Raw genomic sequence first — 139,766 nt, 5'->3', positions numbered from 1 at the left:
TGGATTTCATCCCAAATTCAGGGTAAGGTCTTTTAAAAAAAATTGGTTTAGTAGCAGTTGTAGGAAATGTAATAGATGTAAAAATAATGATATTTTGTTCTGAGATATATGGTTTTCAGGGTATTGAGTGGAGAACCCTGCGGGTGTAGGACCCTTCATAGTAGGGAGATTTTAGTAAAAATCAGGTAAGGGAAATATGCTATGCTAGGCACTTTTAGAATGATTTTCAGTATAAAATATATATTTTATCAGATTATTATTCACAGCAGAAATTTATACAGTTTATCAATTATGTATAATATGTTTTAAATTATTGTGTGGCTTGAGAATATAAATATAGTACTGAGACATGCTTCATAGTATTTTTCAGAGCTATGTTTTACAGATTATATAGATAGTGAATATATTTTATAGTAATTACAGAATACCATGATTATACAGTTGATACAGATACAGTTTACAGAGTACCATGACATATAGTTTTATAGTTCATTTCAGAAATACAGTTTATACAAATACAGTTTATCATAGCGTCATGGTTAATACAATTATTACAGAATCATGGTAAAACAAATAGTTATATAAGAAAATGTATTATATAATATCAGACCCTGTTGGACCATTATAGTTTACAGAGCACGGTACCATAGCTATATACAAGTATAGAGTGCAACCACCTATTCAGATAATACATTATATAAAGGTCGATCGTATAGAGCCCACGAGTGGAAAGGCTTCCCATCGGATATGGGTTGAGGAGGGCCGATTAGACCGATGGAGTATAGTGGTTTATCCTAGTCCGCCAGTTAGGATAAATCCCGCCTACAAGTCGCACAACCCTATCATGACGGGTTAAATCATGACACACAGTTATTCACAGGGAAGTTTTCAGTTATTATTATATATATACAGATTTTATAGAGACAGAGAATATACTTATGTACATTAGAAGTATTTTGAATAGAAACCTAAAGTACAGATATGTTAACCAACATGGAAAAGATGGTGGTTTATATTACTTGTATTGTATTTATAGATTCAGTTATACATGATTATATAGTAACAGATTTTCATAGTTTTGTAACTTATTTGCCACACACTAGCAATAGCATATTTCGTCTTACTGAGCGTTGGCTCATCTCATTACTTTAACATTTTTCAGGTGATCCAGGTAGGCTCGCAGATCAGGCTCGCAGATAAATGGGACTCAGTATTGCCCTGACAGTAGAGTTAGTATTTTTAGGAGTATTTTCGTATAGCCCTAGCCAGTTGAGGGTATTTTAGGAAACAGTCATATATGTATATTTTGGGAAACATTTTAGTACTCTGGTATTGTATATAATTATATATGGTTATGTTTATTTGAATTTCGCTTCTTACTGCTTAGGTTGATGGTTGAGTTTAATCCAATTTGGTATTAGAGCATTATAAATGTTATAGTATATAAATTGCATAGTGTAAAAAAAAAATCAGAACTGGAAAATAAATAGTAGGTCGTTACACACTTCTCAGTAAGATAGATCATATTACATCAGTGTGTGACAACATGAGTTTATTTCAATATAAGCAATTAAATATTTAAAACATTCTTAATCCTGTAATATAGGATATATATAATTCATGCAATAGATAATTCAACATCATTACAAGCAAGAGTGCCCGAGGTTAGGGTAGGGTACATGCCCATGCATCGTAACATCCCTTTACTCGGTACTCAACCCTGTGACTTTGCCCATTTTAGTTTTTAAATCATGTATATGTATATAGAACTCATCCCAGTTTTGAAACATCATAACTAAGCCATCTACTGCCCCCATGGCAAGGGTTGTGTGATAATAAAGCTCTAATCTAGCCCTGTTCGTGCAGACATTATCAGGCATCATGTTCTCTCCAATCTGATTTGGCCATCACCACCCTGGCCCTTAAGTCGACCTATGGCCCTTCGTACCTGTAGACACCCTATTTTTGCCTTAACCAAATAGAACAAGGGGTCCTTTCTCATTGTATTATTATTATTATTATTATTATTATTATTATTATTATTATTATTATTATTATTATTATTATTATTATTATTTCCTTATTTTTATTATTATTATTTTATTATCACTATTATTTCATTATTATTATTATTATTATTATTATTATTATTATTATTATTATTATTATTATTATTTTTATTGTTGTTATTTATATTATTATTATTATTATTATTTTCACTATTATTATCATTATTAATTATTTTCCTATTTTGATATAAGTAATTTATTATTATTACTATTATTTTATTATTATTATTATTATTATTATTATTTATTTTCCTATATTGTTACAAGTAATTTATTATTATCACTATTATTTATTTATTATTTTTTTTATTTTTATTTTTTTTTTTATTTGTTATTTTTACCAGTATATTTTTACCACTATTATTATTATTATTATTATTTGGCTATTATTATTATTATTAATTTTTATTACTCTTGTTATTATTATCATTTACTATTATCATTATTTCTATATTCATCATTATTAATATTACTTTTTTATTATTATTATTATTACCATATTAGTATTATGCTTATATATATTATTACCATAAAGGTATAAAAGAAAAAAATATATAATAAAAAATAAAAAACCAAAAAAGGAAAAGGAGAGGAGCTAGGTTTCTAAAATTTTTATGTAAGGGCCTTACGCACACACCCAAGGAGAGACACCCGCCGGGGGGGGGGGGGGGGGGGAGGCGCGCACATCACAGAGCCAAAGCAGAAAGAAAAAAAAAACTGCTTCTCCTTCTTCTTCTCCTTCTTCTTCTTCTTCCTGTTCCAGCCACGGCAAGACCTCCCTGCTCTCCTTGGCTCTCTCAGCCATCCTCCACGCTACGGCTAGAACCATCCCAGCAGCAGAATCCAGCCACGTCCTCTCCGGCAAGTCTCCAGCGACAGCTCTGGCCACCCTCTTCCTAGCCACTCCTCTAACCTCTCAGCCACCCACTGCCAGAGTTCTTTGCTGCCAGCTTCTCCAGAACGCCCGAGGAAGCCCAGCTGCAATTCCAGCTCCGCCCCACACAGTCCAGCCACCACCCGGCTGTGCGTGAGCCAGTCACGCCCAGCAAACCAGCAGCCCCGGACCCTCTCTGCTGTACAACTCCAGCGACTCGCCTCTGCCCAGAACGTACACGGCAGCAAGATCTCCGAACGCCCCCTTGCAACAAATCGCTGCTGTCACCATACATCTCTCCGGCCAGTCCCAAGACTTCCGGCGGTCCTCCAGGTTTCTCCAGCCAGCTAGGTATATATATATATGTTATTGTCAGTGCTAATTTTTTTTATTATATATATTGATCATATAAATATTATTATTCCCTGTATATTATTATTAGTAATATTATGGTATTGTTTGTGTTTTATTATCAACAGTAATGTTATGATATTATTATTAACAATATTATTATTAGTAATATTATTATTATATTAGTATTAATAACATATTGTTTGTGTAGCACTATTAGTAATACTGTTATTATTGGCATGTTATTATTGGTTTGTATACTATTATGAGTTATATCATTGTTAATTTATTAGTATTACTATTAGATGAATTGTGTTAGTATAAATATTATATTATTTGTACATTATTGGTAGTATTAAGTACATTGTTTATGTATAAATACAAGCATATTGTTTATTATTGTTGAAATATTATTGTTATTATCATCGTTATTATAATTAGCATGTTATTAATGTTTTTAGGGTTTAATTGCCTCTATATAGATTGTTTATTAATTTTAGGATTATGAGTGTTTCCATATTGTTATCACATTTCAACTTTAGGGTTTGATATGTTTCCAAATTATTAGTACATATTTTATTTTTAGGATTTTTGATTATTTCCATATTATTGCACGTTGATTTTTTTTTTTAGGGTTTGATTTATTGTCATGTTCTTAAATGTTCCCTTTATTGTCAATATTAATAGGGTTTTATTAGTGTTATGTTAAAGTTTTTGATTATTTATAGTTAGGGTTTTTGCATGTATTTGTTAAGATATATCATATTGTATAGTTATTAAAATTATGATATATATATGTATTATTAGTCTAGTAGTATTATTATGGTATAATATTAATATTTACATGTTATGATATATATAAATATTAAAGTGGTATTGTAATATTGTATTGGTATTTATGTGTTATTAATATTGTGAGATATATATGTGTTATTATTATAGTAGTATTATTATTATAGGTAATGTATTATCATTATAATATATTAGGGCTATTATTATCACATATTTCTAGAATTTTCAACTATATCTTATGTTTATATTTCGTATTGCTGTATCCTAATATTCTAGTTTATTACTATTTTTAATTTTATTATTATGTTTAAATTATTACATCTATTATCCAAAACCTCCCAAACTAATATTTTCACACTTAGGAAAACTCATAAAATTTCTAAAATTTGGGAGTGTATTTGATAAAATATTTTTGATTTTTAATCCCTATGATTTTAATGCGGGGATATGAGCCTTCGGGCTTCACGTACCTTAAGCTCTGAGGGAATATATATGTATATATTATATTTATTTATTTATTTATTTATTTATTTATTTTTCATGTGTATTTATAAATTCATAAAAAAGAGTAATTTAAAGACTTATTAGATTAACTTAGGGATAATTTCAAATTAATTAGGTACCGCTCGTAAGAACGGGCACGTAGGGGTGCTTGTACCTTCCCCTCGCGTAACCGAACTTCCGAGCCTAACTCTGGTAACATAGACCCATTCTACCCCTAATGGGGTAGTAATCATATGTTCTAATCACACTAAAAGGTTAGTGGCGACTCCGACATTCCATGATTTTTCCTGAAAAAAATTTAAAATTGATTTTTATTTCGCCGCTCGAGGCACATGCACGTCGGGACATCGCGACAGTACCAATAGACTATCTCAATAACCACACCAAAGAAACTATCGTGTGGTTGCACTGTACCTCATATTCTAGCAACGGAACCGCGCTTATTGATAATAACGAGCTTTTTAAGGCTCTCTGATAATAAGCTTATCTAAAACTTTATTAGTAATAAGATTTCGAAGGTGGTTCTAACATCATATATATAATTTATAATAAAAGCATATTAACCTGTTTCATTCCATAAATCATCTAAGTGATTCCAGTATTTTTCACAAACTCATTCATACATTCTTTCATACATCATTCTGTGGTATAAATCGGCACACGCACTCTCAGTTTAACCCTTGCATATAGAACGCTTGGTATCTAACGGACATCTTTTTTTTGTATTTCCTGATAATCATTTGGAACTCCAGTTCCTATATTCCATAAACATGCTTTTCATTTCAATATATTCATATTTCATATCATATGCCACACTCATTTGGTTAAGTATACAATACATAGTAAAATGGTTCGTAAAATATCATTTAAATTGAAAACAAGGGTTTTAAGCATCTCCTACTTTAATTTTAATGCAAATAAAGGAGTTTTGAGAAGTTTGGAGATCATACGCCAAAACCCTAGTTTTTATCAAAACCGTAAAATCGTAAAAACAACCATTTTACCTGGTAAAATTTTCTAAATGAACAGTCATAACGTACATATAAACATAAGCTACAGTTTTACCGGTTTAGTTTTCTAAAATAACTGATGTAAACAAATCCCCTTGCCTATTTCCTGAAAAACAACCCGAGAGGCTCGAAAACCAAACCCTAGCTTTTTTTTCCGAGTTCGAGAATCCGCTCCGCTAGACTTGTAAATATTCACTCCTTGATCCTTGTGGTAACTTTTGATCATTGAACCGAACAACGATCGGCCAAAGATCGAAGAGAGAGAGAGAGAGAGAGAGAGAGAGAGAGAGAGAGGGAGAGGGAGAGAGTTATATATATAAAAATACATAACATAACTCTTAAGTAACTAAAATATCTCCTCCAAAATATTTATATATAAATATCTAAAAAAAATCTAAAAATATCTCCTCCGCTATATTTATTATATAAATATCTAAAAATATCTACAAATATCTCCTCCAAAATATTTATGATTTTATTTATTTATTATTTTATTTTATTTTTCGGGTTCGAGTTCCCACAATCCCCCCTCTTTATAAGAATTTCGTCCTCAAAATTTGCTAACCATTTCCTAACCCATCATCTTATCTGATGCTATTCCGACCCTAAGAAGAGTCGGCAGCTACCCACATAGCAGTCTCATCCCAAATTTATTACCTGCCTCACTTATGACGGAGGAGTACCGTGGTTACATACTATGTCTCAGGAGATTATAATATTCGTACAAAACTCTCTCGGAGACCATACATACTCTAAACATGAACAAAACATACATACATAAAACCACTTACCTACTGCTCTACTTATCTGACTAGCTCTGAGCGTCTCTGAAAAGATGAGGATATTTTTTACATATCTCTGACTTTAACTCCCATGAGGCCTCTTCTAATGTGTGATTACGCCACATAACTTTTACTAGAGGAATATTCTTCCTACATAACTTTTGCTCTCTATGATGTAGGATCTGAACTAGTATCTCCTCATATACTAACGTGACCCCGAGTTCCAACAACTTGTAATTGATCATATGCGAAGGATCTGGTATATACCTCCTAAGCATGGACACGTGGAACACGTTGTGAATCCTAGACAATGCGGGAGGTAATGCTATCTTGTACGCCATCGAACTGACTCTTTCCAGAATCTCGAATGGCCCAACGTACCTAGGGCTCAACTTGCCCTTCCTACCAAACCTCCTCACTCCTTTCATCGAAGCAATCCTCAAGAATATAGCATCACTTACCTCGAACACTAGCTCCCGTCAACGTGTATCTGCATAGCTCTTCTACTGACTCTGAGTTGCTCTAATCCTCTCCCTGATAAGCTTGACCTTTGCAGAGGTCTGCTTAATCAGTTCTGGTCTCAAAATCTGTCGCTCACCCACCTCATCCCAATACAACGGAGACCAACACCGGCAATCATACAAAGCCTCATATGGTGCCATCTCTATACTAGCCTGATAACTATTGTTGTAGGCGAACTCAACCAATGACAGATATCTGATCCAACTGCTACTGAAATCCAGTATGCATGCCCATAAGATATATTATAATATATGGATGGTCCTCTCTGATTGACCATCTGTCTACGGGTGGAATGCAGTACTAAATGTGAGTTGCGATCCCAAAGCATCATGGCAAACTCTTCTAGAAACGAGAGGTAAATCATGGGTCTTGATATGAAACGATAGAAAATGGGATGCCGTGGAGTCGTACAATCTCCTGTACATATAGCTCTGCCAACCTATTCGTGGAATAACTAACTTTCACTCTGATGAAATGGGATGTCTTCATCAATCTGTCAACTACAACCCAAATTGCATTTGGTCTGTGGAGTGCTGTTGGCAACCCTATGACAAAATCCATGGAGATGTGCTCCCACTGGCCTTTGGTGTTCTTCCTTAACCTACTGACATGTCAGACACTTGTCTACGAAACGTGCGATCTCTCTTTTCATGTTAGACCACCAGAAAGATTCTCAGAGATCTATGTACATCTTCGTACTCCCTCGATGTACTGTGTAGAGCAAATGATGTGTCTCCTCTAGAATGACCCTCTTAATCTCGGCGTCATTCGGTACGCAAATCCTGGTATGAAATCTCAATACCTCATTATCTGAAATATTGAAATCCAGTTTTAAACCATCCTGAACCCCTTCCATAACCTCTACTAGTTCTGCGTCCTCCTTCTGAGCAACTTTGATTCTCTCCTACAAAGTTAGCTAAACAACTAAGCTGGTAATGAATGCTTGTGGATCCTTGTCCACGAACTCCACTCCCCGCCTCTCTAGATCCATCATGATATGATGCTATACCACAACTACTGAAACCGACATACTCACTGACTTTTGACTCAATGCATCAGTTACCACATTAGCTTTTCCTGGGTGGTAACTAATGGTGCAATCATAGTCTTTAATCAACTCAAGCCATCTACGTTGCCTCATATTCAACTCCTTTTGGGAGAATAAGTTTTTGAGGCTCTTATGATCCGTAAAGATCTCGCACCTTTCATTATATAGGTAGTGCCGCCAAATCTTTTGTGCAAAAACAACATATGCTAGCTCCAAATCATGCGTAGGATAATTCTTCTCATACTCCTTGAGTTGACGAGAGCATAAGCTATTATATTTCCCCCTTACATCAAAACACAACCAAGTACCTTCCGGGATGCGTCACTGTAAATCACATAATCATCCACCCCTGACGGAATGGTTAATACTGGAGCTGTGACTAAACATTGTTTCAACTCTTGAAAACATTGTTCACACTCCCCAGTTCACTTAAATCTGTGGAGCTGTGACTAAACATTATTTCAACTCTTGAAAACTTTGTTCACACTCCCCAGTTCACTCAAATCTGTTGTTCTTCATAAGTTGCGTCAGAGGACCTGACAGTTTGGAGAAGCCCTCAACGAACCAATAATAATACTCAGCCAGACCTAAGAAACTCTGAACCTCCTACACATTCATCAGTCTTGCCCAATCAACTACCGTCTCTATCTTGCTAGGGTCCACTGATATTCTTTCCTTGGACACTATATGCCCTAGAAATGCAGTTTGTTCTAACTAAAACTTACATTTCTTCAATTTAGCATATAACATTTTCTCACTGAGTACTTGTAGTACCAGCCTTAAATGAATTTCATGCTCTACAGGATTCCTAGAATACACTAGGATGTCGTTTATGAATACTACGACGAACTGGTCTAAATATTCTTGAAACACCCTGTTCATCAAATCCATAAATGCTGCAGGTGCATTTGTCAAACTGAATGGCATAACTAAGAATTCATAATGGACATACCGGTTTGGAAATTTGTATTTGGTATGTCCTCCGATTTCACCTTCAGCTAGTGATACTTAGATCGTAAATCAATCTTAGAGAAGATCTGTGTGCCCTGTAGCTGGTCAAACAAATCATCAATTCTAGGTAACAGGTATTTATTCTTTATCGTCACCTTGTTAATCTCTATGTAGTCGATGTACATCCTCATCGACCCATCCTTCTTCTTTACAAATAGTACTGGTGCTCCCCAGGGTGAAACACTCGGTCGGATACATCCCTTATCTAGTAGCTCCTGTAGCTGCTCATTTAATTCTCTCAATTCTACTAGAGCCATACGATATGAAGCTTTCTATATTGGTGCCATACCTGGAATCAACTCTATAGCAAACTCCAACTTGTAATTTGGAGGTAATCCCGGCAAGTCCTATGGAAACACATCAGGAAACTCGCTCACTATAGGAGTCTCTTCCAGCTTAAGTTCTGCTTTCGGCATTTCTTTCACACACGCCAAGTACCCCTGGCATCCCTCCTAGAGTAATCTATTAGTCTGGATAACAGAGAGGATCCATGGCGCAGAACGCACACACGACCCTACGAACTTGAATTCCTGCTTCCTTGGGCGGCCTAAATACTACCTCTCTCCTGTGGTAATCGATACTGGCTGATAGCCAATCTATACCTAGAATGATATTGAAGTCATGCATATCAAACATAATAAGGGTGACTAGTAAAACTCTCCCTTAAATCTCAACTGGGAAATCTCGAGTCACCTTATTACAGATGACTACTGACCCTGAATAAAATTGTTTAGCATCTTAGTACCGTACATATCTGCTACAACTATAATACTATAAGACACATTTCATGAATTAGCATTCCTAATAATGACATACTCTACTAACTTGACACTCTCATTCTAACACAAGTTCTATCTCTCCACTTGGAAACAAAATGTTTTTTTGAACCGTCGACTAATCCATAAAAACACAAAAAGTCTGTCAATGGATTTCTGTCCCTAGGCCTACAAAGAAAAACTTGAAGATCTTATTCTCATCCTATACTCTGGTAAAGTCTAGTCTACAGAATCTAGCAACCTAAGTTCTGAGCATTTCCATAACCAGGCAGTGTGAATCTTATCACACTTCCGACTGGCTACGGCATGGATACCAACTGTAATGCCTCGGCCCTCCAAGTGGGCCCGGAGTTCTACTATACATACATAATATACATATCTCTGATACCATACATATACAACCCGCCCAATTAAGGGAGAATCGGGTGTTCCATACTGATCTGCATAATCATACATAGCAGAAAAACATAAACATCTATTACAAACTTACCAGAGTTTCTAATTGTTTCCCCTATACATTCATACATACTAAAAACATAATCTGTTATTACAATCCCCGAAAAGGTAACTTGACCAAAGCCCAGTACATATACAGGAACTTACATGAACTATAAAAACACTATACCCCAGAATCCCTCTAGCAGTCTAGGACCAGTTTCCTGTAGGACCTAAAACAATATTTGTATATTGGGGTGAGACACTTCTCAGTAAGGTAGATCATATTACATCAGTGTGTGACAACATAAGTTTATTTCAGTAGAAGCAATTAAACATTTAAAACATTCTTAATCATGTAATATAGGAGATATATATAGAAAATTCCTGCAATAGATAATTCAGCATCATTACAAGCGAGAGTTCCCGAGGTTAGGGTAGGGTACAGGCCCATACATTGTAACATCCCTCCGTTCGGTACTCAACCCTGTGACTTTGCCCATTTTAGTTTTTAAATCATGTATATGTATATAGAACTCATCCTAATTTTGAAACATCATAACTAATCCATTTACTGCCCCCATGGCAAGGGTTGTACGATAATAAAGCTCTGATCTAGCCTTGTTCATGCAGGCATTGTCAGGCATCATGTTCTCTCCAATCCGATTTGGCCATCACCACCCTGGCACTTAAATCAACTAGTGGCCCTTTGTACCAATCGACTATCTCGATACCCACACCAAAGAAACTATCAGGTGGTTGCATTGTACCTCATATTCTAGCAACGATACCGCGCTTACTGATAATAACGAGCTTTTTAAGGCTCTCTAATAATAAGCTTACCTAAAGCTTTATTAGTAACAAGCTTTATAAGGCGGTTCCAACATCATATATTAACCTGTTTCATTCCATAAATCATCTAAGCAATTCCAATTTTTTTCACAAACTCATTCATACATTCTTTCATACATCATTCTGTGGTATAAATTGGCACACGCACTCTCGGTTTAACCCTTGCATATAGAGCACTCGATATCTAACCGACATCTCTTTTCTGTATTTCCTGATAATCATGTGGAACTCCAATTCCTATATTTCATAAACATGCTTTTCATTTCAATACATTCATATTTCATATCAAATGTCACACTCATTTGGTTAAGTATACAATACATAGTAAAATGGTTCGTAAAATATCATTTAAACTGCAAACAAGGGTTTCAAGCATCTCTTACTTTAAGTTTAATGCAAATGAAGGAGTTTTGAGAAGTTTAGAGATCATACGTCAAAACTCTAGTTTTTACCAAAACTATAAAATCGTAAAAACAACCATTTTACCTGGTAGAATTTTCCAAATGAACAATCATAACGTACAATTCTACCTCCCCTCTTTATTGCGATAATAGGAGTGTCATTCAAATTGCTCACAATGATGTTTTTTATGAGCAAACTAAGCATATTAAGATTAATTGTCATTTGTTCGTCAACATCTTGTTCACGGTCTGTTGAAGGTTATCTATGTTCATTCTATTAATCAAACAGTTGACATTTTTACTAAGTCCGACCTTCCTAAACATTTTCATGACCTGCTGCTATCCAAACTCACGTTGGTTTTCTCATCACCATCTTGAGTTTGAGGGGGATGTTAGCCTTAATTATAGAAATAATTATAGAAGTGATTGTGGAGATTTGATTAGATTATACAATGATTCTTTCTTTCATCCTTACGTATAAATACCCCTTTTCTCCGGTGATAATAGATCATCAAATCTTGATCTAACAGTCCGGCTTCTCCAAGACTGCGATCTCAAGTTTTGGCTGCTGCACCGTCAAGATTGAAGCAATCAAGTAAGTAATGCAGTTAATAATATTATTATTCAGCGGAGCAATTCTAGTTTCTCCCAATCATTGTTCACTCTTCCTGTCTTCTCCTTCCCTGATCTCTTCATCGTCGTCACCGCCTTCTCCTTCCTTCCTAATTCTTTTCAATTTTCTACGAACTTGATCGGGCGGGGGCGGTAGAAGCGGAAGTCTAGGTTTGAGGGAAATTGGTTTCAGTGAGATTGCTGCACTCTGCTCCCAGTGCGAATTTTAACTGTAATTTCTGGTCATAGGTGTGGGGTAGTTAAATTTAAAAGTGGCATGGAACTACCTACAAATTGCAGTGAGGCTGTATTGGGCTCTGTTATGAAGTTAAAGTTAGGGATGAGTCCATGTGCTTTGGTTCAAAATGAATTTAAAAAATTAGAATCATACCCTGTTTATCAATTATGGTATGACGATGATTTATGAATAAAAATACATAGATAATTAGCATGAACTTGGAGTCATTACTATTAGCAAACATACTATAAAACTATTGGCAGTGCCCTTAATTGATTATTCTTCTTCTCAAGACTTAGCTGCAAGTGGCATAATGATCAAGTACAGTACATATTTATTAACATGGACACAGGAAAAGAATGAGTTAAAAAAAGGAAATCTTGACACACATGTGACATAAATACTGTAACATGGTGCACTTGAACTCAATTTTTTTATGCATTATAGATTGGTCACTATATTTTTATTTATTTTTTATGACGTGGGAACTTCAGCCACCGACGAGTCCTTTCGACCCTCCCCTGGTGCGGCACCAAATCTACGGGGGTATAAATATTACCGTCCACCTCTTGACGCACCCTTGATAATTTACCATGCAAATCACAAGTGGGGAATCGAATCTGTGACCTTAAAGTTACCAAAGTCACAAATCCGCCCTTACCACTTGAGCAAGCCCAACTAGACGATTGGTCACTATATTTTGACTCCACTTGATTGATTTGTGTTTACTATTACATTCGAAGGAAAATATTTTTCTTTTTATTTTTTTCATTTTCGATCTCACGCAACCTAACTTCTAAACTATGTGTATAGCATCACTGAGGAAGATGTAGGTAGAAGGTAGCAGTTTCAAAGTTTTGAGATGGGATGGATAGAAATCTAAGGAAGGATATGATCGAGTCATGTAATTCAGGCCCAACAAGTTTTAAGAATACATTTATGAATGGGAAAAAATATTGGATCATTTTGATACAATAAAAAAACAACAACAACAAATCAAGCCTTAAGTCCCACTAGGTGGGGTTGGTTACCTATATCATTTTCACCAATTTACACTATTGTTGGTAATTTTTTCCGACAACTTAAGAGCTACTAGATCCTTACTATCTCTTCTAAGTTATTTTAGGCCTACTCCTTCCCCTTCCACTGCTACTAACAATAACTAGTTCATTCCTCCTCATGACTACACTATTTTGCCTATGTTGCACATGCCCAAAACCTCTAAGTCGCCCTTCCTTTGTCATATCTTCTATTGGTGCTATGTCTAACCTACCATGAAGATGTTCAAACCTTAATTTATATTTTAATGTTATATCACTTATCCACCTTAACATTATCATTTTAGCAACTTTTACTTTTTGTATATGCTGTTTCCTAATTGCTCAACATTCTAATTCATATAGCATAGTTGGTCTTATAGTCATCTTAAAAACTTTCCTTTATTTTAAGGGTATTATATGATCACACAACACACCCAAAGTACTAATCCATTTTAATTACCCGCTTTTACTCCATATATAACATCTTCTTCAATTTCTCTTCATCTTGCATAATAGATCCAAAGATACAAAAAGTGCTATTAATTTCTTAACCATCAAATTTAATACTTTCTCCTATATTCCTTCTACGACTAAAATTACATTTCATATATTTTTACTTGTTTCTACTTATCTTAAAACCTGATGGGGATCTGCATGCCTTGTCAATATCTTTTGCCGATAGACACATGGACGACCTCCCTATGTCCACTCCTTTGTCGATATGGTGACATGTGGACGATGAAACGCCCCGACCCCCTAGGAGGGCCCGGAGTGCTACTCATAGGCCCGGAATGCTACTAAACATACATAACATACATTTTTCTGATACCATACATATACAACCTGCCCAAACAAGGGGAACGGGCGTTCCATACTGATCTAATAAACATACACAACGGACAAACATACATCCTCTAAAAAGTTACCAGAGTTTCTAACTGTATCCCAACATACAGACATACATATTGCCTTTGTTTTTTTTTACAAAAGTACTAATAATTTTCCTCCATTCTTCTTGCATTTTCTTGGTTTTTATAATAGTGTTGAATAGATTTGTTAACCAAATAATTCCTTTATCCCCTGAACATTTCCAAACTTCAATTGGCAATTTCTTAGTTTTTTTATTTGCAATGGATCTATATTTTTTTTATTTGGGATGCAATTGATCTATAATTGTAATGCATTTCTTATTGTGATTTGTGTATTTTTAATGTTTTTTTATATTCGATTTGTAATTGATATTTTGTTTCTATTTTATTTATTTATTTATTTTTGCTGTTGATATTTTTTTTCTTTTAATTTTGATTTTTTTGGTTTGCAATTGATCTCTATTTCTAAAATTTGGGATGCAATTGATCTGTAATTGCAATGCATTTCCTCTTGTGATTTGTACATTTTTAATGTTTTTTTAGTTAATACAAATATAGTTAATATGTAATTGGTGTATTTAATTTTGATAATTTTTAATTAGATATTGTATTTTAGTTTTTATGTATTTTCAGTCCTTAAATAAATTGCAGTATTATGGATTCTTGGGGAGAAGAAATGGAGAGGGATTGAGAAGGTTTTAGATTTGTGAGGAAATTGAAACCTTTGAAGGAGAAATTAAAATTTAGGAATAAGGTGGTGTTTGGTGATGGATAGGAAGGAAGAGGAGATTAATCTCTCGAAAAATGAACAAGAAGAGCTTCCATTAAGAATGAGTTGGAAGAGGTAATCTCCGCAAGAAATGAGGAGTTGAGGCAAAACACCAAATTCAAATAGGTTAAGATGGTGATTGTAACTTTTCTTTCTTTCACAGGCTAGCTAATGGAAAAAATCATACAAACTTGATTTGGGTCTTGGATATAACGGGTGGGAGTCATTATTGACCACTGTCATATCGCATCTGTTATTACAAATTTCTTTCATAATTTGTATTCAAAGAAGGACCATTGCATACCTATTGTGACGACTGGATTTTTTTTGCCCTTTTTTTTTCTTTAATTGTAAAACTTCTACTGCTCTAATATCTTTTAATATAAAACAAACCAACATTACGGACCTGATAGAACCTGTGGAAATTGAGATGCAATAAACCACCTAAACAGTGAGAAGCCGAATACATACAACCATGCCAATATATACAATATTAGAGTGTCAAAAATATTTTCCAAAATATACATACACAACAATACTCAAAATACCCTCATCTGGACCTAGGGACTACTAAAGATAACTACCCAAAAATACTCATCCTACAGTCAAGAAAGTATTGTAGTCCCCTCTATCTTCGAGTCTGATCTGCTCACCTAACTGGATTATTGAAAAAATATTAAATCACTGGGATGAGACAACACTCAGTAAGACGAAATATGTTATTACTAGTATGTGGCAGGTGAGTTTTCATATTATAAAACTAATTTGAAAATACCATAAATAATTGAGTCTGTGAAACACATAAAGACATTTCAATATAGCTCATACCTATGCTACGTAACATAAACTATTATTTGAATTTTCTAAACATAATACTTCTAATATTCATAGGTATATCTATGGTTTCTGTAAACTTGAATATACATACATATATATATATATATATATATATATATATATAATAACTGAGAAAATTTCCCTAGATGGATAACTAAAAGTCATGATTTAACCCCTCATGATAGGGTTGTGCGGCCCGTAGGCGGGACCTATCTTGGTTGGCCGATCAGGATAAGTCAACTGAACTCCGATAGTCATATCAGCCCCCTCAACCTTTATCTGAAGGGGAACCTATCCACAACGTAGGTACGATCGACTTCTGAGTACCACATACTATCTGAGTAATGTGGTTGCACTCTGAATTGAATATAGTTACGGTACAGTGCTCCACTGATTGAATCTAGTCCATCAGGGTCTGATACTATATATGTAACTGATATTTTTATATTACTGGTTTACTATGATTTTGAAATAACCATAACATTACAAAACTGATTTGAAAATATGAGTAACTGATAGAAGATTTAATGTTTGTATATCTATGTATCTGATAATCTGGGTGTTATGGTTCTGAAATCATAATGTTCTGAAATTGCTGAAAATATATGTTTCTGTACATATACTGTAAATCATGTTTCTAAATATACATTATAATTTCTATCTGTATATGCACTGAAAATTCATCATCTTATAATATATATATATATATCCTATGATATTTTCTGCTAATATACAATAAACTTGAAGAAAACTTTCCCAGGAGTGTCGTGGTGGCCTCGGATCGTCGAACCGGCAAAAATTCGGCCTGAAATCTTAGAGAGAAGGGGAAAGGGACGAACTGAAGAGAGAGAGGGAGTGACTTTGGTTGAAAATTCTGCGTTGAATCCGAGTCTAGGGCTATTTATACACTTGCCTTCGTCAACGAGGCCACGAAGGAAGTTCGTTGACGAATGCTCATTCCTCATCGACAAAATTCAAGACTGAAATTAGCCTCTCAGTATTTTATCATCGACGAGATGCGCCCTCGTCGACAACCCCAATAAGCCACTTCGTCGACGAACGTGACCCCCTTTTAATTTTCCCTCTTTTATCCCTCGTTTATTATTTAAATACCATAATTCTTTGGGTCACTACTCCTATAATCAATGATAAGATGCATTGGTTAGAGAGACCTTTTGATGAGGAGGAAGTGAGAAGGGGTGGTTTAATTTTGAGATGGAAAGGGATAAGGCAACATGCTCAGATGATTATAATATGGCTTTCCTCCAAGATTGTTTGGAGATTATTAAGGGTGTTTTTCTAAAAGTCTTCACTGATTTTCATGGGAACGGGATTATGAGCAAAAGCATTAATTACGCATTTATAGCCTTAGTGCCTAAGAAATCCAGATCTATCAAAGTATAGGATTTTAGACCAATTATCTTGTCTCCAGTTACTAAAGTTTAGCTAACAGGTTAAATGTAGCTTTCAATGAGAATATCTTTACTACTCAAAGTGTGTTTTTTTGGGGGAAACAAATAGTGTATAATATTCTAGTGGCTAACAAGGTGGTGGAGGATATTCATAGGAATAAGAATAGGGAGTTCATTTTCAAAGTAGATTTCGAGAAAGCTTATGATAAAGTGAGCTTAAGCTTCTTGGGTTAAGTTTTTTGGAGAAATTGTTTATTTGGCGAGCATTGGCACCAATAAATTAAGAGTTGTTTGTCTAATGTGCAATTATCTTGAGGCATTAGACAAGGAAACCCTTTATCCTCTTCTAGTTTGCCCTTGCAGTCGATATATTGAGTAGAATGGTGGAGATGGTGGTGGAGAGGGGGTTGGTGAAAGGGTTAGAAACGGGGAGAGAAGGATGGTGGTTTTTCATCTTCAATTTGCTGATGATACCATTTTCCTCCTAGATGATCATAGCCCTTCTTTAGGATAATCTTGGGTATTCTCCAAATCTTTGGGAGGGTGTTTGGGCTTAAAATTAACATGGGGATGAGCGGTTTAGCAGCTTTGAATGTGTCCTTTGAGTGAGCTACTAAATGGGCTACTAATGTTGGGTGTGGTTTATTAGATTGGTCTTCGACTTACTGGTTCCTCTAGGAGGGAATCCCAGAGCTACGAATCTTTGGAATTTGGTGGTGGAAAGGATGATGGAGAGATTAGATGGTTGGAAGGGGTTTCTTTTCTCTCATGGGGTTAAAATAACTCTTACTTAGGCTTGTCTTTCGAGCATTTCATTGTATTTCTTGTCTATGTTTATGACTCCAGTGAGCATTGCCAACAAGCTTGAGAGAGTCATGAGAGATTTCTTGTGGTTTTGTGTGGGAAGTCATAGGTGTTAAAGCTTGATATACATTGTTAGCCCACAACCTAATAGCTTAAACTTTTAGGTAAAGTGGTAATCTAACATGATATTAGAACTGGTTACTAAGATTCTAGTCTTGTTCCCCGTATTTATTGTGTGGTATTTAAAAAAATTGTTGTGTTCCTTATCATGGTTGCAATTTATTGTGTGTTTAATTATCTCTCCACATGCTGCCAGGCTACATGTGTGGGGGATTGTTAAAACTTGATATACATTGTTGGCCCACAACCTAACAGCTTAAGCTTTTAGGTAAAATGACAATCTAACAATAGAGACCATTTAGTGAGTTGAGAAGAGGTTTTTAGGTCTAAAAAGGAAGGGGGGTAAAAGAAGGGGAGGCACTAGATCTTGTAAGTTGGTGTCTAAAAACACCATCCTTTTATCTAAATAGTTGTGGTGTTTCCCATTAGAAAATTCTTCCCTTTGGCATAGAGTAATGAGAAGTAAGTTTAGGTTGGATGAGAATGGTTAGGGATACAAATGCTAGTTTAAGATGTTCTTTAGGGAGCTTGTGGAGGTCTATTTCTCATATTTATCCTTTATTCACTTTTCACTCTAAATTTGAGGTGGAGAGGGGTTCTTGGATTCGTTTTTGGAAAGCCCCATGTCTTGGGAATGCTTCTTTGTCCACATCTTTTCCTTGTCCTTTTATATTTGAGTTCTAAGTAGAACAAAATCATGTCTTTCTTTGTTGATAATTTCAGTAGTCCTTTGGTTCCTTGGAATCTCCACTCCAGGAGACCTCTTAATGATGGGGAGATAGTGGAGTTGTCATCCTTATTATCCATATTGAATAAAAGTAACCTTTCATCAAGGAGGGATGTTCATCATAGTGATTAGGTCAAGTGGGGATGTATTCTTGCAAATCATTCTTTGAATTTTTTACCCATACCAACTCTTCCTTTCCTCTCTATCTTATTATTTGGAAGGCTGAAGATTTCCCAAAAAATTAGGCTTTACTTGGTTGTGCTTAGTAAAATTAATAGTAATAACTTGCTACAGATTGGAGGACCTTTGAAAGCTCTCCCTCTCTCACACTCTCTCTCTCCAAATGTTTGTGTACTATGTTATAGGAACTCCGAGATAGGATCTCATCTTCTTTTTCATTGCATATTTGCTTGGGGGATTTTGGAACAAGCTATTAATTGGTGTCATGGATGGGAGTTGGGTTTGTCCTTTTTTAGTGGAAGATTTGTTAGCCTCCTTTTTAATTTGTAAGCTTTTGGAAGAAGGAAGGATAGGGTTGCTTTGTGGAAGTGTGGCATAATTGTAGTCTTATAGAGTTTACGGTTGGAGAATAATGCACACGTCTTTTCCGAGAAAAATTAAATTGGGTGTTGGTGTGGAAAAAGATTTTGTATATATATGGCCTCTTTGTGGTATGTTGGGTTTAAATTTTTCAGGGGTGCTAGTTTTCTAGATTTACAAAGATTGGAGGAACTCGTTAGCTTGATGATTTTTTCTGTGTTGTTCTTAGTTCTTTATTTCTAGTTTGCCCCAATTTTTTTGAAGAAATGTCTTACTCACCCTCCTATAAATTATTTCCCTATTTTGAAACTTGATATACATTGTTGGCCTATAGCCAAACAATTTAAGCTTTTAGATAACATGATAATATAACATGAGATCAAAGTTGGTTTCTACGAGATACCTGGGTTCTAGTCTCAATACCTATGTTCATTTGTGTTGTTTAAAAAATTATTGTAATCCCTGTTATAGCTGCACATGCGGGGGCTATTAAAACTTGATATACATTATTGACTCGTAATCTAACAGCTAAAACTTTTAAGTAAAATGATAATCTAACACCCCTATTAATGAAAGTTTCTGCTTAAAAAATAAAATAGAATAAAAATACTCCACACAGATGTTCACTAAACAGCTTAAATTTTTAAGTGTGTAGTTGTTCAATCAAACTCTGAAAGTTCATTTATTTTGCTTCAGATCTCATAGCTTAATGCATAATTTTATCAAACACCACCTAAGCTGCTACCGAATAGTGTGGATGAAAGCTACTTGGGGCTGATTTGTAACGACCTGCTATATATTTTCCAGTTTTGATTTATATATATATTATAACATTTATAATGCTCTGATACCAAACTGGATTAAACCCAACCATCAACCTAAACAGCGAGAAGCGGAATTCAAATAAACATAACCACATATAATTATATATAATAACAGAGTGTTAATATGTTTCCCAAAATATACATATATGACTGTTTCCCAAATACCCTCAATTGGCTAGGGCTATACAAAAATACTCCCAAAATACTCACTCTACTGTCAAGGAAATACTGAGACGCCTCTATCTGCGAGCATGGTCTGCTTGCCTACCTGGATCACCTGAAAAATGTTAAAGTAATGGGATGAGCCAACGCTCAGTAAGACAAAATATGATATTACTAGTGTGTGACAAATGAGTTACAATACTATGAAAATCTATTACTATATAATCATGTATCACTGAATCTGTAAATACAATACCAGTAATACAAACCATCACATTTTCCTTGTTGCTTAACATATCTGTACTTTAGGTTTCTACTCAAAATACTTCTAATATATATAAGTATATTTTCTATCTCTGTAAATTTGTATATACATAAAAATAATTGAAAACTTCTCTGTGAATAACTGTGTGTCATGATTTAACCCCTCATGACAGGGTTGTGCGGCAAGATCTATCCTGGCTGGGCGACTAGGATAAACCACTATACTCCATCGGTCTGATCAACCCTTCTCAACCCATATCCAACCCATATCTGATGGGGAGCCTGTCCACTTGTGGGCTCTATACAATCGACCTTTATACCACGTATTATCTGAATAGGTGGTTGCACTCTATACTGTATATAGCTATGGTACCGTGCTCTATAAACTATATGGTATAACAGGGTCTGATACTATATAATACATCTTTATAAACAACTATCTGTTTTACTATGATTCTCTAATAACTATATCAACCATGATGTTGTAGAAAATTGTATTTATATCAACTGTATTTCTGTAATTAACTGTAAATTTGTATGTCATGGTACTATAAAACTGTATAATCATGGTATTTCTGTAATTGCGGTAAACTATATTCACTATCTGTATATTCTGAAAAACATAACACTGAAAAATACTGTAGAATATGTTTTCGTATTATATCTATATTCTCAAGTTACACGGTAATTTTAAAACATATTAAACATACTTAATAAACTGTTTAAATTTCTGTTGTGAATAATAATGTGGTAGTAACGTATAATTCATACTGAAAACATACTAGGATTGCCTAACATATCATATTTCCCTTACCTGACTATTAAAAAGCCCTTATCGTATATCGGTCCTACCCCCGTGGGGTTTCCTACTCGACACCTTGAAAACAACATTTTTCAGAACATAATATCAATATTTCTTTGCCTACATCATTTCTTACAACTGCCAGAATACCAAAAATTGACTAAAAGGTCTTACCCTGATTCTTGGGAGAAATTCAACTCGATCTCATCGACGATCCGCCCCAGTAGACTTGAAAAGAACTCCGCTAGGAGCTTCGTGGTGGCCTCAGATCGTTGATCCGGCGACTAAGGGAGCCGAAATCAAAGAAAGAAGAGGGAAGGACCATAGAGGAGAGAGAAGAGAGGTTTCGGTGAATTTCCTGAGCAAAAAATTGAGTTTGGCACTATTTATACTGCGGCTTTCGTCGACAAGCCACATCACCTCGTTGACGAGTCCTATAGAAAGTTCGTCGACAAACCTGCACCATCATCGATGAATTTCAGACTTCCAAAAATCCACTCTCGATATCTTCTCGTCGATGAAACTTGTCTTCATTGACGAAACGCTAAGTTATCCTCGTCGACAAATGCTCTGTGTTCGTCGATGAGGCCGTCAAAAAATTCCTGAATTATTATACCCCTAAGTGCAACGTTGTCGACGAATACAAAGCGTTCGTCGATAAAATCGGCTTCTTCCTTTTGTTATTATTTTCATTTCTCTCTCTCTTTATTATTTAAATATCAATATTTTTCCGATCACTACATGATTGGTGGATGTTGCAATGTGCAGGACAATGTTGCGATCCTCGTCTGCCCGATTTAGTATATCCTCCTTGTCGACCTTTTGCAGCTATCGTAGGAGGAATTCAATGGCCTTCTGCTTGTGAAATTTCACAGCATTGTGAATTCAAAGGAATTCAATAGGCCCCAAATCTGACGCGACGACCCAACGACGACGACGACGACCCAAAGACGACGGCGACGACCCAACGACGACGACCACGACCCAACGACGATGATGACGACCCCAACGACGGCGACTCAATGAATCCCACAGAAGTCCGAGGGTTTAACCTGCTCTGATTCCATGTTAGAACAGGAGGATAAGTTAAGAAGGCCTACAAGAGTTTTAAAAAAAAGGGAAAAGACTATTCTGCCCTAATATGATGTAAATAATTATTGTCAGTAACAGGCTTCAGCCGCATGACCTCCAAAGCAAAATGGGTGTGCCCAGCAGCAGCAGCCGCGTGCAGCGGAGTATCTGCAAACGGTAATTCATCGATCTGCTCAAGAAGATACGAGTCCTCCCGGATTAATGCGTACAAGGCCTCGGTGTCTCCGTTTTCTGCCGCCTTCCTCAACCCCTGATCCATCTCCAGGGTAAATTAGAACAGTTTGATTTGCCGATAAGAGGGAGAAAGACAGAAAGCTGTACTGGTCTCTGCATATATATATAACGCAATTGGTACACCTACTATGATTTATATTTTTTTTAAATGCATGAAAACTGCCCAGCTACTGCATGGAAGCGGTCTGTCTATGAAAAAAAAATTGGTCACTGTAGTTGGAATATTTGTTTTTTTTTTCTTTTTGGTTCTTTATCACCCTATTGACTTTTATACAAGGCGTGCATCATCCAGGAAGCTGCTGGAATATGATGGCAGGTAGTGGTTTCAAAGTTTCGTAAATAAATTATTAAATGAGCCCTGCCGCGTAGGCTCAAATGGTAAGGATATTTTGTAATTTTGATAACTCCAAAATTACGGATTCAATTTCTCTTTAAGAGTTTATCTCGATGAATTATTAAATTATCACTTCTCAAGTCTGGCATCGCACCATAATATTCAAAGTGTCAAAATACTGATTAGAGTTTCCGAGTTATTAAAAAATATATTACTGAATGAAATAAAATATTGGATCATCTTAGGGAGCGAAAAATAATAATTAAATGAAACTTCTAGAGAGTTGGTTGTTTACTTCAAATAAGTGGATTGCTTAATTAACTATATTTATTTCACTAAGATAATGTTTGGTTTGCAAAAAATCAATTCATACGTAATGCAGATGTAATAAAATGTATAGGATATAATAATTTGAAAAAAAAAAATTCACGGTAGAACTCGAGAATTTAGTCATTCCTTACCAAACGCAAAATGCTATCTTTATATAACAACCATTCTATCCGTTGAAAAATTAGAGAATGGATTAATCATCCAAACATAATAGTCTACCTAGAAAATGGACTTCCTCAACCTACGTGCTCGTTCAGTCGTGTAAAACAAATTCCTTTTTTATTTTAGTCTCCCAAAATTTACAAAATTAAATGAAAAACCTACATTCATGGAGCCACACGCACTGCTCATTCAATTTCAGTATGAAGCGGGACTAACTTGCGCAGAATGCGTCTAGTTCTACTCACCCTTCCTCCGAAAAACAAAATCCCTCCTAGGAGAAGGATTTGGAATGGAAAGATGAAGTAGGTAAGGAATCCATCATCCGGCAGTACGAGAACCGCAGATGCACAATAGCTAACGAACAACAACACTAGAGATGCCGGCAACATCAGACTAAAAGGGTGACGTTTTACAGTCAGATAAATCACTCCAATTGACACGGAAAACGCAGTAGAGCTTGCAAATGTAAAGAAATCTACAAGGATATATTCAGCACCGTATTTTAATGATTTGTAAACATTCTGGGTTGTGTTCGTGCCGGCGCTAGTAGTAGGTGTATTGTCAACACCGGCAAAAATTCCACCAGGAAGGCTAACTGCAGCTTGGAAGGTTGCCGTTGCAATTAGTACGGCTACAACGATTATCAAATCACGGCTTTTGTTGCACAAACTTGCTTGTGCACAACAAAAGGACCGAACCCATGTCTCATGAAATAAAAATTTGACGCTTAGGAAATCTGCAAGCGTTTCAGATCCACAAAGCAAAGAAGCTTTTACAGCCCCACCACGGCGTAGCATCTGTGTTACTCTGTTGTCCAATTCACTTGCATGTAACAAAGCGATGTCCAGCGCCGTCAGACCATCCAAATTCTTGGCATTCAAGTCCATTAAACTACTGAAAAGGCTCCCTTGATAAAGAAGCAACTTCACAACCTGTGCATATGTAACGAACAAACACAACAAATAATTAGAAAAATTCATGCTAGCTAGAATGAATCATTTTCGAAAAAAAATTATGATGAAAGACGCAAGGACATTTCACATCTTATGTTCAACAAACTAGCAAATCATGCCAGATGGGAACTCTACTTTTGCTATATATCCATAAAAGGAGGTGAATAAAATGGATGACAGCATGCCTCAGGTTGGTTAGTGTATGCAGCAATATGCAGCACTGTGTTGCCTTCTTCGTCCTTCCAGTCTAGGATCTGTTCTCTGTTGGTCCATTTGATCCATCCATGCAGCACCCTAAAAGTGCCAATCTTGCGAGTTCTCACAGCAATGTGCAGAGCAGTCTCACGATGAATAGTCAGATCCTTGATGGCCTCTGGGCAAGCAAAGAGGAATTCAGCCAAAATGTTGGTGTTTTCGGTGGAAGCCACATAATGCAGGGGAGAAACTCTCTCCAATCCTTTGACGCGAATAAGCTCGGGATTTATTGCTGTGAGCGCTCTCACAGTCTCATTTTGCCCATTTCGCAAAGCCAGGTGCAGGGGGCTCAGCAGTTCTCGGTTAAGCTTAGTGCCAAATGATGGCTTTAAACTTGCAATTTCCATCGCAAAATGGGTTCTCCCAGCAGACGCAGCTATGTGTAAAGGAGTGTCTTCAAATGGTACCGCATCAATACGCTCTAGAACGAAAGGATCCTGCGAAATTAATTGATATAAGCTGACCGTATCTCCATTTTGTGCTGCCACCCTCAGCCTCTCATCCATTCTGGAAAACAGAAGCAGCATAAAACAAAATGACTTCATAAACAAAGCAGTAGATGACCAGAGGGAAAGAAAGGATAGTAGAATAATTGCAATTTGCAATACGTTGAACACATTACTTCTTACCTGCAATGGCTTACGTGATTTTTCAGCCATGTCGACCCTCCTTTTTATGTTAGTGAAGAAACATCAGTTCCATCTCTGGGGAAATTTCCTTCAGGTTTCCTGGCTAGCCAATGCAATCAACTTTCATACTCAAAAAGTCCAGCTTTCTTCTAATGTGAATGCAATCAACCTCATACTCAGAGTCCACATAATTAATCCACCATCAGAAACCTACGGTCAGGAAAAAAAAAAAAAAAAAAGTTCTAATCGAAGCTATGCATAATGATCTGGCCAAGTAACCAGCTTGCTTGAGAGAGAAGTAAGTTCCCCTTTCTTTTCTTTTCTTTAATAATACAAGAAAATATATTGTTTACTCTAGGAGTCCAATCCTATTTTGATAAATGACAAATCACTTGATATTTGATTAATGCATTGAGATTGTGAAAATGAATAATATTTAGCATGCACGGAACGCTAATAAGTCATAAAAGTCATGTACATTAAAGTATACACATCTTGGCACAAATCTATGGAACTAAAAGAGTTGAACAATGAAGATGCAAGCAAGTTCATATCGTCGTGGGAATTGCTACTTAGAACTGAATGTATTTATATATTTCATATGATTTAATTTGAGACTCAACATATACCCTAAACTGACCTTAGGGCTTATGCATCTCATGAATATCATTAGAGGATATTTATGAATTTAGAAATATTTTAAAATCCCAAAAATTATTTTATAAAAGAGTAAAAAAAGAAAGTAAAGCAGATTTTTGAAACTAAAAATGAAAAATCCAGAAAATGACCAGTTAAGAAGACCGAACTCAACGTTCATGTAACAACCCAAAAATAAATAAATAAATAAAATATATTATTAATTAAAAAATTAATTATTAATAATTAATTAATTATTATTAAGGAAATTAATTAAAGAAATAAACAAATAAAAGAAATAGTGTGGAAAAAAAAATTGAAATAAGGATACATATTAAGTTATATATGTGTGTGTGTATATATATAAAGTTATTTTATAATAAGGTAAAAGAAAAAAAAAAAAAAAAAAAAAAGGAAAGGTAAGGATAAAGGAAAGAAAAAAAAAACTTAATGGTTAGGTTTCCTGGAGCAAGCAGAAGAGGAAAGAAGGAAAAAAAAAAAAAAAACTTCTTCTTGTCACGCGCAGACAGCAAGGAAAAGAAAGAAAAAAAAAACTCTCTCACCTCACGTTCTCCACTCCTCCTCTCTCTACGATTTCATTACGGATTCTCGTCTAATTGAAAATCTAAAAATACCACTTGACTCCATTTTCGCCACCGACATATCTACCGAAGTGGATTTGTCGTAGGAGTAACATAAGTATATCTCCTGAGATAAGGTAAATTCTTATTATTGTCTCAATTTTTCTTAAATTTAAGTCAAATTAATGATCGGACACCACCATGAGAATCTAGGGATGATTCTCTACAAACCTAACGGAATGGATTTCTTGTGGGGTTGTTGTAGGCATAGCCCCAAAACTAGGATAAATGGATTATTTAGAAATTAATTGTTATTTAATTATTATAAATTAGGAAAGGTTAAAATAATATTTTATCGGAGTTGATTTGATTGAATCAGGGTTCGGGTGAGCGTCGCGGGTATAATTTTGGAAGCCCTCCAGACGTGATTCAGAAAATCAGGTAAGGAGGAATAAAATTATATCAGTATTTTATTAAGGTGAACCGATTATTTACGATCGTATGAAATTTACTATTTATCTATATGATTTTTAGAGCCATCTGAGTACTAGAAAATGATGATTTTGTTTAAGATTTATATTTGGGATAATTGCATATGAGATTAAATTTGTGTGACATGGAAGTAATTTTTCCTAATAAATTGAATATGAATTACTGTGATATTTGGGTTTGCATATGGGGGTGTTTAGAATGATTATGACATGATGAATGAATTGTTATGTTTGATTCCTATGTGGAAATGTATTGATCTATTGGGATATTATGTGGGAAATGAATTAATTTGTTGGATTCCTATGTAGAAATGCACCAATGCGTCTGTGTGAATTAATTGGTGTGGTTATTCGTATGCATTTCAATATAACGTTGGCATGAGGAGGTTGTTATATTGCCTAAATATAAATCATGATATGACGTTGGCAGGTCGAGAAGCTCGTCATATTGTCATTTATATAGGGTAGGACATTGGCAGGTCGAGGAGCTTGTTCTACTGATGTACGACGGGTTGGTCATGAGGATTGGATACTGGTGAATAGCGGTGCCTGTGTGAGCCACATGTTGCGGAAGCTGGAGTGGTGCCTGTGTGGGCCACGTTATATCCTGTGTGGATAATGGCGCCTATATGAGCCATGTTATGCATCCTGTGTGAATGGTGGCACCTGTGTGGGTCATGTTATGTACCCTATGTGGGTAGTGGTGCCTGTGTAGGCCACGTGTAGATAAGAAGTACGTAGGTGCCTGTGTGGGCCACGTACTGACATGTACGCAGTTGCTCTATGTGGGCCACATATTGAGGACATTAGAAGACAAAATATAAGTTGCGTAATTCCTATGTGGATGTGTTGTGCATATGAATTTAATTATAGCATAAAAATAATGGTATAACATATTATGAATGCATGTGTGTGCATGCGGTGAGGTAAACATACCACCGGGGGCTTGCTGAGAAAGGCGAGTGCTCTGCTAGGTAGTTTCTTGGTATCAGTGTAAAGGGATGCTACTTGTATAGACGGGTAAACATCCTGATCCTTGGAAACCTTCACCTTTAAAATAATAAAGATGTGTGTACTGGCGGCAAAATAATACTTCACCGGAGGGCTTACTGAGTAAGATGAGTGCTCTGGTAGGTAATTTTTAATACCATAGCAGAGGGAAGTTACTTGTATGGGCAGATAATCTTCCCTATTCTCGAGGACTTTTACCTGCATAAAAATTATGTACTTGTGCATATTGGATGTGTGTATGATATTAGATGTCGGGGATGTTATTAATGGTACATTTTCTCAGTTGTTATTGATATTATATGAGAAGCTGTTTATTTTGATATGTAAATATTAAAACTCATTTGTCACACACTGTTATAATTTATTCCACCTTTACTGAGAAGTGTTAACAATTTTTTAGGTTCTTCTGGAGATCGGGTTTGAAGGCCTAGGCTGGGATTATTTTTGGTCGTTTCTTTTTGGGGTATTGTGAGATACTAATATATGTATAGATATATTTGTACGGGATTATGTTTAAATGCTGGTTGTGGATATAGATATATAGATGTTGTAGTGTTTGTTTTTGGTTGCTATATAAAACTCTGGTATTTATTTGAGATTATTTATTTATGTTTCACTGCGTGCATGTTAATTATGGTATCAGATACAGGTGATTGGAACACGTGGCACCCGGGCCCCACTTGGTGGGTTTCGGGGCATCACAATTCAGTTGTCTAAAAATTCAACTTCAGAAGACCGAAGTTAAGCTCAGTCGTCTAAAGAATTTCTTTAAAAGATAGAAGAATAAGTTCAGTCATCTGAAGAATTAATGGTGAAACACAGAACCTGACAGAAGCACATCAGAAGACTAAACTCAGACTTCAGTCATCTGAACCCGACACTTTAGAAGACTGAACCCCAACTTCAATCGTCTGACCCTATGTCCAGGTTAATTTTTCGAAACTCTGAGGAACTTCAATCGTCTGGGCTCTAACCCTCAATCGTCTGAACCTGTGGGAAAGATTAAAAATTTTGATTTTTAATTAGAGAACACGCGAGTTAGTTTTTGATCCAACGGTTAGGATCATTCTAAGGGCAAGGTACTTATATAATCAACATCTAAACCCTAGTGCCTTATGAGAAAGAGAAGAGAACGAACATTTGGCAAACGATTAAGCATATTGCACGATTAGCACAACTTGGGAGAACACACTGCTGAAACTTTTGATTGGGATTTCAAAGCTTACACTTCAAATCTGAGCTAAGGCTACCTTGGTATTCAAAAGGCTTTCTTGTGATTGTTGTGCAAATCATTTTGGAATTGAGGTTTGGCAAATCGATCTACATGTTAATATTTATTTTCATAGAGTTTTTCATCTAAACTGATTTGCTTGTTGATATATATTTTTCAAAGAGCTTTTCATCTCAAAATCCATTTTTGAATATTTGTTGAGAGGTTGATCTTGAGTGTGCATATATTAAATCATTTTGACAAAGATCACTACTTGATAAAATTTTTTTAGCCATTTAGCCATTCGTTAAATAATTTTGATTCAAGTGAGTTTTCATTTAACAACTTGAAATTTTCGATATTACAAAACCCCTTGATTAAATATTCATAGAGTGCATAACTATATATATACTCGAAGGATATTATCTGAAAACTATTTGATTAGGTTTTTTTTTTATCTTTGGAAATCATATAATACATATATATATATATATATATATATATATATTTGTATATTACAAAGATCATATTGTGGTTGAATATTTGGAAGAAAACGTATTGATTTTGATCATTATAATATTCAAGACAAATCTTTTGATAAGATCATATTTGATATTCGTGCATCAAAGAAGTTGAACTAAAATCATAATTTTTCCAAAGCTTATACTTATATCATAATTTTGGGAGACTTGATAAAAGGGAAATTGCGTGAAGCATATCATTCATATAACGATTGTATCGTTACATTCATACTGACCTCCAAGTTTCATCATATGGATATGTGTTAGGATTTTCAAGTGTACTCACAAGCTTTGTTAGAATCGAATCTTGAGTTGTTTTGCAGATTTGAAATTATATGGTAAATCACGGTTCGGGTTGTGAACCGGGTGAGGAGGAAGTTGTGTCTCTTGTAAGCAGCGGATGTAAGGGAAGCTCTGTCCTGGTTAAAAGAGCAAGGATTTAGTGGAATCCTTGAGTGGACTGCTCAAGGCGAGGACGTAGGTCGAGTTGGCTGAACCTCGTAAAAACTATGTTTGTCTTCTCTCTCCCTTTACTCCTTTTATTTTCCGCAATGCACTTTATTATCTATCTTGCATGTGTATGTTGAATAACCCCACACGCACTAGACAATCAATTGGGTGACAAGAATTCAGTGATATAATAATTTAAATCAGTCTTAAACCCCTGCAATTAATTTGTTAAGTATAAAAATAGGGATTAAGTGGTAAATAAGTTTAAAGAATTTTAAAATACCCAATTCACCCACCCCCCCTCTTGGATTACACCTAAATTAACATATATAATGGAAGAGAATGTACAATTGAATTAAAGATACTAAATCCTCATTAAAAAAAAATTTAAATCAAAAAAAGGAAAAATAAAATAAAAGCAAAACAAAAAAAATAAAAATAACTGCAATAATCAACCAAGAAATCCCCCCTCTTCAAACCCTTCCCATCATAGTTCATTGAACACTTCAAATTAGCTCTGTTTTCTAATATTTAAGATATTAAGTGCACCAATGATCAAAAATTAACTGTGCAAGTAGTGGATCAATGGTTAAAGGGGCGATTCAGCCATTCAAACCTCATTTTTATCCGAGGGAAGTTAACATTAAGTCAATCTCCGAGGAAATTTCATGCAGGCTTCCTAGCTTAGTTAGTGCAATCAACTTCATACGCAGTGTCCAGCTTTCTTTCTAACCTACCAGTCTAAGATTCCACATAATTAATCCACCACCACAAACCTATGGTCAGAAACAATTGATGAATCCTATCCCAGAGCATAGAACACATCATCCTCTTCCCTTAAGGATATAAGCATTCCATGGCAACCAAATACCAAATAAAACAATAAAACATCCACCACACCTTCATAAAGCTCTCTCTCTCTCTCTCTCAAAAAAAAAAAAAAAGAGCCAAAGACACTAAACTCTCCTTAAGTTTGACAAAAAGAAGAGGACCTCGCTTGAAGTTTAAATCATTTCATTAATCTCCCCTAAGGTTTCAAAAATGACACCAACCTCCTCTCAAAGGACTTGTCTTTTTGCAAAATACAATGGAAGGTTTGTATCTTTTTGGAAAACCTCAAGTAAGGTTTTTAGAATTCTTAAAACCTCAAGAGAGATCTCTGGTATTTTTGGAACTTTAATGGAGGTTAGTGTTTTTTTTATCTAAGCTTAAGGGAGGTGAATGTCTTTTGTCCAAAAAAAAAGGGGGCAAAAGACACTTACCATCCCTAAGATTTGACAAAAAGATAAGAGACTTTTTCTAAAGTTTCAAGGAAGTCACATACCTTCCCTAAAGTTTGTCAAAAAGACAAAATTTTCTTAAAAAAACTTAGGGGAGGTCCGTTGGATTTCTAAAACCTTTGGTTTGTGTCTTTTTTACAAACCTTAAGAGAAGTCCGTTGGATTTCTAAAACCTTAGGGGAGTTCTTTGGAATTTCTAAAATCTTAGGACATGTCATTGTCTTTTTGTCAAACCTAGGGAAGATCAGTAATTTTTGCCCCAAAAAAAAATTTATTCTAAACCTTCCAAGAGAAAGAAAAATGCAGAAAAAGATGAAATGTAGACCCGTAAGCTGTCAAGAGTACCTACGTACAGAGGTAAAGCCTTAGAACCTCCCGTATGCAATACTTAACTCTATTTAAGAACCGCAAAAGCCTTAATCTTAGAGGGTAAACTGGCCTTGCAAATGCTATAATGAAGCGGAAAAGGCAAGTTTTCATGTATCAAATGCTCAAAAAAATATACACGAGAGTGATATACTGATGAATCTAGAACCCACAAACCAAAATCCAAAAAACACAACAAAGAAATAAATAAAGATGTATGTATCTGCATTTTACACTGGCCAAATCCTAGAAAGAATGATCTGGCTTTCCCCATGATTCTATCTGTAGAAGTTGATCATTGTTCATGCTGAGTAACCAACTTGAAGAAGAGGAATGTTAAATTCCTCTCTCTAATATACCACCAAAAGATTAACCGTCAAGTTGTGAAATATGGACCAAGTTTCTCTTCCACCTCGCAAGTAAATTCAGAATTGGATGACTAAAAGACCCACCAAAAAATTTTAAAAAGAACCCACCGAGAGAAACACACAAAAGGGTGAATCTGAGTTTTATATATATACACACAATACACACATTAAGAGAGTTTTTATCGTATTCCTGAGATGAAAGCCTAACTTCCCCCTCCATTCAACAGCATGAGTTTAATTTCCAGACAAGCTATTTTCTCATTTTGTACAAGGAATGTTGAGTACATTGATGAAAGCCTTGCCTGTGGTTGGTTTCTGCAGACTACAACATGCAAAATGTGTGGCCTTCCTCATCCTTCCAAGTTAGGATTTTTTTTGTTCTCATAGCATGGCCGCTCTCTGCTCTGTCAAAGCCATCCCACCTGGATTTCATAAGCTTCGAACATGTTCTTCAAGCAAAATGCAGTGTCTTGCTTCTAACTATTCAATCTTTGATAGGTTTCCAGAAGCAGATGGAAAACCCACCAAGATAGGTAACCGCCCGCCCCCCCCCCCCCCCCCCCCCCCCCCCCCCCCCACCCCCCACCCCCCCCCCCCCCCCCCCCCCCCCCCCCCCCCCTCCTTAGCTACATAAAGCAGAGTTACACTGTATATCCTTGGACCCAGGCAAAAAATCAATGTCTATGGACAGCAGCAGCATCTGGATATTCCCATTTTGCAGAGCAAAGTGGTTTGGTATAAGCCCTGCCAGTGTAAGCTTTATAGCAGACAATGGCTTCAACTTCATGATCTGTAGTGAAATGGATATGCCCAGTATATGAAGCTACAAGCAAAGGAGTATCAGCAAATGCTATCTCATCGATGCACTAGAGAACATAAGGATCATGCAGGACCGGTGCATACAAAAAATCAGCATATTTTTCAGAAGCTCTCCTCCCTCCATTCTGATCAGCGATATATTGGAAGTGAATCATAAGACGCACCAACTTCTCTCAGAATCCTGATTGTACTGGTTATTAACTTCATAGCAACCAGGAGTATAATACAGAGTCATAAGTAATTTTTAATTTGGAGACATAGAACAGTGCTAAATGTCAATGATGCAGCGAAGAAGATTCATGTTGGCAATCAATCACAATACAGGTCTTAGAACAGTGCTAAATCTCCATTTTTTTTTTTTTTTCTATGAGAAGGAAACTTCAGTGTAAACCCTGAGAACCAGCCAGCCAATTCACTCAGCATCGAGGCACCAGCAACTAGAAATATTAAATAACATAAAACTACAATATCATGTTTGTTATGGTAGTAATTGATGCTGCTAAAGAGAGCTTTTCCTTTGTGCTTTTGATTTCTATTTCTTTTTGGCGTTAAATATTTGAACCACACTGCACTGTTCATCCCATCAAAGTCAGCTTTTCTTGGATTGTCTAAGGTGTTAAAAGGCTTTTTTTTTTTTTCTTATCAGCAAAGAGTAGTTATATTAGATAGAGGCATCAAGGGGATGCCACCCAAGTACAAAGGAATCAAGAAACATCCCTTACTGAAAAATATCAAGAAAATTGAGAAGTACAAAGAGGTCCCTTCCAGCCAAAATACCTAGAAATCATAGCAATCCAATGGTCCATGACTGCCTGAATAGGAGAAATAGTTCATTCAAAGGCTCTTGTTCCTTTCTCTCCACACTGCCCAAAAAATAGCAAGGGGAATGAGGGGGAGAGATTTTCTTCCTTATTTGACCTGTACCCTTTCCAAGCCCACAGTTCACCTTCCATCATAGCTGCAGTGACCCACTTCTGTTTTACAATGGAGATGGCTAAGTTACACAAATTCTCCATCCATGAATAATACAGAATGACATAATCAATCGATTCCTCCTGCTCCAGGCATAAAAATCATCCATTGGCAAGAGAGAAACCTCTTTTCTGAAGATTTTCTGGTCAGGTATTAAAAGGCATCTTGACATGTGCTTTAGAAATGGTAAATTGCCGCTCTGATTTTAAAAAAAAAAAAATTCATTAACAACATATCATCAGAATTCCAATGAATCACACCAATCCACAAAACAGAAGATCATTAAGTAAAAATATTGATGGGAACATCCAGAAAACAAAAACAATAAAAAACAAATGTCTAGAGGAAATCAGCCTACGAAATAAGGTTGATTTCCAGATCAACTTCAAACCAAAGAGATTATCAGAACATTGCAATTGTTTAATGTTATACAACCAATGTAATTAAAAAATCTTCATGGTATATAGCAGATGAGGATCCTGAAGTAAAAATGTCTTCATGGTCTATAGCAGGTGAGGATCCTATTTATTAGGATCAACAACAAAAGCTCATATGCAAATAAACTAACAATCCTTTTTTCGGGAGGAAAAAAATAAAGCAAAAGAAAAATAAAAATAAAAAGAAAAAGAAAAAAAGAGAGATTTTATTAAAGAGGAGAAATCAACAACCAAATTTCAATGGAGTCTCCATAGAAAATCTTTGGAACATTCACTTGATTTTCAGTAAATAGCATATCATTTCCTTGCATACATTTTTTCTTGCAATACAAAATACGGAAAAATGTCTTAGGTTGCAAAAATTACCCAAGCTTTCAAAGACGTCCAAAAATCTTTACAAACTCAGCCAGATAATAAAATCAAATGCAACATCTTTATTTACATTATGAATTTCATCAACAATTAGACTTGAAAAAAAAAAATGTAAATGCCTTATTTTCAGCCAGATTCCAAAAAATGTTAAATATACAAATAAAAATATTTAGTCCATCTTTTTTGATAAAAATTAAGCATGTTAAAAGTTTGATACAGATTGTTGGTCCACAACCTAATAGCTTAAGTTTTTGGTAAGTGATAATATAACATGGTAACAGAGTTGGTTACTAGAAGGTCCTGTGTTCTAATCTTGTTGTCCGTGTTTATTTTGTGGTATTTAAGTATTCCCTGTTATCGTGTGTTTATCCCTCCATGTGCTACTGGACTGCACGTGGGGGGAGTGTTAAAAGCTTGGTATGGATTGTCAGCCCACAACCTAATAGCTTAAGTTTTTAGGTAAAGTAGTAATCTAACAAAGCATATATATTAATATTCTCTTTCTCTGAAAATATAGAAGAAAGGAGTTTATGCACCTATATCAGCCATAAAAGGGCCAAGCCATAACAAATGAGAAGCTATACAACTCAACTCCAACATAATTACTCTGATATAGCTGGCTCTTTTAGGTATTTGAATATTTCCCAATTGTTCTGGTGCATTTACGGTTATTGCTTCTGTGATCCAAGTTGGAAATTCGGCAATATCAAGAAATAGTTGGGATTGTCCATCTTTTTGCAAGTGGTTTTAAAGAATATAAAAACAAACAACACAACCAAAATATACCATAAAAGGCCCAAACCAGGCTACATAGAAGCTAACTCAAAACCAGCAGTAAACTTTATCTTATTCCAAACTGGCATTAACTGAGCATGTAATCTGCCCAGCTAAGATTGTGTGGTCAAATCCCCTTCCTTCAAAATATAGATCATTCCTTCCCGATCAAAATATATATATATATATATATATATAGATCATTCCTGGCCCTCCATTAATAGTATATAGCTGCAGTCCAAAAGAGCTTGTATTTCTCTTCTTGAAGGTTATTTCCCATACCAGCTATAAAACTTAAACTGTCACTCGAACTGGAGGGAATTCCATGCAGATCCAAATTTGCCAATGCTGCCAGGTATGCCTGCCTCAAATTTTGACAATCAAAGAATAAATGGTCTCTGGTTTCAGGATATAAACCACAAATGTTACAAACACAATTCACATTACTCACCCATTTAGCTATCTTATCCATTGTGTCAAGTATGTTTAGCATGGCAAGAAATGTCATAGAACAGTGTTTAAGAACACTATGCTTGGCCCATAGGATTTTTGACCAAGTAACAGAAGGCCTTTTATCTCAAATGCTGTCCCATGTAGATTAGAAAGAGAATTTACCAGATTGGGAAGGTTTCCAGCACCAACACTCCTTAGTTCCTCTGTTAGGGAAACTCATACCAGCTTGGAAAGAGGAAACCCTGACAGAATGCCTTCTAGGCAGCCTCTGTGACTTCCCAATTCATAATTGCAGCAACTTCTGCATTTATTACTGCCAACACAGTAGGGAATTGAGCTCCATAGTGTTGCAGCAAAGGACTCTTTTGATGCCAATTATCAAAAAATAAATGAACAGCATCACCATTTCCAACCCTGCACAGTATGTTCGGGTAAGGTAGTTCCCTTGCCTTCAAAATCCTTCTCCAATTCCAGGAACAATTAGTGTTACTTTTGACTGCCTAAATGTTTTTACCTATTCACTTGTAAGTATGCACCCAAATCACCCACAAGAATGGCTTAAAAGTACAAATAAACCATAATAGCTTTATAGCAGGTGTTGTAGCCCACTCTGGAAGTGATTTGATTCCCAAAAACAACCCTCATTTAAAGGCTTACAAATATCCTTCCATTTAACTTTACAAGACTTTTTGTTTCAGCCATTTATCCTCTTGGTAACTAATGGTAGTCCCATATATTTAACAGGAAGTTGCCTCTAAGACAGCAGTGAAGAAATTTCCAGTAACATTTCATTAGAAAGACCAGCACAAAGAATAGCTCTGATTTCAATGGATTGCATTTCAGCCCAATCAGTTTGTAGAAAATATAAAGAGTACTTTTAATGCTTTTAGCTGAAATAATGTCCCCTTTGGATAGTATTAGAAAATCATTGGCAAGGCACAGATTTTCTAAGTTAATACCCTTACATCTAGGGTGAAAATACAGTTTGCCATGTATAGCAAAGTACTGAAGCAATCTTGTTAATACTTCACTAATCATTACAAAGAGGTAAGGTGAGATTGGATCACCTTGTCATATTTCCCTTCTTCCTTTGAAAAAACTCTCAGCTGATCCTTTAACAATAATAGAATATGAAAGTGTAGAAATACATTTCTTTATCCACCCCACAAACTTTGCCAGAGTTCCAATACACACCAATAGCTGAAATAAGAAGCGCCAATGAAGTGAACCAAGTGCCTTTGTCAAATCTATTTTAAGGGCTAATCTTGGTGATTCAGTAACCAAATGATAACCAAGTAAAAGTTCTTGAGCTAATAAAATATTATCTTGAATACTCCTCACTTTAATAAAGGCAGTCTGAACTTGCAAAAGAATTGAGACATTGCTGCAGCCTGTTGGTCATAATTTTCATGATGCATTTATAAACCAGATTGCAACAGGAAATTCTATTATTAAGTCCATCTTTTCTAAAGTTAAAGAAAATTGGGAGCCCCCATCCCCAAGCCTACAAAAAATACTATTATTCTGACTTTATCACATTGCAATGCTAATAGCAGACAGCCTGACAATAATTCTTCACCACTGCAATTCTACAGATATCACATTCGTACAATTGAGATCATCTCTCCAGTTTCCACTAGTAATGTTGTTTCAAAACTCACTTCTTGGCGCACAAATAGACACCCCTGCCAAAAATAATATCCTCTTTGATTATTGAATTACCCATGCAGTAGATCAGTCAAAGAATCATTCCTCAGAACAATCTCACACTGGAAATGCTAAAAGCTTCAACCTTGACCAAATTTATGAGAAAATGGCATCAATGCAAAACAAAAATCCAAAATTTTATTATGCATATAAAAAAGTTGATATCTTCCTAGAACTATGCTTATGGGATGATGCCACCGATCCGCAGCATCAAGGCCAAGTACTGCACGATAAATATCCAAAATAATACCAGGCATATCAAAGTGAAGTTGAGAATTTCCTACAGTTATATAACTAAGCACACAAGTGTGCGAATGAACATACTACACACAAAAACACAAATGATTTTGAATTGAGTGGTTAAGAACAAGCGCATCAAGATGCAAGAAAGCCCATCCTCTTCCAAAGCAGCTGAAAAGTTCAAGAATGCACAGCCAAAATACAAGCATTCTTTTAAACATCCCAAGCACTGCCAAGACCGCACAGTTCTGCATCCTCCTCCAGTTCATGGTTCCTAGCCCATGCCAGTACGCTGTTTCACTTGCATCCCATTTGTTTGGAAGGTCAGATCCCAGACTTCTGTTTTTTCATCCATTTTTAAGAGGCCTGGTGGAATACAAAGGTGTTGCTCACTCCAGCCTCAAACTCCACCCACTTGGGTTCAATCTCAATTTGGCTCCGGATAAGACCACCAGTCCATACTCAAAACTATAGGCAATTCTACCCTGAGAGATCCACAAACTCCGGTATTAATTAAAACAGGGGTATGTGTTAAAACAACCTTGAATGGCGTGTACAATATATTCTAAATAGATAAGTGCATTCAACTTGGCGAATTCATAGTTTTTACTCGGATTACTGGCCAACTCTACCCTTGACAGCAACAATTACCATTGCAGAAGTAATCAAGTAAGATATTTGATCTGCCAAATTTAAAAGAACGATAACTGTAGAGCCTAAGAGAAGTATGTCCTTTGCAAAAGAACGAAGTCAGTTTATTAAAACAGGGTCACATAAGTTGTGCATACATTATGTGTAGACAAATATTAAGCTACAGTACATCCCTAAGAAGAATTAAACCACAAAAATTGTAACAATATTATGTCAGTGGATCAAACAGTTAGGTTTTTAAATGCAGATTTGTACATGATGAACATCACGAGAGACTCATTGGGATGCTCATAAGCAGGGTTTCACTTAGATTAATTCCCTTCATCTCTTCTTATTCTCCTTTGGCTTATGTATATATACTCAAATGCATGCATATACACATATAGAGACGATACCTGTCAAACGAGTCAGCTGAGCTAAGCATAACAAGGATGTGTTCCCTTTGATTAATCCGCCATGGAAAAATATCAAAAGTTAATGTCGATATATTCTTCCCAGCTGATTACACCACATCAGATCTCTTGATGTCAAATCATTCAAAACTATCAACATCTTTTGAAAACATATTAGGGCTTTCTGACACGATGATCGCAGCGCACAAGCCTTTCCAGATGGGGGCCAACATTTTCACAGGTGGGCGCAATTCCTGCATATGATTTCAACCCTCATTAGCCCTGTAGACACAGACAGCATTCAGTCAAAATGTTTAATTTCAAGCTCTCTCTTTTTTTTTTTTTTTTGCAAGGTCAAAAGAAGGTTCCAAGAGGGATGATCAACCCCATAAATGCAAAGAAGCCAGTAGGGCATGCACTTTCTGCTACTTAAAGCACTAACCACACATCAGCTAGGTGGTCCTTTATTATCCTTCATCACACTAAACATCAGCTCTTTTCAACTTGCTAAGCAGTCATATAGGAATATTAGAACCACAGAACTCACATTATACATTTTTTATGTTAATATCGAAGCAAAGACTCATTTTTCATCAATCCAAGTTTTCTCTAACTGCAGGCCAGGGAAATGAGACAAGTACCTCAAAAACTAACATCAGCTCCTCTTCCCCCCGTAAAATCAAAGAAAGGCTCCAGTAACAATTAACTGGAGTAACGCATTCAATAAGCACAGGCTTCAAAATCTTGCTAATAGGAACAAATCGGCGGTTAACTCTTCCACTGTATGAAAACAAAAACATTAGAAAATCCAATAAATTTAAGTAGCAGATTTAAAATTCCTAAATATAGAGAGAAAATATATATGAAATTGAAGAGCTTGGACAGGGAAACTGCCTAGCTGAGGCAAGATTTTATTTATTTATTTTTTTTTTAGATAAGCTAGAAAGTCCAAGGAACTACAGAGTTTTGGGGGGGGGGGGAGGGGGGAAGAGAGAGAGAGAGAGAGAGCGCTCATTGCTGGGACATGAGAAAACAAACCCAGAAGAGTAAAAAGAAAGCATACGCTGAAAGACTACAATGACAAGCAAGATTAGAGAAAAACTTCAAGCAAATCCCTGCTTCCTAGTTCCAACTAAAGACATAATCTAGTAACAGTAGATGCTCCTAATATAATCTTTTATCTGTGCAATAACAAAAGATTTTGGTTGATATATTCTGTAATTCAAGCAAGATTTATCTAACATTAGGTGACATGTCCAACTGCCACAAATGTTACACATCAAACACTCTTGAATTTTGATATGCCACTTTAACATCTGCCAGTATTTGAAAGTAGTATTCAGTGTCACTTTCGAAAAGAATTTAAAATTCCTTGCATATGATACCTGCCATAGTGAGTCTCAAGCTGAACTCCAAATGCTGGAAAAACCACAACAGACTCTGCATCATTCAAACACAAAACAAAGTCAAAGATGATGACTAAAATAATAACAGACATGGAAATTATTTAAGAATAAAATAAATCGAAAAGGTATTTTATAAAATGAATTACACCTAGAAGTCTAGCTTGCGTACACATAGCCTCAATTCAAATCCCTAAAACTAATACATAAAGGCCTATTGCTTACAATGCTTGGAAGATAAGAAAATTAATTCAAGAAACATATATAAATAAAAAATAATAGTTTTCTAGATAAATTAAAATTCCTAGAAATCCTAAATAAACTAAAATACTAGTTCCTTAAATAACAATGTGCTAAAATCTTGCTTCCAAAATTCTAAGATCATAGAATCCTAAAGATATGACCCCAACAAAAATACCCAAAATAAAACAAATGAAAATACAATAAAAATAGGAAACCAAAAATAACTATTGGTTGTATGTTGCATTTTCTTGAAATCTATACTCTTCGTCCTTCAAATCTTTAAAACTCATGGTTGAATTCATTCTCACTGGGTGAGAATAATGCAACACACAAGCAATAGTTATTTTTACTTCCCTAATTCTATTGTATTTTCATTTTTTTTTTCTTAAAGTCTTTTTATTAGGGTAACATCTTCAAGATTCTAGCATATTATAATTTAGGAAGCAAGATCTTAGGGCATTATTCTTCAAGAAACTAGTGTTCCTAGTTTATTCAATTTTCATTAAATTAGTTTGCTTATCTTCCAAGAATTGTAAGCCAATAAATAGGCCCATAAGTACTAGTTTTAGAATTGGAATTGAGAATTGAAATAGTTGGTAGTTGGACATTGGTCCTACATCACTAGGACTGGGAACTAGTATTTTTATAAAAAGAATAGCATAGCCATAACCACACAAGTGATTTCAAACCTAGCATTTTATGCAACATTATGCAGACCTTCTAGGCTTGGAAAGGCCCATTTATAACTTCTCACCTTTCTTGACGGGCTTCCAAAGCAATAGCTTGAGAAAGAATGCACTCAAAAGAAAGCTCCCAAGGCAACCATGAGCTGATTTGTCCTGATATTGTGACAGCGTCATGTCAGACTTCAATATATACAATAACCTGACTTGTTATAATTTCTTCCTTTTTCAAGTGAAGAAACATATTTTTGGGGGGTAGATACAGAAGAAACATGTGTGTATATGTGTGTCCAACCCCCCCCCCCCCCCGGGGTCCTTAAGAGTGTTTCCAGATTCTATGTCAAATTATCTGTCCTAAATGTTCTCTGAATTTACAAGTTTGATGCTACACGCAATTCCCTGTACCAAATATTTGAATGTTTAATGCAAGAATAATGACAAAACAGAGATCATATTTCAATATCCAAATGGGGTGCCAAAAAAAAATTCTCAATTTCACTGAACTTCTCGCGAGAGCAGGATGCTGCCGACTGAACAAAAACCTTCACATGCACCACAGAAGACATTCAAAAATAAAGAATGCAGACAGGATACAATATATACCTTAACCAGGAAGAGATACGACACATTTGCCACAAGAAGTAAAACCGATACGTAAATGAGGACGCCCCTTGCCCCGCTCTTCCGAACGACAACATGATGCACGTCAACTGCTTGAGAAGGCCACTTGCCATCGTGCAGGTATGTATATCTCGAATTCGAGATAGCTGATTCCGCCATTTCTCGACGCGGTGCAGGAAACAACTCAGGAATCAGATCCACAGTCGCAAAAGAACGCTTGCGATAAAGGGCTTAATAAAAAGGTTACCTTACGAGATATAGGACGATTAGCGAGACCCTAAATTCTAGGTTTTGAGTTGCAGAAGGAGTGGCGAAGAATAAAAAGAAGCAGAAGCAGGTATGGATTAGGGTTTGCTTCCCTCTCCCTCTCCACTGGTGCCGAGACCGATGCTTGATCCGGTCGCTGTAATCTCCTTGCAATGCATCGAGAAGAGGAAACACTTCTATTATTATTTTCAAATTTTCAAATGATAAAAAATAACAAAAATGTCACGTGATTTTCAAAATTTTCTGAAAATAGAAGATAATATTTATATTTATAAAAAATAACAAAAAAATAAATTTATTAAATAAAAAATGATAGAATTTTTTATTTTTATGAATATTTTGAAAAAAAGTTGGTAATGGTTGTTTGTGGAAAAAATTATTTTTATTCTTTTTTTTAATTTTCAAGGAATTATAAAATTAATACTTATTTTTCAATTTTCTAAAAAATGAATTAAAAACTATTATTGAAATTTGTTTCAATATCAATAACTTATGTTTAGGGCTATTCAAAAATATCTGAGAACTAATTTGATCCTAACGGAACCAAAATTTTGGTTAATCTATTTGTTTAATTTGGTTGCGATTTTTTTTTTTTTTTTTGCAATTTTTGGTTATCAGTTTGCTTTAGATTTTTATATTCATAAACCGATGATTACCGAAACCGAACTGATGCATATATTTATTTACAATATATATATATATGTTATATATTATTTTATAGTATATAATGTATCTTAAAGTTATAAAATAGTATGCACAAATACTTTTTCCATGATCAATTTATATAAATACAGTCTAAATGCACATACTAAATCAAAAATCAAGTAAACTATCTCCTTTTCTATTGAAAAAAAAAAAAAAAAGTTATAATGGTCTGAATATCGGTTCAAATTGAATAAACAAACTAATCCATCAGTTTAACCGAGCTATTGGTTTATCGAAACATTCAGATTGATTTTAGTTCACAAAAACATTGAATTGAAAATTTTGGTTTGGTTCGATTCGATTCGGTGTCTAGAGGTTTAGTTCAAACAATCGAATCATCAACAGATACTCATATTGGTATTATACATGCACTCCTACATAAATCAATAAGTCCATTTATAGGTAAATCAATTCTTAGTTTATGATTTATCATATTTGAACATTTCATAAATATGAATCAAAGATATATGGATATATCGATTTCATGTAACAGTTCATTTTAGAAAGTTTATCTTTGTCATCGTTTTGAATTAGAACAAATTACTACCATTTGTTTTTATTTTTTATTTTAAAACTTCAAATAACCGCAAGACCACACTTTTTTTCCATTTTGCAAAATGATTATAAGAAACTACAAATCTATAAAATAGAAAAAAATTTTATATATTTCTATACAAATTTAGAATAATAAGAAATAAGATAGAATTTTTTTAATAATTCAAAATTTTGAAAATATAAATAAATTATTTCTCACAATTGAAAAGTGCCAAATTTTTTTATTGTTTCCATGTTTTTTTATGAATGTTATAAAATTGGGAAAAAAAACTTTTGATTTTTTTAATTCTTTAGAAAACAAAATAAAAAATAATTCACAGCTCAATAAGTTTTATATTTTTATAGTTTTAAATAATTAAAATAAAATTTAAAGTTTCCTCAAATATAGGTCCAAAGTAATGTTAAAAAGTTCAAAATTTTAAAATTTAAATTAAAAATAAAGTCAAACAAAAAATTTGAGGACATATATAGTGTCAATTAAAAATTATTATAAGAAAAAAAATAGGAATTTCTTCAAGTTCGTCCAAATTTGATGCTTAAAGAAAAAAAAAATATACTTATTTTTATGAAAAATCTCCACCAAATCCTAGACTTATCCACTCAATAAAGTAGTCTTACTTAAATATCCATTATTTTTTAGGACAAAAGAGAACAACTTTTTTAAAAAAACAATGATTCCCTTTGAAGTTTAAAAATTTATAAAAATCTATCCAAAGGTTTCAAGAATTATAGGGACATTTCTGAAGTTTGTCAAAAATACACAAATTATTTACTTGATTTTCTAACATGTGAATTTTTACAGGGAAAGAAATGACAAAGAAGTTGACTCACTCTAAAAATCTTAAAGAATAACTTTCAAGTATAAGACTATCACCAAGTAGTATTAGGGAAGTTTCTAAGTAATTTCCACAAGCAACGGTATGAAGGAAAATTAAATACTACGACTAATTAAAATGTTATTTACAATGAAACAAAGTTTTCGAGCATAACTCAAAGATGGTTCATTCTTCTTTTGTATGAGACTGATAAAATATGTACTCAATGAACTAAAAGAATTTTAAATGCAATGTGTTTATAAACCCAAGTGAGAAGCAGAACACAACTACATAACAAGTTTAGGATTTATGCTCCAATGCCCTTAGCACTAACATTACTCTCCTGATGGAATGGTCAACACTGGGGCAGTAATTAGACACTGCTTCAATTCCTAAAAACTTTGCTAGTCTACTTGCACTCACCAGTCCACTCGAATTTCATGTTCTTCTTCGTGAGTTGTGTCAACGGATCTGATACTTTAGAAAAACCAACTACGAACCGGCGGTAGTATCCTGCCAAACCCAAGAAACTTCTAACCTTACACACGCTCTTTGGTCTCGCCCAATCAACTACCGCTTCTATCTTACTTGGGTCCACTAAAACACCTTCACTGGACACCACATATCCCAAAATTGTCACTTGCTCTAACCATAATTCACATTTCTTGAACTTCACATACAATTTATTTTCTTTGAGTACTTGGAGTACTAATCTCAAATGAATTGCATGCTCCTCAGAACTCCTCAAATAAACCAGGATGTCATCGATGAATACCACCACAAACTGATCTAAATACTCGTGGAATACCCTGTTGATCAAGTCTATGAATGCCGCAGGAGCATTGGTCAATCTGAATGGCATAACCAAAAATTCATAGTCGTCATACCTAGTACGAAAGGCTATCTTTGGTGCATCCTTTGTTTTAACCTTCAACTGGTGATGCCCGGATCGCAAATCGATCTTTGAAAAGACTTGTGTGCCCTGTAACTGGTCAAACAAATTGTTAATTTGAGGTAACAACTTTACTGTCACTTTATTAATCTCTCTGTAGTCGATGCACATCCTCATCAACCCATCCTTCTTCTTCACAAACAACACCAGTGCTCCCTGGGGTGAAACACTCGATCTGATAAACCCCTTATCAAGAAGTTCCTACAGCCACTCCTTTAATTCCATTGGAGTCATTTTGTATGGAGCCTTAGAAATAGATGATGTCCCTAGGAACAATTCAATATCAAATTTCACCTTGCAATTAGGAGACAATCCTGGTAAGTCTTATAGAAAAACATTTGAGAACTCTCTTACCACGGAAATATCCTCAAGTTTACATTCCTCCATTGGTGCCTCTTTTATGAATGCTAAATACCTCTTGGCATCCCTCTAAGAGTAACATTCTCGTCTACATAGCTGAAAAAATTTGTGGTGCAGAGCGCACACACGACCCAATAAATATAAACTCCAACTCCTTAGGAGGTCAGAACACTACTTCCTTCCTGTGGCAGTCTATACTTGCGTAGCTGGCTGCTAACTAATCCATTATTAGAATAAGATCAAAGTCATGCATATAAAATATAATCAAATTAGCAGGTATCATTCTCCCTTGAATTTTTCACTGGGCATTCTCGAATCATTTTACTACACACTACCATTGACCCTATCGGTGTGACCACTTCTAACTTAGTGTCTAACAATTGTGTTTCTATCTCACAAAACTTGATGAACCCTTGAGTTACGAAAGAATGCATTACACCTGAATCAAACAATGCAATGGAACTATTTGACAAAATGGAAATTGTACTTGTCACCACATCACTGGCATTCTCAGCGTCGCCAGGAGTTAAGGAATACACCCGCTCCTGGGTCGTACCCCTCAGATAGTTTCCACGTGGTGCCTAGTTACCTCCCTGATATGGCTGCAGTGGAGGTGCGTTGTTCCACGTCGCGCGGCAATCACGTGGCAAATGCTCGGGTCTACCGCACCGAAAGCAACCACCTGATCCTGCCCTGCACTCTCCTGAATGCCACTTGCCACACTTAGGGCAACTAGGGTGTGATGAAGTACTCTAAAACGCTCTACCTCTCGTATCCCGTTGCTGGCCTCTGTCGCTACCATACCTCTTCCAAGGACCCTACCTTACCCCCGTATGTGAACTAGAAGGCATCGATATGACGCCCCAAACCCTTAAACTCGAGTTCGGCGCGTTATATCTGATAAAATCCCTAATAATCCATAATCAACATATACGCAGCAGAAAACACAAATATAAACTGCACAAATATAATACTAGAGTTTTCTAAAATCTATTTACACACCGTAATAAACCATGCTTCCACTTGTATTCAACATATATACATATCCCCAAAAAACATCCAATATTCACAATCATTTCTTTCTTATCATCCTTAAAACATAAGACATAAAATATAAAATATTAACATTCCCAAAAACTTCATTAAAATGTTTATACCCTTTTTTTTTTCTTATATCCCCCAAAAATACTATAAAACCTCGAGCTTTCTAAGTTCGATCTCAAGGAGGTCCTGAAAAAAAAATACATTTATATTCGGGTGAGACACATCTCAGTAAGGGAAGAAACAATATATTAAAACAGTGTGTGACTAACATGAGTTTATATAACAACATAAAATTTAACATTTGAAAATTATTAACATAATTTCTAAAATCATTCTCTGATCCTAACCAAACACATGCAGAAAATTTAACCCACGAGATTACCCAAGGATAGGGTTGATTACCCACTCATACAAGTAGCACCCCTCTGCTCTGATACCTAGGCAACCCAAAGGTCACAGCTAAAGCATACTAGGGCACTCACCTTACTCAGTAAGCCCTCAAGTGATAAATTGATTTCGTACTCACATAATTTATACAAAAGTTTACCGGCAAAGACTCCCAAGAATAAGGAAATCTATCCGCCTATACAAGTAGTTTCCCTCTGCACTAGCATGTTATGCACCTACTGCTACACCTGATACAACTAGGGCACTCGCCTTTCTCAGCCAGCTCTTGGGCGAAGAGTTTGCCTCGGTAAAACGTAACATGTTCTACTAGCATAAATACTACTAATACCATAATACATTATTTCTGTCATTGTTCAACCATTCACCTATGTTCATGTTCATGACTTTAACATTTCACTTCATTTCACTTTAAATGACTTTTTCCCATTTTACATTGTTCACATTTCACTTTTCATTTCCATTTTATTCATTTTACTTTTCATTTCATTTTATTTCATACCCAACATCTTTCAGCTATTTTACCCAGCATCTTTCAGTTGTTTTACCCAACTTCTTTCAGCTATTTTACTCAGCATCTTTCAACTATTTTACCCAACATTTTTTAGCTATTTACCTAACATATTTCAACTGTTTACATGGTTACATTAACACACACAAGCAGCATATTTCATATAATATTTTCATACTTAGTTTATTTCCTGAATATCCTGCATCTCATACATATAACATATTTTCATACAGAATCTCATATCACACAGTTTAGTAATAAAATTCATACATTACCTGTAAAATAAGTCAACCAACATTTAATATTTATATACCGAAAATATCTTTCACTCCTTATATAATTATTCTGAAAATATTTTTCTACTTTCATCAGTTCATTTTTGCATATACATATCTAATAAACAGTCCTAAACTTGAAAAAATATAATTTAAATGATTGACATTTTAAACCCATACCGAAACATATATACATATATATAACACAATTTATTTTTCATTAAATTCATAAAAATTCTTATTTAATATATGTTTTTCCCCTTACCTGGTTTCTTAAACTATGCCAAAAGGGACCCCAAAAAATACCTGCTGCGTTCACCTAGACCCTAAATCAAAAATCTTAATTCCATTAAATTAACCTTAAATAAAATATTATTTTAATATGTCCTAGGATCATAAATTCTAAATAAATAATTATACCCTTAAATATAGCAAAATTTCCAAATTTCTCAAATCTCACTCTCGCTTTGAAGTGGGGCCTAGAAAACCCCAATTAGAACTTTACTTATGTCAAAATGACAACGATTACGACTAGGGCCCCGCTGTGGTGCCTGATCGTCGATTTAATAGCAAATTTAACAATAAATTGAGAGATTAGGGAAAATATACCTTTCCTCATAAGTGGTGCTTATGCCGCTCCCACGACAAATCCGCTCCAGTAGAAATGTCGGTGGCGAAGTTAGGAATGTAACGGCACCTTCTATTTCTCGATCAGCCAAATATCCATTAAGAAATGAGGGGAGAGACAGAGACGGAGACGGAGAGGCGACGGAGAGTAGCTAACTGAGAGACGAGCTTCCTTTAATACATCAGATTTAATAATAGTTAATTCATTCATTCATTCATAATAATAATTTTTTAAAAAAATATTTATTTATTTATTTATTTTAATAATGTTTAATTAATTAATAATTACTCTTAATTTTTTTTCATACTATTTCTTTTTATTTGTTTATTTAATACGTTAATTTAATAATGCTTAACTATTTAATTGATTATTAATTTTAATTAATTAAAATTTTTTTTCTCGGGTTATTACAATCGACCTCTTCTTCGGATTCTAAACCTCCACATCACTTTGTAGACTTGTCTCTGCTACAATGGTCTTATCCACCAGTGTAGCGAACTCTTGCACCTGCAGTATAGCGACCTGCTTTTTAATCTCCTGCTTCAAGCCCATCTCGAATTTCTAAGCCTTCGCAGGCTTGTTTGGTACCATGTAAGCAGCAAAGCGTAACAGCTCCACAAATTGGGTGGCATAATGCTGAACAGTCAGCTGTTCCTGAGTCAGGTTCAAAAACTCCTCTGCCTTTTCTTTTCTGACAAAGGCTGGAAAATACCAATCAAAGAATACCTCTCTGAAACGGCTCCACATCATCGCCATCGGTACCAGTCTCTGCTCCTCTAGTAGCTTTACTGCTTCCCACCATCTCTCAGCCTCTCCAGTCAGTTTAAACGTAGCATATAACACCTTATGCTCATCAATGCATCGTAGTACGACCAAGATCTTCTCAATCTCCCAAATCCAGTTCTCTTCAAGGATTAGGTTGGTGCTTCCTATGAAAGTAGGAGGCTTCAGGTGAGTAAACTTCTCAATAGAATCTCCCAGCTCAATAGTAGGACAATCTTGCCCCCGAGAATTCCGTGTAACCTTGGTCATAAACTATTGGGTAAAATCTTGAAACGCCACTATAGAATCACTGCCACCCTTATAGGCAGCTCCCCCACTGCTACTTATTCCTACAACAACACTGCTGTCCCTGAGATCCATCTCGAAGATAGAACCAAAACGAATTTAGAATTCTTACATCCTAACATATTTGGTGCATTTTCATATTCCCATTATAGTTTTCACTTTTCAAGTTCCTGCCTCTCTACTCATAAACGAAATCATCAATGGATTGCCGTGATTTTCTAAACCTGTCGACTAATCCAAAAAAACACAGAAGTCCATTAAGGAATTTTTGTCTCCAGGCTTACGAAGCAAAACTTAAAATTCCTACTTTACTCATTCCTATCCTTATCCTATACTTTGGTAAAATCATTCAACCTAGTCTGCAGAACTTAACAACCTACGCGCTCTGATACCACCTGTAGCACCCTGACCCGCCACGTGGGCCCGGAGTGCTAAATAAAACATATAAACTCTTTGATTCCAACTGAAGCATATATAAAGGCAACCTGCCCTAACTAGGGAATCCTGGGTGCACCTGTCATTACTAAAATTAAACCATACAGCGGAAAATGCTGAAAACATCCAAACCACTTTACCAAAGTTCTAACTGTTTCCCAAATCTATACACACCACTATCTATCTATATATTACAATCCCAAAATAACAAAATAAGATATCTGGCATCACACCTGTTCTGACAACCACTCCCAAAAGTCTAATCCCTATCTCGAGGTAAGCTAGGTACAGTTTCCTAGAGGACCTAAAAAATAATTTGTATAATGGGGTGAGACACTTCTCAGTGAGGTGAATTATATTAATATCAGTGTGTGACTAGTATGAGTTCTTGTATGAATATAAAACTTTCATTATTCAACTGTATATGTATCACGCTCCTAACTTGATGGGTCCTAGGTGTGATTTTAGTAACCTAACTTATCTCTATATCATTTAAAACATACATGATACTACTCTGAATGGCGTTTGTCCCTGTGGGTACACATAAACCCTATACACATTCACATACATAACTATACACATCAAATACGCAGCGGAAATGTTCTTTCTATACATACATCATACCATACCAGAGTCTATACATGACTAGAGTCTATGCTTTAAAATACAGTACATACTCCAGGTGTTTACAAAACCCAATGATGACAATCTGGTTACAAAATCAATACTTACTCTAGTACTATACGTAGCTAACCAACACCCATGCTGTGAAAACCTGCTTAATTTTTATATACATATTTTTCTTAAATAATACAAATTGGTATAATAAATCCAATAGATCATGATCAATCTGAACCCGTGGGTACCAGGGATATAACAGAAACACATCATGGAAGCCTAAGCAGCAGCAAACATAAAATCATAATATCATAAACGCAAACTCATTCATTCCAATACTAGAGTTCTACATCCATTGTAATTATACATATACAATCCCAAAAGAGTTATAGGGCCATTTCCCAAAAAATCCAATTGACCCTACCAAAACTTACCCTTAAGAGAGGGTAGATCAACTGTACTATCTTAGTGTAGCTTTATCCGCTCTCCTATCAGGGGCTCCTGAAAAGTTCATATAATTAGGGGTAAGACACCTTTGAGTAAGGGAAATAAACTAATACTAGTGTGTGGCAATATGAACATTTCCATGATATACATATATATACATAACATAACCAGTAAAACTGTATGTATCATTTATGGGAAAAACATGTATAATCATAGCATAGCCGAACATACGCGATTTTCATAGCATAATTCATCTCATATAAATATAATACAAAAACAACCCTGGTAGGTTAGTAAGCTGTTGTCATGTATTACCCCCACATGACTGGGTTGTGTGGCCCGAAGGCAGGACCTGATAATGGTTGGCCGACCACTGCCAAGTCAAAAGTACAGTCTGTAAGTCCGATGGGTTTGCCAGACCTAGTCCGTACACCAGGGGGCGCTCACACTTCTTAAAACCACATCGACCATCCATCCTCATGCTACTCCGTACAGCAGTGTTAACACAATATCATGATGAACATGAACACATAGCAGCGGAACCGTGCAAGTGCTAACTTAAACCAAGCCAACCAGGTTCTGATAACATATAACATATAATCAAACTGTGATACATAGATATTTCATGCTATAATTTCCAAATCAGTATCATCGCATCATTTTGCATATTTATATATATACCATGAAAATCATCGGCCCGTACGCCAGCAAATCATATCTATAGCACGACCCGTACGCCCAAAAAACATATCCATAGCTCAGTCCATACGCCGGCAAATCATATCCATAACACGGCCCGTACGCCGGCAAATCATATACATAGCACGACCAGTACATTGGCAAATCATATCTATAGCACGACCCGTGCGTTGGAAAATCATATCCATATCATTATCATATTCTCAAAAAAAGGATTTTATCATAAATTTTACTCATTCCACACAAAATGGGTTTTTCATATATTTAGAATATCTCACAATTTAAGCAGTATTTTCCAACATAATGCATATTTACATATATACATTTCTCTGAAATCAAATGCTAAAAATTATACTTATATTTTCATAAAACATTTAGCTTAGTTTATCCCCTTACTTGATTCCTGAAAAGCCACTAGGAGAAATAATCCTGCACCCGCAAGGTTCCCCGATCAACATCTTGAAAATGACATTTTCCAGAACTAAAGTTCAGTATTTCTATGCCTACTATACTTTCTACAACTGTTAAGAAGTCAAATATTGAGTAGAAAGCCTTGCCCTGGATTTGGGATGGATTCCGAACTAGCCCCACTGATAATATACTCCGGTAGATATGTAGAGAACTTCCCCAAGAGCGTCGTGGTGGCTTCGGATCATTGAACCGGCAATAGATCAACCCAAATCTTAGAGAGAAGTGAGGGAAACTGAAATGAGGAGAGAGAGAGAGAGAGAGAGAGAGGCATGCCGCAGGTTTTTGGCCATAAAATGAAGATTAAACCTATTTATACACTAGCTTTCATCGACGAGCCACGTCACCTCGTATCGTCGACAAGCCACGTCACCTTATATCGTCGACGAGGTCAAAAAGACAATTCATTGGCGAAATCTTTCCTCATCGACGAAATTCAGAGATGCCCAAAACCCCCTCTCGATATTTTCTCGTCGATGAAAGACACCCTCGTCGACGAGCCCAAAGTACCTCCTCGTCGACGAGGACTTGTGGTGCCCCTTTTAATTTCCTGTTCTCCCTTCCTTTTATTATTTAAATATTACAAATTCTCTAGGTCACTACATACGCTCCCGAATGCTAGGATGCTAGTTATGGCTACTCGAAGGATCTGAAAAATATTTGTATATTTGGGGTGAGACACCTCTCAGTAAGGAAGAAAGCAAGTTATATCAGTGTGTGACATACGAGTGTTATTTCAGTATAAAATATAACACAATACAATACAATACAATACAATACAATACAGTTCTAGTATTTTTCACAATTCAGTTCTTGTACAGACGATACCCAAACATACGGTCAGTGTCATCACACTAAGCACCCAATTACCCTGCGATAATCGAAGCCTTATAGCCATAATGTCACGCCCCGAACCCTGAAATGGGACCCAGGGGTGAATTAAGTAACCTAACCTGTGTCTGTATCAATATAAAACATACATGATACCATATACAAGAGGGTCCGACCCCGTGGGGTAACGGATGTCCTATATACATACATACACATGTCCATACTCATCAATATACGCAGCAAAATATGGTATTTCTTTACATCAAACTGTACCATACCAGAGTCTATACCATACAAGGTTAAACATTCCCACCAGACTATACATACCACGGATGTCTACAAAATCCATCAGGACAACCCGATTACAAAATTCGTACCTATCAGGTACTAAGAGTAGCTAAACACATTCCTTGCTTCCGGATGCTAGGATGCTAGTTTCGGCTACCCGAAAGACCTGAAAAACATTTGTATATATATTCGGGGTGAGACACCTCTCAGTAAGGGAGAAAACAGGTTATATCAGTCTGTGGCATACCAGTGTTATTTTTATACTTCATAACACATACATACGATACAGTTTGAAACACATACGTACATTTTCAAAACAAGTTCCATACATTTCCATACAATTCCATACAGTTCCAGTATTTCCACAAAATCTATTCCAGTTCATACGATACTCAAATACATACATACATACATATGGTTAGTGTCGTCACACTACTCACAACTGCACAAGTCACCTAGTCTCACAGCGGTTATGTTCCAACACATTAAACTACGAAGGTTTCCGACTCAGGCCTAATAGTGAATCCATTGCTACATATGCAACTACACAAGGTCACCTGGTCTAACCCCGATTACATTACCATGTGCAAACTACGCTGCATCAACCTAGGCCCACTGTGGTCCGTTGCTACATTCGGTGACCAACCGAATCATACTGGTGATATTTCGCACCCCGGATATAGAGCCGGCCACTCTTGCCCACGGTAGTTAACCGTTAGAGGGCACAGCGTATGGTAGTTAGTCGCCCCTAGTTGTTACAGCGTACGGTAGTTAGCCGCCCCTAGCTATTACGACGTACGGTAGTTAGTCGCCCCTAACCGTTTCGGCGTACGGTAGTTAGCCGCCCCTAGCCGATTTTCACAAAACCTGGAATCACTTTGGAACTCACGTCTCTAAACATTTTAGCGTACGGTAATAAGCCGCCACATAGCTTTTTTCACAAATATCTGGAACAACATACAAACATACACACATACCACACTTATTTGGTTTACGGCAATCATATTGTTTGCAATTTCAGGTATACAGTTTATGCAAATATGGATTACGGTCACCTTAATAATACAGTTTAAACAACGTAAACGGTTTTCCAATCAAATAAGAGATGATACCTAAAATCCCCAATTTTCCCAAAAACTATAACCCGAAAATCTCGTGTTTTTACCTAGTAGATTTCCCCAAATAAGTAGTCAAAACATACATACGATCGTAGCCTACAGGCTTACCGATCCTGATTTTGAAAATGAACTGATATAAACAGAATCCCCTTACCTCAACCCGAAACCGAACCATGAACTCTACGGCCCTCAAAACTACGAATCGAGACTCCGAAATCTACAAACCACAATACTAAACATGCTTAGAATCCATACTACTACACATATACCGAATCATAAACGAAAACTGAGCCTTACCTCGATTTTGGCCCGAAACCCGAAAACGCTCGAACTGAGATTCCGATCCACAGAAGTTGTAGAGAATCCCTCCATGATCCTCGTAGTAACCTCAGATTTCCGATTCTATTAACGACTGGCCATGAAATCTAGAGAGAGAGAGAGAGAGAGTTTAGAGAGAGAGTAGAGAGAGAGAGAGAGAGAGAGAGTAAGGAAACTTAATGAATAAGAAAAGAAATTTTCCTTTTATACCCCCTTTGACCCGCCCGATTTTTGTCGACGAAAAGTACCTTTGTCGATGAAAAGTCAAGGATTTCGTCGCGGATGTCAGCAGCCTCGTCGACAAAGTATGATATTTAAACTTTTCTAGACCTCTCGGCTTTTTCTCGTCGACGAACCTCTGAATTTCGTCGATGAAAAGTCTACTGCCTTCGTTGACGAAATCTGGCTTCGTCGACGAAATCTGCAGGAATCCATTTATATTTTTCGGGTTCTTACACATAATATTGCCAATACGAGCACCCGATAACCTACGATAATTGAAGCCTCACAGCGATATCGTTGCCACTGCCACTACGGTGTCAACTCACACCCATCAGTGACTAGCCGAAAAAATTAGATGATATTTTACACCGTCGGATATAGAGCCGGACACTCTCACCCACGGTAATTAGCCGAGACATGGCGTTAGTGTATGATAATTAGACGCCCCTAGCTGATTTACAAAATCTGGAACAATTTTGAAACTCATGTCCCTATACTCATCAACGTACGGTAATTAGCCGCCCCTAGCTTTTTTACAAAACTTGGAACATTTTACATACAACAGTTCATTCCACACTTATTTGTTACACAACAAATCATATCGTTTTCAGTTCAAGAATACAGTTTAATACAAATATGGCTATGGTCATCTCAATACTACAGTTTTAATATAACATACGATTTCACCAACAAAATAGAGATGATACCTGAAACCCCCAAATTTTTCCAAAAAATGTAACCCGAAAATTTCACATTTTCACTCGATAGATTTTCCCAAATAAGTAGTCAAAACATACATACAATCGTAAACTACATGTTTACCGATTCCGATTTAAAAATTAACTGATATAAACAGAATCCCCTTTCCTTTTCCTGAATACCAAAATATGAACTCTACGGCTCCAAAACTACGAACCGAGTTCCCAAAACCAAAACATCCAAGAACTATATTTCACTATAATTTTTACTACTACATATATACCGAAACAAAAATGAAATCAGACCCTTACCTTGGTTTTGGGTCAAAACCCGAAAATCCCTGAAATGAATTTTTGATTCGCTATGAATGTAGAGATTCTCCTCCTGATCCACGTGGTAACATCGGATCATTGATTCTGGCAACTGATGGCCCGAAATCCTAGAAAGAGTATCCGAGTTCTAGAGAGAGAGAGAGTTTTTGATTTCTTCCTCATTAAGCAAGCTAAAAAGATATTTATAGGCCTTTGACCCAACCAGCTTCGTCGATGAGACGACGTCCTAGTTGACGAGCCGCAAAAGGAAGTTCGTCAACGCCAAGGTGGTCTCGTTGACAAGCCTGAGATTTCTGGATTTCCTAAAATCCCTCGGTATCTCCTTGTCGATGGGCTACTAAATCTTGTCGTCGAGCTGCACAAGAGGCTTCATCGATGAGTAGGGAAGTTTCGTCTATGAGCCCTACATATTTTTACCTTTTAAATTTTCTTTCGCTTTTCTCATTTATTTAATACACTTATCTAGGGTTGGGTTCTTACAATATGAAATAACATTTGAAACTGTACTAATCAGTACATCTAAAATACATACTTTTTGAATAATATACTATCGACTTAATATAGCTATTTCATAGTAAATTTGCCCATATATGCATAAAAGATACAACCTGGACTACTGTATTTGCGTCGTCACACTATCATAAATACATGCGACATGCTTCCCCCCATGATGGGTTATGTGGCCCGAAGGCTAGAATCAGCTCTTGGCTGGCCGACCATAGCTGAGTCAGAAAATGTAGTAAGTATGATCGTGCCTACCTATGGTCATCCGGAAACTACCTTGGATGCCCCCCCGACAAAAACCTCGGAGTAGTACTGTGGCTCAGATCACCAAATCGTCTATCAATCATCACACTATCATCCCAGTGTGATTGCACTCCTTGCCAACATATAGTTACGGTACTGAGCTCATAACATTACATTTTATATCCACAGGACTCTAGAATCATATATGACAATTTACATAATAAAAACTACTTTATTCTCATTTCATATAAAACATGCCACTCATTAACTCTCAGCCCCTGGCCATCATATTAAATCTCGGCCCCCGACCGTCATATCAAATCTTATATTATTAGTAAAAACATTCTACTCATATACACCATTTAGAAATTATTCTCATACCACATTATATTTATCTGATAAATCATATAAATAAATAAACTGATGGGAAAAAACATAAATTGCTGAAAATAGGGTATGAACATCTTCAAGGTTTTATTTAACTTAAACTATTTATTTTATGGAAAATAAAAGATTTCAAACCAACCACGTAAATTTTCCCCCAAAATATATTACAGTTAAAACCTCCCTTTTATATGCCCTATTCGTTCAGAAAATCATATATGCTATTTAATCGGTCTATATTTCAAAATTAACTGACATAATATAATCCTCTTACTTGACTTACTAGGAACCCTCAATCCACGCCCTGCGGAGTTCAAATATCAAAACCCTGAAATTATATTGTTTCTAATCAACTCAACTCATAGAATATTTCTTGTTAAGTGTTTCATAGGCCTTATATATTCCAAACTAACAATAAAATCATTAAATACCCCATTTACCCTGGTTTTGGAGTGGTGCCCGGAAAGGTCCGATAAAAAATCCACTTCGCTAGACTTGTAGAGAATCGCTCCTAGATCCTCGTGGCGGCTTTCAATTGTCAATTCGGGTGATGAACGACGAGAAATCGAAGAGAGAAGGGAGTGAGGTGCGGGTTAGAGAGAGAGAGAGAGAGAGAGAGAGAGAGAGAGAGAGAGAGAGAGAGAGAGAGAGAGAGAGAGAGAGAGAAATTACGTTTTCTTAATGAAGAAGGAATCTAAAATTCTATTTATACCCCTTTGACCTGGCCCATTTCGTCAACGAAATGGGACCTTCGTCGACAAACCGTAGAAGGACATTCGTGGACGAAGGAAGAGGTTTGTCGACGAACCCTAACCTGAAATTTCCTCTCAGGATCTCTTTGTCGACGACGCCTGAACTTCGTCGACGAAAATAGGGGATTCGTCGACGAGGCGTGCTATTTTCCTTTTTAAAATTTTTCCTTTTTCCTTTTCTTATTTATTTCCTTATTTTTTGGGTTTGGGTTTCTACAAAAGGCATTTGTCTCAATAATTTGTTACAAATTGTCATAAAAGGAAGATAGCCCAACCATTTTCAAGCCAACAATTTTATTTTCATCAATTACCATTACCATCACCATCACCATCATATTTCCATTACAAACTCAAGATTTTGAGGTCAATCCTTTTTAAAGTAATATTTTGGACTTCTTAAAATCATATTGGAGTGTTTGGACAGTAATTTTATCACTGGATGACCAAAAAGGGGGGCTTTTATCTTTTAATTTCATTTTTATTTTTTTGAAGACAACACTTACATAATTGCAATAACTATTATGCGAATAAGTGTCATTAAGAGTGCCGAAAAGCTAATCATCACTAAGATGATTGGTTGATCACCTTCTCTACACACAAGTGTACTCTTAAACTCTAATTATAATTTTTATAGACATTTTGCAGAATTTGTCTTTATTTTTCCTATATTTTCAAAAAAAAAATAAAGTGGCGACTCAATTTTTAAATGTTTTTATCAATTTTTCAAAACTCTTGTTCCTTTCTTGTTTGGTGTCAATCCCTCTTCGTCAGCATCCAACAGAGAGAATTCAATGTGGACAATAGTTTATATGAAAACCTCAAAATACCCTTCCATGAAAATACAATTACATTCTATACTGTATCAAAAGGGGTAGGGAACCCATTGATATCAAATTTTAAGTAGATAAACCTTCTAAATATGAGTTATAATTCAACAAAAAGAATAAACATTTGCATAAAAATAAATTTATTTTTTTATTATTTATAAAAAAAATTGTATACAAGGTTAAAAGGTAATAGAACAAATTTATAATTTTAAAACCTGATTAGTAAACAAAATTTATTTTTGAACAATCAAATAAGCATAGACCTTCACAGCGAATGGGCAGTGTAAATCATTTCTTATCATTTTTCTTGCAAAATATTATCTTTTGTTAAAAATATAAAAAATAAAAATGGTAAACTGCCACTGCACTGTCGACAAACCAGCATCTTCTCTCTCATAGTTCTGTCGCCGCAACAATGGAAGCGGCCACCATGGCTTCTACGCACATCTTCCCCACCTTGCGCACGTTTGCGCCTAACCATTTACGAACTGGAAACCCTAAACGAACCCTAACCTCTCCCTCCGTCAGAGCCTCTCTATCGACCAGCCTTCTCGCTCCGTTCGTCGGCGGCAGTGTTTTTAGCGACTTCTCCGGCCAGAAAATCCGTCCAGCGTTGCTCAATCCTGATTCTTTGTCGGGCTCCCGAGCCAAAAGAGGGGTCGTCACCATGGTAATGTTTCGAGCGCCTGGGAATTTGTTCCATAGGTTTGTTTTCACTTTTCTACTGCATAGGGCTTGTAAATTGTTGGTACGGTGTTTTGTATATTTGAAAAATTCAATAATTTTTATGCCGAATCTGATAAATTCAGAATGCGGTTCATAGTACAGGAAGACTCACAAAGTAGTAATGCCTCTGTCTGTCTTTTTTTTTTGGATCATTAAAGGGTAAATTGTATTGATCAAATGGATATGTACAATATACACTGGGCATATTCAGGCAGAGAGGGAGCCAAGCCCCCTCACAAGTATAACAACAAAACCAAGCCTTAGTCCCACTAAGTGGGGTCGGCTATATGAATCATTTTCTCCAATTTATGCGATCATGGACCATTTCTTTTGATAGATTCAAGGATATTAAATCCTTACTCACTATCTTTTCTCAAGTTATTTTATATTTACTCCTACCCCTTTTATCGTTTCCCACAGTAATTAAGTCACTCTTTCTCACTATAAGGCCTACGTTGCAAGTGTCCATAACATTTGAGTCTTCCCTTCCTTATCTTATCTTCTATAAGAGTTACACCTAACTTACCACGAATATATTCATTCCTTAATTTATCTTTCAATATTATACCACTCATCCATCTAAGCATTCTCATATCGGTAACTTTTACATTTTGGATATTATGTTTCTTTGTCACCCAACATTTCGATCCATATAGTATAACTGGTCTTATAACTGTCTTATAAAACTTTCCTTTCAATTTTAAAGGTATTTTACGATCACATAGCACACTTGAAACACTTTTCCATTTTACCCAACTTGTTTTAACTCTATGCATTACGTTATCTTCAATTTCTCCTTCAGTTTGCATAATAGATTCAAGGTATTGAAATCTACAAGTGCTATTTATTTCTTCATCATCAAGTTTAACTTTGCCTCCAATATTCCTCCTATCATTACTAAAATTACATTTCATATATTCTGTTTTATTTCTACTTATCCTAAAGCCTCTATATTCCAAAGCTTCTCTCCATAATTCAAACTCAGCCTCTACTTCGTCCCTAGTTTCGTCAATTAATACAATATCATCTGCAAACAACATACACCATGCAACCTCCTTTTGAATACTTTTAGTCAATTTGTCCATCACTAAAGTAAAAAGATAAGGACTCAAAGCAGATCCTTGATGTACACATTTGGTAATTGGACATTCTCTAGTTTCTCCATCTATAGTCTTTACACTAGTCATTACTCTATCATACATATCCTTAATGACATCGGTATACCTACAACATATACCCTTTTTTTTTTAAAACCCACCATAAAACTTCCCTAGGTATCCTATCATATGTTTTCTCAAGATCAATAAATATCATATGCAAGTCTCTCTTCTTTTTCCTAAACTTTTCCATTAATCTTCTTAAAAGATAAAGCCCCATCACAAATGCAAAGCAAAAATCAAAAGCATAAACAGATCAAGTATCAACAACTACAACAGGTGCATATTGATACAGAACAACCGAAAACAAACCAACTTTCCAAAACTCAATCAGAAGAACAGATTCCAGATCAGTCAATAGAGTCTAGGCCAAACCTGTCAAAAATAGCTTTATATGTATGCCTCTGAATCATTTGAATCAGCTCCTTAGGGGAGATAGTTTTGCTTTCAAAATTTCTCTTATTTCTAAAGCGCCATAGGAAGTAGTTGCCAAGTAGATCCTCTTCCCCACTAATTGTATCCCTGTGCCCTTTGCCTCCTTATGCAGCCATTTCAACGCTGCTTTCAAGGTAGTCATGGCTCTATTCAAACTCAACCACCATCTAATGCGGCCCCAAACAATTAAGGAAAATATGCATTTAAAGAAGAGGTGATCAATAGTCTCAACTTCAGCTCCACACATCCCACAGGCATGATCAACATCTTCCCCTTGCAGCTTGTCATTTGTGGACAATTTCCCTTTAATACCCAGCCATAAGGTGAAAGCATATTTAGGGGTACATGCACTTTTCCAGACCTCTTTGAACTAAGGAACTTTACTTTCTTTGTTACTCCAGAAACTGTAACTCAGAGAAGAGTTCTGCCCTCACTCATTAAGCAGGCCGTCAGCTGCCAATTGGCTTCCACAACTCTGTAAAATCTGGTTTTTTATATCAATCATTTTCTTGAAAAGAGGGGAATCTTCATATTTTGATGAAGCATCCCAAAGATTAGACCCCTTCAAGTAAATTTGTTGCACCCACTTTGACCACAAAGAGTCCTTCTTACCATGAACATTCCACAAGGCTCGTGTGAGCGTGTGAGGAGAGCTTTGTTCCAAGCTTTAAGGTCCATAACACCCAAACCACCTTTAGTCTGTCATCTTTTGTAGTTAAATAAGCTACTTTTGAAGGAGTAACAACTGAGCTGAGGATTTATATTCTATGATGCCATATAATCATTATGTGCCCATTAAGAAACTTGTGTGTTTGTGAGTATCAAGACCTTGGGATATGTATTTGGGTAAACTATTTAGGGTCAAATTAGTCCTCTTCATTTGACACTCCCACATTTTCTAGTTTAAATTTGCTTGGTTTGTTTGTTCCACCACCTGGATTAATTTAACACACAAATACAACAATAAAACCAAGTTTTAAGTCCCACTAGGCTAGGTCGGTTGCATGAATCCTTTTTCGTCAATTTATGCAATCATGGACAATTTCTTTCGACGAACTCAAGACTATTAAATCTTTACTCTCTATCTTATTCTAAGTTCTTTTAGGTCTATCCCTACCCTTTATACTGCTCCTTACAGTAACTAACTCATGCTTCCTCACCGATGCACTATGTGACCTACGTTGTAAGTTCCCAAACCATTTGAGTTGCCTCTCCCTTATCTTATCTTCTACAGGAGTTACACCTAACTTACCGCGAATATATTTATTTTTTAATTTATCTTTCAATGTTATACTATTTATCCATTTAAGCATTCTCATCTCAATAACTTTTACTTTTTGGATATGTTGTTTCTTAGTTGCCCAACACTCTAATCCATATAGCATAACTGGTCTTATAGCTGTCTTATAAAACTTTCCTTTTAATATTAAGGATATTTTTACGATCACGAAGCAAATCTGAAACACTTCTCCATTTCATCCAACTTGTTTTAACTCTATGCATTACATCCTCTTCAATTTCTCCTTCATCTTGCATAATAGATCTAAGGCATCGAAATCTACAAGTGCTATTTATTTCTTTGTCATCAAATTTAACTTTGTCTCCAATATTCCTCCTATTATTACTAAAATTACATTTCATATATTTTGCCTTATTTTTACTTATATTAAAGCCTCTACATTCTAAAGTTTCTCTTCATGATTCTAACTTAGCTTCTACTCCACCCCTCCTTTCATCAATCGAGACTATATCATTTGCAAACAACCTACACCATGAAACCTCATTTTGAATACTCTTATCCAGTTGATCCATCACTGAAGCAAAAAAATAAGGGCTCAAAGCAAATCTTTGATGTACACCTATTGTCATTAGAAATTCTCGTCTCTTCACCTTTAGTTCTTACACTAGTCATTTCCTATCGTAATATCCTTAATGAAATCAATATACCTACTACATGCACTTTTTTTTCCCTAGAACTCACCATAGAACCTTCCTAGGTATCCTATTACACGCTTTCTCTAGGTCAATAAATACCATATGCAAGTCTCTCTTCTTTTCCCTAAATTTTTTCATTAATTTTCTTAAAAGATATATAGCTTTTATAGTAGATCTTCCGGCCATAAAACCAAATTGATTTTCTGAGAGCTTCGTTTCTAGACTTAATTTTTATTCAACTAATCTTTCCCACAATTTCATCGAATGACTCATAATTTTAATTCCATGATAGTTATTACAAATTTGAATATCTATTTTTTTTGGGGTATATAGGTATTAAAGTGCTTTTCCTCAATTCATCTGATATTTTCTTAGTTTTTATAATTATTTTAAATAAGTTAGTTAATCATATAATTCCGTTATCACCTAATCATTTCTAAACTTTAATTGGATGTTATTAGGTTTTATAGCTTCTCCATTTTTCATCTTTTCAAACTGAACTTTGTTAACTCTAATCTTGCGAATAAATATCATATTTTTAGTCTTTTTCTCATTTGTCAATTCTAAGTTTAAGCATTCTATTTGGGTTTCCTTAAATTGCTTACTAAAGTAACTTCTCTATCTTTCTTTTATGTCTCTTCCTTAACCAAGACAATATCATCCGCACTTTTATACATTTTACATTACCTAAGTCCTTACTCTTTCTTTCTCTAGGTCTGGCAAGTTTAACTATATCTCTTTCCCTCTCTTTCGTATCTAATCTATCATACAAATTATTAAATGATTTATGTTTAGCTTCACTAATGACTTTTTTTTTTTGCATCTTTTCTTGCCTCTTTATACTTTTTAAAGTTATCTATGTTTCTACATTTTTTTCATGTTTTATACCAAATTCTTTTTGTCTTTGTAGCTTTTTGGACATTTTGATCCCACCACCAATTTTCTTTGCTATTTGAAAAAATCTTCCTCTTGATTCACCTAAAATCTCTTTTGCTATCTTTTTAATAGAGTTGACTATCCTACTTCAAAGAGTATTTGTATCTATACCATCATCTGTAGTCCAATCGCCGTCTTTGATCATTTTATCTTTTAATATTATTTTATTTTCTCCCTTTAGGTTCGGTCACCTAGTTTTCTTACACTAGTTTATTTTATCCTTTTTTATTCCATTTTTTAATACATTTATCTAACACTAAAACTCTATATTGTGAGGTGAAGCTTTCACCTGGGATAACTTTGCAATCCTTACATGATAAACGATCTACCCTCCTAGTTAAGAAAAAAATCCATTTGACTTTTATTTTGTCTTCTTTTAAAGCTTATTAAGTGTTCTTCTCTCTTCTTAAAGTTAGTATTTATTTTAATAAAATCTTATGACATAGCGATGTCTAAAATTGTCTCCCTAGACTCATTTTTGTCTCCATATCCTTATTCTCCATGTATCCTCTCATAACCTTTATTATCTCCTTCAACATGTCCATTCAAATCTGCTCCTATGAATATTTTCTCAGTCCTTGATATGCCTTGTATAATACTATCCGTATTTTCCCAAAATTGTCTCTTAAGATTTTTTTCTAAGCCTATTTAAGGAGCATAAGCACTAATGATATTTAATATTTAATTTCTCTTGGCCTAAGACCGTCTTGATTTTTATAATTCTATCTCATATTCTATTTACATCTTGAATATTTGAATTTCAGTTCTATTTGCTAAATGAAGAAGAAGATTTAAACTAAAAAATTATAGCACTCTCTTTCCCAAATTTCTTTTGGTGTGCATTGGAAAAGGTTGTGAGATATCAAGCTAATCGGTTTGTTGCGTGTAAGGCCTCAATTTGCTAACTTTTGGGAAGCAACGCACACGGATGCAATTTAGTTCTATATTTCCCAATGCATATGTAATTTTATTGTATTTTTAGGCAATGACATGCAACATAGAAAGCATTAAAGCTGTATTCCTGCCGTTCCTCTTTAGGAAATTTCAGCTTTACTTTTACATGGTTGTTTTTATTTGAAGGTTCATTTTTTCCCTGTTTGTTCTTTGAATGTTCTCTTACTTCATTTTGGATACCGGTTAGATATAAAATTCTTCCTTAAACATTGTGTGCTCGAAATGCACTTCTAAGAACAAACCTCATGTTGAGCAATATGACACTTAATGGGGTATATCATTAAACCATTTGGATGTTAATATATTTGTTTTCCTGTGTTTTGTGGGATGTTACTTGTTTATTATTATATAAGTTTCTAAGTTATAATGCTGTTTTTTATTACTGCGATCTCTTTCTCATATTTGTTTTTAATGCTTCTAATGAACCTTGACAGGTCATCCCTTTTTCAAAGGGGACTGCATGGGAGCAACCTCCGCCAGACTTAGCATCTTATTTGTTTAAAAATCGCATTGTCTACTTGGGCATGTCTCTAGTTCCTTCCGTAACTGAGTTGATGCTAGCAGAATTTCTTTACCTTCAATATGATGATGCTGAAAAGCCAATTTATCTATACATAAATTCTACTGGGACAACCAAGGTTAACAATTCTCTTATTCTTTGAATAATCTTCATTCTTAAATTCTTTTCATTTATGTAACTTGGATGTCTGGGCATCATTAAAACTATGTAATGAGGTTCAAGTTTTTTGCATTCATAGGTTGGCACGAAGAAAACATGAGTCTTGAATGGCCTTATTCTTTAGAATTGGGGCTCCAAAGCTTCAATCCCCTTGAATATTTAAAATTGCATAGTTTGTGCTGATTGCTGAATTAGTGGTTTTGTAATCATATTCTAATTCACAAGGGATGGAAAGACACTAAACTATCTTGAAGCTTGGCAAAAAGATATGGACCTCCTATGAGGTTTCAAACATCTCATGGACCTCCCTTGAGATTTCAAAAATGTCATAGACCTCCTTTGACAATTGATTTTTGATTTTTGAGACACTTACACCCTTCAAAAGGCTTGTCTTTTTACAAAATGCAAGGGGAGGATTTTTTTCTGAATTCTATGGAATTCTTGAAACCTCAAGAGAGGTCACTAGAATTTTTGAAACCTTAGGGGAGGTCATTATTTTTTTGCCAAACCTCAGGAGAGGACAATGTCTTGTGCCCTAAAAACAATAAAGTGATAATTATATGACTTGGCTTAATGTTTTTGAGAAATGTGGTAAGGTTTCCTCTACACTTAACAGTCATTTTTTAATTTTGAATTATGTTTACTTCTCACTCTTGGAGTGAACTGATGGCCTCTAGGAAGATGAAAAGTTTGAAAAATTACTGTAGAAGCCAAGCAAAACTCTGGGAACATTTGGAGAGACCCAAATGCTTTGAAAATTGAACAAAATAAACATAAATAGGACTCAGAAGTCATTACATTATAATAATGAAGCCAGCAGGAATTAATAATTTAAGATATTTATGCATGTTTAGGTGGAGAGGAATCTTTATATTTGGTGTTGCAATGACCCTATATCAGAGCTGTCATTATGTGCATCTTGCAGTCTTACAATTATTGATTCTTTTCAAGTAGTTGTCATCTTATGATGTGTTTGTATGTGAGTGTGCGTTTTTTTATTTTATTTTATTTTTTATTTTTTATTTTTAAATTTTTTGGGTCGCTAAGAAGATCTTGTAATTATGAACTAAATCAATGTGTCAGAAGAGGGTTGCTGCCATGTACGCTGGTCATAAACAAAGAAATCACTCAGACTATGCATCCAATAGTAAAGTTCCCAAAGTATCTTGGAACACATGGAATGCTAAAGTTCCCAAAACTGGAAAAATAAAAATCTAACGAGGAAGGGAAAGTCCATATAAATGTTTAAAAAAAAAAAAAAAGAACGCAGTGAACAGACTCAACACCAATCTTTTCCAATGAAAGACAAGAAACTTTGTTATACAGATCACGTGATTAGCTTTGTCATACGGATCAAAATGCTGGACAACTATGAAAGAACATATGCAAAAGGTAGGTGTAGCTAAATGTGAACGTTAAGATGGATAGACAATTTAACTCTAAATAACGAAGAAAGAAATCCACACATTTGTGGTGAGATAGGATTGACACTTTTGAGTGATAAAACAAGGAAGACAGCGGGGTGGTTTGGACCGTTTCTTAGGGTGATCTAATTGGCACTAAATGCTCTAGGAGGGGGCAGAGTAGGCCTAGAATAACTTTGATGGAGGTAGTAAGAAAGGATTTGATAGTACTTGAAGTTTTGAGGATCTTGCCCTAGATCGAGTAGAATATAGGAAAAAAGGATCCAAATATTTTATCCCACCTAATGTGACCTAAGGGGGTATTTGATAACATTAAGTGTTAAGTGTTGAACACTGAATTCAAATAGGATTTTGTGAGAATTGAACTGGAACCGGCCACTGAATCTAAAATCTGAACTATTTTAGCTATTTGGTTTAAAATATCTAAATATGTGTTATTTTTAAATTTTAACCTTCTCAAAGCTTAAAAGTATAATTTATTTTTAAATTTTAATCACTTGGGTATTAAGTTTTTTTTTTGTCATTTTCATTTTTTGTAAGGGATACAATTGGAAAACAAACCTCTAATTCTGAATCAAACATGTTCTATAGAGGACTTCTAAGAAATTTTAGAGTTGCCACCAAACGCTCTGATGTCTAATTGATTCACTTATTTAGTGAACCAATTCAGAGGTCATTCAAATCAAATGAACACCCCCTAAGGCTTTGTTGTTTTTTTCTATATTTATGAAGGTATGTGATGCAAAGGGCATTTCAATTGCAAACTTTGTCATGAGAAAATTTTATAGGCATTTCAACTGCAAACGTTGTCATGAGAAAATTTTACATCAAGTATGATCAGAATTAAGTAGAAACCCATCCTTGTTTGGGTACAGATATTTGGATATATTTAGGGTCTTATAAGCCTCATTAGTTTGGTTGACTTAAATTTGTGAAGGGTCGTTAAATACAAAACATTTTAAAATTTTAATGGTTGTCTAAATGCTGCTTAGAATTGTTACCTGGATTTACCCCCCCACCCCCTAGCGCAGTGGGTGAGGGTCAAATTTGAGGTTGTGATTCCGATTCCCATGTTTGGTTCTCAGAACGAGGGGTGGAATCGTACTTTAGATGGAATACTAATTCCACCATTTGGGGGAATTTCGACTCCACCTAACCCATGGAAATCACCATCCCATTCGTGCCTTGATTGTTCAGAAGACCATTATAACCAACCATGGGCATATCTGTTAATTCCAAAAATATCCATCGACTGAACTACGCAAATCAAATGAACCCAAGCATAAAATTGTGCCTCTTCTCACTTCTCCTACAAGTTCTCAACTCCCATTTCCCTTGCCTTCACCTCCCTATTCAGCTCCTCTGCTGCTGCCCCCATGGTGCCACCACCTATCTCACTGTTGCTGCCCCAACTCTTGTTACCCTTCTGCGCCTCTTCCAATGCTCCTCTGGAACTTCCCCCTCAGAACCCTGAACACAGCTTTGCCACCACTGCCACGTGTTTCTCTTGTAGGGGTCGCTTATTGCCATCATCGTTGTGTTGCTCGCCACCTGGCAAGACTCTGAAGAGATTTTGTTCCACTTTTTGATCAATCTCTATTGATCCTTGTGTTCTTCATGTTCATCTGTATTCTTTATTGGCTTCTCCTACAATTTTCTTTGGGAAAACTGTGAAACGTGGCAAAAATGTAGAAACATGGATAACTTTGAAAAGTATAAGGAGGGGAAAAAAATGCAAAAAAGGCCGTTAGTGAAGCTAAATATAGATCCTTTAATAGTTTGTATGATAGATTAGATACAAAAGAAGGGGAAAGAAATATATTTAAACTTGTTAAAGCTAGAGAAAGGAAGAGTAAAGACTTGGGAAATGTAAAATGTATAAAGAGTGAGGATGATATTGTCTTGGTTAAGGAGGAAGACATTGAAAAAAGATGGTGAAGTTACTTTAGTAAGTTGTTTAATGAAAACCAAATAGAAGACTTAAACTTATATTTAACAAATGAGGAAAAGACTAAAAATATGATATTTATTCGCAAAATTAGAGTTAACGAAGTTAAGTTTGCAGTAAAAAAGATGAAAAATGGGAAAGCTATAGGATTGGATGACATCCCAATTGAAGTTTGGAAATGCTTAGGTGATAACGGAATTATATGGTTGACTAATTTATATAATACAATTATAAAAACTAAGAAAATGTCTGATGAATGGAGGAAAAACACTTAAATACTTATATACAAAAATAAAGGAGATATTCAAAATTGTAATAACTATTGTGGAATTAAACTTATGAGTCATATAATGAAACTATGGGAAAGGGTAGTTGAACAATGATTAAGGCTAGAAACGAAGGTATTAGAAAATCAATTTGGTTTTATGCTCCTAGGGAAGTTCTATGGTGGGTTTTAGAATCAAAGGGTGTATGTAGTAGGTATATTGATGTAATAAAGGATATGTACGATGGAGTAATGACTAGTGTAAGGATTATAGATGGAGAAACTAGAGAATTTCCAATCACCATAGGTAACATCAAGGATTTGCTTTGAGCTCTTATCTTTTTGCTTTAGTGATGAACCAATTGACTAAGAGTATTCAAAAGGAGGTTCCATGGTGTATGTTGTTTGCAGATGATATTGTATTAATTGATGAAATTAGGGATGGAGTAGAGGTTAAGTTGAAATTATGGAGAGAAGTTTTGGAATTTGGAGGCTTTAGGATAAGTAGAAATAAGACATAATATATGAAATGTAATTTTAGTAATAGTAGGAGGAATATTGGAGATAAAGTTAAACTTGATGATGAAGAAATAAATAGCACTTGTAGATTTTGATACCTTGGATCTATTATACAAGCTAGAGGAGAAATTGAAGATGATGTAATGCATAGAGTTAAAGCAGGTTGGGTAAAATGGAGAAGTGTTCAAGTGTGCTTTGTGATCGTAGAATACCCTTAAAATTAAAAGGGAAGTTTTATAAGACATCTATAGACCAGCTATGTTATATGGATTAGAATGTTGGGCGACAAAGAAACATAATATCCAAAAAGTAAAAGTTGTTGAGATGAGAATGCTTAGATGGATGAGTGGTATAACACTGAAAGATAAATTAAGGAATGAACATATTCGCGGTAAGTTGGGTGTAGTAGCTGTAACTCCTATAGAAGATGAGATAAGGGAGGGACGATTCAGATGGTATGGACACTTGCAACGTAGGCCACATAGTGCGCTAGTGAGGAAGAGTGAGTTAGTTACTGTGGGGGGCAGTAGAAGGGGTAGGGGTAAACCTAAAATAATTTGAAAAGACATAGTAAGGATTTAATATCCCAGAATCTATCAAAAGAAATAGTCCATGATTGCATAAATTGGCGGAAAATGATTCATATAGCCGACCCCACCTAGTTGGACTTGAGGCTTGGTTTTGTTATTGTTGTTGTACCTTGCCAGGGTTGCGTTGACTAGAGTGGATGCAGCAAGCAAGATGCTGCAACTCTCTAGATCATATAGGAAATTAGACACCATTTATTTTATGGCAAAATTTTTAAAAAATATATTGTCAAATGAGGTTCTATAATCAAATGGCAGCAAAAAATCAAATGGTTGCAAAAATAAATATTTTTTTGTAGTAACTTATTTTTCATTCCGTTCAAGTTACCATTCAGTAATTTCAAATGTAGGAATGCAATTCAAATTGCAATTCCATAATCATTATGTGTGGCAAACCAAACACATTAATTGCTTTCCAACACTAATTACATTCGGATTCACAATGCTAACTATAGAGACTTTTGATTAAATGAACGACCTAACACACAAAGATAGGTCTCTCCCTCTATTTATAATGCATATCAAATACATTCTAACGACCATAATAACCTTATTAACTCACTAATTAACATAACACTGACACACTTGATTATACTAAAAGACTAAAATAACCATTCACACTCCCCCTTAAGCTGGAGCATAGATATCATATGCTCCTGACTTCTTGATTGTTGTAATACAAAGTTTAACACAAGCACCCCCAAAGCTTTGGTAAACAAATCAGAAAGTTGCATACCGGACTTCACATAAGTGGTTGTAATGAGCGTTAGTGCAAGTTTCTTGCAAACAAAATGGCAATCAACTTTAATGTGTTTCGTTCGTTCATGGAAGATTGGGTTGGAGGCAATATGAAGAGCAGCTTGATTATCACGCATTTACTCTGTAGATTGAGAATGTGGTAAACCCAATTCTTCCAACATGTTTTTCAACTAAACAAACCCTATACTTGGGCTCGCACTTGACTTGGTCACTACAATTTGTTTCTTACTATTCCAGAAAATCAAATTATCACCAACAAAGATACAATACCAGGTTGGGGATCTTTTGTCTAAAGATGATCCGACCCAATCGACATCAGTATATCCCTGAATATAAGTATGACCTTGATCTTGATATAAGTGACCTCTCCTAGGTGCACGTTTGAGATACCTCAAAATGTGAATTACTGCTTTTCAATGACTTGTCCTTGGAGAATCTAGGATTTGACTCACAATACTTGTTGTGAAGGATATGTTCGACCAAGTTACTATGAGATAATTCAACTTTCTAACAAGTCTCTGGTATCGTCCAAGATAAGGCAACAAAATAATTTATATCCAACACTAACTTGCTGTGAGGATCTATGGGTGCATCAACCGGTTTGGATCTCAGCTGCTCAGTCTTATCCAGTAGATCAAGAACACGCTTCCTTTGTGACAAAACAGTTCCCATACGATATCTAGAGGCTTTAATATCCAAGAAATATTTCAACAGTCTCAAATCTTTGCTTTGAAACTTAGTCTGTAGAAAATGTTTAAGGCTTTGAATACCTTGATCATCATCAACTGTAATTACAATATCATCCACATACACAATAAGAAGGATCTTATTCTATGAAGTATGATGATAAAACACAAAGTGATCCACTGCACACAATCGAAGGCCAAACTCAAGTACTACAACACTGAATTGACCAAACCATGCTTTGAGAGATTGTTTTAGACCATATATGCCTTCTTGAGTTGACACACTAAGCCTTACTCAGTGACTCCATCTGAGCAACAAACCTAGGTGACTGCTCCATATAGACCTTCTCCTCATGATCACCATGCAAAAAGGCATTCTTCACATCTAATTCTTGCAGAAGCTAGTGACACATGGTGGTCAAGGAGATGAATAGACGTATTGATGTAAATTTGGCAACTGGGGAAAAAAAATACTGGAATAGTCTAAACCGTACAGCTGAGTATATCCCTTAACAACAAGATATGCCTTCAAACAACCACGGAACCATCAGGGTTGACTTTCACAGTGTATACCCAGCGACAACCAATCGCAAATTTGTCAAGAGGAAGTGACTCCTGAAACATGGTTTTAAATAATTGTTGCGACCATTACATAATGTCATTATGTAATGGTTTTTTGGGTTCCAGATACTGTTACGCTACATATTGCAAAATTGGTGGAAGAAAAATCACAATTGTAGCAGCCCTTACAAACCGTGACCGTTACGTAAAGGCTGCTATGGCCATTATGTAACTGCTATAGGACTGTTATAGCAAAATAAATAAATAAATAAATTATTTTTTACTTCTTCTCACGTTTGTTTTTTTCCCCTTTTATAATCATTCTCAATATACTATGTGGAGAGAGGGGGAAGTAGATTATAATGAGGGTGGTGATGATACAAAATTTACTATATATATATATATATTAAATACTCAAAAGGGATGTATAAATTAACAATTTGATAATTTATTTTATTTTGATAATATTAGCATTTTGATATTTATGTTCTACATTTTTCAACTTCGACCTTCTTTTCTTTTTCTAATTATTGTATATTTGTATTATTCGTATGTCTTAGGTGTCTAATAGATTAATAAAGTGTATACTTGGAGGTCACGGGTTTGAGGCGTGGAAACGGCCTCTTGCAAAAATGTAAGGTAAGGCTGCATACTATAGACCCATTGTGATCTGCCCTTTCCCGAGACCCGCATACGCGGGAGCTTTGTGCACTGGGCTGCCTTTTTATTTTTTTTATTAGTTTATCACACACGAGAACTAACAAAAAGTATAAATACACACACGTGTCAATGGTGATTCAAAACAAATGTAGATTTCTTGCCTTTACCTAACAACTTAGTTGAATTGAAGGTTCCAAAATACACAGACTCTTTCTAAGAAGGGTTAAAAGCTTAAAATATGCAAATACGCTATATGCATAAGGTTCTGCATGCTTGAAAAAAATTCACGGTCATTACATCCACTTCTCGTTATTTAACATCTGCTACTCCTACTTCCTGCTACACCCGTTGCCGCTACATTATGCTACCCGCTGCATGTGTTTGTATTTTTACTTTTTGATTATTCTCATGTGTGATAAACTAATTAATAAAGCAAAATACTTTATACACTTTATTAATCTATTAGACTCATAAGACATATGAATAAAACAAATATTCAATAACTAGAAAAGAAAAGAAGTTTGAAGTTGAAAAATATAGAACATAAATATCATATTGCTAATATTATCAAAAGAAAATATTTTCTTAATAAATTAGTATTATCAAATTGTTAACTAATGCATCTGTTGTTAGTATTTTTTTTTTTTTTAAAAAGTAAATTTTGTATCATTATCATCCTCACTTTAATCTATTTCCCCCTCTCTCCACATGGTATATTGAGAATGATTATGAAAGGCAGGGAAAAACAATATGTGAGAAGAAAATGTAAAAATAAAATAAAATATTTTTTTTGGTTGTAACAGTCCTATAGTGGTTACGTAATGGCCATAGCAGCCTTACATAACAGTCGCAGTCCATAACGGCTGCAACGGTTGTGGTTTTCTTTCCACCAATTTTGCAGCATGTAGTGGTATTGGGAACCCAAAAAATCATTACATAGCGTCATTACATAAGTCATTCATCTCTTCAACCATGGCATTCCTCCATCCAGAGTGGGCTAAGGTTTCTGAAATAGATTCAGGAAGGACAACAGATGATAGTGTAGAAACAAAACCATAATAGGAGGGTGATAAGAAGTTATAGCAAACAAAGTTGGAGATGGGATGTTGTGTTCATTCCCATTTACCTTTTCAAACAGCAATGGGAGGACCAACATCGTGGGGAATATAATCATCAGACGAGGGAACCAAAAGCGTGGTGGTAGAAGCTAGAGGGAACTCTCTTCCCTGGAAGTTGGAACAAAGAGAGTTCTCTCCCTGTATTTATAATACATATCAAATACATTCGAATGACCATAATATACTTACTAACTCTCACTAAATAACATAACACTTAACACACTTAATGATACTAAAATAACCATTAACACTAATTATTGGTGGATGTTATGGGGAATTTATTTGGTGATAGAACTGTTACAATTATATTGCATCAGTCCTCCAGAGACATTGATGTCTACTTATAGTTATTATTTTTAGTTATTTTAATAATTTTAATAATTTCAAAACTGTATTTTGTGTTCAAGTGATTCTGCAGTTTTACAGTGTAATAATTCTTGCATTGATTAATTTTTTTTTTCTTGCCAGGGTGGTGAAAAGTTGGGTTATGAGACAGAGGCTTTTGCAATTTATGATATTATGAGGTCAGACTTTTATTGTATAATTGTACTTCAAGCTATCACTTTCTGCCAAGTGGTTTGTGCCTTGCACTGAGTGAATAAATTATCAGTAATATCAATTTTTTTCTACTTTTTATTTTTCCAGATATAAGAACTTAGGGGCGGCATTTCAACTTGGATGAGTATTTAACATTGCTTTTTTTCCTCTTTTTCTTTGGTGACTTGATTGAGGGCTTGTACTTTATAGTAGGAAATCAGAAATTTTGACAGAACAACAGTAGGAATCTCAGCACATGTAGCAGTGCGAATGATTAAATAGAACAATCTTCAATTAATTACTAAATGAGTTATTTTCACTTGTTTGCTGTCTAATCTCTGCTTATGAACAAGGGTACCTGCATTTATTCATAAACTGGAATCTAGAGAGCAATTAAGAGTGTCTGGCACTATAGATCCTGCTAGGTCTAGTTTGAGATATTGAAAATATTTTGTCTTTGAGTTGCCACTTACAACACTGCTCTTTGTTGTTGCAGTGATTTTGTTTACACAATTACTGAAATTGAAGCTGCCTATTTTTCAACTTCCATCGACTTTCATGTTAGAATATATTCTGATTGTTACAGTCAGTTCAATGCAAATGACTCACTCTAAATCAATTAAAAAAGGCATGGAATATTTCAGTTTTAAAGTCATTTCTAGTCGAAACGAAATAATTTTATCATATTTTTAGAAAATACCTGTTAGTTGTTTATAAATGCAAAAAGCAGAATAAGCTTTTCAGTTGTGTAGAAATAAAATCTTCCATTAGACTTTTATGAACATGAGTATTGGCTAACCCAGGTAACTTGGTATAAGGCTTTTTGTATTGAACATTTGTCCCCATAGGGATGCCATTATGCTAATGTCCATTTGTCACATTCATCTTAAGCACTTGAGAAAGTATTTTTGAGTTTGTTGTGCCCTATTTATATTATAATATTTATCAAGAGAATCAATCAATATTTATGCGATATGTATGCCTCTTCAACTTCAATTGGTTGTCATTTTAAATGCTAAAGAAAATGGTTTGGTGAGAAGAAAACTTACTTTGGTACGTTTGGGTTGCCCTATGGTTGACCTGGAATTGAAATCTTATCCTTGGTTGATTAGCTGTATGTCAAAAAACCAAGTTTACTTGCACTTGTAAGGTTTGTGTGGCACTCGTCGAGAACTCTTTCGAACCAAGGTAGCCAACACTTGCTCGATGAGGCTTGCATGCATAAGCTGTTGCATAAATCATATAAGCGAAGGTGGCAACGTCTAGAGTCATATCTCATTGGCAACCAAGAGCACGTAGGGGGGCAAGAGTTATACCCATACTAGGCAACAATTAAGCAATCGCGCGCACAGCAAATTTCTCACAGTACACTTGTATGAAAGGGTTCGCTTATATCATTCATCCAACAACATGGCAATAAATTCATATGCTTAAAGAGTTTGGATCACAAGTAAATCTCTGTACAATTATATATAGGTTCATTATCCCCCTCTCTTGTCCCCTTATGTTGCACCCAATGACACCTTGTATTATGCAGTTATACTTAAAAAAAAAATGGGAAAAAAAAAATGACACCTACCTATTGTTGCCTGGTAGCACTCAAGATGGGGTGAATTAGGTGGTACAAAAGTTTATGCAGTAAATGTCAAAACTATATATGTAGGTGCGCAATAAATATGAAAGCTATATACGGAGGCTAGCAATTCAAATGAAAACAGACAATGATCAAAGTAAGAGTGGGTATGGGATAGAATGACAAACTCAAACTTTATAGTGATTCGGCATCATTTGGCCTATGTTTGGGCTTTCACTATCAAAAATCTAATACACAAGTGCACACTTGCACTACAGGATGCTTGACCCGAATAGGAGTTCACAATTTTCAGGCGTTCAATGTACAATGACTGAAGAGTTCCTCTCTCAACAAAATTTCATTAGGAACTCATACACAAAACAGAAGTCCTTGCCTCAAAAGCTCACTCTTAAGGTATTACAATGAAGCACAAAAATGTACCCAAATCAACACTTTCATTGGGCACGTCATGCAACCAATGAGCTAGCTCATATTCTCTGCATGGGATAATTCGCAGTTGGTTAGCTGCTATTTTTGACCTCTTGTGCCTCAATTAGTCATTAGGGGACAAATGGTTATGTGGTTGTTTGGCCTAGCAATCGAGGCCTACAAACTTACGCACTTATTCCTCAAGTTCAAAAAACTTACGGCTCGTTTGTTTCGGTAGAATAGTTATTCCTTGGAATAAGATGGAATATAGTTTAAATTTTTGGGAATCAAAGAAATAGTCATTCCTTGTATAATCCTAATTATTATTAAACTATTTCGTAGACATTTTCTTTTGTCAGCAATTGATGAAACTAAGGGTGGAATAGAGGCTATGTTAAAATTATGGAGATAAGTTTTAGAATCTAGAAGCTTCAGGATAAGTAGAAATAAGACAGAATATATGAAATGTAATTTCAGTAATAATAGGATGAATATTAGAGACAAAGTTAAACTTGATAATGAAGAAATAAATGGTATTTGTAGATTTTGATACCTTGGATCTATTATGCAAGTTGAAGGAGAAATTGAAGAGGATGTAATGCATAAAATTAAAGCAAGTAGGGTAAAATGGAGAAGTGCTTCAAGTGTGCTTTGTGATCGTAGAATACCCTTAAAATTAAAAGAGAAGTTTTATAGGATGGCTATAAGACCAATTATGCTATATGGATCATCATGTTGGGCGACAAACAACAACATATCCAAAAAGTAAGTTGCCGATATGACAATGCTTAGATGGATGAGTGGTATAACATTGAAAGATAAATTAAGAAATGAACATATTTGCTGTAAGTTAGGTGTAGCTCCTATAGAAGATAAGATAAGGGAGGATGACTCAGATGGTTTGGGCGCCTGCAACGTAGGCCACATAGTGCGCCGGTGAGGAAGAGTGAGTGAGTTAGGGTTAGTAGAAGGGGTAGGGGTAGACCTAGAATAACTTGGAATGAGATAGTGAATAAGAATTTAATAGGCCTGAATTTGTTGGAAAAAATTGTGCATGATCAAATAAATTGGCGGAAAAAGATTCATATAGTTGACCCCACCTGATGGGACTTGAGACTTGATTTTGTTTTTGTTGTTGTTGTTGATTTTCTTTTATCAGTAAAGGAAATTTATTGAAAGGGCCTCAAGGGGATGCCAGCCCGAAGTACAAAAAGCTTATCATCCTGAAGGGTGTCACAAAAACAATAATTACCCTGTAGTAATTCCCTACCAGTCCAATTTGCCAGCTGGTTATTGCAGTAAACCACTGCTCTTTACTAATCTGAAGCAGTGAGCTTGAATATTTAAACAATCTTTTGTTCCTCTCTTTTCAAAACACACCAAAAAATTGCAATAGGAGTGAGAAACAAAGTCTTTCTCATTTCCTTTGTTTTCTGAATCCCTCTCCCGGCCCAGAGCTCCCCTCTTACAGAGATCTGACCAGAGTCAGAGCAATATTCCAAAGATTTTTTGGTCCATGGGTGATGAAGAAGGACATGCTCAGCTGATTCTGCATCAGCTATGCAAAGGGGGCATCTATTGGTGATGAACAACTCCCATCTCTGCAAATTGTCCAAGGTCAAGGCCTTAGCATCAGTTGCTTCCAAGTCCCAAGTAAGAAACACAACCTTTGTAGTGGCAGCTGTCTTCCAAATCTTAGTCCAAGGGGAGTAAGTGCTGTTTGGTTCCAAAGGAAAAAGTCTCCTGTAGTAAGATCTCACAGTGAAGACCCCCTTCTTATCCAAGATCCAAACTGGATGATTTGGAGTGTTTTGGTGCTGGAAGTTGTAAAGATTACTCTAGAAGTCAGTGAGCTGATTGAGTTCCCAGTCTGCCACATTTCTATGGAAGGGGATGTCATCTCCAGCAAAACCCTTGATTTGATGTTTGAAGGTGCTGGCTGATGCAGGCATCTTTGTTGCTGGCCAAGTTGTAAATTGCTGGAAATAAGACACTAAGAGCCTCCTGGTCGCACCACAGATCATATAAAAAATGGATGTTATCCCCATTCCCCACTTGGAATCTAATATAGGAAAAGAAGTCATTCCAGCCTGGCAGCCTTTCCTGATGAATTTCCACAACCCTATACTGTGTGTCCCTCTATCAGCCCGAGAGATCCACTCATTATGCTCTAGCCCATATTTCATGGCAATAATTCCCCGCCAAAGGTGATCTTTCTCTATCATGAATCTCCATGTTTTCCTAAGAAGGGTTTTATTCAAAATGTAGAGTGGTAGAGGGACTTCAAACACAAATCTCCTGAACAAATAGGTTGCTTCACCATGCCCCATATGACAAGGTGGAACTTGAATTCCGCCCCCAAGCTTCCCCATGGGAACCTCCTTTGAATTCCTTCAATTCTCTGGGCAACAGAAGCCGGAAGTGGGAGGAGGGACATGAAATAAATGGGAAGATTTGTCAAAGAATGAGTTTGCTGCCTTTTGGAAAAAAAAATTCCTTTTCCATCATGCTAGCCTTCTTTTGAACTTCTCAACAATGGAAATCCTGCACTCATTTATCTTTGAATTGGGCACCGACAGGTAGCCCAAGGTAACTGATGGGGAAAAATCCTGTCTTACAACCCAAAAGTCCCGCAAGGAAAGGCCCTCCTGAACTATCGAGAATTGGAATAATTTCACTTTTTCCAAGATTTACTTTCAAAGTCGAGACAGCCTAAAATGCTGCCAAAATACACTGTAGATTCAGAATGTGGAGAGGGTCATCCTCACAAAAAATGATGGTGTCATTTGCAAGCAAGGGATGTGAGACCTCCATGGACGTTCCATTTCTGCCAATTTTGAGGCCTTTAAAGAGCCTTTCTTTGGTAGCCTATTTCGACATAAGACTAAACACCTCCATCACCATAATGAACAAGAAGGGGGACAAAGGGTTCCCTTGTCTCAGTTTCCAAGAGAACATGTTTTATCGTAAATAAAAGGGATGGGAATGCTATAGCAGTTGCTCTGAGCACTCTTCTCATACACTCTCGTGCGGCTGAGCCACCTGGCCATTTTCTTGAAAGATAACATGAGGGAACTACTTCAGACCATTTTAAATTCTCAATGCTACTTATATTTCTACATTTTTTATAAGTTATAGTTAAGGGTTAAACAGGTAGCCAATTTTTGGTTTTTAAGAAATGCCAATTGGCCCAATCGTAGGGGGAGTGTGTGAGGAGAGTGCATGAGGCAACTGCTCCAAGCATTCCTTAAACAAGGGATCTGCCAATGTTCAGCTCATGAAAAACTTTCCATATAGCTTTAAATTCATGTGGTTGAAGTAAAGAGGAAATTTTACAAAGATTCATTGCATTTTAACTCAAAGATATTCTTTAAATATATGAATTTCAATTTTCAAATATCTTTCTTTAGAGCTAAAGGCTATCAAACATGTGCCTTTTCAATAACACACAGCTCTCTTGCAATTAAATAAGATAGCCATGGGTCCACAAATCCTCCTAAAAACATGTGGAATTTTTTCCCAATATCTTAAAGCGTTGATATCCCAAAATAACAATAGCTTCAAATATGCTAGCATGGGATACTAGAAATTGTCTTTAAGTTTAAACAATGATAATCAAGTTAAATAGTGACAATGACATCAACAAACTCAAAACAATGAAGCAAGTCATAGGGTGAGCTCTGTCCGCGTTAAGTTGGCTCATATAATTTTAAGTGCTCATGTGCTAGTATCAACTAACTTTCAAAAGAAGAACATTCCTGTACAAAGTATGCTTACAAAGAATAGTACACAAGTTGGCTTGGACAAGGACTTCTTAACAACCAAACAACTATCAAACAATTAAAATCTATGATAAAGCTCATTACAAGTTGAGTTTTGTAATTATCAAAATAATCCTTGAACTCAAACACCAAAAATTTTGTAACTTTCCATTTGGAGTGAGTTAAATATAAGTTGAAATCATTTGACATGTCCATAACTGGGCTGTAACTGAGCATGTCAAAACTCAAAAGGAGGCAGTTCTTCAAGTTTTGGACAATGAGTTTTTAGGAGCTGGTAAGATGCGAAGATAGGTTCCTGTGTCCCAAGCTGATCCACTTTCAAATTCAGACAGCCAAACAGTGCAGTGTTTCTAAGCTATATTATTTCATGTTATATATTATATTATATTATATTACCTTACATAGCACATACACCTGGACTGGGACTCTTAGTTTCAATATTAAAGAACTTAATCTTGGAGCTTAAATCTTTTGTACAAGATCATGTCCAACGCCGTTTTAGTTTGATCACTGCAACTCAGCATGGGTTGAAATGCGGAATCGAAAATTTTTTGCTATGGTTAGCAACAACTAGCTTCAAGAGCTGTATGGATTACCAAACTTTGTATAAATTATAGTTAGATTTATCCAAAGTGGTATGTTTGGCACAAGGAAATGCAGAAGGGTTTTGAAATGAGGTAACATCTTGAAGAATTTCGAGAATCATCTACTAAAATCACAAAAAATTATAAATAAAAACTTTAAGAAAGATTCAAAAGGTGGGTTAAGTACAGTGGAGGAGCCAATTGGTGAGAGGTCTACTATTGCAAGGATAGTAAGAGATGGGAGGATTTTTCGGATGGCAATACTGCAGACAGTAGTGATTTTGATTGTGACAGGGGATTACTTTTAGATTAAATTTGGGATCAGCATGGGGATCTTCTGATTCTTTTACCGATCACCTCTGGCAATTATTTTACATGCTGTCTCCTCCTTTAGAAGGGTTAGATGGAATTAATATTTTTGAAGATGATGTTCCTAAAGAAGAGCATAAGTTGAAGGATGGAATTTTGCCTATTCCAGTTCAAGAAATTTCTGTGAAGAACCTTGAAACTCAGACTTCGTTGGTTGACTTGGGCCTTATGTTGTCTGATCAAGGAGAAAAAGGAAGTTAGGCTTGACAGTGCAATTCTAAGGTGAAGAAGGGTCAGAGGGAATTAGCTACTTTGAAATGTTGGGTAAACTATGATGGGAAGGGCTTAAAAAGGGGTTTTCTTGGCTGATTGAAGTAGTTATTATTTTTATTTTATTTCTCTCTTTTTCTATTTCTGCTTTTGTTTTTTCCTTTCTTTTTGAGGATTTGGTATCCCCTCTATGATTTTTACATTCTCTTTCCTAATATTTCTTCCTTTTTATTATCAAAAATATTTATCCAAACTGGTTCTTTCCTACTGACTCTTATCACGCAGGTTGTGTGGAAGAGGATTTTTAAATTTCTTCTTATGGGCCTACATTATAGTTTTTTGGTGCACCTTTTACTTCAAAATTTCCTATTTTATTTTTTCTTTTTATTTTTTAAACTTGGAGGAATGATGAAATATTAATTCACATACGAAGCACTGCTATTCTCTTGCACTCTGCAGGTATGTTAAGCCGCCTATATTTACCCTCTGTGTTGGCAATGCTTGGGGGGAAGCTGCCTTGCTTTTGTCTGCGGGTGCAAAGGGAAATCGGTCTGCCTTGCCTTCATCGACAATCATGATAAAGCAGGTTCTCTCTCCATTGGTGCATTGTAAATTTTTAAGCTTTTTTCTTTCTTGCGTGGTTTTTTCACGAGGGTTGATTTCATTTCTTGTCTCAATGTTTCTACAGCCAATCGCTAGGTTTCAAGGTCAAGCAACAGATATTGACCTTGCAAGAAAAGAAGTAAAGAATGTGAAGGCAGAGTTGGTAAGGACTAATGAGAATCCAGTTGGATGTTATCTCTCTTCAGTCTATGCTCACTAAATACCACCAAATAGAAAAAAACACAGTTGGGGAGGTTTTATGCACTGTTGATCTTATCTTGAAGGCAATAAGGTTGCTGTCATCCATTCAGTTGCTGTCATCCATTCATAACACATTTGCAATCTCCAAAACACGAAACAAATTGGTGCAAAGATGTGTGAAAAAAAAATCAAGTTGATTAAACAAAAGAGATTAATTGCCCTGAAGAAATTGAAAATTATCTAGCACACATTGAATTCCCTAATGCAAGTTTTAAAATTTTGACCCCAAAACCAATGTCCAGTTGAAAATTATGACATTATATTGATTCAGTGGTTGGATGCTATGAAGTAATTTAGGTGTAATTGATTATGGGAGCCAATGGCTTTGGAATTGGAATGGATGTTGCAGAATCAATGTTTGCATAGAAATTGCTTATGAGGCAGTGGAGATGAGAAGGGAAAAAGAAAAGGAGAAACTCGCTTGCTTTTTCAGACTTCCATCTTTATAGATCTACTCTCTTAGGATCGAGTTTTTTATTCGGCTTATCTTTCAATGATATTTTGTGCATTGATTTTAAACTTCATAGTCCTCGATAAAATTCCAAAAAATTGCTTGGCAATCATTGCTCATCTAAGAAACGTTAGATCTTTCAACCTTTGTGTGCATTTAGATGACTTGATTAGATTAACAGTTTGTGGCATGTATGATGTTTTTGACACAAAATTCCATGAAATAATCAAGTGCAAAATAGTGACTTGGGGGGAGCATGTAAGTGTGAACATGGGGGAGAGTTTGATTTTCATTTGACCAAAATTCTTGGGTTAGTCATTCCGATTAAGATCCACTTGTAAGTGCCAATTGTCTATAATCTGAGTTGGGAGCCTTGGTTTTGAGACATCAGACATTAAAGAACAACACTTACTATGGCCTCTGGACGAACAATTGAATGAATAAGGTGACTCACTAACCTTATTTGCCTATATAATTAATTAAAACAACAAAATAAAAATGTCTACTTCGTCTATAAAAGGAAAAGGAAAATCAATCTGTAAAGTACTTGTGTCTTTATTTATTGCTTAGTGAATATGCTTTGGATATGTGCTCCCCCCCCCCCCCCCCCCCCTCTTTTTATTGTTAAATTATCCTGAGACGAGTCAGGAGTTCACTGACAGACTTTGACAAGTGTGGTTTTTTGGACTTGCCTCAAAACCCAAGTTAATATACAATTAACAGCTAAGTTTTCATGATTTATTTTTTTATTGAAGGTTAATCTCTTGGCAAAGCATACTGGAAAGTCCTCAGAGCAGATTGAAGCAGACATCAGCCGGCCTAAATATTTTAGTCCAAGTGAGGCAGTTGAATATGGCATCATTGATAAGGTAGACGTTTTCAATAAGGTTACTCTCAATATTCTCTTTAGGCTTTACCTAAATAATGTGTTTCCTGAATATGCTGTAGGTGCTTTACAATGAAAGGGGCACTGAAGATAAAGGAGTCGTTTCTGATCTTAAAAAGGCACAACTTATTTAACTGTATCATAGCAGCAATCAGTGATTCTAACGAGTGTTCAGGTAAATACAGGATCGATAATTTGCAAGTCATCGTCTGTGAATTATTTGCTTATGGACTTGCTTTCAGGTGCAGTTTTTGAAATGACAATGTTTTACTGTACATGGGTGTTGATTGGTGCCCCATTTTAAGTGGTATTTAGTTGGGCATGATGCATAACTTTTTCCATGGAAACCCCTATGGATACTGTGACTGCTTATGTTCTAGTATTAACTTTTAAAGATTTTGACAGCCCTTATGGACTCGGGATTATTGCTGGTTAGGTAGTCACTTGGAGGGTTTGGACCCCAAATTTTCACTGACCAGTTCCCTGCCCTCTTGGAATACAGGTAATTATGAACCCCATGAACAGAAGAAAAGATTTTTCTCAAGCGCAGTTGAAATGCTTCTTTGTACCAGAATCTCCAGTTTGGGAATTGCCTATTTCAGCATTCCAGAGCAAGGCTCAATTGGTGCAGGGATGATGCTGTGCGTCCCGTGGTTCTGTTGTTTCACTGTAAAATTGGAAGTAAATCAATTAACTTGCATATGCTTACCTTTATTTTCCATTTTAGTGGAATATTTCATTCATATGTCCACACCTATGTGCTCTCTCTCACTCCAATCTTTTGCATGTTCCCTTATCTACACCCAGTCACTGTTTTTACCCATTTTTTTGGTTTGAGGAACTGGAGTTTCTGGAAGAGAAAAGGAATTGCCTGTACTTGTAATGGTAATCCCACTTGACCATTATTGCTCTCTCTCTCTCTCTCTCTCTCTCTCTCTCTCTTGTTCATTGTTGGTTGGTGCTGTGGTCATGTCCTCTGTTACTTCACCTTTTGGCTCCATCCCCTACTTAACAAGTGTATAACAAAGATGACAGATGTCTTCTGGATCGGTGGCTTTTGAAAGTGGACTCTCTGGACATATGCATGTGCTGTAGCGCCACAGTGTTTTCCATTTTATTGCGTGTAGTACCTAGAACTTTAGAACCTAGTGGAGGGGAAAATTGGTGCGGGCATAATTCCAAGGGTCCTAGGGCGGCAGGCACCATCTCTGTGTAGGGGCAGCAGATGAATATGTGAATATGAATAGGCTGAACAAAACATAGGATTGTGATATGGGAATATAAAAATTTACGAGAGAAAATTTGTCGTTGTGGGAATCCTTATCTCTAGTATTCTAAGGTAGGTAAGATAATATAATTTTATAAGATTTTTGTATATTATTCAATTTGTCTTTGTGCATTTTTGGTTTGGGGTGAGATAAACAGGTACTTGAAGGGATGATGGTGGGAAAGAAATGTACCATAAAACGCTTCGGAGTGAAGACGAAGGATAAGGAACCGGAGGGGACATTTGTTTCGGTGGCTAAGATTTACGAGACAAAATATCTCATATTTGGGTTGAGACATCTATTGGATAAATTAATCATTTAAAAGATCAAAATACAAATAAAGAAGCGAATTGCGTTAATCAAACGTAAGAGATTATTTTGACAAATAGGAGAAAAAGGAATGCTCCGTGCGCGTTGCAATTATTGTTAATAAGACTTAGACCATTATCAATGAACATCTTTGTGATTATGACTCATGAATGTTATCCATTCACAAAAACACTAAACACATTGTTTTGATACACAAGTCATCAGCTGATACTTGCTATCATACTTTAAACAATCAATCAAATTCTTGAAATTTGGGTATTTTTAGTTGATAGTTATTTATTAAAATAAGAAAAGTATTTAGAAAAAATTATACCTCTGAAAAGATTTGAAACTCCCCAATCACAAGATGTTATATTTAAGTATGGAGCCATTAAAATATTATGGGACTCACATTAAACACTACTTGCCACTTGTACGGGTGCAAGTACTACTGACATCTTACTACTGATGGATTACAAATCCTCCGTGATGAAACCATTTCTTAGTATTTCTCTTCCTAGTATGCCCGAGCATATCACACATTTAACACAAATTTTCCTTAGAATTCTTGAAACGTGTAGACTATTATAAGATGAATGAGCATTGAAAAATTTGCTCGTTCCATTAAAGACTACTAAGCAGACATTCAAACGTTAATGAAAAATCCTCGTTCATTACTCAAACAAAATTCACTTACTTAAGAATTCATATGTTGATAAATTAAGTGGCACCCCAATAAATTAATTCACTAAATAGGCAAACATAAAATAAAAATTAGAAAAAAAAAGGCAATTTTTTGTGGAGTGTTTGGTATGAAGTCATATGAAGTAGCATGCTATGGAAACACCAAATTGGATGGGGGTCACCTACCCACCCAACGATGACTCCTATTACTTCGAGCAGCCACGTCTCTCCTGGGCTTGGATTCTCTGCAGCCAGACTCATCATCCCATCCAACCGAAAACCATCCGATTAGGGATTAGGCGATCGAACGATTACCAAGCTGACTCTACACGCAGTCACTCAAAATTTTTAGCTAAGGTAACTATGTGTCCATTGTTGTTCTTCATATAGTCGTGATTATTACGAACTTATATAGAATTTACGAAATTAAAATACATCGTTATTTGGGTAAATGATCTAAATATGTTATAGCCGATTTGAAACCTGATGTGTGAGGGGGAGATTGTTGAAGTTATCCCAGATCGATTGTGGAAGGGACTGATGATAAGTTATTAAATGTGAGGGAAGTCAACGTGAGGCTTTCAAAAAGTGTATCTAGAATGATTAGAAAAGTAAAAATAAGACCAGAAATAATTTGATCGTTATGAGCAAAACCAAAATCTTTGTAGACAGTCAAATTACACGATGATACGACCCAATCGAGGTTAGGAAAAAATTTGTCTAACACCTTCTAACCTGACTCTAATACCGGTGTTAAAAATGGCTTTTCCTCAGCTTGGCATCATTGTCAGCAACAGTATATGCTGACATGGAACGTGTTTTTTATGAATTAATGAAAATCTTAAGGAAGAAAGTGGGTTTTGGCTTTGGTCCTAGTTAATTAATTAAGGCTTTTCCTCAGGTTAGCTGCCGACATGGAACGTGTCTTTTTATGAATTAATGAAAATCTTGAGGAAGAAAGTGGGTTTTGGCTTTGGTCCTAATTAATTAATTAATTAATTAGGATTTGCAGATTATTCCCACTGAGACGAGGGCTGCTGCTGCTGCTGCTGCATCTCAGTTGCCTTGACCTTATTTGACCCATGGGGCATGCGCTGAGTGCGCAACAACCAAACACGGCCTAAGTCAAGAACGGCGTCTGTTTGGACACATACCCACTCTAATCCTATCCCCCAGTTGGGGATATGTATGACGTACCTTTGATTAGTGGAAGTACAAGGTGGCAATTCTATACATTCCCCCGCCTACCTACCCTCATGACCTACTCTATAAATATGGGCTTCAATTTCTCACCTCATTCATATTCAACCTCACTTCCTCTCTAGCTGATCACTCTTTTTGGGCTTTACCTACTTAGTGTTCTTGTTGAATCTTGGATTGACTATAGATGGAGTTTAGTTTCTCTTACTATGTTTTTTGGGCCATGGTGCTCTTTCCTATGCTCTGCAACTGTCAAGACGCTTTCATCTCCTCCAGAGCTACTTATTATGGAAGCCCCGATTGCTTAGGGACTCCAAGTATGTTTTATATCTCATCATTACTAATATCCCTTCCTAAATATGGTGCATGGTACATATACACATATTGACACATACATACATACATAATATGAATTTTAGTGACACTTTTAGCTTGATAAATAAGATTTTTCTAAGAAGAAAATAAGCTAACTAATACTTGAACCAATGTTGAATAACTAATCAGGCGGTGCATGTGGGTTCGGTGAGCATGGAAGAACAATCAACAACGGCAATGTGGCCGGAGTCTCTAGGCTTTATAGAAATGGAACTGGTTGCAGTGCTTGCTATCAGGTACGTGTTGTGCGTGTGCGTGTGCGTGTTCGTGTATATATTTATATTTGTATGTGCTTAATACATACATTATCGTTTTGCCCACTTATATAAATTCCATAATTATGGCCATATGGGAAGTATGTATTTTTTTACCTATGTATATTGAATTACATGCTCCTTATGAACTAGGTCAAGTGCAAGATACCGCAACTCTGCAAGGAGGATGGGGTGAACGTGGTGGCGACGGACTACGGTGAAGGAGACCGCACAGACTTCATCCTCAGCCCTCGTGCTTATACCAACATGGCTTTCCCGAACGCAGCACTGCAGGTGGTGGCATACGGGGTGGTCGACGTAGAATTCCGACGGATCCCATGCGGTTTCTTCGCGAACTCCAATCTCATGGTTAAGGTCCACGAGAACAGCAGGTTCCCCGACTACCTGGCCATTGTTTTCCTTTACCAAGCTGGCCTAAACGATGTCACAGCTGTGGAGATATGGCAGGTATATCTTGGATATATGTTTTTTGTTTTTGTTTTTACTTGACGCTACTCCTTTGCGCTGCGCTTATTTACAGACTATAAGTAAATTGTCATTTTGAATATGAGTTACAACTTGCTACTAATATTATGCATGTGCTTATATGCAGGCTGATTGTGGGCAATGGAGGGGCATGAGGAGGGCCTATGGGGCAGTGTGGGACATGCCAAACCCACCCAAGGGGAGCCTTAATGTGAGGATCCAAGTGAGTAGCAGTGCAGGCCTAAAGGTGGTGCAGCTGAAGAATGGTGTCATCCCTGCTGACTGGAAGGCTGGGGCTTCTTATGACTCCTCCATTCAACTTTACTAATTCCATCTACTGTTCTTGTTAGTAATTACTCATGTTCTTTAAGTGAATGCGTGAGGGTATGTGTGCTTTGTGTTATATAGAAGGTGCATGTGTGTGTGTGTGTGTGTGTGTGAGAGAGAGAGAGAGAGAGAGAGAGAGAGATTTTGGGTTGTGTAATATTTGGTTAGTGTGAGAAATAGTATGATGAATAAATTATCTGCTTAGTCAGAACTTTTCAGCTAATAGAACTTTGGGAGTTGTAATGATTGAATAACCACTTTGTGGGTCTTTAATTTTGAGGTGCAATGTAAGTAATTCTATTACACACAAGCTGGTTCATTTCAATGGAAAAACAGATAATTAATTATTATTATATTTGGTGATAGACCGTCCAATTAATTTATATTTTGAGCATTTCGGGAGGACTTGAACCTATGAACTAAGTGATTTATTAATTGTGCATAGTTTAGAAAATGTGACGTACTTTAATGGCTACATATGATCATCTTTAAAAATATTATGTTTTTAGTTGCATTAGGTGAAGTCAGTCGAATGAAACTCTTTTGCCAATTTATGAGACGAAGGGCAATCTCATGTTCACTATTTCTAAAATAATTCAAAATTAAGATGATTCAAAAAATATTGCACAGTTAATTACATGTCATGTGAGAGGGTGAGATAATGCTTAAGCCTTAGCTGTTAACATGACAATACTCAAGAATTTCGATATTTCTACTTGTTCGACCAAAGGTTACCCAAACATGTATATCTTAAAATGGCCTAACTAGACAACGACTTAGTATAATCTTTAAAATCTATGATCTCCTGGTTTAAAAATATCCTTTAAGATAATAATTAAAGTATTTTCCATTTGAGTCTTGGGGTAAACTCAAGATTCTCTTAGTTAAAATATCAAGATTCGATTTTAGGCCATTATAACTTTACATTTGAGATAAACTTGATATTTAAGTAGAGAAGGGTAATAGAGCTGGTCTATTATTCCGATAGATTAGTTGACACTTAATTTTTTTGCTAAAGATTTTAGAAAGCTGTATATGGGCATAAATATAAATATTCTAAATATTTAGATTTGACTATGTTTTGGTTTGATTACGAATGGAAGCTTTTAAGTTAGGGAGCAGAGAGACTAACAAAGATGACAAAGAGACCGGTATGGAGTTTGAAAAATATGCATTGAAAAAATATATTTACCGATCCATGTTGCACCGACAAGACACACAAAAATAAAAAAATTTTAAATTTATATAAAAGAAAATTAATCATGTCATATGTCTGGTCAAAACATCTACCCAAAATGGGAATTGGGCATGTATGTTACTGCTAGTACCTTTAAGTATTTTAAAAAATAAAAAAATAGAGAAGTGGGTTTGATCCTAATTCCAGTTTATTAGCCCATAGGAGGGCTACGTTGACCGGATTTGACTGATTTCAATTCAGTGGGCTCAACAAAACATAGCATTCATTGGTCTGTTGACCCAGGCGGGGTGGTTTCTATGAGTCCATGGGCTTCTTCCATTTTGGGTTGACCTCTTCATGTTGTGCACCAAGAAATACGTCCCTCCCCTATTAAAATTAGAAGGAATGCATCTTAAACCCTAGATCTTCCTATCTTTTGGGCTACAAGCGATTCAAGTTGCTCACGAGTGGTTCAAAAGTTTGAACTGATAAAAGCTTCTTCAGACTTGTTCATTATGTAAACGAGTAATTTTCGATTTAGATTTTATTATCCGTTTGATAAGTGAGCGAGCCTGAATGTTTTGGCTCGTGAGTGGCTCAATTTGGGCTTGTGAGCAGCTCAATTAGGACTTATTTAAGTATAACAACTCACTCCATACCACATAATCCACTTCATTTTTTTCATTTAATTTCTTAAACCCTCTTAATTGTTTTCATTTAATTTCTTAAACCCTATTAATCTCTCTCTCTCTCTCTCTCTCTCTCTCTCTCTCTCTCTCCACGCACCCTGTGACTGTCCAACTCCCTCCCTCCCGCCCACCAGCTTCGGCAATCCTCATCTGGCAAGTGTCGTCCTCGATTGCCACCACCTACTCTGATGACAGCCACAGATGGTCACCGTCTTTCTTGCCCTATTTCGCTTCAGTTGCCACTTCCCCAAGGCCCTATTTTTCGCTGATCGCCACCACTACGTAAAATTCTCCACCGCCACCTTCGTCAAAGGCGACATGGCCACCTGCTCCAGTGAAAATATACACACAAATACCACCAATCTTGTGTCTTTTTCACAAAACAAAATAATTTTGAACCCACAAGTCATGTGTTTGAGCTGTTGAGTCCCGATTGAACCTAGAAACTAACTAGTTGTACATTGATTAATTTAATTCATACAAGGGGAAATTTTGTAGTATTGTTGTTATACTTCCACTTGAAGGTGTTGGTTTAATTATGGAGTAATTTGGGAGAAGAATCAAAGAAAATAACTAAAATATAGAGGTACGAAATCAGACGTGCTTTCTTCCAACTGGATATTTTATTGCCTTGTAAGATTGTGTAACAATGAATATTGAAATCCAAAACGCCTAAGATTCTGAAGCAATCCGGCACTTTTTTTTTTATCAGTAAAGGTAAATATATTAATCAAGTGTATATACACAATGGGCATTCGCAGGCTAAAAGGGGAATACTGAGCCCCCATCACAGATGCAATGCAATACAATAAAAAAGGCCAGACTAAAGAGCCTTCCTAGCAAAATCACATCTAATCAAACTATCAGTACATCACAAGTAAATGTAAGAACAATAGAAAGTACATTTATAGTGAAATCTAACCTGAATCTCCAGCTCCATTTTGAGTAAGGAACGGGATTTTTTTCATATGATGTTCCAGTCCCTTTTTCTTCTATTAGAGATACATGTACGCTTTCCATTTTTCATTTATTGTTAGGAATAATTTGGGATCCTTGACTCATGTATAAATATACCCTTGTATTGTTGAATAATGAAATATAGAAAAATCCCCTTATTCAATTTTAACATGGTATCATAGCAAAACCTATTTTTTTCCCCTAACCTTTGTTGTCGTCGCCCCCTATTTCTGAACACACGCAATAGGAACACGTTGTTGCACACGCAACCGGCTTCTGTTTGGCGACAGACATCCCTCTCGTTGTCATCGTCTTCACCGAATCAGCGAGCACACTGACACTCTGATCACCTTCAGCTTCTCTAGTTCTTCTCCGTTCCGGCGTCGTCTCAGTCTCAGTCATAGCTTTGTCGGTGTTTTTTTAGTTCTCAGTAGCAATCTCTCTCTCTCTCTCTCTCTCTCAGTTCAGCCAAGCAGCAGTCCATGCTTCTCCCGTCTTCTTCGGTAGTGTTTCAGCCGTCGTCGCCTTTGGTGCTCACAGAAGTCTCAGGTTGCCTTCTTCGACGACATCTCCGCTTCGTTTCAGTCGTCTACTCTAGCGATCTCTTCTTAGTTCGGGGTTCAGTCTTTGTTCGATGTTCTTCCTCCTCTGCAGACGTCATCGTTCCCTGCAGACGTCGTTCGGCGTTCGAACCTCATCGCCGTCATCATGGTCGTTCCTCCTTGCACTGACGTTGTCATTGTGCTTCTTCAAATAATGCTTCCCTACAATTCGTCTCCGGCTGTCTCCCGTGGTCTCTTTAGTTTCCGGCCTCGCTGCACATCTGGTTCTTAGTTTTTCTCGTCGTCTCGGATGGTGTCTTCCATCGTTTTGGGTTGCAGGTCCCTCCCGTTGTCCCAACTTCATCTTTTCTAGCGTCCGTCTCTCTCGACTAATTTTCTCCAGTATTGCCGTTGCTCATAACAGTTTCTCCAAAGCTCTGTTATCCTTTCCGGCGTGCTCTCTGTCTCTCCAGTGACCTCTGGGTAGTCTCTGACCAGACTTGCCTTCTCCGGTCTCATCCCAGTGCACCGTTCATTCTCTGGCGTCGTATATGTTCTCCGGCAATCTCATATTAAGCAATCGCTGAATTTGCCTTTCGATTCTTACAGTGAGATTATCAATTCAAAAGTTTAAATTTTTTTTGGCCATCATAGAGATCGGATCTGACCTGATTCGGCAGTTTGATTCATCTGAATTGATATGACATTATGTCCAACATCACATCTGGTTCTTCAATGGCTGCCAATACTGTCACAGGTTCTTCAACTTCTTCTGAGATTGCTGTCCCTGATCTCACTAGCGAACAATACCATCAACTCTTGGATCTTTTATCGCCCTCGAGCACCACCTCTGCCAATTTTGCTGGTAACCTTACTTCTTGTCATTCTACTTCCTTTTCTAATATCGAATGGATTGTTGATTCAGGTGCCTCCAATTATATGACTTCCAATTTGTCTTCTCTTGCTAATAGAACACTTCTTAATCAACCATGTCCCATTAACTTCCAAATGGTGACATTGTTTCTGTTACTCATACTGACACTATACGTTTTTCTCCTAATTTCTTTCTTTCTAATGTTCTTTATGTGCCTTCATTTAAATTTAATTTATTATCCATCAGCAAACTTACCACTAATCTCAATTGTGTTTGTGATCCTAAAAAATAAAATAAAATAAAATTAAAATTAAAATTAATTAATTTTTAATTTTAAATAATAATAATTATTAGTCAAATAATATAATACAATAATAATCTAATATTATAATAAAATATATATTATATATATAACCTTCGCTTCAGGAAGGAATTCATTTTTTTCAGGAGGAAGAAAGCAGAGGCACCCCCCCCACTTCTCCTTCGTCCCCTCTCTCCCACTCACCTCAATCTTGTCTCCAATATTTGGCCGGTCGAAAATCCGAAGATACGGTTGGATTCTTATCACCGCCACCGAAAATCCTATTAGAGCTGATTTGTCATAGGAGTGGCGTAAGCATATCTCTTGGGGTAAGACCAAATTTCACTCTTACCTCAATTTTTCTTAAATTTTAAGCCTAATTAACGAACGAAAATTACCAGGAGATTTGTGGGGAGATTCTTTACAATCTAATTGGAGCGAGTTTTCGAATTGGAGCTCCGAAGTACCAATCCTAATCGTGGTAAGTTTAATAATTTAGGATTTTTATAGGCTATTTAGGGTATTCAGAACCTAGGGGGATTTTAGGGAAGGTTACTCTAGGAATTGTGATGAATAATGTGGTTAAGTTTGAATTTCAGGTTCAAGAGTTTCGAACGCCGTAGGGCGTAGGCCGGGGTTTTATCAGGCTTCTTAGGAATCAGGTAAGGGGATTAAGTTAAGTCAGGAATTTTATTTAATTTGAACCAAATTAAATTAATATTTATTTATTTATTTATTTGAGAATTTAAAGGTTATTTCGAAAATCAACCGTTTGAAATGAATTTTACAAACTTAGGATATATGGTATGGTATTTTGAATAGAAACGAACGATGGAGAGTTTGGTTGTTTATATGATTATGTTTAAATGTTAAAATCGTGTGGCCGATGATTATTTGGTAGGATTTATTATTTAACTGGATTTGAGACTGTTTGCGAAATACTGGAACTGTTTGTGAAATAGTGAAATTGTTGTGAAAAATACTAGAACTGCTTGTGAATAATGCAGGAATTTGTTATGACGATTGAGGGCCGGGATTTTGTTTAAAGGACCGTGAGTCGGATTGTATTTGTGGCTGAGGGCTAGGTTTTTGGAATAATAGGAAATATATGTGAATTGATATTTTAAATGGTGATTTCTATTATCTAAATTGCATGATATGCTTTAGGAACCCTAGGGACCAATGTATTGTGAGCATGATACCGTTGCTAGTTAGACCATGTGCACCCACACTATTCTGGCATGGATAGAAGTGTAGGGGGTCCAACCGCCTGCCTACGTGAGGTTGAAGTAAGGGCGTCGGACCTACAACTTTGCTGTGGATGCCTGCAGATGTGTTTGCAGAGGATGTTTTTTTTTTTTACTTTGTTTGGGCTGATCACTCAGGCTTAGTCCAGCCTTCGGGCCGCACAACCTGTGCCATAGGGGAAGTAAATGGTGTGTTTGTCACAAAGATTGTCTTATATGCATATCTATTAATTTATGTGAATACGAATAATTAATAAGATAATTTTGAGGGCTTGTTGAGAAAGGTGAGTGCCCTAATAGCAGTAATGGTATTAGAACAGAGGAAAACTACTTGTATGGGTGGGTAATCTTCCCTATCTTCGGTTAAATGTGTGTGTGAGTGTAAAATAAGAATGTTTTCATAAATTTGTTTATTTACTTAATGAACTGGTATTTTTCTATACACTAAACGTATGTTGACCACACGCTGACATTAACTTAGTTTTTCCTTTACTGGGTTGTGCCTCACCTCTATTTTACAAACCATCTTTTTAGGAAACCCTAGAGATCGGGTCTAGTAGGCTAGAGGAGCCGAGCTAGTGAGGTAAATTTATGTAGCTAGTGGGTATGGATAGAGAGTTTATTTTTGTGGAATTTTATTGGTTGTAATTATGTGAAAATGGATATATTTGTGTATAAAGATAGTTAGAACTCTAGTAATGTAATTTTAGAAATTTTTATTTTATTTTCACTGCGTATATGTGTTTTATATTTGATGAATAAGGTATCAAGTACATAGATGTCACTAGAGTAGCACCCCGGGCCACGGGGTGGGTCGAGGTCGTTACAGGTGGTATCAGAGCCTAGGTTTGTTAAGTTTTGCAGTTCTGCCGACTTTGAAGATTGATAATGTAGAGACCCGATGAATTATATTAATTAAATAATAGGAGGAGGAGAGAAAAGAAACTATAATTGGAATTCAATAGGGGTCTCGTCGACGAACACGCTTGATGGGATTGTCGACGTGGGCACGCATCTCGTCGACAATAAGTTACCAAGGGGCTATTTTTCATCTCTGAATTTTGTCGACGAGGAATAAGCATTTATCGATGAACTCCCTTCATGTCCTCATCGACGAAGTGAAGTGTCTCGTCAAAGAGGGCAAGTGTATAAATAGCCCTAAACTCGGATTTTAGCACAGATTTTTCAAGCAAATCAAATTTTCTCTCCCCTATTCGTCCCCTCTGCCTTCTCTCCAGGTTTTTGGCCCAATTATTCGTCGGATCAACGATCTGAAGCCGCCACGCTACTCCTAGGGAAGTTCTCTTCAAGTCTCCTGGAGTAGATTGTTGTTGGGGCTAACTTGGACTCCATCCCATGTTCAAGGTAAGGTTTATTGAGTATTTGGCATTCCAATAATTGTAGAAAATGTAGCACTCGAAGAAATACTGAAGTTTTGTTCAGGGCAATGTTGTTTTTAGGGTGTTGAACGGGGAACCCTACGAGTGCAGGACTAGTCATTTTAGGGGCTTTCCAGTAGTTAGGTAAGAGAGTAAACTAAAGTAGTAATTTTTCATGAAAATTATTATTAATTAATAGCAGATTAATTTTCAAAAAACATGTATTATGTATAAGTATATTTGGAAAAATATATATATTTGGGAAAATACTACTGTTACACAGGAATATGTTTTTAGTGTAAAATGTCAGAAAATGTAATTTAAGAATAGCTTTCATGTTTTTTTTAGTTTGTGTGGCATGAATATTATTTCACGTATATTGTATTATGTTAAGTCAGTTTTACAGAAAAAAAACATGTTTATAGTTATTTTCAGGAATAACATGATAAAACAGGAAATTATGGTTTCAGAATATATGATAAACAATACATATGCTCAGTTCAGTATTTATGATATGTTCGACGCAAGGCTGTGATTGCTAGCCAGTGTAAGGCCGTAGTTATGTATGTTATCCGACGCAAGGCTGTGATTATTTATGTTATGACAGAATTCAGAAAATGTTATCAATTTATTTATGTTATAACAATATACGATTATGTACTTTATGATATCAAAACCCGTATGATAGTTCAGATCAGTTTTCAGGAGCACGGTATCGTAGCTATACAGTTCAGTTCAGTTCAGTTCAAACTTGTGCTAACTACCCCTACCAATAGAGGGGGTGAGAGATGGATAGTCGATGTGGCTTTCAGTGTAGAATTGTAGACGTCCACCTGGTAGTCTGGACCAAGCTATGGCGGGCTCATCGTACTTACATATATTTTTTACTCGACAGTGGTCAGCTAGCCATTGTTGGGTCTCGCCTTCGGGCTGCACAACCCATCGTGGGGGGTAATACATGACATCAACTAGCTATTCATCCCGAGTATATTTCAGTATTACTATTTATAACAAATGATTTTATGAACATTGAGATATAGTATGACTCAATATAACTACGAAATGTATGATTATTCAGTTATAGTACTATCAGTGTTTTCAGGCATGTAATATGTACTGTATATTTATTATAGCACGCAAATATTCATGTTGCCACAAAACTGTATTTAGTTTATTTCCTTCACTGAGAGGTGTCTCACCCCAGCTTAAACCATTTCAGGGAACCCAGAATGGCAAGTGAACTGAGCTCCACGCCGTTGAGGCAATTGTTCTACCCTGCTAGAGGGGTGAGTTTTGAAGTAGGGTTAGTAGGTTTTTGATGTAAGATCTTAGTTTTATTTTTTGGTGTTTTTGAGGGTTGTATATATACATATACAGTAATATGGTGGAATGTAAGTAACTCTGGTATTGTATTCTATGGTTGGGTGAATGAAATTTATATTTACTACTGTTTAGGTGCCCCCTGTGTATGACAGGTGTGTCCCTCTTACCCACGGGTTCAGGTTGACTTTTGTTATGTTATAAGTTAATGGTGTTAGGGTATTTAATGTAGTGAATTAATCAGGTTGTTACAGTTTGGTATCAGAGCCTAGGATGCTAGGTTCTGTAGACTCTAGAATGTAGCGGTAACAATACCAGAGTTTATGATAAGGGAATTTAAGGTCTGGTTTCGTAGTCTAGATGCAGGACTTCCATAATGGTTTTTGTGTCTTTCTTGGGATGACGATTTCAAGAAAGCTATGATAAACTATTGTCGGGTTGGGTATCTAGGTTACAGGATTGAACCTTGAATTAAGATCGGGGGTGATGAATTAGTTAAGGATATAATATACTAGTTAGATGATATGTTATGGTGATAGGGTCCTAAGCTAAGTTTATTGTCTTTTCAGGATGGACTCTAGAGGTAGTAGTGCCCATGCTAGTGGTAATGAGGGTGCTTGGCCCTCAGGTGCTACGGGTGGCGATTCAGATGCAGTACTGCGCAGCTTGACTCAGCAAGTTATGACTGAAATTTCTAGGAACTCCAGAGAGTAGGGTGGTCCGTATGTAGGCCATGGTAGTTCGATTGAGAATTTTATTAAGATGAATCCTCCGACTTTTTTAGGAGGAACTGATCCTATAGTCACTGAAAACTAGATGCAGGAGATTAAAAAAGTGTTTGCAGTACTACAGTGTACTGAGGAGCAGAGGGTGCTATTCGATACATATAAACTGACTAGAGAGACCGAAAGATGGTGGATGACAGTGAAACTTTTGGAGCAAAAGAGGACAGTGCATATAGAGATGACATGGGATCGGTTTAAGGAAGTATTTTTTGAGCGATACTTTTCACCCTGGTCCAGATAAGCCAAGATAGAGGAGTTCCCAAACCTGAAGCAGGGACCATAGACAGTGCAATAGTACGTGGCGAGGTTTATTGAGTTATCTCTCTTCACCCCATACATTATTCCAGAAGATATGAAGAAGGTAAGACGTTTGAAAGAGGTTTGAGGAGAGAATTATATAAGCAAGTGTCGATACTGAAATTGCAAGATTTTTCCGAGCTGGTAGATAAGGTAACTATGGCAGAAGCCAGGGAGCGTTTGGTGGCTGAGGAGTAGAAACAGAGAGAGATCCACGCCTTCTGATTCCCAGAAGGGGTCCAGTCGAGGTTCGTGGAAGAGAGGTGGCTACTATAGGGATCAGAGGCAGGAGTTAGGGAATCGTGGGTTTCAAGGTATGCAGTCTTTTCTAGCTTGTTCGACTTGTGGGAAGAGACACCCGGGAGAGTGTCATGTCAGGCGAGGTATATGCTGCTGATATGGGGAGTCAGGGCATATGATAAGGGATTTCCAGGCTTAGATTGGAGCTGCTCACGCTCCTAGACCCGCTCAGGGAGGCTATCAGGCGTCTCATGGAGGTCAGCAAAGGAATATGGCTCCAACGAGAATTTATACCTTGGCGCCTGGTGATGTTGAGACAGTTGGCGACATGGTGACAGGTATGGTTAGCATGCTTTCATTTAGAGTTATTGCTGTAACGCCCCAAACCCCTAAACCCAGGTCCGGCGCGTTATACCTGATAATATCTTGATAGATCATAATCTATAATATACGCAGCGGAAAACATACATCATAATCTCCATATAACATAATACCAGAGTTTACTAATTCTAACTACCAACCATAATAAATTATCCATCACTTGCATTTCCATAAATCTACATAACTCTCAAAACAATTCAGTATTTTCACAATCATTCCTTACTCAATAGCCTTAAAACATAAAGACATAAAACTTAAATGTTTACATTCTCCAAAAACATCATTAAAATGTTTATACCCTTTTTCTTATATCTCCCAATAATGCTATAAAAACCTCGAGCTCTCTAAGCTCGATCTCGAAGAAATCCTGAAAAAGATGAATTCATATTCGAGGGAGACACATCTCAGTAAGGGAAGAAACAATATATTAAAACAGTGTGTGACCAATATGAGTTTATATATGACATATTATTTAACATTTGAAAATCATTAACATAATTTCTGAAATCATTTCCTGAACCTAATCAAACATATGCAAATGTTTAACCCACGAGATTACCTGAGGATAGGGGTGATTACCAGCCCATACAAGTAGCACCCCTCTGCTATGATATTTAGGCAACCCAAAGGTTGCAGCTAAAGCATACCAGGGCACTCACCTTACTTAGTAAGCCCTCAAGTGATAAATTAATCTCATACTCATATAGTTCATACAAAAGTTCATCGGCGAAGACCTTAAGGATAGGGAAATCTATCCGTCCATATAAGTAGGTTCCCTCTGCCCTAGTACGTTATGCGGCTACTGCCACATCTGTAGCTATTAGTGCACTCACCTTACTCAGCAAACCCTCAGGCGAAGAGTATGCCTCACCTAATCACATCATATTCTACGTACATAGATACTTCTAATATCATAATACATCATTATTTCCATCGTTATTCAATCATTTACATTCTTTCATGTTCATAACTTAACATTTCCTGCGTTTCACTTTAAGTGACTCTTTCCCATTTGTATCATTCACGTTTCATATTTCATTTCATTGTATTGTCATTCCTTGTCATTTCATTTCATAACATTTTCATTTCATTCATTTGTACAACAATCGCTCTTTAGCCGTCATCAGTTAGTCCACATAGAATTGCGCTAGAATCTGCTAACAGTTAGTCCACATAGAAATGAGCTAGATCTACTAACCCGGCTTTCAACTGTCGTACATTTAATCAGCATCTTTCAGCTGTTTACATGGTTGCATTAACACACACAAGCAACATAGTCCATGTCACATTTTATTCATAATGTCTTACTTACTTAACCTGCATCTCATACATTTAACATATAATTTGCACAAATTCTCATGCCACACAATTTAGTAGTAAAATTCATACATATTTCTCATAAAATAAGTCAACCCGCATTTAACATTTATATGCTCAAAATACATTTCATTTCTTATTTAATTCATTATAAAATTCTTTCCACTTTCATTCGTTCATTTTCACATATACATATCTAATAAACAGCCCTAAACTTGAAAAAAATATGATTTAAACGGCTGGCATTTTACCCATACCGAAACATATACATGTACATATAATACAATTTATTTTTCCATTAAATTCATAAAAATTCTGGTTTAATATATATTTTTCCCCTGACCTAATTTCTTAAACTATGCCAACAGGAACTCCGAAAAATACTTGCGGCGCTCACCCGAACCCTGAATCAAAAGTCATAATTCTATTAAATTAACCATAAATAAAATATTATTTTAATATGTCCTAGGGCCATAAATTCTAAATAAATAAATATACCCTTAAATTTAGCCAAATTGTCAAAATTTAGCCAATAGTTTACCCTTAAATAAATATATCGCTTTGGAGTAGGACCTAGAAAACCTCAATGAAAAATTACCTACGCCAAAATGACGACATCGACAATTAGAACCCGGTGGTGGTGCATGATCGTCGATTTAACAGGAGATTTAACCAGAAATTGAGAAATTAGGGAAAAGTTACTTTACCCTAGGAATGGTGCCTATGCCACTCCCACCACAAATCTGTTCCAGTAGAAATGTCGGTGGTGAAGTTGGGAATCCAACGACACCTTCCGTTTCCCGATTGGTCGAATATTCACCAAGAAATGAGGGGGAGAGAGAGAGGCGGAGACAGAGGAGTGGAAGGAGACAGACTGAAAGAAGAAGAAAGTTTGGAGAGAGGAAGAGACGCAGGCTTTTGGACTTCAGGCTTCTTTAATCTTCTTTTATCTTTTTTTTTTTTTTACTTACTTACTTTAACTTAACTTTTATATATATATATATATATATATATAAATTAACTTATACTTTAACTTATATATATATATAATGTGATACCCCATGGCTGAAAAGACTTAAAAAGATTAGATGTTACTACCTATATCAATAAGGTGCACCTTTCTTTTCAGGAGCATTCCCATAAGAACTCCATAATTAAGCGTTCTTAGTTTGGAGCAATCTTGGGATGGGTGACCACCTAGAAAGTTTTCTCAGGAAGTGTGTGAGTGAGGACAAAAACACATTGAAAAGGACATGTGTTGGTTTGTGAGGCCAATCATTAGTCCGATAAGGCTTGTCCCCTTATTGTCTGGTTCAGGTGGAAGAGGAGAGATGCAGTGCTCCCTGGCAGACCTAGGTTGGGGCGTTACAAATGGTATCAGAGCCAACACCCAGTCGGAAGTGTGATTAGATTCACATCGCCTAGGTTTAGAAATGTGGGTTCATAACGAGGACGTTATGTTCTATAAGTGGGGGAGAATGTGATACCCTATGGATGAAAAGACTTAAAAAGATTAGATGTTACTACCCATATCAACAAGGTGCACCTTTCTTTTCAGGATCTTTCCCATAAAAACTCCATAGTTAAGCGTGCTTAGCTTGGAGCAATCTTGGGATGGGTGACCACCTGGAAAGTTTTCTCAGGAAGGGTGTGAGTGAGGACAAAAACACACATGAAAAGGACATATGTTGGTTTGTGGGGCCAGTCATTAGTCCGATAAGGCCCGCCCCCTGTTGTCTGGTCCAGGTGGAGGAGGAGAGATGCAGTGCTCCCGGGTAGACTTAGGTTCGGGCATTACAATTGCATTGTTTGATTCAGGGGCCACACACTCGTTCGTGTCTATGGGGTGTATTAAATTGTGTGGGGCAGAAACACAGTAGTTAGACACTGAACTGTTAGTAACCACACTAACGAGGTCAATAGTGAGGTGTAGTAGGGTGTTCTGGGGTTGTCTAGTGGATATCCAGGGGAAAGTCTTATCTGCTGATTTGATAGTGCTAGACATGCATAGCTTTGATGTAATATTTGACATGGATTGGCTAACAGCTAACTTTGCTAGTATAGACCGCCGTTCAAGAGAAGTGATATTCAAACCTCTGGGAAGACCAGAATTCAGGTTTATAGGGTCGCGAGTGCAATCTCCACCTCATTTAGTTTTAGTTATACATGTGAGGAGAGTGCTCCTAAGTGGTTGTCAAGGATTCGTGGCCTTTGTGAAGGAAATGTCAGGGAAGGAATTGAAGCTCACTAGTATATCAGTTGTAAAATAGTTTACAAATGTTTTTTTGGATGAGCTACCAGGCTTGCCACCTGATAGTGAGGTAGATTTTCATATTGATTTGCTTCCAGGTACAATGCCGATCTCTAAAGCACCTTACTGAATGGCGCTAGTGGAGTTGGCAAAATTAAAAATTAGTTGCAAGATTTGCTTGATAAGGGATTTATACGATCTAGTGTATCTCCGTGAGGAGCTCCAGTGTTATTGGTGAAGAAGAAAGATGGGTCCATGAGGATGTGTATAGAATATAGGGAAATTAATAAGGTGACAATTAAGAACAAGTATCCTCTACCCCGTATAGATGATTTATTTGACTAGCTCTAGGGTACACGGGTGTATTCTAAGATTGATCTCAAATCAGGTTCTCATCAAGTGAAGGTTAGGGCGAAAGAAGTCTCGAAGATAGCCTTTAGAACTAGGTATGGGCATTATGAGTTTCTTGTTATGCCTTTTGGTCAAACGAATGCTCTGCAATATTCATGAATTTGATGAATATAATCTTCCACCAATATTTAGACCAATTTGTTGTTATTTTTATTGATGATGTACTAGTCTATTCGAGGAGTTATGAGGAGCATGAGACACATTTGAGACAGATTTTACAGACGCTCAGGGAAAAGAAGTTGTATGCCAAGTTTAACAAATGTGAATTTTGGTTCGAGAAGGTTGTGTTTTTGGGCATGTCATCTCAGGGGATGGAATTTCTGTGGATCCTAGTAAAATTGATGCGGTAGTGAATTGGGCTAGACCGAGGAACATCCAGGAGATCAGGAGTTTCTTGGGGCAGGCATGTTATTATCGTCATTTTGTTGAGGGATTCTCAACGTTATCAGGGTCTTTGACGCAACTAACTAGGAAGAATATCATATTTGAATGGGATGACAGTTGCGAGCAGATCTTCTAGGAATTGAAGCAAAAGCTTGTTACGACACCAGTGTTGATCATCCCGTCAGGGGGTGAGGGTTATGTTATCTACAGTGATACGTCCTTGAAGGGACTTGGCTGTTTATTGATGCAGCATGGTAGGGTGGTAGCATATGCTTCTAGGCAGTTGAAAGAGTATGAAAAGAACTACCCTACCCACGATCTTGAATTGGCTGTAGTAGTACATGCATTGAAGATTTGGAGTCATTACCTGTAATAACCCGAAGAATTTTCAGCATCTCGTCGACAAACATAGGAGATTAGTCGATGAGGATATAAGAGAAGCTCGTCGACGAGCAAAGGTTTCATCGACGAGAAAATATCGAAAGAGGTTTTTGGGACAGTCTTAAATTAGTCGGCGAAGGAGGAAATTCATCGAAGAAATTATTAAAGGACTCGTCGACGAGGTGATGTGTCTCGTCGACGAATCCTACCCTATAAATAGTGAAAACCTAGACTTTTAAGCAGAACTTTGGCGCAAAGGATTCTTTCTCTCTCTAAAAACGTCCCTCCCTCTTTCTATTTTCGATTCCGGCCCTATTTCACGCCCGATCAATTATCTGAAGCCACCACGACGCTCCTGACGAAGTTCTCTGCAAGTCTGCTAGAGCTGATCGTTGGTGGAGTTGGTTTGGATTTCGTCCCAATCTCAGGGTAAGACATTTTATTCGGTATTTGTATTTCCCTCAGTTATAAGAAATACTATACATGAAGAAATACTGATGTTTTGTTCTGGGGGATGTGGTTTTCAGGGTATTGAATGGAGAACCCTGCGAGTATAGGGCCATAATTTAGTAGAGACTTTTCAGAGCTAAGGTAAGGGAAATATGCTATGTTAGGAATTTTTATAATGTTATCAGAGATTTTACACATGTATATACCAGTTTATTACCCAGTTTACACAGTATGAGTTTTAAATGTTTGTGTGGCTTAAGTAGATATTTATGTGATGAAGAACTTCTATAGTTTTTACAGTATGTTATACTATACTGATTACACAGATATAGATAGTATATTACAGATATTTATCCAGAGCAGTATATTACAGTTTTACTCAGATTAGTATGTTATAGTTTTATACATATCAGTATATCACACATATTTATCCAGAATAGTGTATTGCACTTTTACTCAGATCAGTATCTATTACAACTTTATACAGAACAGTATATACAGTGTTTAAAGTATGTCATGTTTCCTATTACCATAACATACAGAGTATACAGACAGAGTATATAGACAAAGTATACAGACAGATATACAAAGATAGCATCAAGATGCTACAGATACAGTATACAGAGATTACAGTATTTACAGTACAGAAAGATAGCGTTATGGTAATTTTGGAAACATGATGAAAACAGTAAAAGAGTATATATGTATATATATAGTATCAGATCCCTGAGGAAAGATTATAGACAGATACAGTTAAAGAATACAGAGCACAGATCGTTACTAAATACAGATAGAGTGCAACCACATATCTCATATAGTGTGTGGGTATCGTCAACTATGCTCAGAGAGTATGTAGCTCCCTAGTTTGCTGGGTTGAGGGGGCAGGTTTGACAAGGTAGCAGCTAGTCCCGTGCCTAGGAGAGTATGCAATTTGGCCAGGCTGAGGTAGTGTAGAGTATATTGACTTATCTGAAGGGCCAACCAGATTAAGTCCCGCCTACGGGCCGCACAACCTTGTCATGAGGAGTCAAGTCATGACATACAGAGTTTCAGGGAAAGAGCATAGTTATTTATATGTATACAATTTTACAACTTTTGTTGTATATAGTATGATATAGCAGTATGAATGATAGAAAATTTAGATGATATAAATGTTTTAAACTACTATACATGTGTTTTACATATTTTCCAGATCATGCAGTTTTATATATATTATTGTTATAGTTTTATGACTCGGTCGCCACACACTAGTAATAACAAATTTCCACTTACTGAGCGTCGACTCATCTCATTACTTTAACATTTTTCAGATGAGCCAACTAGGCGTGCAGATCAGGCTCGCAGATAGAGATCACTTGGTTACCCTAGTTATAGGGTAAGTTTTTGTGCAGGGTTTTATATTTTTGGGGTGGTTGACACTGGAGAGAGATGTATTATGTAGCTATGGTTGCAAATACTGAATTCTGGTATTGTATTGTATATATGTATATGTATATGTGGTTACATGATTTATGTTTTCCATTGCATAGGGGTGCCCAATACATACAGATATCGGAGTAATTTGTTATTATATAAAAATAAATGGTGAGAAGTTTTAGGCCGTTACAATTTGGTATCAGAGCCTAGGTTGCTAGGTTCTGTAGACTCTAGAGTGCTGTGGAAAACAATACCAGAATATAGGAAAAGATTTGAGGTTTTGTTCTGTGATCTGGATACGAGATTTCGTGATTGTTTCTATGTTTTTCCTAGGGTGACGATTTCAGGAAAACCATAGTGAACTATCAACGAGTTATGTGTTTGGGTTGTAGGATTGGATTTTGGGATTAGTATCAAAAGGGATGGTAAATAGAGAATTTAGAGTTTTAGTTGAATAAGTTGGGTCTGTAGGAAAATAGAATTCTGAAACGGTGTTCTATGTGTTTGTAGGATGGACCCAGGAGGCAATAGTGCTCACGTTAGTGGGGATGATGGTGCTGGTCCTTCTGGCGTAGCAGGTAGGGATTTAGATGCTGTGCTACGTAGTGTGGCTCAGCAAGTTATAACTGAGATTGCACGGACATCTAGAGAGCCAGGAGGTCCATCTTCAGCTCAGGGATGTTCCATAGAGAAATTTATGAAGATGAATCTGCCAGCTTTTTCTGGAGCGACTGACCCTGTAGTTGTTGAGAACTGGGTCTAGGAGATAGAGAAGATTTTGACAGTACTTCATTGCATCGACGAGTAGAGAGTTTTATATGCTACGTATAGGCTGGCGGGGGAGACCGAGAGATAGTGGTCAGCCACTAGACTGTTGGAGAAGTAGAGGACGACTCCAATGCCGATGACTTGGGCCCGTTTCAGGTACGTGTTCTTCTATAGATATTACCCTGCCTCAATTAGAGACGCTTGAGTACAGAAGTTTCTGAGCCTGTCCTAGGGACCATTGACTATCCAGCAGTATGCAACAAAAGTTATTGAACTCCCGCATTTCTGCCCATATATTGTCCCCGATGAAGTGAAAAAGGCCAGAATGTTCAAGAGGAACCTAAGGCGAGACATTTACAAGAAGGTGGCGGTATTGAGGATCCAGGATTTTGCAGAGTTGGTTGACAGGGCTACTATAGCAGAGGAGAGTCTATCTAGAGAGACGGAGTCACAGAGTCAAAGGAAGAGGACTATGCCCTAGAGTTTTCAGGCGGGTCCCAGTCGAGGTCCTTGGAGAGGAGGTAGATCTGACGAAGGCCAGAGGTAGGTAATAGAGCACGGGTGATTTCAGGGCAGACACCTTCCTGCTATTTGTCCTAGATGCGGATGGAGACATCCTGGTGAGTGCCGACTGGAAGAGAATGTTTGTTATCGTTGTGGGAGGTCGGGTCATATGGCTTGATCGTGTCAGATGCCATCGAATTAGGCACCAGATCCCAGGCTGTTTTGAGGTGGATATCAGGCGCCTTGCGGAGGTCAGCAGAGAAATACTGCACCGGAGAGAGTCTATGCATTGACGCTGGGAGACGCTAAGACGGCTGGAGACATGGTCACAGGTATAATTATTGCTTTACCATATAAAATTATTGTTTTGTTTGATACAGGAGCCACCCATTCCTTTATATCAGTGATATATGTGAAAATAGCTGGAATAGAGACACAACCATTAGATATAGAGTTGTCTGTGGGTACGCCAATGGGGTCTGTGGTGAGATGCAGGAGGATACTTCGGAATTTTCCAGTAAGTATTCAGGAGAGGGTATTATCAGCTGATGTGGTGGTTCTACATATGCAGGCGTTTGCTGTAATATTGGGTATGGACTGGTTGGCTACTCATCATGCCAGTATAAATTGCCATCAGAAAGAAGTTATTTTCAGACCCCTGGGCGAGCAGAAATACAAATTTGTAGGATCACGCGTACGTGCTTCACCACAGCTAGTGTCGGCTATTCAGGTGAGAAGGCTGCTATAAGGTGGTTGCTAGGGGTATGTCACATACATAAAAGATTTGCCAAAAGAAAATTTGAGACAAGCTGACATACCAGTAGTCACTACAAAAAAAATAGGTTTTTAGTGATGAAAGTATTAGGCGGTTTTAAAACTGTTACTAATAGTGTTGTATTAGTCATGGTTTTTGACAACCGTCACTAATAGTGTAAGCATTAGTGACAATTTTAGTAGTCGTCATTAAATTAAAACTATTAGTGACAGTTTAGAACCGTCACTAATACATTTTGTCACTAAAAACTGCGCGGCAAATAATTTTCGCACAAAAATTTTTCCGGGAAAATATTAGCGACGATTTTATGGTATTAGTAATGAATTAAATTCGTCACTAAAAGTCACTTATTAGTGACGATTAACAAACCGTCACTACTAATAGTTATGAATATATTAAAAAAATTTAGTTAATGGTATTAGTGACGGATTGGGATATCCATCACTAATAATGGCATATTAGTGACAGTTTTGAAGCCGTCACTACTAGTGTTTTTATTTAAAAAAAATATAAAAAAAATTAAGTAAAGGGTATTAGTGATAGATTGGGAGATCCGTCACTAATAAGATCATATTAGTGATGGTTTTGAAACCGTCACTATTAGTGTTTTTATTTAAGAAAATATAAAAAAAATTAAGTAAAGGGTGTTAGTGATGGATTGGGAGATCCGTCACTAATAAAATCATATTAGTGACGGTTTTGAAACCGTCATTACTAGTATTTTTATTTAAAAAAATATTAAAAAAATCAAGTAAAGGGCATTAGTGACGGTGACGATTTTGAAACCGTCACTACTAGTGTTTTTATTTTAAAAAATATATAAAAAATTAAGTAAAGAGTATTAGTGACAGATTTCCCAATCTGTCACTACTAAAAAAATTTAAGTTTAGACTATTAATGACGAATTTGAAGATTCGTCACTATTGTTCATTATTAGTGCTGGTTGACAACCGTCACTAATACTACCTGTTTTTAAAAAATTAAAAATATTAGGTTCAGAATATTAGTGGCGAATTTATGAATTCGTCACTATTTGTCCCTTATTAGTGACGGATTTGAAAACCGTCACTAATAATTCCTTTTTTTTTAAACAAATTAAAAAAATTTCATTTCAAAATATTAGTGACAATGTTGTATAGTCGTCACGAATAAGAGACTAATAGTGACGAATTTTTAAATTCGTCACTAATACTTCCTTTTTTAAAAAAATATAAAAAAATTTAAGTTCAGAATATTAGTGAAAAATTTATATATTCGTCACCATTGGTGTCTTATTTGTGATGAATTTCTATGTTAGTGACGAATTTGGACCGTCACTAATGTTGTGTTATTTATAAAAAAAAATAAACGGAGAGTGGTAGTGACGATTTTGAAACCGTCACTAATGTCGACAATATTAGTGACGAATTTATAAATTCGTCACCATTGGTGTTTTATTAGTGACGAATTTCTATATTTGTGACGAATTTGGTCTGTCACTAATGCTTTGTTATTTATAAAAAAAATAAACGGAGAGTAGTAGTGATGGTTTTGAAACCGTCACTAATGCTCAAAAACCCTTATTGCTATCCATGGGTTATTTTCCCTCCTTCTCCTGGCTTCTTCCCCTTCTCCTCCGCTTGCTCCCGCGAATAGAGATCCTAGTCGATCTCCTGCTGCTCTCTGCCGCAAGCCACCATGCCAGCTCCTCCTCTTCCTCTCCTGCTCTGACGATCGTCTCTCCCAGTCTCCCCCTGCCATCGATCGGCCACAAGTCCGCTCCAGCTCCTCCTCTTCCCCTCTCATCCTGCTCTGGTGATCCTCTAGATCTCTTTCAGTCCCCCCCTGCTCTCAACCGCAAGCCTAGGTTCTTCTTTCCCTTTATCTTTTTACTTTCAAGCATAAATTTTGTAGTTATTATCCTTTAGTCGGGGATTCAACTCATTCAATGTCAAGATTTATGATGTATTGTTGGTTTTGCTCATCTACTTGAAGGATGAGGGGGCCATGGTTGCTGTTATAGACCCAGAAAAATGAATAATGCAAAAACATATCAAGCAAATAACACACACATCCGGGGATAAAGCCTTAGAAGGCTTCGTACTGTGCAACTACTGTTAGTGTTAACTCTATTAAGAACAAGCAATCAAATAAAAGCCTTAATTTTATAGGGAACTTTGACCTTCCTAATACTACAATAAAGAGAAAAATACAAGTTTTCCTGGAATTAAGAACTCAAAGAAAGATTTACAAGAAAAATCTCCTGAAGACTTTGTTAAGGCCTAATATACATTGTTGGCCTTCAACCTAACAGCTTAAACTTTTAGGTAAAGTGGCATCCTAACATGGTATCAGATCCTGATTGCGAGAAGATCCTAGGTTCTAGTCTTCTTGCCTGTGTTTATTGTTAAAAATTATCTTATTCCCTATAATGGGTGTAGTTTATCATTTATCTCTCTACATGTGCTGCCAAGCTGCACGTGAAGGGAGTGTTAAGACCTGATTACATTATTGGTCACCACCTAACAACTTTAAGTAGTGTTTGGTTCACACTTAAATAAGTACTTAATTCAAAAATTACTTTTCCAAACTACTTTTTTTTTTTAAGGAAAATAAGAATTTTCTTAAAAAATGTAATTCCAAACTACTTTGATATAAGTACTTTTTCTGGAAAAGTACTTTTCTATAAGTAGTTCCAATTGATCCTTAGGCTTTTAGGTTAAACGGTATTCTGATAGATTCCAACTTCCACTTCCTTAGATCCTCCCTATTTAAAGGATAGTAACCATCCAATAACCTCAATAAAGATGCAAGCTTATCCACTTCTCAAGAAAAAAAATTGCCTATTAGAAATTGAAAAAGAAGAAACAAACTCATTATGTAACAAATAAAGATGATACAAACGAGGGAAAGACACAAAAAAATGGAATATCCCAATCGAGGGTCTTGTCAAAAACTAGTGTGAAGCCCATTGCCTACCCAAAATTTGGTATTAGAAATGAATTGAGGAAAAAAATAACATATACATCTCTGAGGACTCTTAAAAGAAGATCCTAATCTCATGTTAGTACCCACCCATTATTTGGTAAGCCAAATTTACTTTTAATTACTTAATGCCAAAGAGAATTCTCCTTTATAGGAAACCTTCATAATACTCAACGAGGCAGTGTTTTTAGACACCAAATTCCCCAGACCAACCCCTATCTCATTTTTAGATCCACACACCACCTCCCATCTAACCAAATGATCCTTCTTCAACCCCATCCCACACCAAAGGAAGCCTCTCATTATTTTCCCTAAAGAAGTAGCAACCCACCAACATAGGTTACCAACCAAAGGAATTTATAAATACGTCAAGGGCCAATCTGAAGTAGCACACCCCACTAAAGAAGCTAACTCCAAAGATCTATCCGCCCTCAAATTAATACCAACTAACCAACTCTTCCCTTACTTAAATTTTAACTTATACACACACCCAAAAATCTGTAAAATGGTAAGCACATAAAAATTAAAATAAAAGCTCCTTATAATCCTTAACGAAAAAATAGGGTCATCAGCAAATAGAAGACGAGATATAGCCATATTCACTTTTTATTACTATGTGCCAAGGAAAATTCGCCTCCAAGGGAAACCTCCTTTACCATTTAGCCAATAGGGAAATATTTTTAGACACCAAATTACCAAGACCCAACCCACCTTCTTCCTTTGACCCACCGCATGAAACGCGCTGAACCCTTAAACCCTGGCCCGGTGCGTTATACCTGATCATATCCTGATAAATCATAATCCATAACATACGCAGCGGAAAACATAATCATAATCTCTATAGAACATAATATCAGAGTTTATTAATTCTAACTATAATCCAAATTAAATCATTCATCACCTGCATTTCCATAAATCTACATAACTACCAACACAATTCACTATTTTGACAATCATTCCTTACTTAATAGCCTTAAAACATAAAGGCATAAAATATAAATATTTACATTCCCCAAAATTAACATAGAAATATACCATTTTCTTTTTCTATTTCCCAATAATGCTATAAAAACCTCGAGCTCTCAAAGCTCGATCTCGAGGAAATCCTAAAAAAAAATGAATTCATATTCAAGTGAGACACATCTCAGTAAAGGAAGAAACAATATATTAAAGCAGTGTGTGGCCAACATGAGTTTATAATAAATATAATATTTAACATTTAAAAATCGTTAACACAATCTATGAAATCATTCTATGATCCTATTCAAACACATGCAAATGTTTAACCCACGAGATTTCCTAAGGATAGGGATGATTACCCGCCCATACAAGTAGCACCCCTATGCTTTGATACATTTAGCAACCCGAAGGTCACAATTTAAGCATACTAGGGCATTCACCTTACTCAGTAAGCCCTCAAGTGTGAAATTGATCTCGTACTCACACAGTTCATACAAAAGTTTATCAGCGAAGGTCCTAAGGATAGGGAAATCTACCCGCCCATACAAGTAGGTTCCCTCTGCCCTAGTACGTTATGCGGCTACTGCCACATCTGTAGCTACTAGTGCACTCGCCTTACTCAGAAAGCCCTCAGGCGAAAGGTATGTCTCGCCCAATCGTAACATGTTTTACATACATACATACTTCTAATATCATAATACATCATTCTTGTCGGTCATTATTATGTAATTCTCATCTGTTCATGTTCTCAGCTTGACATTTCGTAGCGTTTCACTTTACGTGGTTCTTTCCATTTTACATCGTTCACATTTCACATTCCATTTTCATTTTCATTTCATGCTTATTTTTATTTTAATTCATAAATACTCGGCATCTTTTCAGCTGTGGTTGGTTAGCTTCGGCATCCTTTCAGCCGTGGTTGATTAGCTTCGACATCCTTTCAGCCGTGGTTGATTAGCTTCGGCATCCTTTCAGCCGTGGTCTGCATCTTTTCAGTCGTAATTGGTTAGTTTCAGCATCCTTTCAACCATGGTTGGCATCTTTTCAGCCGTGGTTGGTTAGCTTCGGCATCCTTTCAGCCGTGGTCGGCATCTTTTCAGCTGTGGTTGGTTCTATGATTGCATTAACACTCACATGCAGCATATTTCATATATCACTTTCATACTCAGTTCATTTTCTGTATATCTTACATCTCGTATATATAACATAATTCCACACAAACTTCTATTTTACTCATGCCACACAATTTAGTAATAAAACTCATACACTGCCTGTAAAATAAGCCAACCAACTTTTAATGTTTATATACTAAAAATACCTTTTATTTCATACATAAATACTCTGAAAATATGTTTCCACTTTCATCAGTTCATTTTCACATATACATGTCTAATAAATAGTCATAAACTTGAAAAAAATATATAATTAAAATGACTGGCATTTTACCCATACTAAAAAATTACATGTACATATAACACAATTTATTTTTCATTTAATTCATAAAACTTATGATTTAATATATATTTTTCCCCTTACTTGGTTTCTTGAACTATGCCAACATGGACTTCGAAAAAATACCTGTGTCGCTCACCCAGACCTTGAAATTAAATTCCTAGTTCCAATAAATTATTCCTGAATAAAATATTATTTAAATATTTTCTAGGGTCATAATTACTAAATAAATAATAATACCCTTAAATTTAGCCAAATTACCAAATTTTCCAAATCTCACTCTCGCTTTGGAGTAAAGCCTAGAAAACCCCAATTGGAAAATTACCTACGTCAAAATGACGACGACGACGACTAGGACCCCGTGGTGGTGTCCGTTCGTCGATTTAACGGCATATTAATAGCGAAATTGAGAAAATGGGAAAAAATTACCTTTCCCCAATAGTAGTGCCTAAGTCGTTCCCATGAAAAATCTGCTCCAATAGAAATGTTGGCAGCAGAACCAGGATTCCAACAACACCTTTCGTTTCCTGATCCGTCGCAAACTCACCGAAAAATTGAGAGAGAAGGAGAGAGACGAACGGAGCTAAAATTTTCCAGAGGGGGGGGGTTGCGTGTTGTTTTTCTTCTTCTTCTTTCTTCTTTCTTCTTATCCTCTTCCAGTAACTTAACTTTACATATATATATATATATATTACTTTAACTTATATATATATATATATATATTAACTTACTTATATATATATATATATATATAATCTTATTTTAATTACTATTATTTTTTAAATCCAATACAATAATATTTAATTTAACAACTAGTTATTTAATTATTTAATTTATCTTAATTTAATTTAATTTCTTTAATTATTATTATTATTATTATTATTATTATTATTTTTCCTACGCCATTCCTTTTATTTATTTATCTGTTATTTTATTTATTTTTTTTTCTAATTATTTTAATCCTTTTAAATTTTCAGGTCTTTACACTGTACCTCCCACCCGACCAAATGATCTCTTCTGTCCCTTACACCTGGCCAAAGAAAGTGAGTATTCTGAGTTAGAAAGTGAGGGTGATACCGATATTGAGGACGTATAGGGGGGTAAGCATGTTATTTTTGTCACTATGTATCTGACATGTGTAAATAACTTTAAAATAGATGTAAGCTGCATCCATCTAATATTCGTACTTCTTATATTTACTTGTCTATTAATTTGCAGATATGGCACCAGGAGGTCGACGTTGGAGAAATCCTTTCAGGCACACGAGTACATAGCATGAGGATGATCCGACATCCTCCAGACCGGCAGACCTCGTCGGTCTTGATGCGGCGGTACCATTGTCTAAACCATTGGAACCTCGGCCAGACGTGGATACCACTTATGCGACTGATACGCGGGGTGAGTTGCCGACCGTCATGAGTAGTGTTGGTATGGATATGATTAATTTATTTACATGTCAACTGTTGATGATAGTTATTCACGTGTATGATTATAATGTTGTTCTTAAGTTAACTCTACTTTCGGCATCTACGTCCACGGTCAAGTCAGGCCGTGGTGTAGCAAAGAACATGTCACTGAAGAAGCACCTGGATAGGACTAAACAGCGTGAAATTAGGAATAGCTTCCCAAGAGGGGAGGTGAATTGAATTCTAAAAATTTCTTTTAATTCCTTCTAAGTTACCTTAAACTTCTTTTATTTCTTTTAACCAATTCTTGGCTTGTTTGTTTAATTCTTTAATCAATCAAGAGCTTAGTTCTTTTATCCAATCAATAACACAATCAAACATTCAATCTTCAACCACACTTTGAAAGTAGAAACAATCAAACAGTTAAGCACAATTTCCAAACCAATACACTCAATTTGATTGCCAAATATAAATTCACTTCAGCACAATAAGATTGATGTAAAATTCAAGTTTTAGCACTTTTTGGAATACAAACACTATCCAATCAATCTCAAGCTTTGTACCATTCAATCACAATATATCTTTTGTTGTCAGCCCTGGATATGAAATTGTAAGCCTTGTTGTTGAATTATAATTTATACTTTGCTGATATAGATTTGCTTCTTCAATATGTTTTTCAATAACACATTCACACTCTTCTCAATATTCAGAACTCAACTAAACTCTCAGTTAATTTATCCTTGGGTTGTTAACCAAGTAACATACTCCTGTATGGTTTCCACAATATATGGTATAACCAATGTACTCCCTTTTGGTTTCCGCAACCCAAATCAAAATTAGACTTCAAGTTTACTTGATTTCTATATTACGTAGTATATATGATTATCAATTAAACCATCCACACAATTTAAATATGCTTGAAAATAAAGAATAAGCAAAAGAGAGAGTGAGACGGGGATTTTTACGAGGTTCGGCTTACACCCAGCCTACATCATCGCCTTTGGAAAACTACCAAAGGATTCACTAGTTCAGTTCCGTTGATGGGTGGAACAATACTGATTACAACACTCCTTGGTTTAGGCTAGAGCCCGCCTTCTCCAAATGATATCCCCTCGTCCGGTCACTCCTTACATAGGCTAGAGCCAACCTCTCTAAGCAATATCTCTTTGCTTAGCCAACGATCCAAACAATCCTTGGAATCGTCAATCTGCAAGAATCAAGATATAGAAATTTTTTGTACAATAAAACACTCTCACAGAAAAGTAGGTTAATACAACATTCAGCACAACAATACTTCAAAGTAATTCAAATATAAAAGAATTTGAAGCTCAATACTTAGTATGAATCACCAAATAACTTTCAAAAGATGAAAGATTCTGACTTTGAAAGCTTTGCTTCTAAGTATAAATCAGTAGCAAATCAGTAGTTTGAACACAAGAGATTTTGAGAGCCTTTGAGAACTTTGAATGCCTGAAGATTGCTTGGTATCTCAAACCTTTGAAGATTGGGGCTATGTATAGATGTTTAGAAGCAATTCCTTACTCCCAAAGTTTCCTTAAAATAGTTTCCAAGTATTTTAAAATAATTATGTCCAAAAACCTTGTTTAAAAAATCTTCTCGTTAAGAGTTTTTAACCTAACGTTCGAATGTCAGTCGCCTGCCACGACTTGATAGTCGCCTGTCACAAAACAAACTCTCAACACAGAATACTGGCAGTCGCCTGCTAGAACCAAGGTAGTCACCTGTCATGTTCACGCAGGCGCCTGACAGGTTTAGGCAGTCGCCTATCTTGCTACTGACTTTTAGAAAAACCTTTACTTAATTTGGCAGTCGCCTGCCATATCATGACAGTCGCCTGACCCTTCATTATTTCAAAATATTTTCTTTTTCAAAAATCCTTTCTTTTCATTGATTTATAAAAATATTCTTTAGAGTATATAAAAAAAATATTTCTAAATTTCTAAAAGCTTCAAACCAATTTATATCTGAAATTAACTCGAAGTACTTACATTTAGAACATCTAAAAAAAATGATCCTTTGTTCTTCAATCTTGTTCTTCCATCATCTTTGTGCTTTCAATCTTTTCTTTGAGCTTTCACTAGTATATCTTTAATTCTTATGCTCTTTAAGATCTCTTTGTAATCCATAGGCTTCCTTATGTTTTTGAGCTTTGTCTCTTCCTTTAAGCTTTGCCTTAAACTTTGTCTTTCTCCTGAAAAACTTTCACTTGAACCATATTAAACACATCATTGATTTATTATCATCAAAATAAGAATTGTAAGCCTTATTAGGCCAACACAGCGGATTCGGATTAACATTCCTCTAGGACACACCGCCCTGCTGAACGATTGGTGCACCGCGAGGACGAGGGAGCAACGCATGGTTCTTTACATGCGTATTTTGGTAAGTTCCCAAACCCTATAAAGTTGTTTTTAATTTAAATATTTTTTTACTTTTAATATACTAGTCAATTAACAACTGTCTAACATTGTAATTGTATTACCTATATATGCAGGAGGAGTTTGATATGGACATCCTCTAGGATGACCATGTGAGGAGGGCGGTCGACATCCAATTGTATAATAAATTTAAGAGCTATCGCTCAAAAATGCGCTCACATTTTCGAGTGATGGGAGATGAAGCAGAAGCGTGGCCATACGATAAGATATCCCAAGAAGATTAGGACGTGGTGTGTCGCCATTTCCGCGACCTGCGCTATCAGGTGATGTTTTTCTGTTATAATCACTAATTTTTCACAATGATGTCGGTAATATGTCATCATTACATCTTCCTTGTAGGCCATATGTGAAACAAATGCTGCGAACCGCAGCAAATTCCCTACGATGCATTGTGGTGAATCGAGGCTATTTGTAAATCATCGCCGGGTAATTACTATATATAAAATTATCTGACCATTACATGACATAATACTAATGATGTCTTATATGATAATGTAGCGTGATCCCAAGACTGGCGCAGAGGAGCCGCTGCCGGATCTATATCAGAGAACACACCAACGGCGAACGGGGGAGTGGTGCGAGGGTGCGTAGGATAGACATGTAAGTGAAGCAAAATATTTAGTTTATTACTTTATTCAAAACATCAAAGTTGTAGTCTTACTTATTCCTTTTTATCATTTTCATGATTGAAATTAGGCATAGATGGTCGAGCTGAGGGATGCACCTGTTTCAGAGGGGAGTTAGCACATAACAAATTTCGAGATCACTTCCCAAGTGCTTGGGCAACGAGCGGGGGGCTGGGTGAAAGGTCTTGGAAGTGGTTACATCGCCCCAACAACATCATCATCCATGGGTGTGGTGGCTCGTGCAGAGATGGAAAGATAGCGTTGAGAGGCTGAGTATGATAAGTAGGAGATGGCTCGACAGATGCAAATGATCGCTATGGAGAACGCGGAATTGAGATTGGAGGTCTCCAGCTTTCGAGCCCAGATGCAAGCCATGATGGATAGGCAAGCGCGGTTAGAGGAAAGGATGCGCCAATCTAGACCAGATGATGCGGGTGGCTCCTCTGATTAATTATAAGGTATTATGATCACAAATTGAGTTTCATGTTAAATCATGCTAGTCTAGAATGCCTCTTGTATGGCGGATGCAGTTGATGTGTATTGCATTAATAGGCAACATAAATGCTAATTCACCATTGTGAATGGTTTGGGTTCCATAGAAGATGGTTGGACTAAAATTCGAAGAGTTATGAGCCGAATAGATCGGGAGAGGAAGGGTCTCAATGGAGTTAAAATGTAGGTTTTAAGACGTGAAATTTCTATTTAATATAAGGGTAAACTTAACATTACATATTTATCACTTTAAGGACTATCAAAATTTTCTTTTATTCTTTAAGAAGTAGTTCAATGCTAGTTGGAAGGTCATATGTATTGCATGTAATTTTATGTAAAAAATAATGTGTAAAATATTTTTATAATTTCAATAAACTTTAGATATATTTTCAAGATGAGTTAATAATATATTGTCAAAATTTAGTTTACCAATATTAAAGGGTGAATATTCAGAGTTATTTATAAAAATTAACACCTTGTTTAAAAATTATAAAATACAAACATTAATATGAGATATTATTATAACATCATATAAATATAGGACTTATGGAAGTGAAAAACCTTAATAAAAAAGATTATGACACTAATGCTCTAATTAACCTTTTGAAAAAAATTGAAATTTTAATGTTTACATAATAAGATGTTTTTTCATTGTTTTTTTTTTTAATAAAAATCTTGGTATATGAATTCTTAGGAAAATATTAACAATTTATTATAATTCTAAATTGCCATTTGCTATATAAAATCTTGATCAATTAGTGAGTTTTTTTTTTTTTTTTTTATTGTATACCTTTCCCTCTTCATCAACCCAGACAGCACCCAACACCTCCGGTGTCTTGAATACATAGGAGCTGAGTTCAAACATGTCACATTTTCAGACGTACCCATTAACCCACAAGTCCAATTCCACTTCATTCTCTCATTCGCCATTGATTACACTGCCTTATCTTCTCCTCGTCCAACAAATGGAAACTTAAGCATCTTCTGGGATTTAGATGATCTCAGCTCCTCCCATGTTTCTTCCATCAAGGGTAAACATTCGAATGTCAAAGTAGCATTTTAAAGCCGATCCTAAAACTTTTGCTCAGTGCATAGGGCAGCTTATAGCGACCCTTAAGGAGAATGGGGTAATCTCTTTTGCTTCTATGGCTCCATTTGATGATAATGAAGTTCAAAAACATTAATTGGCTCTGTGGAAGAGTTATGGGAACCTCATAGACTATGTTAATTTTCAGTTTTACGCATATGATAATAGAACATCTGTGTCTCAATTCATTATCTACTTCAATACCCAGATGATTTGGAGGCATGTTATTTTGTATATAGTACGATAGTGGCAAAGCAGATTCATGTCTATTTGGGTCTCATATCGATTTTTCAAGATATGTTTAAGTCATTTAAAAGCTTTTCAATGAGCATATTATCGGATGACTTGAGGTAACAATTTTTATTTTAATTATGAATTTAAGATATGGTTACATGGATTACTGTCGTGAATATGCTACATGATTTCATGCTAGTCTAGAATACCTTCTGCATGGTAGATGCAGTTGAAGTGTATTGCATGCTGGTAGTAGATATAGGTTCTCGTGTGCCTTCGACTTCTTATAAATGATCTATTTGAACCTATAAGGTGCAGGTTTTATGGGAAAACATCCACTTTACAGACGGCATGCTGCCGAAATTGCGTTAAAATTTTTTCAAAAAAAGAAGAAGAAGTTAGGCTTAGTTTAATGTTAAAATATTTTTGAAAGGATGAGTGAAACTTAGGAATCATAATAAATGAGGCAATGTAGACTTAGTTCATTTAGAACGGACATTCATTTATATGTTTTTGGTCCGGTAAGCTTAAAGCATTTATTGCCGTGCCGAAATCATTGAAAATATTATGTACACTTGGCTGAGGATTTGAAAATTTGGAAAAGGCATACGTTGAATATATACATAACTCACAGGAAGCATCAGTTTCATAATTATTTATATTAAATGCTCTCATCATCTCATAACGTTCATGTCCAAATGCCTGGATGAATAGCAATACTACACTGAACCCAATACTATCCACTGTTCTCTGCTATTTATATTCTGAATTTAAGAAATGGTTACATATATTACTGTCGTGAATATGCTACATGATTGCATGCTAGTCTATAATGCCTTTGCATGGCGGATGCAGTTGATGTGTATTGCATGCTGGTAGTAGATATAGGTTTTCGTGTGCCTTCAACTTCTTATAAATGATCTATTTGAACCTATCAGGTGCAGGTTTTATGGGAAAACGTCCAATTTACAGATGACATGCTGCCGAAATCTCGTTAAAATTTTTTCAAAAAAAAAAAAAAAAAGATAGGCTTAGTTTAATGTTAAAATATTTTTGAAATGATGAGTAAAAACATTTGCCATGTCCGAGCAAAAAAAAAAATTGCCATGATCTAGTGGCTTTTCAGCTGTTGAGAAAATGCCATAAATCCCTTGGACTATCTTTAGTTTGCAGAATGCTTATTTGTAGGAATAGAGATAGTTGTAATAGAAGAACTTGATAATTTGTATTAAAAATGAATTATAATGCATAAGTGAAAATTTATAATTTCTTATCAATCATAGTAAAGAGTAGACAAGGAATGACTATAATTTCATCATAGATATACCTTCCATATTCCATGTTGAGTGGAAGAATGATGAATAAATATGAAATGACTATTATCTCTATTCCTAGATATCTTCTTGTATTCCATCCTATTCGTAGGAATAGCTATTCAGTGAACCAACAAAACCTCAATGTATCTGGTGAACTTTTATGAGGCATCCCACTCATCATCTGATGTCAATTGTTCTCATGTGGTGAGATGCCCTATTTTTGTTAGTTGTTTGTGGTTAGCTTGTGAAAGTAGCTTGGGCTTGTTTAGTTGTTAAAAACAATTTTTCATTTTTCATTTCTAGATTTAAAATGACCAAAATATAACCTTGTTTTGAATTAATATAGATGTCTTCAACATAGGGAAATGTGTTGACATTTTTTATTTCATTATATTTTGAAAATAGAAAAGAAAAATTATTTTCCAATACTAAACTAGCTATTACATTTTCTAATACTCAACGATGAGGGGGTATCTTTTGCATGGAAAATTTGTCAAGCATCAATTTATACTACTAAATATTGCTGTATTTGTTTTGATTTTTCTTTTATGTGGGGCATCTCGGCTAAATGCATTGGTTAAATGGTTTTGCAGATATATTTTGGAGGGGAAAGAGCTGAAATTCTACATGAAGAAGATCTAGAGGAAGAAGGGAAAGGGAGCAGGTGCTGCCTAAAGTTTTGTTGCCTAGAGATTGTTTTCATTTTTCTCAATCCCATATCTCATTTCAGGCATTGGACTCTCAAAAGATTTTCAGATGAATTTGCTTGTTTATCTGAATTTTGTTTCTTGTGTTATTGTTCAATGCCTCATTAGAATATATCAAACAACATTGTCTCTTATAGTTTTAATTGTTATTTGAACAAATGGAGTTTTTGTATTTTAATTTGAATTTGTACTAGTATTTGTATTTGAATTTTGAATATTTTTAAATAATTTTTGTTATTTAAACATATGTTATTTCTTCATTTTAATTGAATTTGTATGAAATTTTGAATGGTTTCAGTTTATGTATTTGAAAAATGTAATTATAGATTTTTATATAAGAATTCATGATTAAAAAAAATTAGTATTAAAAGGTTTTTTTTATTTTTCTAATTATTAGTGAAGGATTCAAATTCGTTACTAATATCCTACTATTCGTGACGAATTTGAATCTTTCACAAATAACTTACTTTTAGTAATGAATTTCAGATTCTTCAATAATACAATGCTAGTAGTGACGAATTTTTAATTCGTCACTAATACCCCTTCTATTAATGACGAATTTTTAATTCGTCACTAATACTCTTCTAGTAGTGACGAATTTCTAAGTCGTCACTAATACTCTACTATTAGTGACGAATTTTTATTCGTCACTAAAAGTTAGTAGTAATGGCACATATAGCAACTATTTTAAAACCGTCACTAATAATCATAAATAGTATTAGTGACGAATTTATGACTATTAGTGATGGATTGGATCCGTCACTAATACCTTGATTTTTTGTAGTGAGTGAGAGAGTTTCCAGATGTATTTCTAGAAGAATTACCTGGTTTGCCACTTGATCATGAGATTGAATTCACTATAGATCTATTGCCGGCATCTGCACCAGTATCTAAAGCACCGTACCGTATGGATCCATTCGAGTTGAAAGAACTAAAAGATCAGCTACAGGAAATACTGGATAAGGGTTTTATCGGGCCCAGTGTGTTGCCCTGGGGAGCACTAGTTTTATTCGTGAAAAAGAAAGATGGAACCATGAGGTTGTGCATCGATTATAGGTAGATAAATAAACTAATGATCAAGAATAAATATCCACTCTCTAGGATTGATGATTTATTTGATCAGCTCCAGGGGACCCAGGTTTACTCTAAAATTGACCTGCGGTCAGGTTACCATCAGGTGAAAGTCAGAGCAGAGGACATTTTGAAGACCGCATTTCGAACCAGATATGAGCATTACGAGTTTTTAGTAATGTCATTTGGGTTGACTAATGCACCACTAGTATTCATGGATTTGATGAATCGGGTGTTTCACCAGTATTTGGATCAGTTTGTGGTTGTGTTTATTGATGATATACTGGTCTATTCGAGGAGGTATTAGGAGCATGAGCATCATTTGAGACTGGTGTTGCAGGTATTAAGGGAAAGGAAATTATATGCAAAATTCAAGAAATGTGAGTTCTGGTTAAGGCAGGCTACTTTTCTCGACCATGTAATCTCAGAAGCAGGAGTATTAGTTGATCCGATAAGATAGAAGCTGTGGTGAGTTGGGAAAGGTTGGGAAATGTTCAAGAAGTCAGGAGTTTTCTAGGGTTAGTAGGTTATTTTCGGCGCTTTGTGGATGGTTTCTCCAGGCTATCAGGTCCATTAACACGACTTACGAGGAAAAATGTAAAGTTTGACTAGACCGACAACTGTGAGCAAAGTTTTCAGGAGTTAAAGCGGCGGTTAGTTTCAACTCCATTACTGGTTATTCCTTCAGGGGAGGATGGGTTTGTAATATACAGTGATGCCTCTTTGAAGGGTCTTGGATGCGTGTTGATGCAACACGACAGGGTCATCGCTTATGTGTCCATACAACTCAAAGAATATGAGAAGAATTATCTTGTCCATGATTTAGAACTTGCTGCAGTGGTGTATGCTTTCAAAATCTGGAGGCATTATTTATATGGTGGGAAGTGCGAGATTTTCACGGATCACAAGTGTAAAGACTCAGAAATTTAAAAGGATTAAAATAATTTGGAAAAAAAATAAATAAAATAATAGATAAATAAATAAAAAGAATGGCATGGGAAAAAGAAAAAAAATTTAAAAAAAAAAGAAATTAAATTAAATTAAGATGAATTAAATAATTAAATAATTAGTTATTAAATTAAATATTTTTACATTGGATTTAAAAAAAAAAACCTAATTGAAATAAGAGAATATATATATATATATAAAGTAATCTGAAGAGATAAGAAGGAAGAAAAAAGAAAGAAGAAAGAAGAAGAAGAACGAAGAAGGAGGAGAAGCCTTACGCAAACCAACCCCCCCTGCTCTGAATATTTTTCCTGCCAGCCACCTTTGTCTTCGTCTCTCTCTCTCTCTCTCTCTCAATTACTCGGCGAGTTTGCAACGGATCGAGAAACGGAAGGTGTAGTTGGAATCTTGGTTTTGCTGCCGACATTTCTACTGGAGCAGATTTTTCATGGGAACGGCTTAGGCACTACTCCTGGGGAAAGGTAATTTTTCTCTATTTTCTCAATTTCGCTATTAATATGCGGTTAAATCGACGAACGGACATCACCACGGGGTCCTAGTCATCGTTATCGTCATTTTGACGTGGATAAATTTCCAATTGAAAATTTCTAAATCCTACTCCAAAGCGAGAGTGGGATTCGGGAAATTTGGCTATATTTATGGGTATTATTATTTATTTAGGAATTATGGCCCTAAGAAATATTTAAATATTATTTTATTCAAGAATAATTTATTGGAACTAGGAATTTAATATCAGGGTTCGGGTGAGCGCCGCAGGCATCTTTTCAGGGTCCCTCTTGGCGTAGTTCAAGAAATAAGGTAAGGGAAAAATATATATTAAATCAGAATTTTTATAAATTTAATGAAAAAATAAATTGTGTTATATGTACGTGTATATGTTTCAGTATGGGTAAAATGTCAACTGTTTAAATTATATTTTTTTCGAGTTTAGGGCTGTTTATTAGATATGTATGTGTGAAAATGAACTGATGAAAGTGGAAAAATATTTTCAGAATATTTATGTAAGACATGAAAGGTATTTTTAGTATATAAACATTAAATGTTGGTTAGCTTATTTTACAGGCAGTGTATGAATTTTATTACTAAATTGTGTGGCATGAGTAAATAGAATGCTGTGTGCAAATATATGTTAAATATATGAGATGCAGAGTAAGTAAGTAAAACAATGAGAATAAAATATGATATGGACAATGTTGCATGTGTATGTTAAATGCAATCATGTAAAGGTACAACAACTGAAAGTCGGGTTAGCAGATTCTAGCGCATTTCTATGTGAACTAACTGATGACAGCTAAAAGGAGTTATGTTAGCAGATTCTAGCGCATTTCTATGTGGACTAACAAATGACAACTAAAGAGCAGATGTAGTACAAAGAAATGAAATGAAAATGTTATGAAATGAAATGACAAGGAATGGTAATGCAATGAAATGAAATGTGAAAGGTGAATGATACAAATGGGAAAAAGTCACTTAAAGTGAAACCTAAGGAAATGTTAAGTTATGAACATGAAAGAATGTGAATGATTGAATAACGATGGAAATAATGATGTATTATAATATTAGAAATATCTATGTACGTAGAACATGATGTGATTGGGCGAGGCATACTCTTCGCCTGAGGGCTTGCTGAGTAAGGCGAGTGCACTAGTAGCTACAGATGTGGCAGTAGCCGCATAACGCACTAGGGCAGAGGGAACCTACTTATATGGGCGGGTAGAATTCCCTATCCTCGGGGCCTTTGCCGGTAAACTATTGTTGAATGCGTGAGTACGAGATCAATTTAACACTTGAGGGCTTACTGAGTAAGGTGAGTGCCCTGGTACGCTTTAGCTGTGACCTTTGGGTTGCCTAAATATCATAGCAGAGGGGTGCTACTTGTATGGGCGAGTAATCACCCCTATCCTCGGGTAATCTCGTGGATTAAACATTTGTATGTGTTTGAATAGGATCGGAGAATGATTTCATAAATTATGTTAATATTTGTAAATGTTAAATATTATGTTGATTATAAACTCATGTTGGCCACACATTGTTTTAATATATTGTTTCTTCCCTTACTGAAATGTGTCTCACCCGAATATGAATTTATCTTTTTTAGGATTTCCTCGAGATCGAGCTTTGAAAGCTCGAGATTTTTATAGCATTATTAGGAAATAGAAAAATAAAAAGGGTATATCTCTATGTTAATTTTGAGATGTATATGTTATGTTTTATGTTTGTATATTAGGTCTTCTAGATATTATGAAAGGTTGTGAAACATACTGGTATTATGAATACTGAATAATGTTTGGAGATATGTATATATTTGAATACAGGTGAATGATTAATTTGTTATGGTTGGTAGATGGATTTAGAAAACTCTGGTATTATATAATTGGGAGATTATATTTATGTTTTCCGCTGCGTATATGTTGATTATGGATTTATCAGGATATGATTAGGTATAACGTACCAGACTCGAATTTAAGGGTTCGGGGTGTTACAACAAGAGCTTGAAATATTTCTTTACTCAGAAAGAGCTAAATATGAGACAAAGAAGGTGGCTAGAACTCATTAAAGATTACGATTGCACCATTAGTTACCACCCGAAAAAGCGAATGTGGTAGTTGATGCCTTGAGTAGAAAATCAGTAGGTCTAGTGTTAGCAGTCATGGAGATTCCGTATTCAATTATAATGGATTTGGAGAGGCTCAGTTTAGAGCAAATAAAGGAGAGTCCTCAGGCAGTCATTGTTAGTCTAGTAGTTCAGCCTGCGTTATGCGAGAGAATTAAAGCAGCTCAAGGTGATGATACGGAGTTGGCAGAGGTGATGGCTAGAGTGTGGGATGGTGAGGGAGAGGAGTTTAGCATATCAGATGACGGAGCCCTGCGATTCCGTGCTAGGCTCTATGTTCCTGCAGATACTGAGATTAAGAGGACTATTCTGGAGGAGGTTCATAGATCCTTATACACCGTACATCCAGATAGCACTAAAATGTATTGGGATCTACAAGAGTATTTTTGGTGGAGTGGAATGAAGAGGGAGATAGCCAAGTTTGTTCAGCAATGCTTGACGTGTCAGCAGGTTAAAGCTGAGCACCAGAGGCCAGCAGGGCAATTGCAGCCGTTGTTTATTCCAGAATGGAAGTGGGACCACGTTTCTATAGATTTTGTTACGGGGTTGCCACCAGAGCGACAGGAGTTGAATACAATTTGGGTGGTTGTTGATTGTTTGACGAAGACCGCCCATTTTATCCCTATTAAAGTCGGCTATTCCATGAACAGATTGGCAAAAATATACGTTTAGGAGATAGTTCGCGTCCATGGTGTGCTGGTATCCATAGTCTCCGACCAAGATCCTCGGTTTACTTCATGATTCTGGAAATGTTTTCAGGAGGCTATGGGTACACAGTTAGCTTTTAGCACTGCTTTCCATCCTCATATAGATGGTCAGACTAAGAGGATGATTCAGACACTAGAGGATATGATTCGTGCTTGTGTGCTTGATTTTGGAGGTAGTTGGATTCAGTTTATGCCGTTAGTTAAGTTTGCTTGCAATAACAGTTATCAGGCTAGCTTTGGCATGTGACCGGTGCAAATTGCAAGTGCACAGTATTGTAGTTTTATAATATAATGATGTGTAAAGTATCGTCCTCAGGGGTTGATGTCTTAATTTTACCAAGTACCGAAATTTTACTAACCTTGATTTTATTTAGAAAAATTAATAATTTTAGACTGCAAAATTTAAACAAGGCTACTTTAAATAAACTATTCAGGAGAATTTAAAACTGGATACCACGTGTCAAATTGATGATGGTGAAAACTTCTAGGAAACCGATTTCACCTAGTTTCTCACTATGCTTTACTCATTTAGCTAATTTAACTTCGTTTTCTCTGTTTGTTAGCAAATCGCCAATTTTTCCAAAAGCCTCTTTCGATAGTCAATCGGAACCTATTCTTGTTTATTATTTAACATAAGAGTATGCAAATTAATAACGCAAGAACGCAGTAAGACCCTCGATTTTTTATGCTACGTAGGTTCATACAAGTCTTTCGATCTCTATATTTACCTATGCTGAATTATCCAAGACCTATCCTATAATCCCCCCTTTCGGTAGCAAATCACAAGACTAAAATCATTTAATTAATGGCCAGTTAATTAAAAGCATTAGGTACAGAATAACTCAAACAAACATTAATGAAAACTATTTCAGATTAGCATCAAAGAGCAAGCATAGTTCGAAACTGGCTACATCGTTTTCCTAGAATTCAAAAATTTAGTTCATTCCGAAAATAAAATCCAACATAACAGATTTCACCATATTTTCTTCAATTTGGAGCGTACGGGAAAGATCAACACTCGCCGCACCGCCGTCATGCATCACGAACACCCCGAACGCCGCCGTTGTTCGCCGCCTTCCGATTCTGAAAAGATAGTATTTTTGCGCGCTTCCAACTCTCCTTTGCTGGCTGTGTGTGTATCTCCGCAGCACCACCCAAAAGAAAATGACAAGAAAGCTCCCCAAAAAATAATTTTTCCTAGAAACTTTATGTGGTTTGGCCTCTCTTCTGTTTTCGCCAAGAAAAATCTTTTCTTTTCTTTTCTATGGTCTGGCCTCTCCCTTCTCTCAAGCCCCAGCGCACGCTGCTCTCTCCCCTCTCTTCTTGCACACGGCACTCTCCCAAGGAAACCCTCCCTTGTTGACTTTTCCATCCTTTCCTTTTGTCCTTTCTTTCTTTGCTTTTCTTTCCTTTCTTTTTTTCTTTCCATTCTTTTGTATTTCCTTTGTATGTACCCAGTGCACACTGCCCTTATGAGATGACCTGGCTGCATGGCTGGGTCACATCTCATTTTTTGATTTTTTGATTTTTTTTTTTTTTTCAAAGGTACATGAACTGTCCTCCTCTTTCAAGCCCACTTTCGACCCTCTTAAAGCTCGTAACTCTCACAGCTTAAAACATAAAAGATGTAGAGCTATTTTTCAGCTTTTCCCAGAATTTTGAATCATCTCGATCGAAACTTGTATGAGAAAGTTATGCCAAGATTACGAAGAATTGTTGAAAAAATCCATAAAACGGCATATGCTAACTTCACGTCTTGTCGCGACGTCCCGGCGAGCGCGCGGGCGGTGAACTAAAAATTATTTTAATATTTTCGGGAAAAATATGGTGTAGGAGTCGCCACTAACCTTTAGTGCGGTTAGAACACATGATTACTACCCCGTTAGGGGTAGAATCGGTCTACATTACCAGAGTTGGGGTCGGGAGTTCGGTTACGCGAGGGGAAGGTACGAGCACCCCCTACGCGCCCGTTCTTACGAACGGTACCTAATTAATTTGAAATTATCCCTAAGTTAATCTAATAATTCTTTAAATTACTCCTTTTTATGAAATTGTAAATACATGTAAAAAAATAAATAAGTAAAATAATAAATAAATAAAACTAATATATACATATATGTTCCCTCAGAGCTTAGGGTACGTGATGCCCGAAGGCTCATACCCCCGCAATAAAATCATAGGGATAATAATTAAGAAAATACACTCCCAAATTTTGAAATTATATATAAAATGTTTATAGGAATATACTAGTATGGGAGGTTTTAATATATATTAAAAAGATAATGAACTAATAAATTAAATTACTATAATACATGTAATAATAATAGGGATACATATATGCTATATATACTATATAGTAATAAATTGCTTATAGCACCTAATAACTTATCCTAATAATGAACCAATCCTAATAGATAGTAATAATACACGCATAATAATAATGTAACTCATATCATAACAATACTAAACTTAGAATAATAATAATAATGATACTATATCATATGTAATAATGATAACAATAATACTAATAATGACAATAATATACTACCATATAATACGATATTAACATCCTATAAATACAATAATAACAACCCGGAAATAATCAAAACCTTAAAGTTAATATTCAATATATACACATATGGAAACAATTTGGACCCTAAAATAAATGTACAAAATGCAATAATAAATATGGAAATAACTGAAATTATGGAAACAAATCAACCTAAAAATTAACATGTTAATAAACAATAATATATATTTAAAACAATTAATGAAATTAAGGCAACGAATCAAACCTAAATAATATATAATAATAATCAAAAACCCTATAACAATATAACTGCCCTAATATACAATATCAATATGACAATAATGATAACCCAAAATATACAATATCAATATGACAATGATGAAAACCATAAAATAACTATATAATAAGATCAACTAAATATTAACATGATAATTATATCAATAATAAACAATAATATCACATGAATACACAATACAACAATGATATTACATAAATATATATACTTGAACGTAACATTGAGATAACCATAATGATAACCTAAAACATACTATTTTAACAAGACAATTATGAAAACCATATAACAGTTATATTATAAGGTCACCTAAATATTAACATGATGACTATAACAATAATAAACACTAATATCACATGAATACATAATACAACAATAATATTACGTAAATATATATACATGCAACTTAGATATACAATTACAAGATGCAACCAATAATAACATAAATATAAATATATAAGGTTATAATAATAACAATCACATATGTATGTAAAAATATATATAAAACAAATATGCAACATAATAATAATAATAGGCAAAATAAATACACATAAATCCACATAAATCATATATATAACAATATTACTAATAAAATACAGGTAATAGTAACAGTATAATCAATATAAAATATATGTGTACCTACTTGCCTATATACATATATATATATATATATATATATATATATATATTAACACTAATCCATAAAACAATTGTGTATATCTGTGAGTGAGGGTGGTCTGTGTGTGTACAGTGTGCGTGAGTGTGTGCAGAGATCAGGGAAACTCACAGCAGGCTTACCGTGGGCTGACGGAGAGGAGGCTAGTGGCCGGAGGATGGGCGATGAGGCGGTGATGGCGGAAACGGCGAGTGGTGGGACTGACAGTCACGACGGCGGCTGCTGGGTTGCCGTGCGTGGCCGGAGGCTGGTGTGACAGGCGGTGGCGAGGAGGACTGGCCGGTGGTCTGCGGGTGTTGCTATGCGTAGGAGGTCCACGGCAGTGTTGATGGAGAACAGGGCAGGAGATGTGCTCGGGTGCTTGGCTGGTGTTGTCCGAGAGGTCTTGAGGCTCTGCCGGAGCGTGGCTGAGGTCGGTTGGTGTGGTGGTTGCTCACGGCCGTGGAGTGTTGCAGAGAGTGGCCGAGAGGCCCGCTGGGGACTGCTGTGCTGGTGGGGTTCTGGCCGTGTGGGTTCCCTGCGGCTACTTGTGCGTGAAAGAGATGGGGAGAAACGAGAATGAAGGAGGAAGAAGATGGAGGGATGGTGAGGTTTGTGATTAGGGAGAGCCCCGGAAGGCCCCCGGGGAATCCCTGGGTAAGAAGAAGAAAAGCAGAAATTTTTTTTTGATTTGGCTGCGTGCTCCTGTGCGCTGCGCCCCCCCTGTTCCTTGTGTGAATAAGAGCCTATATATAGGCTTCTAACCAAAACCCTACCCCAAGCCCTAAATAATAATAATAATAATAATAAATAAATAGTAATAATAATGAGCAAAATAATAATAATAATAATAATAATAATAATAATAATAATCACAAAATAGTAATAATACTAATAATAATAATAATAATTAAAAATAATATTACTAATAATGAAAATAATAAATAATAATAATAATAATAATAAACACTATAAATAGAAGTAAAAATAAAAATAAAAGTAATAATAATAATACTAATGAAAAATAATAATAATAATAATAAATAAAATAATAATAATAATAGTAATCCTAAAGATAAAAATACTAATAATAATAATAATAATAATAATAAACAATATAAATAGAAGTAAAAATAAAAATAAAAGTAATAATAATAAAACTAATGAAAATTAATAATAATAATAATAATAATAATAAATAAAATAATAATAATAATAGTAATCCTAAAGATAAAAAATACTAATAATAATAATAATAATAATTAAAAATAATATTAATAATAATGAAAATAAAATAATAATAATAATAATAAACAATATAAATAGAAATAAAAATAAAAATAAAAGTAATAATAATAATACTAATGAAAAATAATAATAATAATAATAAATAAATAAATAAAATAATAATAATAATAATAATAATAATAATAATAAGACTAATTAATAATAATAATAATAAGGATAAATGAAATAATAAAAATACTACTAATAATAATAAAATAATAATAATAATAATAGTAATAAATATATTGGGCCTAGGTAAAAATGGGGTGTCTACACGTTTGATTTCGGCCTTGATGCTGCTAGTATTTTGCAAAACACAAAACATGAAAATTGTAGATTGTTTTCTTATCTTTCCACGGCATCTTGAATCATCTGAATCAGAGGTTGGATGAGAGAGTTACGCACAGATTGCAAAGTACCGTTGGTTTTTTTTTTTTAGCTTCCAACAGTTGCTCTGTAATAAAAAAACACCAAAATTTTATACATTACTCAATAAAACCCAAATTTTATAAATAGAACACAATGTTAGAATATTGAGAGTAGTTAGGTATCTAAATACAAAATATCATTTGCAATGCATGAATTAAAGTACCTAATTACGCATTTTAAGCGCGTAATCACACCCCCCAACTAAGGTTTTGCTAGTCCCTAGCAAATAACGTGAATGCAATTTAGGGTGGTGTCATACCAATTTCAATGACTGAATACACAGGCAACACAACTATACCCTTTCACATACAGGAATATCACCAAATTACACACAAACTCATTCATACCCAATTCACGCAACTTCGAAGTAAGTCATTCATGCAAATCTCATCATTATATAGCCATTAAGAACAGTAAACTCACGTAAATTAACCAGCGAGCACAATTCAGAGTTAATGTAGCCATATAAATTCAAGTATAAATAGGCGAAATCTTGAAGCATGTGTAATGTGTGTGACTCGTTACACCCAGGATATCCGTGGACACCTAAAGAACTGTCGCTTTGACTCGGCCTAACTGGTATACTCTCAAAAACACTCAAAAAGGATGGGTTCACTCATCGTATGTGAGGAGGAGTATCATGATCAAACATCCCACATACTGCAAGGAACAAACGCTAAATGTATGGAGTGGACTAGTCTGAAAAGGATCAAGCCTATTTAGGAGGTGTCATGTCCTTCACCCTAGCATCTTCTCACCTACTCGCCATGTCCAACCGAGACCACCCTAGATCAACTTATTCACAAACTAGGCGTGAATACATCTGAGGCATTAGGCAGGTGAAGAGTCTTCATATGTGGATAACATGCGTCTTGTCCTTGACTTTTGTTGTAGTTGTGTGGAGCAAGTATTAATCTTTCACCTCTTGTAGGGTATTTCTATTTCTCATTTTCTTTCTTCTGCTCATTTTTCAATTTCTTTCTTTTCATGGTCAATTAGGACAATCATAACACTTCTTTTATTGTTTTCATACCACCCATGTGCATTAAGATTGAACAAGAGTCCATGAAATAAGTCTATTTCTAGGGGTGGTTTGGTCTTCACATCTTGAGTAGGCTACAAGACCTAAGTTTTTATCTCCCCACTAGATGTCACCTCTAGGCTAGCAATTCAAAAACCAAGACTAGTGTACAAAGAGTATCCAGAAAAAAATAGGGAAAGTTGAGTTTCATGAACTCTGAGTTGACGTCAAAACTCAAAAGAGCGATAAATGGCTCAACAGTACCTCACAAGGTGTCAAAGTCTCCACGGGCGCTCTCTCAGTGTTCACAAGGAACCTTTAGTGCTACAAGTCACGTGAACGTGTATTTTTTTAGCCTCAAGAGATACCATGTAGATACAAAAGTTTATATAGCCAGATTAACACAAGTGCACTACCAATCAACTTTCAATGAGTTACGATTCCTAGTTTAGCCATATAAATAGAAACTACACATAAATGACCCAGTGTGTACTCTTAGGTTATATGCAGGTATATGAAGGACATAAGTAGTGTCACGCATGGCCTAATCATCCATATTCACACATTTTTTTTTTCAATGTTATTCAACAATGAGAAGGATTGAAGAAAAGAAAGAAACTTCCTTGACTTATTGGTGAATCCGTAGAGGAATTTAATTTTCAGCTCTGTACTCATGCCAAATAAACCTGCATCAAAAATCTAAATTATTTAAAAGTGCATAGATAAATAAATAAATAATAAAGATAAAGGAAATAAACAAAAGAAAAACTCTTTGGGTTGCCTCCCATAAGCGCTTGTTTAACGTCTCCAACCGGATGTTTCAGCCTTCATTAATGAGGATCTCCAAGAGGAATAAATGCACAGTTCCTCTCCATTTGTTCTCCATAGTAGTGCTTCAATCTCTGACCATTCACTCTGAATATGTTCCCTGTCTTGTCCTTCAAGTCTATTGCTCCAAAAGGGAAAACTTTGTCAATTGTATAAGGACCTGTCCATCTTGACCTTAACTTACCTGGGAAGAGTTTTAATCGTGAGTTGAAAAGTATAACTTGCTGTCATGGAGCAAACTCACACCTAAGAATTTGCTTGTCATGCCACTTCTTCGTACGTTCTTTGTAGATTTTTGCATTTTCATAAGCATCATTCCTAAACTCATCCATCTCATTCAATTGAAGAAGTCGCTTTTCCCTTGCTGCCTTCAAATCAAAATTAAGTTTCTTTACAGCCCAATAGGCTTTATGCTCCAATTCCACCGGGAGATGGCATGCTTTTCCAAACACTAATCGGTAAGGAGACATCCCGATAGGTGTTTTAAAAGCAGTGTGATATGCCCACAAAGCATCATCAAGTTTCTTTGCCCAATCCTTTCTATTAGAGTTGACTGTCTTCTCAAGGATGTTCTTGATTTCTTGATTTGAAATTTCAGCTTGGCCATTTGTTTGAGGATGGTAGCCAAGTGCTATCTTATGCTTCACACCATATTTAGAAAGAAGGTTGTCAAATAACTTGTTGCAAAAGTGAGTCCCTTCATCACTAATAATAGCTCGTGGAGTGCCGAATCTTGTGAATATATTCTTATGCAGAAATTTGAGCACTACCTTTGCATCATTTGTTGTTGTAGCAATTGCTTCCACCCACTTTGACACATAATCAACTACTAACAAGATATAAACATAGCCAAAAGAAGGAGGGAACAGACCCATAAAATCTATTCCCCAAACGTCAAACAACTCAACCTCTAAGATGTTTTTCAATGGTAGCTCCTGACGTCTTGAAATATTTCCCATACGTTGGCACCGGTCACAAGTTTTCGCCACAATGTAACTATCACGGAAAATAGAAGGCCAAAAGAAGCCACTTTGAAGTACCTTAGCTGCTGTACGTGTTGCTCCAAAGTGTCCTCCATATGATGAGGAATGGCAATGATGAAGAATGGCTTGCATCTCTTCTTTTGGCACACATCTTCGGATGATTTGATCAGGGCATCTTTTGAATAGTAAAGGCTCGTCCCAAAGATAATATTTCACATCATGTAGAAACTTCTTGCGTTGATGGTACGTGAGATTTGGTCGCAATACTTTGCAAGCTAAGTAGTTTACAATATCAGCGTACCAAGGAAGCTTGATCTCACATGCAAATAACTGCTCATCAGGGAATGCTTCTTGGATCGTTGAGCCTGGTCTTACTTCCTCTTGCTCTAACCGAGAGAGATGATCAGCAACTAAATTTTCGCTCCCTTTCTTATCGCGAATCTCCAAGTCAAATTCTTGCAGAAGCAAGATCCAACGAATCAACCTAGGCTTGGCATCCTTCTTGTCAAATAAATAGCGAAGTGCTGCATGATCAGTGAACACTATCACCTTTGTACCAATAAGGTAAGACCGAAATTTATCACAAGCGAACACCACAGCAATCATCTCCTTCTCAGTTGTTGTATAATTTAATTGAGCATCATTCAATGTCCAACTTGCATAATATATGGCCCTAAACAGTTTGTCTTGCCTTTGTCCTAACACTGCTCCAATTGCAAAGTCACTGGCATCACACATGACTTCAAAAGGTTGACTCCAATCAGGTGCAGTCATAACTGGTGCTGAAATTAGTTTCTCCTTGATTGCATTAAAGGCCTGCAAACAAACATCATTAAAGTCAAATACATAATTTTTTTCAAGAAGATTACATAAAGGTTTAGAGAGTTTAGAAAAATCCTTTATAAACCGTCTATAAAATCCCGCATGTCCCAAAAAACTCCTGATTCCCTTCACGTTCTTTGGAGGTGGTAGTTTTTCTATGATTGCAATTTTGGCTCGATCAACTTCAATTCCTTTAGATGACACTCTATGGCCAAGCACGATCCCTTCTTGAACCATGAAATGACACTTCTCCCAGTTTAAGACTAGATTTTTATCTTCACATCTCTGCAAAACAAGGGTTAAATTATGCAAACAATGATCAAAAGATGTACCAAAAACTGAAAAATCATCCATGAAAATTTCCATTATCTCTTCCACCATATCAAAAAAAATAGCCATCATGCAACGCTGAAATGTTGCCGGGGCATTGCACAATCCGAAAGGCATCCTCCTAAAAGCAAATGTTCCATAAGGGCATGTGAATGTTGTTTTCTCCTAATCGTCGAGGGCTATGGCAATCTGATTATACCTCGAATAACCATCTAAGAAGCAATAATAGAAATATCCGGCCAATCGATCTAGCATTTGATCAATGAAGAGAAGTGGAAAATGATCCTTCCTTGTTGCTTTATTCAACTTGCGGTAATCCATACATACACGCCACCCCGTGACTGCTCTTGTAGGAATAAACTCATTGTTGTCATTTTTCACCACCGTCATTCCACCTTTCTTTGGCACAACTTGCACTAGACTTACCCATGGGCTATCTGAAATAGCATAAATAATTCCAGCATCAAGGAGTTTTAAAATTTTAGCTCTCACAACTTCCTTCATTGCTGGATTTAATCGTCTTTGGTGCTCGATTGACGGTTTGTAAAGTTCCTCCATTAAAATCTTATGCATGCAAATTGAAGGACTTATACCTTTTATGTCAGAAATAGTCCATCCCAAGGCTGTCCTATGCTCCCTCAACACACGCAGCAACTTTTCCTCTTCTTCCGATGTGAGTGATGCAGCGACAATCACTGGAAAGGTGTCATTATCCCCTAGGAATGCATAACGAATATGCTCAGGTAATTGCTTCAACTCTGGAGTTGTAGTTTGCTGCATCTTTTCTTTAGAAATTCTAGAATCCGTCTTTGCCACCGTAGGTTCTATCCTCCCCACTTCATTGCTAACTGTTGTAACCTGCTGCAAAGCTCCCAAAGCAAATACACAGTGTAGAAATTCCTTACTAGCACAAGGTAAATCAGATTCGCAAATAGTAGAATTATTAAAATCATAAACATGGGATGAAGTAGTGATACACCGTTCTAGATGATCGGTTGGTACAACTTCTTGAAAGGCTTCTTCTATACATTGCTGCGTGATATCTACTCGAAAGCAAGTGTTTAGATCTTCTAGGAATCTCATGGCTTGGTAGATGTTGAATATGACCTCTTCCTTGTTTACTCTCAATGTGAGCTCACCCTTTTGAACATCAATTAACGCCCTTCCAGTGGCCAAAAATGGTCTGCCAAGAATTAGTGGAACTTCTTGGTCTTCCTCCATATCTAACACCACAAAATCAGCAGGAAAAATAAATTTATCCACTTTTACCAATACATCTTCTATGATTCCACGTGGATACTTGATGGATCGGTCTACTAGTTGCAATGAAATGGTTGTTTGTTTCATCTCTCCAAGTCCTAATTTCCTGCAAACAGAAAGTGGTATAAGATTAATACTAGCACCAAGATCACATAAAACTTTATCAAAAAATAAATTTCCAATAGTGCAAGGCAAAGTAAAACTCCCTGGATCTTTTAATTTTTAAGGCAATTTCTTTTGAAGAATAGCACTACACTCCTCAGTAAGCTTCACTGTTTCGAACTCCTCCAACCTTCTTTTCTTTGAAATGATGTCCTTCAGGAATTTGACATAGTTTGGCATTTGTTCCAAGGCATCTGTAAGAGGAATATTTATGTGAATTTTCTTAAAAATATCCAAAAACTTAGAAAATTGCTTATCTAATTTTTGTTTTTGAAAACGTTGAGGATAAGGAAGTGGAGTAGAGAGAATAGGAGGATTGTCAGGAAATGAAATTGATGGAAGCGTGTCCGTCTCTCTTGGTGTATCATCCACCATCTCGTCTTCTTCCACTTTATTCTTGCCTTGACCATTATTTTTAGTTGTAGGCGTTGTCATAGTTTCCTTTGCTGGTGATTTCTCAATTTCTCTTCCACTCCTAAGTGTGATGACATTGCATTGTTCCTTAGGATTCACTTCTGTGTTGCTAGGAAAAGTTCCTCTCTGTTGGGTATTTATAGTCGTGGCCAGTTGCCCAATTTGTATTTCAAGGTTCTTCATAGTGGCTCCCATATTGTTGCAATGAGTCTCAATGTTGTCTAGCCGTGAATCAGTCTTTTTAAACCTTACTTTTGTCTCCTCAACAAATGATATCATGGCATCCTCAAGTGACATCTTCTTCTCACTTTGTTGACTATCAAGTCCTTGAGGAGGTTGCAGCACATTCCTTGTATTTCCATAAGACAAATTCTCATGATTTCGAAGCCCTGGATGGTAATATTGTAGCACTGGATTACCCCTATAGTTGTAGTTCCGATTGTTGATGTATTGAACCTGTTCATGGCTCTCTCCATTGTTCGGATCTGTCCTACTTGTAGTTGCCACATATTCTGCACCTTGTGGTATCCTCTGGGTTGTCAAAGATGAAATCTGATGAGACAAAGAAGCAACTTGAGCTGAAAGTGCAGCAAACGGCTCCACTTCATGAATTCCAGTAACTTTCTTAGCCATAGTTCTTTCAGTTGGCCATTGATAGTTATTTGATGCCATTTCTTCCAAAAGAGCAGTAGCACCCTCAGGTGTCTTTGACATCAAAGTTCCCTCAGATGCAGCATCAACTAAAGTCCGTGTTTGCCCATTTAACTCATTATAAAACATCTGAATTTGCAACCAATCCGGCAATCCATGTTGTGGGCAGCGTCGAATCAAATCTTTATACCTTTCCCATGCTTCATAGAGTGATTCAAAATCATGCTGCTTGAATTGACCAATCTCACTCCTAAGTTGAGCTGTTTTTGCAGGTGGAAAGAATTTAGCTAGAAATTTTTCTGCCATGTCCTGCCAACTAGTAATACTCCCAGGTTGTAGCGATTGTAGCCAACCTCTTGCTTTGTCCCTCAAAGAGAAAGGGAATAATCTCAGTCTAATGGTGTCTTCAGTAACACCATTGATCTTCACAGTATCACAAATCTCCAAAAACATCGCCAGATGGATATTGGGATCATCAAGTGGCGATCCACTAAATTGGGCCTGCTGCACCATGCTGATTAATGCGAGTTTGAGCTCAAAATTGTTGGCATTAATGGGCTGGCATCTGATACCCGAATAATTGTCATTCACAACTAGTCGCACATAATCCTTCAAGGCGCGTGGCTGCGCGTTATCTTGTCCGTTCTCCATGGCTAATACCCTCTTTTTCCTTAGTGCTCTGAGCGTTCTTTCAATTTCCGGATCAAAAGGAATAATGTCACGTATTCTAGCCCTGCGCATCCAACATAAAAAAAAAAACACACCAGAAATACAAAAAATAATAATAATAATAATAATAATAATAATAAAGAAAATAAATAAATAAAAATATAAAAATAAAATTCTAAATTAAAACCAAGATTACTTTGTATCGATATTGGCAAAAATAAGAAAAACTCAATCCCCGGCAACGGCGCCAAAAACTTGACCGGTGCAAACTGCAAGTGCACAGTATCGTAGTTTTATAATATAATGATGTGTAAAGTATCGTCCTCAGGGATTGATGTCTTAATTTTACCAAGTACCGAAATTTTACTAACCTTGATTTTATTTAGAAAAATTAATAATTTTAGACTGCAAAATTTAAACAAGGCTACTTTAAATAAACTATTCAGGAGAATTTAAAACTGGATACCGCGTGTCAAATTGATGATGGTGAAAACTTCTAGGAAACCGATTTCACCTAGTTTCTCACTATGCTTTACTCATTTAGCTAATTTAACTTCGTTTTCTCTGTTTGTTAGCAAATCGCCAATTTTTCCAAAAGCCTCTTTCGATAGTCAATCGGAACCTATTCTTGTTTATTATTTAACATAAGAGTATGCAAATTAATAACGCAAGAACGCAGTAAGACCCTCGATTTTTTAT

General features: G+C 35.9%; 4 protein-coding genes, 1 non-coding gene and 1 pseudogene across 9 annotated transcripts; 4 read left to right on the top strand and 2 right to left on the bottom strand.

Moving 5' to 3' along the window:
- Positions 1 to 23,784: 23,784 nt before the first annotated feature.
- Positions 23,785 to 25,449, bottom strand: LOC131164438 (ankyrin repeat-containing protein BDA1-like). The gene is made up of 3 exons (XM_058121616.1): positions 25,437 to 25,449; positions 24,694 to 25,314; positions 23,785 to 24,580 (listed from the first exon to the last, which is right to left on the bottom strand). Exons 2-3 carry the CDS (start codon positions 25,311 to 25,313, stop codon positions 23,785 to 23,787), a joined length of 1,416 nt encoding a protein of 471 aa, XP_057977599.1. The 5' UTR covers position 25,314; positions 25,437 to 25,449.
- An 8,374-nt stretch (positions 25,450 to 33,823) lies between these two features.
- Positions 33,824 to 42,619, bottom strand: LOC131164652 (uncharacterized). Of its 5 annotated transcripts, XR_009139310.1 has the most exons (7): positions 42,100 to 42,555; positions 41,568 to 41,652; positions 40,553 to 40,607; positions 39,809 to 39,947; positions 39,171 to 39,421; positions 37,245 to 37,862; positions 33,824 to 34,340 (listed from the first exon to the last, which is right to left on the bottom strand). XR_009139310.1 is itself a non-coding variant. In XM_058122002.1 (5 exons), exons 1-5 carry the CDS (start codon positions 42,274 to 42,276, stop codon positions 39,308 to 39,310), a joined length of 570 nt encoding a protein of 189 aa, XP_057977985.1. In that variant the 5' UTR covers positions 42,277 to 42,555; the 3' UTR covers positions 38,858 to 39,307. The 5 variants fall into 5 exon arrangements, 1 of the variants encoding a protein (XP_057977985.1); XR_009139311.1 differs by lacking the exon at positions 37,245 to 37,862 and having other exon boundaries at positions 42,100 to 42,619; XR_009139313.1 differs by lacking the exon at positions 37,245 to 37,862 and having other exon boundaries at positions 39,171 to 39,449.
- Positions 42,620 to 59,162: 16,543 nt separating this feature from the next.
- Positions 59,163 to 84,826, top strand: LOC131164185 (ATP-dependent Clp protease proteolytic subunit-related protein 4, chloroplastic). The gene is made up of 8 exons (XM_058121184.1): positions 59,163 to 59,557; positions 65,465 to 65,668; positions 74,705 to 74,760; positions 82,180 to 82,306; positions 82,409 to 82,486; positions 83,791 to 83,904; positions 83,984 to 84,096; positions 84,424 to 84,826. Exons 1-7 carry the CDS (start codon positions 59,303 to 59,305, stop codon positions 84,053 to 84,055), a joined length of 906 nt encoding a protein of 301 aa, XP_057977167.1. The 5' UTR covers positions 59,163 to 59,302; the 3' UTR covers positions 84,056 to 84,096; positions 84,424 to 84,826.
- A 2,656-nt stretch (positions 84,827 to 87,482) lies between these two features.
- Positions 87,483 to 89,047, top strand: LOC131164249 (expansin-like B1). The gene is made up of 4 exons (XM_058121295.1): positions 87,483 to 87,699; positions 87,887 to 87,993; positions 88,165 to 88,479; positions 88,625 to 89,047. Exons 1-4 carry the CDS (start codon positions 87,570 to 87,572, stop codon positions 88,823 to 88,825), a joined length of 753 nt encoding a protein of 250 aa, XP_057977278.1. The 5' UTR covers positions 87,483 to 87,569; the 3' UTR covers positions 88,826 to 89,047.
- An 18,320-nt stretch (positions 89,048 to 107,367) lies between these two features.
- On the top strand, positions 107,368 to 119,363 carry LOC131164437 (chitinase 1-like; annotated as a pseudogene).
- Positions 119,364 to 138,549: 19,186 nt separating this feature from the next.
- Positions 138,550 to 138,656, top strand: LOC131165191 (small nucleolar RNA R71). The gene has a single exon (XR_009139507.1). It is a non-coding gene; the product is annotated as a small nucleolar RNA R71 (small nucleolar RNA).
- The last annotated feature ends 1,110 nt before the right edge of the window (positions 138,657 to 139,766 follow it).

The sequence above is a fragment of the Malania oleifera genome, chromosome 9, assembly GCF_029873635.1.
Source record: "Malania oleifera isolate guangnan ecotype guangnan chromosome 9, ASM2987363v1, whole genome shotgun sequence".
NCBI lineage: Eukaryota > Viridiplantae > Streptophyta > Magnoliopsida > Santalales > Ximeniaceae > Malania > Malania oleifera.
This window is presented reverse-complemented; position numbering and strand designations above follow the sequence as displayed.

Coding starts and splice junctions, on each gene's coding strand:
- LOC131164185 (XM_058121184.1), top strand. CDS start 59,303: ATGGAAGCGGCCACCATGGCTTCTACGCACATCTTCCCCACCTTGCGC. Junction 59,558..65,464: donor AAAGAGGGGTCGTCACCATG/GTAATGTTTCGA, acceptor GAACCTTGACAG/GTCATCCCTTTTTCAAAGGG. Junction 74,761..82,179: donor GCAATTTATGATATTATGAG/GTCAGACTTTTA, acceptor TGCACTCTGCAG/GTATGTTAAGCCGCCTATAT.
- LOC131164438 (XM_058121616.1), bottom strand. CDS start 25,313: ATGGATGAGAGGCTGAGGGTGGCAGCACAAAATGGAGATACGGTCAGC. Junction 24,581..24,693: donor CCTCCTTTTATGGATATATA/GCAAAAGTAGAG, acceptor CATTCTAGCTAG/CATGAATTTTTCTAATTATT.
- LOC131164249 (XM_058121295.1), top strand. CDS start 87,570: ATGGAGTTTAGTTTCTCTTACTATGTTTTTTGGGCCATGGTGCTCTTT. Junction 87,700..87,886: donor CGATTGCTTAGGGACTCCAA/GTATGTTTTATA, acceptor ATAACTAATCAG/GCGGTGCATGTGGGTTCGGT. Junction 88,480..88,624: donor CAGCTGTGGAGATATGGCAG/GTATATCTTGGA, acceptor GCTTATATGCAG/GCTGATTGTGGGCAATGGAG.
- LOC131164652 (XM_058122002.1), bottom strand. CDS start 42,276: ATGGCGGAATCAGCTATCTCGAATTCGAGATATACATACCTGCACGAT. Junction 40,608..41,567: donor TTGGAAGCCCGTCAAGAAAG/GTGAGAAGTTAT, acceptor TGAATGATGCAG/AGTCTGTTGTGGTTTTTCCA. Junction 39,948..40,552: donor CTTGAGACTCACTATGGCAG/GTATCATATGCA, acceptor GTTTTCATACAG/TGGAAGAGTTAACCGCCGAT.